The following is a 132,665-nucleotide window of genomic DNA, read 5'->3' as shown; positions in this document are numbered from 1 at the left end:
TTTCATGATTTTTATGTTCCAAGCAAAGTTGTAATTAGAATTATTTCCCAGAGACTCAGTATGTCTTATATTAGAACGTAGGTGCATATGAGATTTTGGCTGCAGAATGATAAATAAAGTAAATAAAATATATATGTGCATCCCCACTCAGCCATGAATTTATTTATTAAGTGGTCCTTGGCCAGATTCAGTGCCAGATTTTGAAAACAGAACTCAGCTATAATTTTCATATTGATAACTTATTGGGAAGGCTAGATTCACAAATGATAAACCATGGTTTTTAACCATAGGTTGTGGGATAAATTATTGAACCTCAACTCCCACACCATGTTGAATTACAAATTATATCATACAAATCACAAAGATTGAATTACCTATAGTATTAAATTAAAAACCAGTCAAATTCAGTTAAAAAAATTTCTTTACTTTCTGGTCTACATTACAACATTTCTATGATATATTAGCAGCTTAAAAGTGCTTTTAATATTTGAAAATATGCTCCCTTTTAGTAATATTTGAAGATCTGCTTTATTTTATTTATACTTTAAAGAATTGATTCATCAGTAACATATTGCAAATTATAATATTCCTTCTCAACTGTGAATGGAATTTATAACACGATATAAAGGCAATTTGTATGCAAAGGTGTCTGGGGAAAGTATCCATAGAGTTATGATGGCTACAATGACTGTAAAATGTGTTTTCAAAAGAGCAGATTTCAGTTCTGCAATCCCCCTGGACTTTTCTGCTTGTATATCATGCAAGAAGACAAATCAGTGTGTTTAATTCATTGAATAAAATCTATCATTTAAAATATCTTTATCAAACATACCAATTAATGTAGTGATTTATTGGCCTGGAAAATAAAAAAAAGAGATTGAAGTTAAACTACCAATTTAGTACAGACTGTGAATGTCTACAAGATACTTTTAAAGCCAATAAAACAAAAATAACATTTTTTTCCTTTTTTCTTCTAGCAGAAGCAATCACTGAGTAGCTAGAATACCAAGTAATGTAGATCCATGAGTTGTTTTTTTTCATGCAAGCAACATATAGTGTTTCTCAAGCTCCCTTCCCTCTCCCCACTGAATATTTCTATTCAGAAATACTCCCAAAATTTGCACATACCCTCATTTCTCTCTGAACAGCAGATTTCTCCATACTGAAACAGGATGCTTCTTTGAAACCTGCCCCATTTAAAAAACAGTTTGTCATGATGTAGTACAGTGCATTATATTGTCTGGCTTATGTCAACTTTAGGACTTCAGACTTAATTAGGAAGAAAAATAAGCTATGCAACTCTGTACTTGTCAAGTAAATCCTACAAAGTTCAGTGTTAATTTATTCATAGATACAGTGAGAAGGAATTTCTACTTAAATCCTACAGCATTTTAAAATAAAGCTTCCTTTGAGCCAAGAAAACTCAATGTGACTTCATAGAAATCATCCTGTTCCTGGACTGGGATGAACTTCAGCCATTCACATGCAGATAACTGTAAAGCCATGTATCTGGAGCGTCTCCTGAAGATCAGTTTGAAAGTTGTCTGGAGCGTTCTCTGAAGCCCACTTGCATGTTAGAGCAGATTCAGAATGTTGCAATGTTGGCATGATGAACTCATCATAGTATGCTGTGGAAAGCCCCTCTTCCTGAAGAATGAACTGTTTTGGGAAATATTAAAAAAGGCAGAATATTATATTTCCCTAAAAGAGAAATTGAGAAACATGTTTTTAGAGGCAGCCTGCTGGCCCATAGTCTTTCTTAATAGCCCACAGCAGATACCAGCACTTAAGAGATAAAGAGCTTATAGAAGGAGGAAGACAACTATCTAGATGGCTCTATTCATAAGCAAATACTGCCAGCAAAAGCCCATTCAAGACAGGATATTTTGAAACTTTTTGCAGCAAAGTTTGACAGCTATCAAAGGGAGAATGGTAGGATTAGACAGCAGCCCCTCACCCAAGATCCAGCACAGGACAAAAGCCATTAGCCACAATAGGAATTGCCCAACACCCTTTTAGAACTTAAGCCTCTTTCTTGCATCACCCCCAGAACAGTTCATACTTCAAAGTCACAGAAATCTATAAAGATCCATTCATTCATTCAACCATTTGTTCAGCTGACCCAGAACCGCAAACCCTGGTGGTTCCATTCATCAATAAATGGACCTACTTTCCCATCAGCCTCCAACCTCTATTTTATTTCCAGCTTCTTTCTCCCAGCTTGAAACTGAACCAGATGGATTTTCCTTCCAACAACGCCAACACAATTCAAGGTGTGCTGTTCACTGTCTGTGACATTTTCATGGCATATAGAAAATATCGAAGGGAATTGCTACTCTTTTTTTCTAGATTTTTTTTAAACTTCCAAATGCAGCCTATAGAGCCATGATGGCAAACCTGTGCCACGTGTGCCAGAGGTAACATGCAGAGCCTTCTCTGTGGGCATGCATGCCATCACCAGCTGCTCTTCCAAGTTCCATTGTACACATGTGCACCTGACAGCTGGCTGGCATGCATACGCACAACGGAACCTGGAAGTGCAGCTGGCTACCACGCGCATGCACCCCGACCAGCTGCTCTCTTCCGGGTACCAGCGCTCTAACACCCGCATATACATGCTCCAGTTTTGGCACTTGGTGCCGAAAAGGTTAACCATCAGTGCTATAAAACCACAACTTATGAGTGGGGTGATCTAAACAATTATTTAAATAAAAATAATTTTATAAATGTATTTTTTTAATCTTAAATTTCCTAGTAGTCTTTTAGTAGGTTCAACCCTGCTTGACTTTTTGAAATCATGGTTCAAAAGTGCTGCCAACAAGGGACCCTACCATACTTAACAGTGAATCTATTACTATTACTATTTATTAAATTTATAGGCCGCCCAACCCCGGAGGACTCCGGGCGGCTTACAGAAATAAAAATTAAGAATTTTTTTTTAAAAAACAAATAAAACAAATAACACAGCAGATTAAAAGAGACACAACATGCACCCAGTCTAAGCGGGGCTGGACCTCAATCAAGAGGTCAACTGCCCAGGCCTGCTGGAATAGCCAGGTTTTAATAGCTTTTCGGACAGTCATGAGAGTGGGTAGGGGCCGGATCTCTGGGGGTAGCTCATTCCATAGGGCCGGAGCAGCAGCAGATGTCCAGCTGATGGCACCTGGAGAAGGTCCATCCTGTGCGATCCTATTGGTCTTAGGGAGGTGTGCGACAGAAGACGGTCTCGTAGATATCCGTGGATAACCCTAGGCCATGTAGGGCTTTAAAGGTAATAACCAGCACCTTGAATCGTGCTTGGAGACCAATAGGAAGCCAGTGCAGCTTGCGGAGGATAGGTGTAGTGTGGGTGTACCTTGGTACACCCAGTATCGCTCGCGCGGCTGCATTCTGAACTAATTGTAGTCTTTGAACACTTTTCAGGGGCAGCCCCATGTAGAACGCATTACAGTAACCCAGTCTTGAGGTGACGAGGGCATGAGTGACTGTTTGCAGTGCCTCCCGGTCCAAATAGGGCTGCAACTGGTGCACCAGGTGAACCTGGGCAAAGCCCCCCCTGGTCACAGCCGACAAGTGATGTTCCAATGTCATCTGCAGATCCAGGAGGACCCCCAAGTTGCGGACCCTCTCTGAGGGGAGCAAAGTTTCTCCTCCCAGGCTTAGGGACGGACTAGCTGGGCTGTCCTTAGGGGGCAACATCCACAGCCACTCGGTCTTGTCAGGATTGAGTGCGAGTTTGTTCACTCCAATCCAGACCTTAACAGCTTCCAGGCACTGGCACATCACTTCCACTGCTACGCTGAGTTGGCACGGGGTGGACAGATACAACTGTGTGTCGTTCGCGTACTGGTGGTATTTAATCTCGTGCCGGCGAATGATCTCACCCAGTGGCTTCATGTAGATATTAAATAGGAGGGGGGACAAGACCGACCCCTGCCGCACCCCATAATTAAGGGGCCTAGGAGTCGACCTCTGCCCTCCAACCAACACCGATTGCGACCTGTCGGAGAGGTAAGTGGAGAACCACCATAAAATGGTGCCTCCCACCCCCACCTCTTCCAGCCGTCGCAGAAGGATACCATGGTCGAAGGCCGCTGAGAGGTCAAGGAGCTCTAGGATAGAGGAGTGTCCTCTATCCCTGGCCCGCCAGAGATCATCGGTCAGTGCGACCAAAGCGGTTTCAGTGCAGTACCCAGGCCTGAAACCAGACTGAAAATCCCATTGAGCTCAGGGCCCCAAACATAGAAGGAGACAAGCTGCTAAAACTTTAGGTTGCCATAAACAGATCAAAATCAGAGTCATAGAGTTGTGGAAATGATAGAGGTATCTGCAGGCATTTTGCATCCACAGGATTCAATGTTATTCTTCAAATATATTAAAATGACTGTTTTTAAAGGTGTCTGTAGATATAGTGGCACCAGTAGGATTTCTGACATATAAAATAGCCATGGATTAAGACAGATATTATTTGTAGAGTAGTTCCAGTGGTGCCTTCATAGTTCATAGCCTTAAAAGCAAATGATTTTATGTCTGTTTCATTCTCTAACCTGGTGCTCTCCAAATGCATATACGTTTACAAACGATTACATTTGTAATAAAATATAAGACAGCAAATGATGGTCTCAACTATTTCTCTTTGTGGTAGCCAGTCTAGAGTTATTTTGCTATATAATTGAACTTTATGGATTTTGCCTCCTGGTCCACCAGAGTTATTAAGGCTTTTAACTTTTCATATGTAAAATTCAGGAACAGATGCTCCCTAAATGCCTTTGCTACACTATAGTACAAAGTGGAATATCACCTCTACACATACATCACATGGTTCCTCCCACAAGTTTGACAGTATTGGCTTAAGAGTGTTTCTTCCTTTGTACCTCTTTTAATAGATTTTTTTCTCCACCATGGGTTTGGCTATCTCAGTTTTCTGAATGAAAAAAGCTGATTTTGCTGTCTTTGGAACAAAGAAACATTCCCTATTTAACTTAATTAAATTATTTCTCCTTCTTTTCTCATAGAAAATAAATGTTAATTTATCTCCCACTTCTATTAAGAATGTAATGCATTTCCTTTAACTTTAAATGAAGCCATTTTTATTTTTTTCTTGAACTTTCTCTATAAATTATGTATGATAGTTACCATATGAAAAAAAAATTGCACATAATATTTTGATGGTAACTTCTTTTTTGTTTCTTCATTAGCATGTCTCAAAATTGAAAAATATGCCCTAAGCAAATTAATTAGATAAAAACTATTTTTAAAAAATTTGGCATATTTCGCTAGATTTTTGCTGAATTTGGATGATAAACTACTCTGCAAAAATTTCTTTCTCAGCAGCTTTCTGCATATAAAGTAACATAATTAAAACATGTAATAACATCAAATGCAATTAAATGACAACAATAATATAACTTCAAAATCAAGACCCTTGTTTTAAAATTGAGACCAAAACCAGAGAATAAAACACTACAGCTAAATATGAATGCCATACACAAAATATCTATTCAGAACCTCTTACACAAATACACCTCTTCAACACAAATGCCAAAGAATGGAGCATGTGTACATGCATATATTGATGGAGCATGTATTCATGCATCTCAGCATTTTGGTGTCATCATTTTGGAATGGGTGCCTATCAAGTTAAAATAATATTAATCATAGTGCAATATATTTCAAAAGCCTTTCGGAATGAAACAACTAATGGCTAGTACTGGGCAAAAATTGTTCGTTTGTTTCAGCGATTGGTTCCGATTCAGCTGAACCAGTAGTGGTTTGGCTGCCTGGGTCACTGGAACTGGCAGCGACCCAGGCCTGCCACGCGCCTGAACTGGTTCTCTGGTGGCACCTATGGTGCTGCCATCTTGTTTTTCACTTCTGCGCATGCACAAAACAATTTTTATTGCATTGCACGTGCATCGTGCATCAAGCACGGCACGTCCCTGAGTGAATTGGCAGTAGTGCCTGCCAGAACCCAGGTTTGTTTGTGTCTGTTTACACAACTCCCAATGACTATGGATGGCTCACAACAGTGGTGGGTTCTGGCTGCTGCTACTGTTGGTTGGCTCAGGGACATGCTGCATGCGCTTGATGCATGCTATGCACGCATGCACATTGCAAAAAACAAGATGGCGCCTACAACACTGCCGAGAAAACCAGTTCAGGGGCATAGCAGGCCGAGTTACTACCTACTCAACCGAACCAGGCTGAACCAGTAGGAATCCACCTCTGACTCACAAGTAAAGGTTTTTTTTAAAATTAAAATAAAGAATAAAAAATATCAAAAATGACCAAAACTATCTGCTTTGTCCTCCATTCTTTCAGCCCTCTGAAATTGCTTTGTTTAATTACAAGGTCAGAAGGTGAATCCTCACATGTTGGCATTAGAAGGTAACTCACTCAAGAATGCAGAAGAAAAGAGCAAAAAAAAATACAACCCTAACTTTGGCATTACATGCCTCCATATTGTCTTTAGATAACGATCAATCTGGATATTGTCTTGATCCAAACCAAATTGCGAGTGCTCTTATGAGAGAAAGTACAGGAGTTTCGATCTGAACCAGAAATATTTTGCCTGTACCACATTTCCCCCCTTCTCACAGTAAGGCTTTGAAATCCACAAACTACTTGCAAGAAAGAGAGAAAACTAAACATTATTTTCAACCTAGTTGTTTTCCCCAAAAGGGAGCTTATTTTATCGGTGCAGCCTCCTTTTTTAAGGAACTCTATCTGGCTTAGTGTCTGACATGCCTTTTATAGTCTACTTTTTTAGAAAATATAAATTTCATATTCACATACACACACAGAGAGAAAGAGAGGGAGAGAGAGAAATCTTTCCAATATTGCAAAAATTAATTCATGAGGAATACTGAAAACAAAGACTGTTTTGTACAAAGAAACTGTTGAAGCTTAAGTAAGCAGTTAAATAGAATAATATTTGAAGAAATGGAATAACAGACCAATATTGTTCCAATTTAGAAAATTTTCAAAGACCACAGCAACTCCCTTCTGGATTTGGCCAAGTTTCAATACTCAGCAATTAAGTATCTAGAATTCATTAAAAAACACACACACAACTAAATTCAAAACAGAAAAGGGAAGAAAAATACAATATTCCATTCACTTAGCATCAGGAGGATGTGTATGAAAAGATTAGATTTATTTTTTCATGGCAATGCCCTCTTTTTCCCCTGTTTTTTCAATATTTCTTTTTTTTTTCTTTTTTCACTAATTATTGTACACAGCTTCCTCTATTGGTTTCAGCTAAAGTTACTGTCAGTAAACATATTGTACATGTTTTATAGGAGAATAGTAGAATTACCTATCTAAACACATGAAGATATTAGCAGGAGAATTACAGAAATGATAGGCTAACACAACCTGGAAGTAAGAATTTTGGGGAAAGCTGCTCTTAGCATACCATTATAGAAATAAAAAGACCACATTACTACTTTTTATATTTAATTAGTTCTGCTATTCTTCCAATAGTTTAATATGATATATATAGAAGAAGGAGTTTATACAGATAAATCATAACTTGCCAAGTAATCTTAATTTCTTGATAAGGACCTAAAATCTAACTCTTACTTAATCTGAAGCAATGCATTCAAGATAGACCACAAGTCAATACTGCTTTTAAATTGTTCTTGGTGATGCTTCGTATAAAGTTAATCTCACATGAAGCCAAAGCCAAACAGACCATATTATGGCTAAGTGTAACACTGGCTAACCATGCATTGTGACTTAACTATGTTGTATAAGAGGGATGCGGTCTCAGTGGCTAAGATGCTGAACTTGTCGATCAGAAACATCGGCAGTTCAGTGGCTCGAATCCCTAGTGCCGCGTAATGGAGTGAGCCCCCATTATTTGTCCCAGCTTCTGTCAACCTAGCAACCCAAATAATATGGAGACACATGAATAGAATCGGGACAGGCCATGCCAGAACTAGCAAAACTCTTTTAAGTGGGGAATGGCTGAGAGCCTGAAATGCCACTGTAGTGCACTGGAACAAATTATAACACATATAGTTCAAGAATGTTCCCTCTGGAAATTTCAAGACACCTGGGATGACATCACTGCAGTCACACCAGAAGCAGTGAGATAGTTAGCTTCCTTATCGAATTATAATATCTATCCTATTGCAATTCTTATATTAGTATGATTTTATTATGGTTTTATCCTAATTTAATATATTATCTCCTATATTGTATTGTCCGCATATCTTATGTGCCTGCCTGCCTGCCTGCCTGCCTGCCTGCCTGCCTGCCTCCCTCCCTCCCTCTCCCTCCCTCTCTCTCTCTCTTGTTTTGTACGCATGCCTAAGATATGCAGACAATACAATATCAGAGAAATTGTAGAAAGAATCTCAGAAAAGTGTTCTTTTGAGAATGTTGTGACTCCGTAAAATAAATTTGAGACATGGAGGAACATGGAACTGCATTGTATTTTAAGGTCCTTTCGCTTTCCAGTGTTAAGTCAATTGAAATGTTAAGTACTAGTTTGCCAAACCAGAAGTAGGATCAGGATGTCAGAAAGTTTATACAAAACACCGGTGGCACGGGTTGTGTATGTGAAGTTATCAAGACTGATGTTCTTTTACCCTGAACTCAGTTGGCAAAAACATGTTTCTCTACTTCAGCGACTACAGTTAATAACTCCTGCCCATATAAACAGACCTGACCTTTTTCTGGCAGTAGCTAATAACACTGGGAAAATATCAACAGTGTTATAATTACTCTAAAAAAATATGTCCATGTATATGTGACCTTGCATTAAGGCCGGGAGAGATTTAAAGCAGTGACTGAAAAAGCTCAGTTGGGCAGCTTTTAACTAAGCCTGTATGGATACATCCCTCCTGTCAGCGTACTATAGTGCAAACAAACTCCTGAAGGTTTCAAGGTTTTCTTAGCAAATTTACCAGGGTGTTCTCAGCCTCTAGCACAAGTTGTGAATCTACATTTCATTTCTAAAAAATCATAAGAAATCTTCTGGTTTTTCCTCCCTCCCCTCCTCTCTTCCTTCCCTTTCTTACTTACTTCCTTCCTTCCTCCCTCCCTCCCTCCTATCCATCCATTTATCTAGCCATTTATCCATTTTTCTTTTTTCCTGTTGGGACTTTAAAAACAAGTACTATCCACCAGTCTGTTCTCAATTATGTTTTTTGTTTATTTCTGGGGACCCTGTCTCTGCCCAAATAATTTGTCAGTGAGAGGCAGCACATATGTGTGAAAGGCGCTTCCCTTTCAGAGGGAATGACCATTAATTGCTTGTGCCACCTGTGAGGAATACTTCTATTGTCCTTGCAGCTTTAGCTTTGATCTGCCCCTCACATGAGTGCTGTTTGTTTTAATTGGCTGTGGCTGACATTCCTTCAGGGATCTCACAAACGCATAAAGCAAGAGAGGCCTGTGGGAGAGAATTTGATATCCATTTGGTCAGTGCTTACATGCACGCTGAATCGAGTGACTTTGCTTATTCCTTATAGTATCTTATCATCTCTCCACCTCAAATGCATTTCTGGTATGATTGTGAATATATAAAAGGGAAGGGGGAGCAGATAAATAGATACAAGGCAGATGGATAAGAAAGACTTGTGTGGACACCCACAGATACATGCAAATATATAAGTAGGTACGGTCACATATACACATATGCATAAGCACCCATGCTGTGCTAATACAGATCAAGAGGACAGAGAAGATCTGGCAAAGAAACATTCCATTCTGCTTCCAGTGTTGGCATTATTGCAAAAGCTGACAATTTTAATGACACACTACTGTCATGGCATAATGCATTTTTAAGAACTAATAAACCTCTCCCGAACACTAGGGTGAAGGATATTACGACTGAATTCCTGAATTCATTATCAAAATCAAACGGCATGCAGTAGGAATATATATTCAGAAATATCTTCAAGAAAACCTGATTCTCTCCTGTCAGAATAATGGGGCAACCGCACAGTCTCTTTCTCTTTTTTCCCTAGCTTTTCAGCCATTGCACAACCCTCTCTGCCTTTTGTGTTCCTAAGCTAGGAGATTTGCATGTCATTTTAGATTTGCATATTTTAATTTTCAGTCTTGCTTGCATTTCACAGTTCACAAGGCTGTGCTGCTTTTTCATATTAATCCTGGTCAGATGCAGAAATTAATGAAGATAGGGCAATGGAAAGACTGAAAAGCAAACACAGCTCACTTCAGCAATGACTCAGTTTTGTAATTAACAGGAACTAGTTCTACAGAACTGATTCCTTGGGTAGGATGGTAGCATGAAAGGTGGACCAGTCCCCAGAGCTAGCAGGCACATTTCTTTCATCCCCTACAGTGAATTCTAATTTGCCCACTGAATTCTAATTTGCCCACTGATATATGTTGCATGTCATAGGCAGCCAGGGCCGGATTTAGATGAAAAGAGGCCCTAGGCTATTCCACTTATGAGGCCCTTTCACCTCCCATTTTTAAGTTTGTAAATTACATGAGAGACAATAAAATACATCATTACTGTGATATATATCAATATATATCAATATATATAGCTGGCCTCCTGACAGAGGGCGGCTCTGCTCTGCGGCAAAGGCAGCGAGGCCAGCCGCCTCCCCTGCTGTGCTCAGCTGCCCGGCTCGGCCCCCTCGCCCTCACCTGCCTGGCCATTGGTGGGCTCCGCGTCGACGGGGCGGCTACTGGGAGCGGCCGCGCCTCTCGCCCGACCGCCGGTGCCGGGAAAGTGGGCAGGCTCCCCAACTGCCGTGGCGCTGGAACGATCTTAACCAATACATTTTTATGTTTGTTTATTAGTCATATGCATAGAATTTCTCCTTATTTTCGGTTCAGTGTTTTAGTGTTCACTGTTTTTAGAATAGTATAATTTTAATTTTGCTAACAATTTGAATGTAGGCCCCTCTTGATCTTGAGGCCCTAGGCTGAAGCCTAGTTAGCCTATAGGAAAATCCGGGCCTGTAGGCAGCATGAAAATGTTGACATGCAACATATATCAGTGAGTTCCTCTGTAACCTTCTACAACTGAGAGTAGTTGCTTGGGCATCAATGAAAATATGTATTTCCCAAAGTCAAAGTTCTATAGAACATTCATGGAATTTATAAAAACCTACATATCCATGCATGCCACTTTCAGAAATCATTATTATAATTTTAGTTAATTTAAATAAAAATACAATGAAATTATTTGGTATTTAGGATTCTAAAGTATAGTATTTAGATATTAATTGTTGTTAGGTGATTATAGTCTCCTTTTCCATTTTTACTCTTTAAACTGAATGTTTTAAGCTAGAATGGCATTTTGTGTAAGGTAGGACAGCAGATTAGTCTACCAAAACACATGATAGACAGCCATCCAGGGCAGTGTTATTCTTGCTTTATCCTTTGAACAAAATGTTTTTTTATTTATTTCATTTATATGGCTGCATAAACTAAATATTACAGTTCTGGGTAGTATAAAATAGATTCCTAAAATAAAACAATATAAAGAATTTCAACTGAAATCCGATTCATTAATGACCAGTGTTTTAAAAAATAACAAAACATCAATGAGATTTTCCTTTCTTCATCTTGCTTCTCTAGAGCTGGCCTGAGCTGACCTCAATCTGAAATTAAAAGTTCAATATACTGGAAAAAATAGTTTGGTTCATTGAACTGCAAGCAACCGCTCTTACTGATAACAGCTTAGGACACACTCCTTGCCTGTTGTAGCAAATATAACAGAATGTCACAGCATTTTAGAAAAATGGAGGACAATTTTTATTTTTATTTTTTACTTTATTTTTGGTTGGTTGATTGCTACTTTTGAATTTATTTGTGAAAAAGTCTTCAAGACTATGAGGGTGTAGCAGTGATATTACCAAAAGGAGTAGAGCTGAGCCTTTTGACAGGAGATTTTAGGAGGCCTCAGCAGATAATTTTCCAAAACTAAGCAAAGTTAGTCCTGGTTAGTACTTAGATAGGAGATTATATGGGATTCTCAGGGCTGATTGGAAAATCAAATAATATCCTACAAGCAGGCAATGTCAATCCTCCAAAATGCTCCAAGAAAATTCCTAGATGGAGCCAGTAAGAGTTGAACTCAACTCAAGATTGTCTATACCTTTTTTAGAAGATCTATATCATGGGTCGTCAACCTGGTCCCTACCGCCCACTAGTGGGCGTTTTGGGATTCCAAGTGGGCGGTAGGGACTTCGGAGGTTGAAACCTCCTTTTGAGTGAGTGGGCAAGTGCGAGCGCACACATCAATAAACCAACGTGCGCGTGCATGCAAACAAGCAAACACGTGGGAAGAGGAAGGGGAAGAGTAGAAACTGATAGCAGGGACAGGCAGATAAGTTTTGTTATCTTATAAAATAAAGCGGAGCACAGCAGTTGCAAAATAGGAGAAAGAAAAGTTATAGGCAGGAGAGAATTGTTGTTGGCTAATAATAATAAGTGAGCTAACTAGCTCAGCCTTACTTTTGCACATTGCCCTAAGGAAGGTAAAAAAAAGGAGATAAAAAGGAAAAGATAAAAGAAATTAACAAAAAAGGAAAGAAAAAAAGAGAAAAGGGGATAAAATAAAGGAGGAGAGTAAGCAGTGTTTAGTCTGGCTCATAAAATAAGTTTTGTTTTCTTATAAAATAAAAGAAAGAAATAAGTAAAGGAAGAAGAAAGAGAAAATAAAAAAGGAAAAAGAGATCCTTGATATAGTGAAATACTATAAGAAAGGTAAAGAAGAAGGCAGGAAAAGGAATTTTGTTTTGAGGTGACACTTAATAAAAATTGGCACCTAATACAGCATTGTTTTTAGTGTTTGTAATAAAAGGGAAAAGAGGAGGGAAAATAGCGCTGTGTGGCGTGCAGATCAAAACATAAGAGTAAAAGTAGTTGTCAAATTGTGAAACAAATTTAGAACCCATGTTTGAAAAAAAGAAATATGCTCATGTTCCGCACTTGTGCAAAAACTGGTGGGCGGTAAGGAAATTTTTCCATCAAGAAAGCTCCATTAGTGGGCGGTAGGTAGAAAAAGGTTGACTACCACTGATCTCTATTAATAATCTGTAAACTCTTTTTTTTTTTTTTAAATCTTTTTATTTCCATTTCATTCTATACAATCACATGTTTACTGTGCAACCGAGGCATATAACATTGAGTAATAAACACAGCCCTCGCTTTTATAGAGAATGCCCCCTACAATACAAACCCAATATACCGCCTTAGCCCACCATACACCCTCTTTCATCCCCCTCCAACTTTCATTCTTCCTTCTCTCATACCCCTCTACACCTACTTCCCCTCCCCCTCTATCTAACCCTAACCCTATCACTCCCTCTCTTAATCCATTCCCTCCCTTCCTTCTCCTCCTCCTCTCTCTCACTCTCTCTACTCTCCTTCTTCTTTCATTCAGCTCCTCCCTTCGGTATCTCTTACTTTCCGATATATTCAGTTTGTTCTGTTTTGACACTAACATTAATAAAAACCACAGTATACAAGTGCAATCATGCTTTAAAATTTAACACATATTATATTTCCCCCCTCCCCCCCTCCCCCTAGATCCCCGCCTCCCTTCCCTCCCCCCGACTTCCCAGAGCCCATACATGGTATAACTTTTGACAATCACAGTCTAAAATATCTCTACATTGAACTCAGCTTCTTGCTGTTACCCAAATTTTTAACAATTTACGTTATTACTAATTTTAAGCATAAGCTATCTGGAATTTCCTAGTCCCGTATTTGCTTTGTATATAATCAATCCATTTTTTCCAGTCTCGTTTATACTTCTCATTTGAATGTTCTTTAAGATATGCTGAAATTTTCGCCATTTCGGCTAAGTTTGTAACCTTTAAAGTCCATTCTTGAATTGTAGGCAGGTCTTTCTTCTTCCAGTATTGCGCCACCAAAAGTCTTGCTGCCGTTATTAAGTACAGAACCAAATTAATCTCTACTGCTATGAAGTCAGTACATATACCTAGTAAAAACAGTTTGGGAGTGAATTTTATCCTTTTTTTGAAGATATTTTGCAGGATCCACCAAATTTTTATCCAAAATGCCTTAACATTACGACATGTCCACCATATATGAAAATATGTAGCATCGAAAGAACCACATCTCCAACATTTAGGCTGAACATTTGAATACATAGAAGCAAGCTTTTTGGGATCTAAGTGCCATCTATAAAACATCTTATAAAAATTTTCTCTCAAATTTTGTGCTTGTGTAAATTTTACATTTCTTACCCATATTTTTTCCCATGTGTCCAACATTATAGGTTCTTCAATATTCTGAGCCCATTTTATCATACAATCTTTAACCATTTCGGTTTCTGAGTCCATCTGTACTAATACATTATATATCCTCTTTATGTGCATTAAACTTTGATCTCTTATTTGTTTAAACAAGTTATCCTCAGCTATTACAAAACCTATTTTTTGGTCTATTTTCCACCTGGCCTGTAATTGGCCATACTGAAACCACGTTTGAACTACCTTCTCTTTTTTAAGTACCTCTAAGGATTTTAATTGCAGCACCCCTCTTTCTGTATTAAGAAGTTGTCTATAAGTGGTTCTATCGTGTTTTTGTTCTATATTCATATTTTCAATTGCATGTCTAGGAATTGCCCACATGGGCAATTTGTCATTTAGTTTATGTTGATATTTTTTCCAAACCCGCAATAAGGCATTTCTTAAAATATGATTTTTGAAATTCTTATCCAGTTTTTTGTTGAATAACAAGTAAGCATGCCAACCATATACCAAATCATGTCCCTCAATATTCAATATTCTGTCATTGGTTAAATGGATCCAATCACTAATTGCAGATAAAGCCACTGCATCATAATATAATTTTAAATTTGGTAATTTCAATCCTCCTCTTTCACGTACATCTTGCATTATTTTCATCTTAACCCTCGGCTTCTTTCCTGCCCATACAAATTTGTTGATACCCTTCTGCCATTCTAAAAGGTTCGCATCTCTTTTAAGTATTGGTAACATTTGAAACAAAAATAAAAATTTTGGTAAAATATTCATTTTCACTGCCGCTATCCTTCCCAACAAAGATAAATGCAGTTTCTCCCACCTTTTCATCTCCATTTGTATACTATGCCAGAGTGGTTCATAATTATGCTTGTATAATTTCCCATTTGAAGTTAAAATATTAACTCCAAGATATTTGACTTTTTTAACAACCTCACATCCTAACATCACTCCCAATTCTTCCTTCTGTTTGGTATTCATATTCATTGCTAATATTTTGGTTTTTCAATAATCTGTAAACTCTTTACAGAATTGTAATCCCCTGGCTCCTCCTCCTTCAATTTCCACTTTTACCACTTTGGGTTCAAGGGAAATACAAAGTTCTGATTTTTGAATTTCTGGAGGCCTCATCCATTGTCATTTGATGCTGTTGTAGTGTGTCTTTGATGTTGCCTTTCCATCTACTTCTAGGTAGGCTTTGTTTCTTTGTCCTTGTTCTCTTTTTGTTGCCTTGTATGGTATGGAATCCGAAGACATTCTCTCCGGGTTAGCAAACCACTTCACTTGCTGCTTTTGTATGTAGTGTAAGAGTGGTTCTATTCCAATTTTTTCTCTTATGATTTCATTTTTTATTTTATCCCTTCTGGTCGCTCTAGCAGCTTTCGTCAAACATCTCATTTCCATGGTGACTTTTTCCTATGTTTTATTGCAAGTGTCCATGTTTGGACTGGTAACATAAAGTAGGGATGAATATGCTTTGCATGAAATGCTTTTTTGTGCTGATTGGTACTGTCTTGTGTTATAGAACTGGAGTTAACTGCCCCAATACTTGGTTCGCCTTACTGCATTATATGTTAATCTGTTTGTCCATTTTCCATCTTCAGTGAATGTCATTCCTAGATATTTGAAAATACTTATTTTATATTTGTCCTCTGTGTTTAGTATGTTTTTTGTTATCTATTGCCCTTACTTCTATTTTCTCTTTTTTGATACTACATTTTTTTATTTAGTTTGTCACTCATGTACAAGATAACAGGAATAAGAATAAACATGAATAAGAACACAGGAAATGGGTACAAATAAATGGGGACAGTAGGACATGGATGTTAGGCACACTGCTGCGCTTATGCACACCCCTACTTACCTCTTAGGAATGGGGTGAGGGCGACAGTAGACAATTTAAGATTAAAGTTATGGGGCTTTGAGGATTATCTTGCATTCTTGGTTCATGGACAGGAGATGTATATTGCAGTTTCTTAGCTTTATGTGATATCAGTGCCTGATCATCAGCAAAGAATAGTTCACTGATATTAGTTCTATTCCTGGGCTTCAGTGCTTTGCTTATGGTGTCAATGTAAGTGATAAATAATGGTGGTAATAATACAATTCCCTGTTTCACTCATTGTACAATAAAATGAAGGCTTCCAATGTTCTTTGCTTTGCACCAAACACTTCAGCAATCATTGTATAAGGTTTTATATAATCCAATAAGATGTTTACTTGGACCATTGTTTGACATGGTATTTCCTGTCTGTCAAATGCTTTCTTCTTGGCCTATAAAACCTACAAGGAGATTCTTATTCTACCACATATTCCTTTCTGTTAGTTGCTTAAGCTTCTATTTTTTTCTAAAACCCATCTCTTCTTCTGTTAATTGTGGTTCTACAACTAGTCTTAACCTTGTTTCTATTATCTTCGCATAATTTTTCTCTACATGGTTCAAGAGTGAGATGCCTCAATATTGTGTGCATTTTTGCCCACCCCCTTTGTTTTTCCATAGTGGAATTATTATTGCTTGTTACCAATCAATGGGTACTGTTAGCTGAGTCCATGCAGCTTAAAAATTCTGTGTAACTATCTGATGCTGTTTTCCCCTGCTACTTGAATTATTTTTGTTGGCAGCCCATCTATTCCTGGTGCTTTGTGCTTAGGTGCCTTTTATCTACTCTTGCTACTTCTTCAATCATTATTTCTGGTTCTAACACTGTTGTTTTCAGGGACGTGCAGTCAGGGGAGGCAGAGCCTCACCACTGTCATCATGAAAAGAAAAAAAAATAAAAGGAAAAAGGCTGAGGTAGTTGCTGCCAGAGTCACAGTGGATGACTCTGCGTAGTGCTTAACTGTTTAAAAAAGCCTCTTAAAAGTGTCCTCTACAGGAGGAGGCAGGAGAACAAGTTGCCTCCTCTAGTCTGGTTTTATGATCACTCGAGCAGAGCTAAGCAAAGGTTAAATGCCGAAAAGTTCCTGACGTAATGAGACACATGGTTCTCCTGCCTCCTGTAGAGGGCGCTTTTTAAACAGTTAAGCAGAGTCATCCACACAGTGACTCTAACAGCAACTAGCTCAGCCTGATCTCAGCTCTTGCCTTTTTCCTTTTACATTTTTTTTCTTTTCATGATGGCAGGCAAGAGCAGAGTTGAAATCCTCTCTGAAACAGCTGGAAAAGGTACGTGTGTGGGTCGGAGGCAGGGGGAGGAATTCAAACTTCATCCTCAAGTGTAGATCCCTTCCCAAGTGTAGTTTGATTGCGTGCAGAGCTACGTTGCCTTTACACACACACACACACACATACACACACCTGGATAAAAGTATATAAGCCCAGCTTCACTGATTACAAGTTTGAAAAGGCACTGTGGCTCCACCTGCAATCAAAGGCTCGGATTGGAAGGCAGTAGAGGAATGGTGGGGTATGGCATCCAATCCAACTTCTGTGTTTGTGTTTGTTTGAGATTGAGTGAGTGAGAGAGAGATCCAACTTCTCTGTGTGCGTGTGTCTGTTTGAGAGAGGGAGGAAGGAGGGGGAGGGAGAAGAAAAAGAATGAAGGAAAACTTTTTCGCAAAGGAGAAAAACAAATGCTGTCGCTTTAAATCGGAACTGAGCATGCCTGGCTGTGGAATTCTGGGAGTTGAAGTCCACAAGTCTAAAAAAATTTGAAACCCCTGTGTCAGTGCCTCACCAGCCATAAACCTCACCGCACATCACTGGTTGTTTTGTAGTCTTGCCCAGTTGCCTTGTGACACTCTCCTAGAAGGTTGAAGAGTTTTTAAAAATACATTTCCATCTGTCTATTACTGCTGATGGTGCTATAAGTGGTTTTTCTCTTCTTGGCATTGATTATTTTTCTAGGGGTTATAATTCTCCTCCCTTTCCCCTATACTTTTGACTATTTTGAAAAACATTCTGCAGGCTCATTATCTTACTATTCACTAATGACTTTCCAGAATAACCCAAGGATTCTTGTTTTGCTTTTTTGATTAACCTGTTGGTATCTCTGCATTGCAATATGTGGTTTATGTAGTCTTTTTCCCCTGATTTTATCCAACATTTGTATATATTTTTTTCAACTTTATCTCTTCTTTAACCTCTTTAAACCTCCATGCAATGTGTTTGGTCCCATTCTGATTTTTTCCCCACTCTTCTTTTTTCTGCATAATACTTCTGCAAAGTTAAGCAGAGTAGTTCTATATTTTTTTCATTTGTCTTCCGCATTTCCCACCTCTGCTGATAGTTGTTTGAATTTCTTGAATAGAACCTTTCTAGAATATCTAATCTGTGCTCTTCAAGAAGAAATTAGGTATCTAATTCAGCCATTCCACTCTATGGAGATGCCACACTATTAGCTTCCTCTACCGCAAAGATCCTGCAGGAGAAGAGCAGTCTGGACAACCGTGGGATCTGGCAGGGTGAGAGCTATGACCCATAAACACAAAGCTTTTGCTGTGACCCAGAATAACAGATGTAGCATCCTTGCTGACCTTAATGGGGACATTAAAGAGACAGGTCAAGGTAGTTGTGATAATGATGACTCAAATAAGCAGGGAATCGTGATCCAAAATGAAGAACTTTTTTCAGAAAGGCGCACAAGAAGAGCAAGGCATGCAAAAAGAGAAGTCACCTTCTGGTTGGTGATTCAAACATAAGGGATGTAAATTTAGGAAAGGATATGGAGGTTTTAAAAGAGGCCAGGTGTCTGCCAGGTGCTACTGCCAGCAGAGACAAGAGGTATATTCTTAGATAGTCAAGAATGCAAGTAAGGACTGTGACGTTGATGCTATTATACATCCGGGCACAAATGATCTGTCCCAAAAAGATGTACTTTCTGTGCAGAATGATTTCCAGAGCTTGGGGTATGAACTTAGTAGTGCAGGTTATAGGCTTATCTTTTCAGAGGTTTTACCAGTATATAAGAAACAAAAAGGGCCAGCGTGTAGCAGAGTTTTGTGTGTGGTAAAGGAATGGTATAAAAGGGAAGGCTTTGGTTTTATTAGTCATGATGTCTGCAGCTGGTCCAATGAAAAACTGTACAAAAGACATCCAGGAAAGGGCCTGAGTTACTTGGAATTAAAGTAGCAGATTTTCTGGATAAACTTTTAAACTGAACAGTGGGACAGAAAATTAATTGATACAGAACATTTCTGTCCCCAACTATCTAAAACTCATAGGGTTATCAGTGCATCTAACATAGATGTTTGTGCGGGTAAGATTATCACTCCTGCTGTCAAGCAAAATCAAGCATTTAATAGTGAGTGCCATACTATGTGCATGAATCTACAAGTGGCAAGAAAATAGGGGCAGTCAGGCATAACACAGGTTATGTAGACAGTAAACACTGGGTCAATCAAAATGAACTCAAATGTCTATACACCAATGCACAGAGTATGAGGAATAGCAGTAGCAATAGCAGTAATATAGCAATAGCAGTAGACTTATATACCGCTTCATAGGCCTTTCAGGCCTCTCTAAGCGGTTTACAGAGAGTCAGCATATTGCCCCCAACAATCTGGGTCCTCATTTTACCCACCTCGGAAGGATGGAAGGCTGAGTCAACCCTGAGCCGGTGAGATTTGAACCGCTGACCTGCTGATCTAGCAGTAGCCTGCAGTGCTGCTTTTAACCACTGCGCCACCTTGGCTCAATAAACAGGGTGAATTAGAAATTCAAGTAAATGAGGCAGATATGAGATTGTTGCCATCACAGAAACTTGGTGGGATGAAACACACAAATGGAACATACAGCTGGAAGGATTTAAATTATTAAAAAAAAATAGACCAAATAAAAGAGGAGGTGGAGTTGCACTATATATAAGAAATAACTACATCTCTACATAAATAAAGCACAACAATGATGAGAACTATCTTGAATGCATTTGGGTCAATATTAAAGGTTGGGGGGGGGATGACATTGCCACCCAACCAAGCAGAGGAAGTAGATGAACTTTTTGCTAATCAGCTAACTAAGGTATGTAGGAAGCACACCACAATAGTAATGGGAGATTTTAACTACCCTGACATCAACTGGGAAACAAACTCTGCACCAAGTGGAAGATCCAACAGGTTCCTAACAAACCTAGCAGACAACTTTGTTTCCTAAAAAGTAGAGAAGGGAACAAGGAGATCAGCCATATTTGACTTAATTATCACTAAAAGAGAGTAAATGATAGAAGGTGTTCAGTGGTGAGTTTCAAAAATTGTTTGAACCTATTCTGTGGGTGTGGACTCCTTTGTGGGAATGGCTTGCCACTTATGTGACCAGATGGGAGTGGCTTGTCGCCCATGTGACCGGATATGAAGATGCCGACAACACTTGTCAGAACCACCTTAAATTACCTCACACACAGCACTGGCATGCATAAGAATATGATGTAAACTTGTTTTTTAAAAGGCATCTTTGGTTTGCGTTAAAAGAACTTCAACACACGCAATGTTCTGATTGTATCACAAATGCAGTAGTTATCCTTTTATCCTTACCTTTCACAGAGGCATTGAGTTTTATAAATATGACATGATAGTGTAGAATAATCATATCCAAGGACCAGTGGTGGGTTTCAAAAAAATTTGGAACCTCTTCTGTAGGTGTGGCCTGCTTTCCGGGTCCACTGGTGGAACCTTTTCTAACCGGTTCGGTAGATTTGACGAACCGGTTCTACCGAATAGGTGTGAACTGGTAGGAACCCACCTCTGAAGGTGTTGAAGCCACACGAACTCTGGGGGCAAGTGACAATGCAATATTGGAATTCAACATTATGCAAAGTCAAACTAGAGTATTGGACTTTGAGAGAGCTAATTTCAATAAACTTAGAGAGAGTTTGGGAAGAATTCCATGGATGAGAATCCTCAAGGGGAAAACAACTCAAGAAGCTTGGAAAATTTTGAAAAATGAGATTACAAAAGCCCAGTCTAGCACATGGAAGAAGAAAAATAACAGCTCCCAAAAGAAACCAGCATGGCTGCATAAAGAACTCTGTGACAAATTGAAGACAAAAAAAGATAAGTATAAAAAGTGGAAAGAAGGGGACATAACTAAGGCAGAATATCAGCAAATAGCCCGAGCCTGTAAAGATGAAGTGAGGAAAGCTAAGGCTCACAATGAAGAAAAGCTTGCCACAAAAGTAAAAAAAATAACAAAAAAAGCTTCTTCCAAAATGTTAAAAACAAGAAAAACTTTAAAGAAACAATTGGTCCATTGCTGGGAGAAAGTGGCAAGAAGGTGATAAGCAACATGGAGAAAGCAGAACTATTTAACTCATTTTTTGCATCTGTCTTTATACAAAGGGATGAAACAGTCCAACCTATCAAAAACAGCACCACAAAAATCAGATTAGGAACACAAGTTGAAATAGGGAAGAAAATGGTAAGTGAGCACCTATCTATAAGATGACCAGATTTTCAGATTGGTAAAGAGGGACACCTTTGGCCAGGATATAAATTGTAACTGTTGCCAAACATCAAAAATTTGATCGCGTGACCATGAGGATGCTGCAATGGTCGCTAAGTGTGAACATGGTAGCTAAGTGTGAAAAATGGTCATCAGTCACTTTTTTCAATGCCATTGTAACTTTGGTCACTAAATCCATTATACCACCTTTCTTGCCACAGTTCTTAAGTGAATAACTGCAGCTGATAAGTTAATAACATAAGTGAATCTAGTTTCCCCATTGGATTTTGTCAAAAGGTCACAAAAGGCGATTACATGACCCCAGGACACTGAAACCATCATAAATACGAATCTGTTGCCAAACATTAAAATTTTGATCACGTGACCAGGAGGATGCTGCAACAGTCACTAAGTGGGAAAATGGTTGCTAAGTGTGAAAAATGGTCACTTTTTTCAATGCCATTGTAACTTTGGTCACTAAACGCATTATACCACCTTTCTTGCCACAGTTCTTAAGTGAATAACTGCAGCTGGTATTTTGTATTTTGGATAGAATCTTTTTTTAAATAGTCTAAGACAATTTTAAAAAAGAATCCACACAGAATAAATTGAAGTAAAACATTTCAAACTTTTCCACACAGAATAAATTGAAGTAAAACTATTTTTGAAAATTCTATGCACAATACATTTCAAAGTATTGTGCATAGAATTTTTAAAATGGTTTATTTCAATTTATTTTGGATAGAATCTTTTTTTAAATAGTCTAAGACAATTTAAAAAAAGAATCCACACAGAATAAAACAAATTTTAAAAAATCCTATGCACAATAAATAAAATATTTTAAAATACATTAAAAAAAATAAAAGAAAAAAACCCGGCTCACTTACCAGCAGCAGGCATTCCAAGTCAATCCAGAATGATGTAGATGTTAATACAAAGAACTGAGCAAATTAAAATGGTGAAATTAGTCCCAGGGAAATATTTTTCAAAGAAACCTTGCCACCATTTTTTCCACACGAGTTGACCTCCAACCTCCTTGCCCCTCCCCTCTGGGAGATCCAGGAAGGAACAGTCGCTACTACTCTAGCCAAAGTATTTCCTGGAGCTCTATGGTACTGGGTCATCTTTTCTTATAAAAGTAAGTAAAAGGGGCGTGAGGGGGTTCCATTTTCTTGTTTTAACGTTTTAATATCTTCAATGAAAGTACTGAGACAGAGAGAGAGGTTAGGCAGAGTGTATTTTGTCTTGCCCCGGTTAGGATTTCTTAAGCAAATCCACTGCGCTTTCAACATGAAGCCAGAAAATAGGGACTTTTTTAAAACGCCCCAGGACACGGGACAAATTGTTAGAAATCGTGACTGTCCCGCCAAAATTGAGATGTCTGGTCACCTTACCTATCTACCCTAGATGAGTTCAAATCACCAGGACCAGATGGATTACACCCCAGGGTTCTGGAGGAACTGGCAGACGAGATCTCAGAACCTCTGAGCTATATCTTTCATAGATCTTGGAGCACCAGGGAACTGCCAGAGGACTGGAAAAAAGCTGATGTGGTTCCCATCTTCAAAAAAGGAAAAAATAGATCCAGGAAACTATAGACCTGACCTCAATACCAGGAAATATTCTGGAAAAGATAATCAAGCAACGAATTAGTGAACACGTTAGAAGTAAACAAAGTAATAGCCAAAAGCCAACATGGGTTTGTCAAAAATAGATCATGCCAGATTAATCTTATTGCATTCTTTGACAAAGTGACAAAATTAGTGGACCAGAGGAATGATGTATATAGTTTACTTGGACTTCAGTAAAGCATTTGATAAGGTAGACCATAACCTACTACTAGATAAAGTAGAAGAATGTGGGTTGGACAGCATCACCACCAGATGGATTCGTAACTGGCTGACCGACAGCACTCAACGTGTAGTCCTCAATGGAACTGCATCTATATGAAGGGAAGTATGCGGCGGAGTATCCCAAGCCTCTGTTTTAGGCCCAATACTCTTCAACATCTTCATCAATGATTTGAATGAGAGAATAAATGGGGAACTTACCGTATATACTCGAGTATAGGCCGACCCGAATATAAGCCGAGGCACCTAATTTTACCACAAAAAACTGGAAAAGTTATTGACTCGAGTATAAGCCTAGGGTGGGAAATGCAGCAGCTACCGGTAAATTTCAAAAATAAAAATAGATACCAATAATGTTTTTGAATATTTATTTCAAAGAAAAACAGTAAACTAGCGGTGTATTCAATGAAATACTTCACTCACCTCATGATGCTGATGTCCCGCTGTGATGATGATGTCCCGTGCAGCCGCGGGAGCGATGTCCCGCCTCCTATGACACACGGCACAGTGATTCCTATCATTGGATCACTGTACCAGAGGAGGTGGGACATCGCTATGTGGCTGCTTGCCATAACAAGGAGGAGGTGGGACATCGTTGCAGAGCGGCAGGAGGGGGAGGAAGAGGAATCGTAAGACAGCCCTGCATTACATTAGAACGTGAGGAGGGGGGATGGTGAGGTGCGCGCTGCGCGGCAAACTGACACAGAGGGAGGGGAAACTCACAGGGGCACTGGGCCATTCACGAGTGTCACCCAGCGGCATGGCCCCGCCCCTTTTTCTCCTCCATTTCGGGCAAATTTTCACTGACTCGAGTATAAGCCGAGGCGGCTTTTTTCAGCCCAAAAAGTGGGCTGAAAAACTAGGCTTATACTCGAGTATATACAGTATCCAATTTGCAGATGACATCAAGCTGGCAGGAATAGCCAACACTCCAGAAGATAGACTTAAGATACAGAAGGATCTTGACAAACTTGAACATTGGGCACTATCTAATAAAATGAAATTCAGTGGTGAGAAGAGTACGGTTCTACATTTAGACAAGAAAAACGAAATACACAGGTACGGTATAGATACCTTGCTCAATAGTAGTAACTGTGAGAGGGATCTTGGAGTCCTAGTGGACAACCATTTAAATAAGAGCCAGCAGTGTGTGCAGCAGCTGCCAACAAAGCCAACACAGTTCTAGGCTACATAAACAGAGGGATAGAATCAAGATCACGTGAAGTGTTAGTACCACTTTATAAGGCCACACTTGGAATACTGCATTCAGTTTTGATCGCCACAATGTAGAAAAGATGTGGAGACTCTAGAAAGAGTGCAGAGAAGAACAACAAAGATGATTAAAAGACTGACTAAAACATATGAAGAACTGTTGCAGGAACTGAGTATGTCTAGTTTAATGAAAAAAAGGACTAGGGGAGACATGATAGCAGGGGTTGCCACAAAGAAGAGGGAGTCAGCTATTCTCCAAGGCACCTGAGGGTAGAACAAGAAGTAATGGGTGGAAACTAATCAAGGAGAGAAGCAACCTAGAACTGAGGGAAAATTTCCTGACAGAACAATTAATCAATGGAACAGCTTGCCTCCAGAAATTGTGAATGCCCCAACACTGGAAGTCTTTAAGAAGATGTTGGATAGCCATTTATCTGAAATGGTATAGGGTTTCCTGCCTAGGCAGGGGGTTGGACTAGAAGACCTCCAAGGTCCCTTCCAATTCTGCTATTGCATTGTATTAATGCTGTCTCCACCTTTTCTTGCAACTGTTCTGCTACTTCTTTTGCTTGTTGCTATCTTGATTCCTGGTTTTTATTTGGTTTTTTTCTGTTAATGTTACATTTGTCATGCCTTGCTGTTAACTCTACAGTCTTATGGTCGGTGAAGCCTAGTCCATTTGGGATTGATTTTGCATCAAGTATTCTGAATCTTCTTTTTATTCTTATTAGTATGAAATTAATTTCAATTTTAATGGTGATGTTTACATTATGCATAGCATTGTGTGTTCAAAAATGTGTTAGTAATAAAAAGATAGTGCTGGCTATATAAATCCAGTATCCTCTGCCCATTCTAGTATCCTTTCACCATTCTTAGTGGCATGTAGAGCAATAAACTTCCCTCTTCTGTTACTACCCAATCTACTATTGTAATCTCCCATTATGTACAGCATACTATTAACTTCAACTTCTCTATCTGTTGTATAGTTTGTCGAAGAGCTCATCTTTTTGCTCTTCTGTGTAGCTATGATTGCATGGGCATATATTGTACATACCATTTGCTCTCGTCTCTTTATTTTTAATGTTAGAATTTTGTCAGAATAATTGTTGATACCTAATGTACTTTCTGCTATGTCTGGATGTATGAAGAAGTCAATTCCATTCTTTGTTGTGTCCCCTCCTCAGTAAATAAACAAGTATCCTTTGTGAACTTTAATATCCTTTACTTCTTAAATTAATTAGTCCCATTATCTTGATCTCTCATCTTTTCATTATTACTAAAAATTTAGTATTTAGTTATTTCCTTAATTGATTATGTACTTCGTTGCTCTGTCCCTTTGTCCCTTAGCATTGCCATAGGTCCTTTCCCTTTGGCTCAATCCATTTGTATCTCTTTGTATTTTCTATAGCAATATATTATGCATTGCAAGCTTGCAACTTCACCCAAGTCCCTTTAGCCAGGCTGTTTCAGGGTGACCCAGGATGGCCTTCATGGCTGCAGTAACAGTCCAGTGGCACAAGGCCATGCCATAGTTCACCCACTCCTAGAAATCTCTCATTTTCTCCTGTTACCACCTTTCATGCATGGACATCTAGTTAGACTTTGAGAGCCTCTTTGGGCAGAGATATCAAGACAATATCTATTGAAAAGTTTTATTTTTAGAATTGTTAATGGTTGTTTCCTCAACTGGTTACATGTGGAAGAAAGGTGAAGAAAAGGAAGGACAGTTCACTGAATTAGGAAGATTTTAACTTTCCAGCTTTATTTGAAAGAAAGTCTACTAGGAGCCTTTCTTTGATGCACTATTCTTAGCAGAATCTTATTGGATGAGAAAATAACTCCTAGACAATTTATTGTCATACTTTGTCCTTTGTTTACTTGTTTTATGTAGATGTTTTCAGAATATAAAATATACAGTAAAGCATGGCCCATGAATGAGGGAGACAGGATAGGATTCAGGTTTCTTTTCTTCAGCAAATTTTGGCCATGAAAATAACCTAGCACATTATATACACTATGTGATTGATGCTACAGTTACTGGGATCTGACTAATTCCTGCCAGTATTTTAAAGCTGCTGCAAGCATGACCTTAGTGAGTGCCCATGGCCATTTTGGCTTTGATGCAGAATAAATTGGACAGACTTGGCTTCCCCATTGGCATCCGTGGCACAGAATATATAGGTCTAAACTTTCCTTTTTAAGGAACACTACACCTGTGTTTTAAAGAACAGAACTATCATCAGTCTTGTACTGCACAGAAGGGCCACAGTCTCAATCACAGTGTGAAAATGAGGACTATACAGAGACAACTATTGAGGTTTCTTACCAGTGGTGGGTTGCAGGCGGTACGCCCCAGTACAGGCGTACCGGTGCCTTCCAGGAGCACCGGGTACCGTTCTGGTACGGTGCTGCGGAGAACCCACCAGCCCGCCCGTCCTCCTTACCTTGAGCTCTTCGGTGCTTCCACGCACGCACGCGGAGCATACGGCAGCTGTGCGATGCTCCACTGAGCAGCTGGAGCATCGCAGAGGCATCGCAGAGTGTTGCAGAAGGTAGGGATGCATGCGCATGCTGCACACGTTCATGTGGTGGACACCAGGTCCCATTGCACTGTACCGGTTGCAATGGGATCCGGAACCCACCACTGTTTCTTACTATCCCAAATCTTGGTATTTTCTCTGATTTCTCCACTCCATCTGTTCTGAAAGGGGGACAAAATCTGGAGTTGGGGAAATGGAATGTGGCTTGTGAAGAGAAGGCATCATGGATAGTCACTTTGTGTGGTGACAGTTACTTGTAAGCATTTATTCATTCATTCATTTCTTTACTTTTTGCAGTGCAATTTGGGACTGAGGCAACAACAGAGCAACATCCTAACTTGAGAGGAGAGAGAGGGGGGAGGGAGAGAGAGAGAGAGAGAGATTTGAAATTTGATGAAAAATGAAAATTGGTTTTCTTCAGTCCTCCTGTGAGTGGAAGAGGTGTGTGATCATAAAGGAGAGAACAGCTGATGAGGTACAATGCAGAAAGGAAGTCCATAATGGATTTTATTGGAACTAGTATTAGTATTAGTATTTATTAAACTTGAATGCTGCCCTATTCCCAGGGGGACTCAGGGCGGCGAACAAACATATGGGGAAGGGGCAATACAAAAATGAACAAGACAAACAGAATATAAAGACAGATTAAAAATACAACAAACGCAGCAATTCAAGTGGGGCCGGGAACTCAACAGCCCCAGGCCTGCTGGAACAGCCAGATCTTGACGGCTGTGCGGAAAGCCTGAAGTGGTGAGGGTCCGAATCTCCACGGGGAGATCGTTCCAGAGGGCCAGAGCAGCCACAGAAAAGGCCCTCCCCGGGTGGTCGACAGTCGACACTGGCTAGCTGATGGTATACGGAGGAGGCCTAATCTGTGGGATCTAATTGGTCGTAGGGAGGTAATTGGCAGGAGGCGGTCTCTCAAGTACCCAGGTCCGATACCATGTAGGGCTTTAAAAGTAATGACTAGCACCTTGAAACGCATCCGGAGTCCAATAGGCAGCCAGTGCAGCTCGCAGAGGATAGGTGTAACGTGGGTGTACCGAGGTACACCCACAATCACTCGCGTGGCTGCATTCTGGACAAGCTGAAGTCTCTGAATGCTCTTCAAGGGTTGCCCCATGTAGAGCGCATTACAGTAGTCCAGTCTTGAGGTCACAAGGGCTTGAGTGACTGTCCTGAGAGCTTCCCGGTTCAGGTAGGGCCGCAATTGGTGCACCAGGTGAACCTGGGCAAATGTCCCCCTGGTCACAGCCGACAAATGGTGTTCTAGAGTCAGCTGTGGGTCCAGGAGGACTCCCAAATTGCGAACCCTGTCTGAGGGGCGTATAATTTCACCCCCCAGCCTGAGAGGTGGAAAACAAGGCCAATCTTTGGGAGGGAAAAACACAAGCCACTCGGTCTTGTCGGGATTGAGTGCAAGCTTGTTCACACCCATCCAGACCCTAACAGCCTCCAGGCACTGACACATCACGTCAACTGCTTCACTGAGTTGGCACAGGGCGGACAGATACAACTGTGTATCGTCCGCATATTGATGGTATTTTATCCCATGGCGCCGAATGATCTCGCCCAGTGGCTTCATGTAGATGTTAAACAGGAGGGGGGACAGGACCAAACCCTGTGGCACCCCGTACTTAAGGGGCCTAAGGGTTGACCTCTGCCCTCCAACCAACACCGACTGTGACCTGTCCGAGAGGTAGGAGGAGAACCACCAAAGAACGGTGCCTCCCACTCCCACCTCCCGCAACCGCCGCAGAAGGATACCATGGTCGATGGTATCGAAGGCTGCTAAGAGGTCAAGGAGCACTAGGACGGAGGCATGACCCCCATCCCTGGCTCTCCAGAGATCATCAATCAGTGCGACCAAAGCAGTTTCCGTGCTGTAGCCAGGCCTGAATCCAGACTGAAAGGAATCCAGATAATCGGTTTCATCCAAGGACCGCCGGAGCTGAGAGGCCACCACTTTCTCAACAACCTTCCCGACGAAAGGGAGGTTGGAGACTGGACGGTAGTTACTCAAAATGGCTGGATCCAAGGACGACTTCTTCAGGTGGGGGTCTCACCACCACCACCTTTAGGAGGGGCTGGAAGGATCCCTCCCGAAGAGAGGTGGCAACTATCGTCTGGATCCAGCTACGTGTCACCTCCCTGCTGTTCGCAACCAGCCAGGAGGGGCACGGGTCCAGCACACAAGTGGAGGCACTCACCGCTCCGATGGCCTTGTCCACTTCCCCAACTACTCCATTGACTGTTGAGGAATTGCAAGTGACTGACCTCAAGGCTAGAAATCCACATTTCAGGTAAACTCCACCCAAGATCCTAGAAATATGCAATTGAATTTTGTCTCTCCATTCCCTTCCAGCCAAGCTGTTTGCCTCCAGTACAGCTGAGACAATAATAACTTCTTTCCATATTATATTTCCCATTATTATTGCAGGCTATGAGATAGTGGGAACTATAGTCCAGCAGTTCTCAAGGACATAATATTGATGAAGTATTGAGCCGAACCTTTTTAATATGCCTAGAGGAGTGACTGAATCCAGGAGAGATCCAAACTTGGAAACTAAAATAGTTCTGAGTCATTATTGTCATTTATGAAACATTAGAAACTGTGGTGGAGTTGTGATTAAAGCTGTAAATGGTTAGTCAACCAATACCCACACCCACATATTGTGTGTTGTTTGTGGGTCCTTCCACAGCTCCTTCCCATCTTTCTGCAGGCGCAAATAACCAAAAGAAAGAGGCTTATATTTCCCTGATTTTTTTAAAAAAGGGTCCTTCAATTTGAAATGCAATCTGTCTGCAGGCTTGCCTGCTTTGAAAAGTGAGAGCAGAGAGGGTGGGACAGTAGAGATTTTTATAATTTCCCCAGGGTATCCTAAATGGACAAATCAGAAGCACATGTTCAATTATTTGTTTATGGAAAACATCAAGTGAACTGGTAGCTCAAAAGAAATGGTAACAAAAATTCCACACGTTAATATTCCCAGCACTAAAACACTATCAGAAGCATGGATGGGGTTTTTTTTACACCTTTAAAGGCAAATTGTTTAGTTTTGTTGTTGTTGTCTCACAATAATTATCTTGGAAGGCAGCTGACTAATCATGATGCCTTTTACTTTATATGTGGGGATAGGGTTAAAATATGTTCTAAGCCAGGGGTGTCAAACTGTCGGCCATAGGCCAGATGCATCATGTGCTGGCCACCCCCAACTCCGTTTTAGCGAAGAGGAAAAAGTTGTGATACGTCACATGATGATGTGACGCCACAAGTTTGACACCCCTGCTCTAATCCCTGCCATCAAGGGACAGATGGAAAATGTCACTTAAAAGTGACACAAGTCTACCTAACTCACAAGAAAAATACCCACTCAAGCATTTGTGGTTTAGGGTGTGATGAGAACCAACTAAATTGTGGAACAAATAGTAAGGGAGAAGTTCTTGTTTTTCTTCAAGCTTCTTTTGCTGCAGGATGTGTTTCTTAGAAGAATTGAACATTCAGCAATAATTACAGCTGAGCTAAATGGGACTGACTTTCAGGTATGAATGCAGAGGATGTGTCTGCTCCAGGAGTGGGTTCCTGCCAGTTGTAACCTCTTCTATAGAAGAGGTTCCACAAATCATTTCACATATTTTATTTCATTTTCATTTTCTTTTTTATACAATCACTTATATACTGTGCAATTAAAAAAAGGCAATAAACACAACTTGTCTTCTATTCCATCATGAAAAACCAGTATAACACTTCAATCCTCCATACACCCTTTCTTCTCCCCCTCCAACTTTCCTTTCTCCCCTCCAACATTCCCCTCTTCTACTTCCCCTCCCCCTCAAGCATTCCTTTCTCCCCTTCCCTCCATCTCACCCTCCTTACATTCCCCTCTCACCCCTCTTAACTCCTCCCTCTTCTTTCCCTCTACTCCTCACTTCGGTGTATTTCTACTATTCATTAATCTATTCAATTTGTATTTTACACTAAAATTAAAAGAAAAGAGAGGAAAAAAAGGGAAAAGAAAAGGAAAAGAAAAAAAAAGAAAAAAGAGCAACAGTATACAAGTGCATTCTTATTGTTTTAAAAATTGAGACTATCTCTCCACCCTCCCCCCCTCCCCCCCGTGAACCCCCCTCCCTAGCCCCCTTCCGACTTCCCAGATCCCATTCCCGGCATGATTCTTTATCAAGCACAGTCTGGAGTATATTAAAACCAAATAGATTAAGAATTAAAGGATTAAAAATAAGGGAAAAAAGAAATAAATAAATAAATAAAAAAGAACCAAAAAAAAGGAAAAAAGGGAAAAATCAATAAACTCTCTACATTAAGCTCAGCTTCCCATCATTATTAAAACTTAAGCAATGTGCATCATTCCTAAACTCAATTAATTTATTACTTGCAGGATTTAAAACTATGTTAAAACCAAGTGAGTTAATCAAATAAAATTCTACTGTAGCCAGGACCTTATCTCTTTATCTAGGTATATGTCCATTTCCAAACCTTTAATTTGTCCCTTTTACCTCCTTCTCTATAAAGCAATTTAGACACCTCAAATATTTCTCACGGTTTCCATTCTAACTCCTCTCATCCTGCCTCTACCCGTGTCCATATATATATTTTATATCATCCGTACTCCTTTCATATTTGCTCCGCCTTCCTTCAAACTCCCTGAATATATCCTTCCAAGCATTATATTCAAATAGCAATAACAATTTCTATAAAAATCACCTTACTTTCTGGCTTCGAATAAGCTCTAATTAAACCTTCACTACCCTCCCGTCTGCGCCACCCTTCCCAACTCCATTCAACCTAAGCCGCAATCCAGAAACATCACAATCTCCGCCCTCGTCACCCTAGAGAATAAATCATAAGCAATTTATATAAAAGTTCAAAGTTATCCATCAAGTCATTTTTAAGTCCCGTACAGTATATTTTCCGAGGGGATCATCATTAAGCAAATATTTTGGAAGCAAAACTAAATCCTTGTTCTCTGCTCTTCTGCCCTTCCGGAGGGGGAAAACGATACCTCCCGCCTTATAGTTGTGTGTTTAATTGTTTCTCTTCTGCTTCTCCTTGTCTTTCTCCATGTCCGGGTGATTCAGGAAGTCCCGCCTTCAGGATCTTGTAGTAGAAATCTCGGGCTTCCCAAACAGAGTTAAGGCGATGTTTCTGGTTATCGAATGTAACCATAATACCAAATGGCACCTCCCATCTGTACTCTATTTGATTATTTCTGAGTTCTTTGCTTAGGAAAGCATAGTCTCTTCTGGATCTTAACATTTGAGATGGTATTTCTTTAAAGACGATCAAATCCTGTCCATCAATTCGCAGCCTGTTATTGTAAAACTTTTGTAGTATCGCGTTTCTGGATTCTTTTGTAGCAAAGTATATAATTATATCTCTCGGAAGCTGTCTCTGTTTTGCTGTCCACGAATTATGGCGGTAAATTTTTTGAATCTGCCAATCAAAGTTGAGTCCCGGACTTCCCACCAAACGACTGAAAGCCTCCGAAAAGGTCTGTTTCAAATTCTCCTGTTCCTTTTCACGCAATCCCCTAACTCTTATTGCAAACGCAGTCTTTTTATAATTTGTCATAACAAGTTGTCTCTCTGACTTTTCAATTTCTTGTTGCAACTTTTCAATTTTAAATGTCAGATTAAAATTAGTTTCTTCCAAAAGTTTCAGTTTATCTTCCATTCCTGCAATATAATCTGTCATTACAGTTATAACCTCGATCATATTCTCCTTTGTGTTGTTTTCTCACCTTTTCAGTCTTCTGTTCTGGGTTTTCATGGAGGTCTACTAGCCAGGTTCAAACTTGCTTCAATTTTTCAAGCTGAGCCAAGATCAATTAAGTCATCGGTTATAATTCCTACTGAAATATTATCTCCCATTGGGAAGAAGTGTACACAGTCAGCTGTGATTTTTCTGAATTGTGAATAATTGTGGAGATGAACAGGCTTGGTAGATGGTTTGGTATATTAAAGAAATACCAACTGATTGTAAATGGTTTAATTTGATCTAGGTTATTCATCATACCCAGTTGTCCATCCTGAAGAGTTCCCCCTCTCCAAAAAAAAATTGAAATGGTACACTGCATTGCTGTTTTATTACCTTAGGGCAGCCTTCTTCAGTCTGAAGACCTCCATTTATGTTCAGATTACAAATCTGATCATTCCTACAGCCTGAGGGCAGAAGTTCCCAGTGCACTACCTAACTTATTTGATACATACAACTCTCTGAATTCAGGAGAGTTTGCTTTTCAGACTGCAGCAATTTCTCATCTTGGAAAACATATTAAGATTTAACAAACTACTTTGATCAGCAGAAATCCTGAGCTTATCTTTTAATTACAAATGCAAATGGAGTTGCAAACACAGCTGCAGCCATTTCATTATTAGCCTGACCTAGACACCATAAAGTAGTAGTCAGTCTTAGCTTGATTCTACTCCAACTTTTGCTCTAGCTTTCTGTATACAGTAATAGTGTTTCTCAAACTTGGCAACTGTAAGTTGGGTGGACTTCAAGTTCCAGAATTCCGCATCCAGCTTCTTGGGCATTGTGGGAGTCTTCATCATAAAGTTGCCAATTTTGGGAAATACTGTTGTATCTTTTATGATAATAAAAGGACTCCAAAAAGACAAAATGACTGCATGATGAAAGCTCCACCCCTGATTCAACCAAGATATGTGAAAAGGGGGACAGGTCACAATTGAGACTTTGGAGCCAACATCTTGACTTTCCCCCCACTTGTTTACACACACCCTCTATTACTATTGTCTCAGTTACAGTGGCCTCTGGGGAAGCATTGCCATTATTTCTGGTGGAGGTGGGGGAGGGTGGTGGTGACAGGGAGAAAATGCCCCCCCACCCATGTAATAATTAGCTCTTCAAAGAAATCCCAGGAGCTCCATCTTCAGGTCCAATCTCTCAAGCAACAGCCCTTGCCTAGCAGAATGGAAAGCCCTTTTGTGCCTGTCTTTTCAGCTAGCTGAAAAATAAACAAATCGGAAATATCAAAGAGGGAGCCATCCGGAAAGGGATGCATGAAGAGGCCGGCATTTGGAAAATAATATGTTGAGGAAATGCCAGCTATTAAATACAGAAGGAAATGTGCTTTCCAAGCCTCTTACACATCGTTGTAAAGCTCCAATGTGGCTAGGAAGAAATTGAAGTCCGAAAATGTAAGATATTTATAATGTAGGGACAGAGTTCTTTTTTTTCTGAGGATGTCTGTTGTTTTCTTTATCCCTTTGTGGAAAAAAGCAAACTGTTTAATTGGTGAAAGGATTGCTCACTTCTTATGCTCTATCACTGTCCTGACCAAATCTTTCTGCCTGTCAATGGCACCACAACCATCTCCTTTTTTCCAACCAATCCTACCTTTATTTACTGCTTGCACCTGTTTCCAGGGTCCAAGGAATCAACAGAGATTTGTAGTACCTGGTTGCTTCCTATTAGTTTTCAGATAGTTCCTACTATTTCCATTGTTCTTATTCATTTTAGAATCTCCCACTGCATCACCACATTATTCTTCCAAGTGCTCTCCTGGAATTCTTGCAGGCTTGCAGCAGTTATGGAGCATGGATATCTACTAGGGAGGGGCAAAAGATGCTATGTGCATCACAACCTTATTGTAAATGTTACAAATTAAAGTTTATGTCATTTTTATACTGATGTCATGATGCATGTCAGTGTGGTTCATGCTAAGCATTTAGAAGGGGGAGCGAACTTCAGAGGTGGCATTCAGCAGGTTCTGACCCGTTCTGGAAGTAGCAGAAATTTTGAATAGTTCAGAGAACTGGTAAATACCACCTCTGACTGGCCCCGCCCCCATCTATTCTCTGCCTCTCGAGTCCCAGCTGATTGGGAGGGAATGGGGATTTGGCAGTAATCTTCCCCTGGAGTGGGGAGGGAATGGAGATTTTACAGTATCCTTCTCCTGCCACCAAGTCTTCTCCACTGAACAATATCAGTTATACTTAAATAAATTTTGTTGACTAAGCAATAATTTGCAAGATAAGAGAATATTTTTTATTCTTTTGGGACTATATCATCTGTGTGCATTTGTGCAATCAGAAATAAATTTTGTAAAGAATGCTGTTATTTTGAAGGAAAGCATTTAAAAAATGCTTAACAAGCCATTTATCCTGTTTACTTAATAAGATTTTTTCTACAAATAATCTGTGAATTGGATGTGCATAATGGGGTGGGGGGAGGCAGTGAACAGACAACATTGATGAGTATAATGTAGAAAATGAATGGAAATCTCAGCACCTAAAAATGAAAAGCTTTGATGATCAGCTACTTTTTGGAGGGGTTTCTGCCTGCTAAAGAAGCTACCCCTTTCATTCCTCTTATTTTCTTTTGTTTTGATGTACTTGACAATAATGTAAGGAGTTCGTATTTGTTGTGTTCTTAGAGAAAAAGCTACTGAAGTTGCCATCAGGGTTGGTGACTGATTGCTTTCCAAGTGTCACTCAATTTCATTTCCCAACAACCCTGCCAGGGTGCCCAATAGTGAAAGATTCGAGGCATCATAATTCAAGAGCTGGAGGATTGGAAGTACCCCATTGTTAACATGCAACTTAAACTGCTTATGATCCAAAAACAACGGTGGGTATTTAAATAGTTTTACAAGAAATTCATTTTTGATCCTTCATTTTATTCAACTAAATATTATTTATATACACAGGTGTGTGGTGTTTGGTCTGTATGTGTGTTTCAAAGCCAAACTCACTGGCTAGGCAATATAACACAGTGTTTTGTATGTGTGTATGTGTAAATATAGTGATGAGATAGAAATATGTGTTTTTAAGTCAATCTTGGCAACTGCCTGGACAAGTCCCTGGCATTTTCTTGGCAAGATTTCAGAAGGGTTTGCTGTCCTAGATTTGAGATATGTAATTGATCCAAGATCACCCAGTTGCCTTTATGCCTAGGGATTAACTGGAACTCATCTCCCAGGCATACACACACACACACACGTGCAATATTTGATTTTGAAAAACCTGTGAGCTAATTTGATGCATGCAATGTTGCTTTTATTGTAAGTCAAAGCCCCCTCAATATTATTTAGGGGCCTAATTCACATGGTAGTTATTTCTCTCCAGAAGACTTTGACTTCATCCACTTGAGGTCATTCAACTTATATATCTAATCTCCCATATTCTTCATTATTTCATAACTAGTCTGAAATCATTTCTATACTTTAGTATGGTAGGCTGTTCTCTTACATATTTCTAAATTGTTTTTTTAAACTATAAGCAGATATGTGCATTTGTGTGCACAGGGACATTTGACAAAATAAGTAATAATGTCAAATTTTGCTGGACACTTGTAAAGTGCCACCATAGAAAGCTCTATACCAAAAAACTTGAAGTATCCCCTTTAGCAGCCTCTAGGTGAAATGGGACGTGCCGTCGTGTAAAAATTTAATAGATTATCTGGTGGTTTTCATATAAGAGAACAGGCTGATATCTTATTCATTTCTGAAAACTGCTTGCTTCTGTTTTGTGTGTGCATATGGGCCAAGTAAGAGCAATCAAAATTGGCAATAAGCATCTCTGACTTAATTACATTTGGTATGCTCATTTATATTTTAAAAATGAATGCCACAAAATGCCTTCTGTTTGTTACATATCGTAGTTTTGAAAAGTCTTTTTGGCAATTATTCAAGTTCTTAACAAGTATGGGTGCTCTGAAATTGATTGCCTAATTTGAAGAGTGACAGTGATGAAAAAAGAGAAGTGCATTTCTGTATACTGAGATGTTTACTTCAGTGAACCAAATCATTGGAAATCGCCATGTGCACTTAATGCAAAATCAGTGCATGATTTCTCAATAAGTTTTAAGAATGAATAGAGCCAGCATGTACTTTAAATATATTAATTGTAATACAGTAGGCCCATACTGTGTTAAGAATTCTAGCATATTTGTCTGTAAAGGACCAATGAATTATAGCACAATTTAGGAAGAACACTAAATTACAAGTTTCAACAAACTGAGGATGTTACCTCCATTAGTGACTTCTTCACAACCAGGAATTGAGTCTCTTCCCATAAAGCTACTACTGTAGATAATCACCTTATGAGAGGAACAAACTTAACTTCTTCCTACAGGCTTCTGGTTAGCCATTCTGTTACATAGAATCTTAAGCTACTATAGAAAAGTCTATGATTTGATGCAGCTGAACTCTTTGATGCAGAAGAAAAATGTAAATCTTTTCTTCAAACAGACTAACATTGTTTTATGACTAACATTGTGTTACTAAATGCTGTTCTAGGAGATAAAAAGGTAAAAATGTTCACTATATAATCATTTTACTATATTCTGCATTTCATTATTTAACCTCATTTTGTAAACCAATAGTTGGAGAGCAGAATTATGTAAATTATAGCATGTTTATGCTATATATATATTTAGACTAGTGTATTGAGCAAAGTAACTTAGCTAGCAAAAGATGCCAGGTCAGACTATGTTTAGACCAGGATATCACTAGTTAAGGGGAATAATCACAGAAAATTGGGCGCATTCATTTCTCTCAAGGATATGTTTTACTCATTTCATGAATCCCCTAATTTGTTTCTTTCCTAAGCATACACAAATGTTGCACAATACTAATAGCCTAATTGGCATTCACAGTAACCCAAACTATAGGGCTGAATGAAGCACATAGCATGTGTTTCATTTTGCCAAGACCAATATTATTTCTGTATTATTTAAAAGAAATATATGAAACCATTATTATATACAATACAGTGAATTTTGGCAATATGGCTAAGATTCATGGTTAAGCTTCCTTGATTTATAAAAATAAAACAAAGAATGCAAGCTTACTAAAAAATTGCACAAGAAACTAACATTTAATCCAGTAAAATAAAAAAATAAATGCTACATAGATCCGGTAGTAATATGGTGATGATGCTGAATTGTACCAGCCTAACATTTTGGGTTCATGTTTTTTTCAGGATCTGATGACTTTCAGGATTTGATGGCTTTAAAGGTAAGGTGATATAGAACAAGTACATTTAATACTTACTTTGTAAAAAAAAACAATAGCAAAAATATACTGAGAGAAAGGAAGTTAAATTTGTCTGGAGGGTGAGGCTATACCTACCTCATGGCCTACAGTTATCTGCAGAGTCCATAGCACAATTCTTAGAGGTTTTGGTGACATTTCTGTAAAGGAGTGGTGCACACAGTCTATGCACTGATTATGTTTTCTTTTTCAGTATGTTGAAGTACTACTGGTAAAATATATTGATGTCAAATAACCACACACCTCAAAAGCAATTAAGCCATAGAACAATGTAATCAAATCTTGGAGCAGTTTCATAATGCTCATTAGTAGTCACTACAACTCATTTATCAAGGTAGCTTTTTGCAAGTCAAAGTATAAGATGGTGTCCTGTGGAGGGAGATAAGGAGTCAATTGATAGTAAGGCCAGAAAATTTATTTTTATATTTTTCTGATGGGAGTTTAGTTTTTTGGTTCCTAGAATAATACTGAATATTTCCTTCCTCTTCCTCCTTTTCCCTTGTAATCTTTCCAACTATCAGGCATTTATTAACATACTAAGTTTTTATAAGATGGAATGTAATTGTCAGAAGGAAACAGAAGAGCTGAGATTATGATTGAGAGTGGAAAATTTAATTCTCCATCCACACAGGATTCTTAAAATATGAGGTCAGTGATAAATCCCTTAAACAGGATTCTTCTGATGTGATCCAACTCACATGGCTTTCTGTCATTAGAATCTCCCTGAGGCACTGTATTTTCTCAGAAGTAACAGAATATGTTGCTATTTGGGATGCTCTTCATTGCTTGAGTTTGTGTGTATGTGTGTGTGTATGTGTGTGTGTACACAGTGTATATATGTGTGTATATATATTAATATTATTTATATGCAGCCCCTGAAGAGCTAAGTTCTGTTTCTTAAATACTGAACCTTCTTTAAACTTCTCAAATACTGAGCCTTTTAACCTTTATATATCATGAAAACTTAGGCCTGAGAAAAGACAAACGGAAAATAATGTTGCCTTCACAAAACAAGTCTTACTTGCATTTGACAATGAAAATTGAGTTCTATTTTTCTGTTATATGATGCTATGTTGTTTAATGGAGAGGTTATCAAAGTGTGTTGAAAGGGGGGGACGACTATCCTGCCTTATAAATGCTGAGAAAAGGTGTGTATTAATACATTTTAAAGCAATATTTGGTACTGTGCTTATCTTTTTTCCACTTCTACTTCACAACAGTTTTCCAACCTTTACAAATAGTTTGTTTCCTAAATACCAGTTCTCTTAAAAGCCACTCCTAGAAGTGATAAATGAAACAGTACAACAAAAGCTTGGTTCTTAAAAGGTCAAACATTCATTAGTTTACTGCAAGTACCAGAAGACAGACAATAGTGGTGAGATAATCAAGAAAGTGGAAGTACAAGAATAATAGGTAATTTCTGCTTAGACTGAACCACAAGCCTTAGCAAAAAGAATAACAATCGTACAACTCTGGTGCTTACTGGATAATGTTGTAATTCTCCTTCAAAGAAGAATTTGATGGTACAAGCTGTTTAGCAAATTTCAGGTGCATTCAGAAAGAGACCTGGCCTCCCTGTACTTGGGACTTTAAAAGGTAGTGAGAAACACAGTTCTCTTAAAATAGGCATATGACAGTCTTTGTTCTTAGCATGAGTTCCAGAAGTCAACTGTAGATCAAAGGTGGAAAGGGTATGTCTTCCTGTTGTCATAATTGATTGCTAACATAACAGAAGGTTAAATATTTCCCACACCAGTCTTGGCCAAACTATATTTGCTTGCCACTCAAAACAAAGATAAGAAAAAGAGGGGTTGCTTCCTCTCTTTCTTATAGAGATGAAAAATTTATAGAACTGGGTGATAATTTTCTACCCTTTCCAAAAGTGCTTCAGAATATCCAGGGGAGTAATATCTGAAAGAGAAATAAAGGTTATTTTATTAAAAATTTATCATGTTAAATACTAAAGCTGCAATTCAGCGAAAAAGTAAGCATACTTAAAATCAGTAGAATTGTGTGTAATTCAGATTGCATTTAGGAAATAAAAATTAGGCTAGAAGGCTAGAATGCTTGTTCCATAAAAGGTGATTTCCCTCCAAATCCACAGTAGAAAAATGTGCATGCTCCATGTGTATTTGGTATCAGATTAGATTAGAAGTAAAGCAAATATCAAAATATTTGTTCAACCTCTGCCCATTTTGTATAGTAGGCTTGGTGGTTGCAATTTAACAATTTAACAGCAGTACTTTGGAATAGGAATCACAGGAAAGGAGCTTTGCATTCTTAACATCTAACTGTATTTTAAACTGGACAGCACCAAAATCCTATTTCTATCCAAATTCTGTTTTTCCTGTTGTAATTTAACAAGAAAAAATGATTCAATTTAGGAAACCCAAATGGGAATATCTTATAACCTATAGTCTATGATTCTTAACAACCTCACTCATTTTTAAGATGTACTTTGTCATTTAATTAGAAATAAACATCCAGAAAGAAATCTTTGACCTTTGCTGTAAAACTCAGGTTTCTGCATATTTGGTGGGGAGATTTTCCTTACTTTATTATAAGATTGCAAAATAAAACACTATTTTATTTTGCAAAGAATATTTCTTTAGCACTGACTGAACTCTTTCAAAATTTTATTGGAATGATTAACTGCTGTCTGTCTATAACGTCTTAGATAGGCAATCAAAGAATAAAGGTCCCATCTTTCCTCGGATCTCAGTACAAAGGCCAGATTTAAAAGCAGCTTCCAGCTTTTAGGACAAAAAAAAAGAAAATGTCAGCAGACAGTAAAAAGTAAGGGAGTAACTAGTTCTTTTATCTTTCAAATCAGAAATGGTGCTTAAATCAAATAAATAAAATGTGCAAACCAGGCAGTAAATCCTTTTGGTGGGGAAGGGAGTAGTTAAACCCAATACTAATGTGTAGATAAATAAAGTCATTACTAAATGAAACTAAAATCAATTGGAAATATTAAACTAATAAAATAATCAGATCTACATCTGCTGATGTGGAATATGTACAGTTTACTATGACAGTGAGTGCTACAATGTTCTTTGGCACTATGAAAATTAGAGGACTTGAATAATTCTATTATATTAGAAACCTGACAATATCTGTTGCTTAAATAATTAGGATTACTTCTGATTAAAATCCATGAATTCAAATTGTAGATTTTTTTGAAAAAAGAAAAGCACCTGATGTATGTCAAGATAAATTCAGTAATATGAAGCATACTGATACTCAGTCTAATATAGTCTTTCCCATCTTAGTCCTTCCAAATACATTAAAATTACCACACTTATGTTGATTGGAAATTTCTGGGGTTGTAATATTAATGAATCTACACTTCTTGCTCTCAAGTTTAGGTAACAAAATCTCTAACCATTGTATGTGTTTTCAAGGAGTAGCAACCAAGGAGCTTTTATGAGACATGCATTAAAAAAATATTACAATTGAAATTAGAATGAATGATAGCATCACTTTATGAAAAATGAAGCTGACCAGTAGAGGGAGTACATATGTATGGCATAGAATTAGCAGTGTCTAACACACAACTATATTTTTTTAACTCAGTTACTATACAGAGCCCATTTACAAGCAATTAATTTCACTATACCTGAAAGCAGAACTGAGGGCAGGGAGAAAGGATAGGGCTTAGATTTTGACAAACTAAGGTAAGCTATAGGACAATGCCACATACCTCCCTTAGACCAATAAGATCACACAGGATGGGCCTTCTCCGGGTACCTTCAGCAGGACAATGCCAGCTGGTGGCGCCTAGGAGTAGGGCCTTCTCTGTTGCCGCTCCGGCCATATGGAATGAGCTGCCCCCAGAGATCCAGGCCATCCCCACTCTCATGGCGTTTCACAAAGCCATTAAAACCTGGCTTTTCCAGCAGGCCTTCTGATTGGTGTTTGTTGCATTCTTTTTTAACTTTGTGTGTCCTATTGTTTTTAAGTTCTTTTAATTTCTTTTTTATTCTGTAAGCCGCCCGGAGTCCTTCGGTATTGGGCGGCATAGAAACCTAATAAATTCAATTCAATTCAATTCAATTCAATACAAAGACAAGGATTTATCTTCTTAATGGGTTTATCCAAAATCATTTTGATAGTCGGAGGCCACCTTGAGATCACTAGCTGGCCAGCTACTGTCTAGAACAGAGATGTCAAACTCACGTTGTCACAGCATCATCATGTGATACATCAGTACTTTTTCCCCCTTTGCTAAACCGGGAGGGGGTGGGGCCAACATATGACATATCTAGCCTGCAGGCTGCGAGTTTGGCACCCCTGGTCTAGAAGTTCTAAACCATTTCCTTTATTATTTGTACGTTTCAAATAGATATATCAACAAATTTAGTATATTTATTGGGGCCAACCTCATGCTGTCTTCTAGTATGGAATTCTTGAACTTTTCTATTTTAATGGACACCAAACTAAAAATAGCATTTCAGCATTTCTTGTTAAGGATTGCTTTAGATTATATAACTATATGCTTATAGTGATACCATGTGACATACATACGGTACATAAAGTGCATTACCTAGATTGAACTGAATAGGTGGATGGTAATAAAGAAATGTTATATTGAATAGGTCAGTAATAAATGTGGTTAGTCCCCAAAGTTGCTGTTATGCAAATATCATTTTATACATATTAATAACAGGTCTCATCTTCTCCCGTCATGTTTTAGCATATTTATTGTACTTTGTATTTTTGAAGAATTTTATTTATTTAATTTTATGTTTTTAATATTGTAAGCCATCCAGAGTTACTCTGTGATAAGATGAGCAATCAATATGTTAAAAAAAGAAATACAAATGAATTAAAATTATTTTAAAAATTATTCTTTGTATAAGACATTTTCTACTTCTTACTGAAGAACTACTTCTAAATATCCCCAGGGACAGAAGTGAAATCTGCCTATTGAAATTAATATATCCCTAATTTTGTAGATTCCAGAGTAAATAACAATTCATATTCCCAGAACCACTGAATGTTTGTACTGTATTAACTATGCAACTGTTATGGTGATGCTTAATAAAATGCCATTATTAGAAAGTTAGCTAAATAAACTAAACTATAATTGTTTAAATATAGAATACGTGAAATTAATTATTTTCCAACCTCACCTGACTATTTCTTCTGGATAACAATTATTAATTGTGTTGATATACTCTTGAAGTAGTGAGCCAGCTTCTGCTCTTATCTCCTGAACTTTTTTAAGACCACCACTTGTTACAAAAAGACGCCTGGCTTTGGAATCATGTGGCAAAACCTATTTAAAGAAAACAAAATCAAGAATTCAATTTTCTTACTCAAAAGTTCTTATTTCCTTTGAAGCTTAATATTAATGTGAAGCTAAGATGCAAAAGAGTGAGCATAATTTAGCAAATGTTCTTCATTCAAGTCTCAATTAACAAATGAGGGTATGAGCATTATTGTCAAAAAAAGAATATACAAAGAAGAAAAATAAGTTGCTGATCTGCAATTGTGAGTTTTTTGACTAATCATCACTTCCTGAAAATGACATATGTCAAGAGGCAGTGCTCTATCTTTCAATTTCTTGAGCTCACACAACTGTCACTCACAAACACCAATAATGCTCATCAGATCTTGACTTGTTTAAGTCAGGTAATAAAAGTGCATAGATGACATTTCACAGAACTAGAGTTACAGGAAAACAACTTGTCCATCTTTTCTGTGCTCCACACAAAATGAGCAACCTAAGAACATCAAAAGTGGATCAGATGACCATGGAAAGCAACAGGTAAGATCATAATGGCTAAGGGACACATCTATTTGGGTATGAATATCTAATTCATAAACAAAATTAAAAACTGAGACTATATTGCCAACTCACCCACCTCTACAAAATAAATATCTCAAGAAGAGTCAAGGATGCAATCACAATTCATGTTGAGTGGAAGTACTGTGTCTGTCCCATCTGGCAATAAGAGCATGTTGCACTTTGCTGCAGGTCCCATCCATGAAGAAATGTCACTTAACAGCACCTATTTTATGCTGGGGCATCTTCCCTTTGGAACTTCATTCCCCTAGAGGTCAGACTGGCTCCTATCTTGCTGGCCTTTCAGAAGAGTTTGAAAACATTTTTGCTATCTGGCCTGAAGATCCTCTAATGTGGGTATTGCTAGAGAAGTTGAGTGTGCTCCTACTGACATTTTTAATAGATTGTATTTATTTATTTTTGTTATGTGTTCATTATCTTGTATTATAGCGTAGTGGTTAAACAGCAATATTGCCAACAAAACTCTGCCCTTAGCCTGGAATTCAGTCCTGATGGTGCTTTAGTCTGTCCTTTTGAGATTGGTAAAATGGGGACCCAGAGTGTTGGAGTCAACATGCAAATAATGCTTTTTCATTGTAAACCATCCAAAGAGTGTTCTAAAGCACCTGGGGGTGTATATAAGACTCAATGCTATTGTTATTGCTATTCTATGTTTTAAATTTTGTGTGTTACTCAGTCGTTATGTAAAATGGGCAGCCATATAAATTTACCAGAAATGCAAGACACAACAGATAGAGTTACTGGGTGATACATATCTGAATGCATTGACCTGAAACAGATTGTCCTTCATATAATAATTCATAACAGTATAGGGGCTGTTCTGCAGAGCAACATTATAATGTTTTCTCTAAACAGAAGTCAGTTAAGATATGCTGACTTACAAGAATATTGACTATTCACCTTGGCAATTAAAGAGAACAGAGATTCACTTCACATAAGAGGCAGGATAGGAAGCAACCCTGAGCAACTGTGTTTGGGCTCCTAGGATGGAGAGGTTAGCCACTTTCACATTGTCCAAGCAGATCACAAGATTGGACGTGCTCCCCACTGATAACATGATACTTTGCTATTTCTGAACATGTCTGCTTATCTTTTGAAAGTTTATGTGAGAGAAATAACAGTAACTCTGCCTAAATTTTCTATAAGACCATTGTGAAACAAACATATTTGGGGTGAAGCTCCTACCAACTAAGTTACATTTGGACAGCATTTTATCAGTGTTGGAGAAGACTGATAGTATAGTAAAGAGGATTGACATTTTTATGTTTCTTGGGTTATGTGGGAAACTAGCATAACTCTTCCCACCAACTTCCACAAAAATGTTATAAGGAAATATTACCAGCAAGCAGTTGTAGAACCTGAAAGTATCCACATACTATGCAGAGTGGTATTAGAGTAGCCAAAATAGTCAATCTCACTGCAGCTTGTGAAAAAAAAATTTCTACGCCACAACAAGCATCTGAAAGCAACTATTACATTCGTGTTCATAACAACAGTAATTACTTAATTATTCAGTGTGTCTCTCACACACAAAATCCATGTGGAGCTTCAATCACAACATTGCAGCTGTACCTAACTTTTTTTAACATGCTCTTTGAACATCCCTGAGTATAATAGTGCCGTCCTATCTAGAAACTGATCTACAAAGGTACCCAAACATGGGCGTTTGCAGAAAATTAAGGAGCCAATATTAAGCCTGAGATGTCCCTGACAAAGTGCAATCTTGCTTTAAAGTAGTGACTACAGCTTTACAGAGGTAACATGGGACTGGTAACAGATAGTTCTAGAATCTGAGAAACAGGAACAAAGAATATGTGGGAAAAACTGAACTTGCTCAAAAGATCTGGCCTTATTATGAAATGTTTCACCATCTATAAGTATTTATACTTAAAATTCAGGGACAAGTTACAATTATCAGAAGACTGGGGAAGCCAAAAACATTGATACAATATAGCGGGAACCATTTTGGAGATAGTAGCTATGTCCAACTTCTAATCTTCAGTATAGATTTTGTGTCCAAATAGGAACCATAGTTGAAAATAAATGGGATGCAAGAGGAAGCTGGGAGCTTTGTCTGGAGGTCTTTAAAATCTGCTCTGACACAATAAATGGCTACAAATGGCAATAATGCCATTTGCCATGCTTGCTTAGAACAGGTGTGGAAACAAGTTCAATGTGCTGTTATCTGGTGTAAAGATTTCCAAAGACTATCTACTTGGTTTATCACTGCAGATGATGCAATAAGGAAAAGGCAGCCTTGGTATCATAAAAATGAAGGTCAAATATAATAATGATAGATGGAAATGTAGGAAACATCCTTCCTAGAGAAATTTAAGGATACTACTTTCTATAATCCTCAAAAGGAACTGAGATGACGAGCAGCACCTTCCTGCATATATGGCCTATTTGATAGATGTTCTGCACTGATGCAGTACCCACTTGTTAAAGCACAACAGTCACAAATATCTATTTTGTATTCAGAAAGTATAAAGAAGAAGAAAATACATTACTGTACTCAAAAACCACTGTGGAGGAACTATGGCACTTTAATCCAATTTGCAATATGAATATAAAACTTAAAGTGAATACTATAATAATAAGATGACCAATAACTCTTATCTGACAAATATTATGCTATGTTCACATTTCTAGCAGTAAAGAAAGAGGGCTATTTCAGTTTTATACATTAAAATAGATTTTACCCAATTCAAAAGATTTTATTTTTGAACTTGGTATCATTTAAACTGAATCTAACAGCTTTGAAATACCAGGGATTAGGATTCCCTATTCTTAAGTATTTATGTTTACTTAACATATATTATACATTAGTTTATTCACGATCTAATCATACCATAATTTTCTTGATAAAATCTTAAAAACATATGGGATATTTTTTTAAATAGGTTTTGCTCTCTATGATTATTTCTAACATTTGACATTCATTAAGCAGTGAACCTATAATGTTTAGCAGACAGGACCAATTCAGCTGAGAACCTTCCATCAAACTGTAACACAGACTGGTGAGTAAAATGAATTTTCTGCTGAATTAGAAACACACAAACTCAAATAAACCAATTAAATCCACCCATTTTAAGATATTCTGTAGTCAGAGTCAACCACAGCTGGGAGATGCAATAGGATGACCTCTCCTTATAAAAACAGGTATGCATTATTCACAGACCAAAGTCAGGTTACTTTTCATATATTTTATTCTAAGCCATTGAGATACTATAGTGGAATATGGCTAATAAATAAATAAATGGAAACACTTCTCTTTAAAAGCATTGGCAATTCTTTATGATAAAAAGCAAAAAGGTAGCTTAGTTTCATGCTTTCTATTTTTAAAAAATTCTCTATTAAACACACTGAGACGGTCAGAGTGGGATGGATTACAAGGCAAACAATCACGGAGCGATCAGAGTGGTCCTGTGTGATGAGATTTGCAATCTATCAGAAAGAGTGAGTCTACTGGCATTCTATTCCTTCTTGGGTATAAAGGCATAGAGTCTAATTAACAAACTTGCTGATAAAACAAAGAGCTTTTTAGCAGGGATTCTGGCATCCATTAAAACCTTAATCCAAAATCTGGTCCTTGACAGCTATGTCTATTCAAGACAAATAGTTCTTTTGTGGCCCTTGAACTGTTGTTTTTGAGATTGTTAGGCCAATATAAATAGTATGGCTACTCTTGCTTAATCTACAAAACAGGATGCTTTAACTCTGCACTCTCTGATCTAGGGCAGACAGAGCCACTGAACTTAGGAAAAGCTAGTTAAACAGTTACTGAAACCTTCCCCCTTCCCCAAAACATCCCAAATAAAAAAGGGAAATGGAAAAAATTGAACCTTACAAACCAAATAGTCAAGGAAGTTTTCTTCTGACCGCTGCCACCATTCTTAAGAAGGAATATTGATCTTGGACTGATTCTTACCTTGCTGAACTGGCCAACTATATGTTTCAGGATATTGGGAGGAGCATCATGTAGCAAGGGCTCAAGAGCTGACAGATGAGTACACTTCTGTAAAATGTTCTTCAAGGCTTTCTTAGCCTATCAAAATACAAAATGTCCTCAGTAAGACATCAATAGACAATAGCTACTTACAGTGTAAAATTAAATTTGCATTATTTCTACAAGGCAAAAAGCTGATAACTATTTTCCAAGCACAATACCTGAAACATACTTCCTGCAAATGTTTAAAAATTATTTTGGAAAGTAGCATTATAATAAGCCTATAAATGTACATTAATGGAATTTTTTAAAATGCCAATAATAATAACCCTATTTTTATTTTGGATTATGTGGGTTTCATTTTGTAGATCCAGTGAATTTAGAAGTTCAAATACTCATTCTATTGGTAAGCTAGGAACCATTTTTTTGATTCCTAGCATACCAATACCAAAGAAAGACAGACTTACTCATGTTCTAACCCTAACTCTAATCCTTTTATGTAGTTTAAAAATATTTACCACTTGATTAAACTTGAAGGTTATATTTACTGAATTATTAAATCACATGGACATAAAGGACATAGACTGGTCAACATTTGAAATGATTTGACAAGTGCTATAATTTATGAGTACAGCATTCACTTAAACAAAAAAAAAGTTCCCAGTTGAGTCCTAGGTACGTAACTGCACAGCAGACCAATCTTAAAGATTTGATTGAACATTTGAGCTTTATAGATTCCTTTAGCAGTTGGTGCAAAACAACCTCTGGGCCATAATATAAGCAGCAGTCTCTGTGGTAAATGGAACAGGTTGATATCATTCTATTCCATATGCCTGCTACAAAAATTTAGAATGCCATGATGTACCCCTCCCTCCCTCCCTCTCTCTCTCCCCCTCCCCCTTCTTTTTGGTGGAACATTGAAAGATGCACACTTAGGGCCATCACTACAGTTTCCCGTTTAAAGACAGTTGTTCTTTGGAGATCAGAAATACTTTGTCACATTTAATGGCTAAACTTACATATTTGTTTAACTACATTCATCAAATAAACCATATTAGGCTAGTTTAAATAAGCCACAAATATGAATTGTAAAACATAACAGCTGGGTTCATATACCAAACTAAACCAAACTCCCCAAACTACATGAAGTTTATTGGTCCTAAAAAATTAAGGCAATATATGATAAACCATTTCCATCTTCTGCAAATATCTTGAATTACTGACATATTGCAGGACATTTACAGTTACTTCTCTATCAAATACTTTTCTCATATATAATGAAGCTACAAAAAAAACAAAAAACAAATACAGGGTCCAAGGAAGCAGCTTCATAAAGATACCAGCAATGAGCAACATATGGTAATAGGATTTGAATGGAGTATGACAAACACATTTCTATTTTCAGCTATGATATTTTGGCGGATATATATTCTCCCAGTGATAATCCATTAGTTCTAAGGGTTGACACCAGTTTACCAAAGCAAAGAGGGTTTAACCCATCATTGAAAAGTTTCTCTTTCCATTGTCTACTTCATGTGCTGCATTGAAGAGAAGCAGGGCAATGGTTTGTAAGGCAAATTATGCCAGTGGTACTAAGAGATCATTGGGAGAGGATCTCAGCATTTCTATGAGATTTCCATATGTTTCTGCAAATCACGTATTTAATCCTGAACTGATCTGGTCCCAAAGGCTCTAGCCCTCTCTGCCTTGAAATATACATTCTGAAGAGGGTTCTGAAGAACATCTGGAGAAAAGTAGAATATCTGAATTGTACAACTTTAGCAGGTCGTATAACGCTATGCTATCTGTACCATGAGGACTGAGAAAACTTCCTCTATACTTCAGCTAACAAAGTTTGCTCACAGTCTACACCAAATGTAGACTGCTCTCTACAGATACATCTCAAGGCACACCTCTCAGCATGTCACAGACCATGAGAATAAAACATTGAAATAAATATTTTATGATTGGTTTCATTGATAACTTTAGCTGGATAACTGTGAGAAAAAGTATGTTCTGTAGCCTAGAAAATTAATAAATTCAACTCAGACAGAAACACCTTCATACATAGAGGGAGAGGAAATCAAACATATGGATTCTTAAAGTTTATGTAGCTTTGAATGTTTCTAAGGTGAGGGATATAATTTACATTTTTTATTATTTTTCAAATGTCAGTCTCTGACTTGCACACTTCTATATACATTGATTTGCATATTATATACTAGCTACTCTCGACAAAAGGAAGCAAAAGTCTGGAGAGGCCTCAAAACTTTCCATGACTCACTCAGTATGATGTCATATCCCTTGCAACAGAAACGGTAAATACCAACACTGATCTTAACTGTGTTTTTCTTGGAAAGAAGACCCAATTGACAGGTCACTGAGCACTGGGGGGAGCTATTTCCATGTAGCTTCTTCCCTGGCTGTTTTGATTATGACTGATCCACACAAAAATCAGAATGAGATGATAGGATCCTTCATTTCAAATAAGATGAGGTGAGTATATTTGTGAAGTTTTTAACAAATTTAAAAAGAAATACCTGCAAGCAGAAAATTACTACAACTCAACTTACTGTTCACTCTAGTTTTCACTGAAAATAATTTATTCTTTCACACAAAAGCACTTGATTTCAACTAGAAGTCATCTCTACTAACTCAAGGTTCATCTCATTCTAAATTACATCTCAACTCAACCAAAGTTTAGAATAAACCTCATAAATTGGAGGAAGATAGTTCATGTTTAAAAAACACATGTAGTTTTAAACCCATATTTTGTGCTCTACAAATATATGTCCTCAGTCTAAATGTAGAAATAACTTGTAGTAACATAGAAATTGGCCCCGAACCACAGATTTTTCAATAGGAGATACTGTTGCATAGTATTCCATAGGTCGTAAATTATACAAGATCCTGAAAAAAAGCTGCCAGTCAGAAAAGATAATGCTTGGTTAGATAACATATAAAAAGAATTTCAAGTCCAATGGGTCTTGCTTCTCTGTAACTCTAAAATAGAATATTATCATACTCCCCCAAAAAATTAAAATTAAGCACTGTGTGAAATGTACTTATAAAGTGCAGTTTGGTATCTATTTTATTTGCAAAAATGGCAAATAGCTTGTACTAATTATTTAACCTATGCAACTTAACAGTAACATTCATTGTAGTTTTTAACTACTGTATATACTCGAGTATAAGCCTAGTTTTTCAGCCCACTTTTTGGGCTGAAAAAAGCCGCCTCGGCTTATACTCGAGTCAGTGAAAAATTTGCCCGAAATGGAGGAGAAAAAGGGGCGGGGCCATGCCGCTGGGTGACACTCGTGAATGGCCCAGTGCCCCTGTGAGTTTCCCCTCCCTCTGTGTCAGTTTGCCGCACAGCGCGCACCGCACCATCCCCCCTCCTCACGTTCTAATGTAATGCAGGGCTGTCTTACGATTCCCCTTCCACCCCCTCCTGCCGCTCTGCAACGATGTCCCACCTCCTCCTTGTTATGGCAAGCAGCCACATAGCGATGTCCCACCTCCTCTGGTACAGTGATCCAATGATAGGAATCACTGTGCCATGTGTCATAGGAGGCGGGACATCGCTCCCGCGGCTGCACGGGACATCATCATCACAGCGGGACATCAGCATCATGAGGTGAGTGAAGTATTTCATTGAATACACCGCTAGTTTACTGTTTTTCTTTGAAATAAATATTCAAAAACATTATTGGTATCTATTTTTATTTTTGAAATTTACCGGTAGCTGCTGCATTTCCCACCCTAGGCTTATACTCGAGTCAATAACTTTTCCAGTTTTTTGTGGTAAAATTAGGTGCCTCGGCTTATATTCGGGTCGGCCTATACTCGAGTATATATGGTAACATCTTTTCTCCCATACCATGGTACTACAGGTAATTGTCTTAATTATCTTACCAATATTAAATGCAGGAAAATATAGAAGGGACATTTCCAATGAGTCAGGGACTACGGCTCATTCTCCTAATCTCCAGGAAGGTCATGGGACAGCAATGCAATGAGATCACCAGAACAATCATGATTAAAATATTATATCCCCTAGTTGGTATTTTAAAAAAATCTAAGAAAACAGGAACAGGAGAACCCTGGCAATGAGTCGTTACTATTCCATTATTAACTCTTCCTACATAATCATGAAGAAATGCCCCCAGATTGTGATATTCAGCCATTTAACTGTCAAACTTTTAGTGACATTTCCAAAGACTGGTACTACAAAAGAGTTGCATGGGGAGCTTGAAAACAACTATGGGGTATTCACATATTATTATTCAACCTATCTTTCCTCAAAGCTTAAAGAGAAGCAACAGCATTTCAGGTTTATAAAAGTATGATTTTTTAAAAAGTGTAACATGTTCTGACATACATAATCAGATTAGCAAGATGCCTTAATAATTAAAAATATTAAACTTTCATAAAACTTACCATATATAAAATGTAACAAAATAGTGTTAAAACTTACTAAAATTGAATATTACATTTAAAAGCTGAAATAAACAACAGCAACAATGTAATTCATACGTAGGTCCTGCATAGAAATTCCCATAAAGCTATGAGGCCTTTCAGAGGCACTTCTTCTCTTCCCAGGGTTTAAAAGCCGTGTCAGGAGGCAGGAAAAGAACTTGGTAAGGACTATGATTTAGCATTAGAGCACAAAGCTTTGGATACATTAGGTCCTAGAGGCCTGAAAAACTGTTGGCTTGAAATTCTGGAGACCAGTTGTCAGTAGCATCAGCAATACCACATTAAACAATCCAGTGAGTTCACTCAGTTTAAAGCAGAACGTATGGAATTAGATAGCAACATTGGGGTTTCTGAGCCTCCCATTGTTTAATGTGAATACAGGTATTGTGGCATAATTAGAACATAGGTTCTCCTCTAATACTCTCTCCAATTCTATATGAAGTATGCATGCATAATTTATCATTAATTCCATAGTCACTAATATCCTCATTCATACACACATATTTATATCTAGCTAAATAAAGCCAACTCAGTGTCAGGGTTCCAAGTAACACCCCTAATGAAAGAAGACTCTGAGGCTTGAAGTTCCTCAAAGTTCCATTTTATTAGAGATGTCTTATTGACACATCTGAGAAAACCCGAATCTGAGAGTTCCAGATTTTCTCTACCCAAAAGAAATTCAAAGATCCATCCCCTGCACCTACAAGTCCATCACATGGTCCAATCAATTCACTGTCCCAACTGGAAACCCCACCCCATCACTCCCCTCCAGGTGCAGGCTGAATGCCCTTGACTCTCAGCGAAAGGAATGCTGTAATAGCTAATTCTCCACCAATCCTTGTTATTCCCTCTCCCATTTTCCCAGGCGCTAAATGTGGCAACTCTGAAGCTCTAAGGAAAAAGATGGCTTCTAGGGCTGACACTTAGTTCATCAGTTAGGCTTTCATATATATGGCTCTAGTTTAAAGCTTCAAACAAGTATAGTGATAAAGCCAGATATTTTTTTTAAGATATAAAGTTAGATTTTCAAGTTGCATTCTTCCTGCTAGTCAAGAAGCATTATTCTCCAAATAATAAACCGGGTTTCTTGAAAGTGATTCCTCTAATACTCCCTAAAAAACATATTCAAACACTTACATATTCCAAAAGTTGTTCCACATTTCACTACACAGTAACCTCTAGGAAAATCTAGTTAGCCCACGCCTTCCAGTATAGGTATTATCATACTCAAAAATACTTCTGTATAACAACCTGGCATTAATATATATTCAAAATATTTTACACTGATATATTATATTGTTTATTTTAAATAATAATTGGTTTTAATCCTTGTAAGGATTGTTTTTCTTTATTTTATCTAATTATTAGCTAAATTATATCTGAAGGAACTGAAGAGCAAGTTATAATGTACAGAAATCAACACATCTAAAAATTATTCTACATTTCTAAATGAATCAATATATACATGCACCTTGGCAGCTACACCTTAATTGAATGGATCAGAGCCTCACTGCTTGATTAAATTTAACAACAGTAAAAATGATGGAGCTCATTTACTTTGACCTGAAGATCTTCTGAACTTTCAGATGCCATATACAGGGAAAGCAATACAGGTAAGACGCTGGCTACAGCAACAGCACGGGCATGTTCTGGAGTATGTCTTCCAATCTGTCCCAATGACCAAGCAGCTGCAGCCTTAATATGATCTTCTGGCTCTTCTGACAAGCAGATAGCTAGCTGTGGGACTCCCTGTGATATTAAACAAAAGTATAAAGCACTGTGAAACAAAAAAAAGATATGGAGAAGTATTGTGTACAAATTGCAGGGTGCTGGGATAAGGCAGTGCTAATACAAAATATCCCATCTTGTTTGTTCATAACCATTCCCTCTATATACACATTACTCAGCCCAAAATATTAGAATAGTCTGCAATGCATATACTCTGCAGGTACAAGTTCAAAACATTACGGTTCATCACAGAGTCACCAAGATCTTTAGATTGAATTTGGCATTTTTATCCACCAATTGAATCCCAAAAACATAGGAGAAGCAGATGTTGTTTAAAGTGTTAAGGGTATCATCATCATCACAAGATGCAAACTATTCCTAGTGGAACTGCCTTTTGCAATTATATCATTTTAAATCAATGTGACATCACAGTTGTCACTTCTTTAACTTCTCTTGGTCTTCATACACATCAAATTCATCCCAAGAAACTAGCATATCATAATGTATTGCTCTGGTATATGTGTGTATCCAAGCAACATGGCCTTTTGCAATTGACATATGGAAATTTTTGTCAATGCACAGATTTTGTAAGTGTTAAGGGTTTTTGATATAGTATCCCATATGCTGATAACCATAGGGATCACCACAACCTATTTATTTGTTTGTTTGTTTTATATTGCCGCCTATTCGCCCATGGTGACTCAAGGCATCTTACAGAATACAAAACCACATTTATGCCATAATATTTCAATTTCAGCTTTCAGATCTTTATACTTTTCCAATTCTTTGTCTTATCTTTTACTATCCCCTGGTATTGCCACATTACTGTAATTATCCACTCTTTCTTCTTTACAACCACAGTTGTATCTGGAGTGTTATGAACTGAGACAGTCTGTCTTTGGAAATCCCATAATATTTTAACCTTTTGATTGTTTCAACTCTGTGTTCCATCAATTTTTCATTACTTACTAGTATGATAATTTTACAGATGCTCCAATAAATCATTTTTTGACTGTGTTAGGTCATTGTTTAGGATCAATTAGTGCAATCTTATCATTACTGAACACTACAAATGTAAGCTTCACTACAATACTAAATCTGCTAGCTTAATGAGACATGAATATTAAGAGCTGACACTTTTATTGTTTTCAAAAATGTTTCAGGGAGCAGATGCCACAAATGACACTCAAAGGAAAAATAATGCCAGCCTTTTTATCAGGGCTGAAAATCCTAAGTTTCCAGTTTCCTTCCCAGGTTTTCTGGAGGGCAGCTAAGCTTCATCTTCTATTCATTTCAGTATGGCACTGTCTTGAGTCTCACTGAAAGGCATGTAAGGGTGTACACTTAATATATGAGATAGCTGCAAATTTCCTCTCATTTGCTTTTTCCTCCATCATGTAGGAATATATTATATATTTGATTCTTTATTTTTCCTTTTGTTCACTGCACACAATACATTTAAGTATCACTTAATAAGTTATTATTCACGTGCACGCTGACCCTTACGGAATAGATTGAAACTTTCATCATGTCAGATTGCCTTATAGTCCTGCCAATTTTATAATTACGATACTTTGTGCCTACACACATACTCATAAATTAACACATTTTATGTCCACTAATAATCATTTTATGAATTAAGAGAGAGAAACAGTATTATCTATATCTGTAACGCACACAAAATATTTAAATTTTGTATTAGAACCTCTTGGAAGCTGAAAAAGCTCACATACAAACCCTCATTTAAATGTCTGCCCAAATAAACAAGCCTAAAAAAATCAAATGATATTTAATTTTTTTGGAGCCTATTTTATGGCTTATACATTCAAGAAGGTTTCAGAAGAGCATGTTCTTTTTTTCAGATGGACTAGGTTTGGGTTTCTTTTCTACTGAACCTAATTTTATATCTAAAAATATAATAGAAACAAAACCCACTCTCTGATGCAACAGAAGATAACTAATTTATATATTCTCATTTTAAAGGCAATTAAAGCTAGACATCAAATATTTATTTTAATAAAATATTGGTACTCTTCTTTTCCTATTTAAAAAATGCAAGTCAATTAGCATCTCATGAAAATGCAGAAACTCTTGATAGCTAGCAAACTAATCCATATTTTTTAAAATGAACCAGGCCCAAATTCTGCTATTTTCCTGCATTTCAAGAACAAGAAATAAGGCATCTAACTGAGGTGATTGTACCATTTTATAAAATAATTGGTATTTTTGTTTTGTTAATATAAAAAGCTACCTTGAATAAGACATGTACAAGCAATTTACATAGTTTCCTTATTTCCAATAATCTATGTTCACTAAACATCTCTAGGTTTATACCGTATGTGGGATGTTTTAAAGAAAAATAACAGACTATTGATAAACAAACTAAACATAATATATTGTTGCTTTAATATCCCTTTGATTTCAGAGTCAGTATGAGAAATACATGTATGATTCATAGTACTGTTAATGGGATACAGGTACATATGTTTAAATGTACCTGGGTTGTACTATTATGTCAATATTGTGGTGACTCAAATAATGGGATCAAAACTCTGTGTGCATGTGTGTTTATGTGTGTGTGTGTTTTATATACAGATAACTTTTTTCATACCAAAATATTTTAAACACTTTTAAACAGCTTACAAACAAACAATACATGAAAAATCCAACATTTCAAAGTTCACTAAACTAAACAGCACACACTTTTGTCAGTATTTGTACAGCAAGTTATATGTATTTCCATATTTATTAAGTTATAAAAGCAAGTGGGTACACAAAAATATATTTAATGTTTATACTATTTATGGCCTACCTTCCTTTAAAAGGAAAATAACTTCCTTTGCCTTTTCAATTTATTCTCAAGGCAACCTTTAAGACAAGAAAGACTGAGCAATTAGCCCAAGGATGGCTGTTACATCACAAAAATCCTTCTTATAAACATATTTATTCTTTGCCTTTGGCTAATGTTTTGTCCCTGACCTGTAAAAATAATCATATGTACTCAAGCCAACTTCTATAAACAGCATTCTGGTTGTAACATTAGAAGGCCCAGAAACTAACCTTAGAGATAATCACTGCCATGGCCAGGTTTTCCGAGTGAGCAGCTACATAGCCCAACATCATAATACCTGGGAGTCTAACATTTCCTTTGCAGCTACCAATGCAGTCAATGATGGCAGCTACTCCTCCAGCATTTACAATAAGTTGTGAAAGCTGAAAACAAATACAGTCAGGAGATTATATCATTTCACATGACTACCAAACTATATCATTACATGTTTTTGTTTCTAAATTATTATATATTGAATAAATATTTAATGAGACACACAAATTAGAAAAAAGAATGTAATGCATACAGTTATCTACTTCATATGCCTTCAAGAGTTTAATATTTAATTTATTTTAATTATGTCCTCTTTATTTTTTTATCATTTGGAATGTTGCTAACCATCTTGTTTGTTCTGGTGAGAGATGGAATGAGAGGTATAATTTAAATAAATTAAAATAAATAAGCACTACTAAATGGTACATATCAATTCTGTGCAAATAAATGACTGTTTTTAACTAAGAATTAACTGTCTTCTGCTATTTTAAAGTCTAAGAAAATTATTATGGCCTGCACTTTCTAAGTTGTCATGCCGAAGTTACAATGGATAATATCAAAAACCAATTAAACCCAGAATTTTGATCCACAGAGATTAAGCAAACTAGTGCAGTTGAATGGAGAAATTTTCTAATTTTCTGAAACTATTTGGGCCAAGAATTAATAGATCAGGACTTAGTTGAAGTATATCTGAAAAAAGCTGGAAACAATCAAAGGTTTTAGACAACTAACATGCTTCCAACAATCATTCCCTAAAGCCAAGAAATAAAACTCATTAAAACATAGCTGTCATACTGCAATTTTTATAAAATGCTTAATATGATATTGTACATGTTCTATTGTGAGTATATATTATAGCATGGAGGAAAGTATCTGCTCTGTTTTTGGAAATATATGTAGCATTCAACATTGCATGTTAATGCTCTGAGAATATATTTATATAGGCATCATTTTCTAGTGCTAGTACTGGTATGCATCTCTAAACAGGCCAATCTGTAAATTAAAGAGCTCATCAGAGGCCTGCCTCTGGATTACAAGATGTCATAGAAAAAGGCCTTCTTAAGGATAAGGTTGTAATTTAGACTTTTCACTCTAGGGAAGCCCTTTCTCTTGTCCCCTTGCCTTGGGGTAATTAGTATATAATATGCAGAATAACCACAAAAAAAGAAGCAGAAGTGGGCAGTGATGCATAGCCCAACACTCTTAAGTGGAATTTCAGTCAAGGAGTGGGATTCAAGGCATTTGATGAAAATAAAAAAGGCAGCTGTGTCCAAATATCAAGCAATTATCTTCAGAGTGTTGGTAGTTTGTTTAAACAATATGGAACATCAGCAGCAATGAGGAATGTTCTAGAATACATCCTGCTGTGCCAGATGCTGGTCTCAAGACCCATTGCCTGTGGTCTGTCAAGGTGGTTTTGGCATCAAACTTTGTTTTTAAAAAATCCTCAAGCCTTGTACTAAAAGCCTTTTAGTACAATTTGATCAGTGTCACTTTGGCTGTTCTTATTTTTTTATAGCTATCCTAGTGAATTTATATTTCTGGAATGATTTATTGGGCATTTAAAAAATAGGCTATTTTCTAGGCTAAACATCAACCAGACAAACAAATATTTTGGCTACATTTTGACCATATTATGGTCTGGCTACTTCATAATTCCTACCAATTAGCTGTCTTTGTAGAGACTTCTCTCTACTTTCCAATAACATCTGGTAGGTCAGTCACTGCAGAGCTGGGCAATTTATGCTGCACGTGACAGAAATTTCGGCAGTTAACTGGCTTTAGGATGCCTGCCAAGTGCGTGCTGCGATCCTTTCACAAGCAAGTTATCAACAGGATTCCCTCAAGATCAAAATAGCGCCTCCCAGCAGAGGGCCGGTGAGAGCGAAAAAGTCTGGCATCGAAGCCCACGGCCAGAACCAGCGAGACTGACATTCGGCTGGCCCCTTCCCCCACCATTGCAGTTTCAAATGCCAGGGTTTTTAGACCCACAGCGAGGACTCCTGCAGAGACCGGGCTCTGCGGCACAAAGGAAGTTTAGACCGCAGCGGCGAGTCCCCAAATCTTTCTACCTCCTTCGCCTTTCATTCCCATTCGACTCGCAATATCTCCTCCAGAGATCGGGGGCGGCAAGGGATAGGGGACCTTTCACTCAAGCGCTGAAGCACCTGAGATAATGAGGATATTGAATTTCGGTGAGAGATTTTGAGGCTTAAATTAATAAAAAACTCTTTATAAAGAGATCCTGGTGAGCTGTTAAGTGTCCCTGAGCCATGCGAAGGGGGAGGGGAGAATTTATACTCCCCAATACACTTCATTCTTTTAACCCAATATAAGCCCTTGGACTGACTTGGTTATTTCTGTGGTGCCTAACTCCTAGGAAGCTCTGTAGGGCTACTAAAGGTTTGTAGAGTATCTTCTCCTGATTTACTGGTACCAGGAAACCAGTTATTTCAGAGTTGGCAAGAAATAGTTATGGGATGCATAATTAACAAAATACATTTTGTGAAAATGGATGAGCCTCCTCTAATGATTTTTTTCTTTGTCAATCTTCTTTCTATTACTTCCTACTCTGCCAATCCTCACAAGTCCATAGGTTATGCCCTATTTGGATCTGCTCAGCAGCTGTATGGCCATTATTTAAATATTTCCAGTTCAGAACACAGGAGGCATTTTCTAGACCACCCAACAATCATCATCTTACTAAGGCAATTCCTTTTTTAAAAAAAACTACCCAACACCTAGCATAACCACCCAACCACCCATCCTGCTAAATATACAGGATTTTTTTTTCATTTTGTTCACTGTACTCTGAATTACAGACTAGGGATGTTTTATACTTTATTATTACTTTGTACAGATCATCCCATATAACTGAATTATTAAATATATCTGACATGTTAATATCCACCAATAAAAAGCTGAACTTGCCAATTTTGATTTTTTTTTACATATTTGTATTCTATGCATGCCCCAAAAGAGCAACAAACATTTCTTTTTTATTTATATCAAAAACAATAGAGAATTTGCATAGTTATAGAACAATAATGAAGATCTTGTGCATATCTACATCTGTCATTTGTAGATGCATAATCATGCATACTATACTCATGTATACTCATGGGCATGCACACATACACACTTAAACATATTCACTTATATACAAACATCATGACCTTGTGTTTATATTCACATGGTTTACCTCAGGAGTATGTCTTGCTATCTCTCTAATTAGAGTTGCAGCATTTTTCTTGACATATTCATCAGAATCCTTCAGGCACGTGAGTACAACAGGAAAAATTTCTGCTTCAACTACCATTTCTGCCAGATCCACAGAGTGCTTTGCTATCTGACTAAGAGCTGACAGCACCTGACGCTGGTAAACAGGAATGAGTATTTTATAAATGGTTATTGAGTATACAGACAAAGCAATCAAAAGGAGGCAGAAAACTCTCTTTCAAATTGTGAAGGCATGACCCCATCAAAATACATAATTTCAAAACAAAAAAAATGATAAAAATAAAGGCATAATTTCCAATAGCGAATATATATATTTACCTGGAAGAAACTTTTCTTAATTAAGTGAACCTATTTTAACTAGTTTTATGGGGTTTTTTTGTTTTATAGAATATAAATGGACAGCTACATAATTCTTTTAAAGAAATAAACTACCATAACTATAATTAGGAAATGGAATTTCCAGCAATTCAAAACGGAAGCCAACACATGCTATTTATTGCTTTCTTTTAAAATCCATACATATTAAAACATTGTTTTTTATTAGGATAGACCATACAGCTCTTCATCAACTATTGGCAGTTAGCTTACAATGTTTGAAATAAATATGTTATAAACCTGTTGCGTTTGGTGGGGGGGGGGGGAATCACTCTATGTTAACAGTCCTCCCCCAAAAGAAAACTACCAGTATACACGGGACAAAGAGAATTTATTTAATTTTAGATACTAACCATTGTTATTGTGCATAATTTTCTATTAAGCCAAAGGTCCCCCCCGAGCATGTTAATAAAAATCTAGAGGCTTGTACCTACTGTATGACATTTACCTGATTTATTCAAAGATGCATGTCACTGAAGTAATTTAGTTTCCAAAACAAAATATTGTAGAGTATAGCATTATCATTTTAAAAGCACAAAAAATGGTAAACATATTTAATACTTTATAAATTACACATACTGAATTCATTAGAACCAGCAAGTTTTGTAGAATTCAGAAAAGCTCTTGAAGATAACTGCTACAAATCTATCTCTCATTGCTAAGAATCCAAATAATCACCATATTAAATGCCCTGTTTCTTATCCACCATAAATACTATAACAATCACATCAAGCAATCATATCCCCCCTTTGTTACCATGCCAATTTAGCATTGCATATTTTTGAAAAAAGTTCATTGAGGATTAATACAGCTTCTCCAATATAGAATCACATTCTCAGTTGGAAAAGAGCAAAATTAGTTTGGGAAGTACCTTTAATTTGGCATCAGGATTGAGGATCATCTGTGCCAAGTGAGCAATGGCCCCAGCATCAACGACCGTCTGTGCTAACTCTGGAGAATGCTTTGAAACATCACTCAATGCTGAAGCAGCAATCCTTCTCAAAGCAATCTCTGGCTCTTGGATACATAGGACTAAGAGTGGAATAGCTCCAGCATCCACCACAGCCTGTGACAGTTCTGTTGGTCCAATGAAAGTAATTAAGCGAATATGGGTGACTGACCCTTGTACAAGTCATTTTTCACCTTGACAGATACAGCAGGAGAGAGAGAGAGAAGGGAGGGTGGACTCTAGTCTTTGGACATCTGCATTTCAAATCAGCCCTTCAAGTTTCATAAACCATGTGGACCAGTCCTGAGCTGAAAAGAATACAGGTCAATAGATGGACCTCCACTTAGGTGTACACATTTAAGGTACATTAGACTGAAATGGCTTGCTACCCTGTGTATGTGCACACGTGTGCATTTGTAAAAAGTAAGCAGATGTCAGCTGTTTAAGGTCCAACTGTTGTGCACTGATCAATAAGCAAGCAGTTTTTGCACTGCTAACAATAAAGAAAAGCCAAAATACCTAAATGTGTCCCCTTCTCTCACAAATCTGATTTAGACTGGAGATTCTTTGTCCTATTCATACAAGAAATAGAAAATAACAGGTCTATATTACATTTGATTTTTAATTTCATTAAAAGTGATATCACCATTCATTCAAAGATCTAACTTGCTAATTATGAACACCAACATACATTTTAATGATACCTTTTTATCAGTAAACTAGATCTTTTCCTTAAATCACTGCAACAGACATTAAGCCACCATGGCCAATTAATTGTATCTTAACATAAAAATCCACAATAATTGATACAGACTCTATTATACCAAATATTCATTACCCTTCTTCCAACATATTTATCATTAAACTTCAGTAGTGAGGTAAAAAAATTACTGGATAGCAAACACAAGGATTAGAGCATGGGACATTTTTGCAGATGATGAAAAATGAGGACAAATCTCATTAATTTCAAATGGGCTATTATAAGTTCTTAAATAAGGTTTTGTTAGGTCTTCCCCTTGTTATGCACATAGTCTCTTATCTTTAACATTTAACCTGCCTTGCATTGCCATGGCAACAAATAGCTCTCGTAATTCAAGGGTCCAACTTTGATTTTGCATTTACAGTTCATCAATCAAAGCTTTCTGCAGAATTTTCTTAAGGGGGGGAATGCCCACAAACTGATTATCCACTTACCTACTTACTCATGTACTATATTGTATATATTTATTAATTTTCCTACAGTGCGCTAAGGTAAAAAAACTTTTTACTTGTGATAAAATTTGTTCAACTTATATAATTGAAATACAAATGTTGTTTTATTATATTTATAAATATTGTTATATTGTAATACATTTTTGTCATGATCTAAACCTCTGCTGCATTTACAACTTCACCCTACTTTATTCCCAATATGAAACTCTGTCACATATCTAAATAATATGCTATTTGTCATAAAAGCTGTTTGTGTACTGCAGGTATGTGTTTATAAAGTATTTCCCCTTGGTAAATGTGTATTACAGTAGCAATAGGCACATAATTTATTTAAAGTAGAAGCCTCATAAAAAAGGAAATATATCTAAAATTCCTTTTATAATCCGTCTTAAAAATTAATACTGAAATACTATCCAAATGGGCTGAAAGAAATTTCAGCAAAATACTAAAACCATTTTAATAAAAGCTCCCCCCCAACAAGCTCTTAGCAACTAATCTCAAATTTTAAACAGTAGAAGATAAAATTATAACTGTAAAGTAACTATACTACTATAAAGAGGTTGAGTAATCTTTTTTAAAAATCTAAAATAGGGGTGTCAAACACAAGTCCTGGGGGCCCGATCCAGCCTATGGGGTGCTTAGTCCATGGGGCTGCCCTGGAAACTGCGAAGGACCAGCCTGCAGTGCCCCTGCCAGTGAAAACAGAGCTTACGAGGGCCATGGGAGGCCCTTCTGAGCTCTGTTTTCACTGCAAGAGTGTTGCAGGAGGCTGTCACAGCTGAAAACTGACCTTGGGAACCCTTTTTCACTGGCAGAGTGCTCAGGCCACCACAGATACTCCTGACACGAGTGACGTTAAATGCTTAAATCAGGGAATCACATCCTCCTTCGCCTCAAAATTAAGTCTTCTGGTATTAGAACACATGACTGGACAAGACTGCATAGTAAAGTCTATCTCTGGCTTCTTAAACTGATTTTGTTTTTTCAGTCCCCAGATTCCTAAGTCTCTCGGGAATAGGGCAGCATACAAACTGAATAAATCTAAATTCTGCAGTAGCAAATCACCAAAACACAATTAATTTCCAAAATGATAGCAAATAAAAAAGCACAAATATTAGAATAAATCTAACACACCTTAACATATTTTATAACTCTTATTCCTCAAAAATCTTAGTTTCACCCATTCATTATCATTTTAATATATCATAGGTCATTAGACATTAAAATTTATATAAAAGAATATTAAAAGCTTCATAGTGGTGGGAATAAGAAATCTGTATTTTCTTTCTTCCTCAACATTAATTTGACCATGTTCAATCTCTGAATCACCTATTGTGACTTTTGTTCCAGGATGATTTATAGTCTTGATTAGAGACTGGAATACATGTTACATTTTGCTAATGTATCCTGCCTTGTTTTATTATATGGCCATCTTGAATTCAGTTTCCATATTGCCTGCTAAATCAAGATCAGATAGGTCAAGGAGTTAGGAATTACTCAGTTGGCCTAGAATCCAGATGTATATGGAAACTATTTCACCCCCATGGTGGCTGTTTTCCTTTGAACTTCAAGATGTGCCTTATTCCCTAAGAAGTTAACAATGATGGTAGCTGTGCTAATTAGCTTTCAGTTATCTTTTTTATTAGTTACCTGTGTCATCTGCACACTAACTATCCATTGTTAATTGAGACACTTCAAGGAAATGTTTAGTGATTTGCTATGCCTCTTTTGATATAATTCAAAATCAAGGACTATTGTGATAGGGAGAGGAACTATTCCCCTGATCTGCTGTGTGGTCAATTTTGTGCACTTTGTATTACTGTTTCCATGGTCACAGGTTCTCTGCGTGTCTGAATCTACAATTGCTTCATGATGGGAGAAGAAACATTGCTCTCTAGAAGCATGTTCTGGTAATTTACAAATTCATTGTAACAAGTATTTTACTCTGTCTTCCACTCTTCGCCATTTATAAACTAGAATGATGTACAAGATAAAAATCTATTCCATATCTCTTTGGGGGGTTTTGTAAACAATATTTTCTTTGTCCTAAATAAATCCTCCCCCCCTTTTTTTTTACAAAAAGAAATTCATTATTTTGTTGCTAGTTTGTTTAAATATTTTTTACAAAGAAAAGCTTGTCATTAATAATATAGATGAGCTTAAAAGTATTATTTAAAATGTATCTCTTTTTTCCAAATTACATTATCATTCCTGATTTCTAAGTGTGTAAGTACACTTAACAAGAAAAACAGTAGTATTAAATAATTTAATCTAAGTCTCCTCGCAATGCTTTCCTTAAAAATATTTGATAACTGTTAGGAGTTGTGCTGTAGAGAATCTGTAATTTAAAATGCAGAATAAAAAATACATAATTACTCCTCCCTTAAAAATTAACCAGTTATTTTAATATCCGCATTACAGCAGTACTGGTCAAGAAATTATAATCCTAATTAGCATTTATATTGATGCTAGAATTACAAAGAAGAGAGGCAGTTCCAATTCTCATTCTTATGTCTTTGTTTACAGAAAGTAAAATGTATAAACATAACAAACAAAAGGATTAGAAGAAAGGGTGGAATTTCAACTGCATATTTTTTTTAATTGTGCCAGTAATCCAACATTATTTCATGCCACTTTATATATATATATATATATATATATATATATATATATATATATATATATATATATATATATATATATATATATATATAAATATATATATATATTGGATATATATATATATATTATTTATCAGCACAAATAAAACACACACACACACACACACACACACACACACACACACACACACACACATATATATATATATATATATATATATATATATATATATTCTAGCAGTTTTTAGCACATCTTCCTACACAGTCATTGTGTTCCATTTACTTTTCTTAAATCTGATATATGCTATCCATGTCTACTTGCTCATATAGACGACAAGACCCATTATCTGTTTTCTGTGTTGTTTTCATAATGTAAATACTTGATGCAACCTAAATATCTAAGAAATATCTTACCTGAATTATGTCTTGCTATATAACCAAGGGCCCAGGATGCAGCTTCCTTCACCCCAGGATCAAAATCTTCTAAGCAAATTACCAGTGTATCTAGAGCTCCACAATCCACTATTGCCTGGGCAAGCTGAGGAGAATGCTTTCCAACTGCACGTAATACGAATGCGGCCGCTTTCTTATAAAAACGCTACAAAAGTACAAAAAAGATTGGAATATTTAACCAGGGAGTCTCATCACTGAAAAGAAATGAATCAACTAAATCTATGTAAAAAGGGCAGTATCCAAATTTGAAAAATAAATACATAGATTTATTTAACCTACTTATATGCCATCTGTTATGCAATGCTTCCCCATGCTGTATAAAATTAAAAACACATTTGATATGAAAACAATCTAAGCTCAAAATATAAAAATCCAATTCAAATATTTAAAAAATCACCCTTTGATTTTTCACTATCAAACTAAGCAAAAATGATTTGTATAATGTGCCTAAATAGCAACAAAGTCAGCAGAGGGGTTTTTGTTGAAGGGGAGGGTGTCCCAGTGAATGAATCACAACAATAACAAAAGGCTTTCTATATAAAAAGAGTCTATAGAACAGATGTAATCAGGAAGGCCTCTGATATTTGCAATGATCAAGCAGATGTCCATGAAATAATGTCACTCTGTCAGGAATCCTGATCCAAAGTTATTTTTATAGAACAATAACAAAGCCTTAAACCTTTGGCAGAAAACTGCCAGTGCAATTATTTCAAAACTGGTATTATACATTTGTACTACATAATAATTTTGCAACTACACTTTGCATAAACTGTAGCTTCTGTACAAAAGGATAGATCCTCATTGAATGATATAACCCAGCAATACAATATTCAACACATGAAGTTACTAATACATAAATCACTGTCTACGTTATCTGGTATACACACGCTAAAATAGAGAAGTATTTTGTCTCATTTACATTAGGTATTAAGGTTATAGGATCTTTTTTCCTCAATATGTGTTCTTAAAAGAGCAAGTATGTTTTGTGATAATACAGAAGGAAATTATCAAGACTAGGAATGAAATCTTACTCCTGCAGCATTTATATTTGAGTTCAGAGAATGGAACCACCACAATCAAGGTAAAGGAGGCTGTCTTCCAAAGAAAAATCGTGGGAATTGGTCTTGTAGGAAAATAAATCTGGAGGAGTAACAGCCAAAAGACCAATTTCTGTTTTCTAACATCCAATAATGCATGATTTTGAATAATGCACTTCAATCAGAGGAAACAAAGTAGTCTGTTAAATGTTAGGAAAAACTTCCTAATACTAAGAAGAGTTGAAAAGTAGAAACAATCACCCAGAGAGGGCTCTCATTCACTGCATCAATAAAAAGTAATTTGTTGTGCTTGTTTTAATTTGGAATTCTGCATAGAGCAGGGGCTGGTTCAATGGTCTTAATGAATCTTTTCAACTTTTGTGTTCAAAAGTGATGGATGGACATCATCTAGTTTCCCATAACAGCCAAGTAAAACTTTTCTCATCCTTCACTCTTTGCTTTTATGTGCTGATAGTTTAAATACTGCAATTAATTTATCCAAGGAGAATCTTCTTTAATCATATCATACTTTCCTTAGTAGTTTCTGATGGATTTATAGAATGTGAAGTAAAGCGTAGATTATCAGAGGTCTGCCTTTCATGTGATGAAGGATTTCTAGCTAGAAAAATGCTGCAAGGAAACATAACAAAGCAAAAATAGAAAAATTCCCAGCTGATTATAAGGAAAAAATTAGTTACTTTCTTTTTGCAAACATAGTAGTAGCAGTGGAGTAGTAGCAGTGGAGTAAGTGAAAGTGTATTCAAATTTCTACATCTGCCATTTTATATGCACTTTTTCTTATACTGAAGCTCATATAGTTTATATTCATTCAAAATTTCAGAAAGATGATGTAACTTTGTACCAACTTCTGTTCATTTAAAGTTCCACTAAAACATATAATTTGAATAGGGCTGCTTAACTTTTGCAAGCAACTGTATATGCATGGGGAGGGCATCAGCTTCACCATGCAAAAGGATAGGCCAGTGGACAAATAAGTGAATCAAAAAAATAGCTATCTCTGAATTAGATTGTAAATGTACGTGATAGATTAAAAATGTTGTGTCACCAAGATGCTGTATACCAAAAAGGTAAAGATAACAAAGGATTTACTTCACTAGTCTTTCCAGATCTAGTTGCTCTCAAATGTAATAATCCTCAAGTCTTCTAACTTTCAGTCAGCAAATCCCAAAATTATTCTGACTGAGAATTATGCAGGTGAAATTCAATACTGTACAATTGAGAGGTATTAGTCTTGGAAAAATTATAATCGTTATAACAGTTAAGATGAAACTAGGAAATGGCATTTGTTCATGACATAAATTTGATCTACTACACTTGATCTTAGCCAAAAGGCCGAGAAGTGATAAATAAATCTAAACAAACATCTAAATTTCAAACAATAATAGAAAAATCTTCAAAGAATGGTTTAAGAACTGGGGCTTAAAAGCAAAAAAATACAATAGTTGTATTTTTATTGTATTTGATTTCTGCTGAAAGAACAAATTACAAAGCAATAATAATGTGCTTTTATATGTGCAAAAAGCATGTGAATTCTTACTTCCAGATAATTATGTTTTAAACAGGAGGTCATTTTTTAAAAAAAATATCGATGGGCGAAATCTGAAATGTTAGCCTATGTGGTCTTCATTCATTTAACTGGACACGAGAAGCTAAATTCCTAATAGATCATATTTATTATTCAAAATATTTAAAGTTTAAAATAAAATACACAAATAGTGACTTATACTTAAGTTGCTTCAGAACCAATGGCATGAATACAAACCAGTCCTGATTCTTTCAAAATTTCCACTACTTTGCTAGACTTTGCACTACTTTTCATATAAATACTGTTTCATACAAAATACTGTTTCCACCAGAACAGAAGCAGTTGGCTTAACATGAATTCTTAAATTTATGTTTTTGGTCTTAGTTATTATCATTCAACAGAATCTAAATAGCAAACTGAAGGCAGCAATTCAGAATTTTATAACAACCCAGGATAAGGATGAAAATTCTTAAACAAAGGAAAATGCAGAGATGGAAAACCCAAAATCAAACACCTGGATTATTATAAAAAAACAGTACTAAAAATAGTAGTAGGAACAGGATTCATAGCATTCAAAAAAGGCATAGTTCTTTGTATTCTTAATTCCAAAAAGACAAAAGACATTATTTTTCCATTTTGAGCAATGCTACTCTACGCAAGGCATTTGCAATCAAGATTTGGAGCTGCTCCCATGGTCTCATCATGGCTCTTTTTAGCAGTTCTGATATATGGAACTAGATTTTGCAGAATTAACTCTGAAGCTGGAAGGCAGGCAGTTTCCCATTGTTAGGTACTCTTACTTCATTCCATCTGCTTAATTCTTTCTGCTGAAATCACATACCACCACTTTATTTTAAATGATCCTTTTTTCCCTGAACATAAAAATAAAATCAACAAAGTAATAACAAATCCAGAAGATGGGTGTTTTCTGGACTCCAATGTTTGCGTTTCTCCATTTGTCAGTTGGAAGTAATATTGGCTGGCTGGCTGAGGGGGAATACTGACTGTTGCAAGCGTGGTACAAAAAGGTTTCTGAGGAATGAACTGATGGCTAAGTGGAAGTTATCTTAGAAAAAAAATACCATAACTTTTGTCCCCCGGCATGATAGGCTGCACATCTCCTGCGAAAGAAAGAAAGGAAGGAAGGAAGGAAGGAAGGAAGGAAGGAAGGAAAGAAAGAAGGAAGGAAGGAAGAAAGAAAGAGAAAGAAAGAAAGAAAGAAAGAAAGGAAGGAAGGAAGGAAGGAAGGAAGGAAGGAAGGAAGGAAGGAAGGAAGGAAGGAAGGAAGGAAGGAAGGAAGCTTTCCACCTTTGTTGTATTTCAAGAAAGGCAGGATAGTCGATATGGGAAGAGAGTAGATGAATTGTTCATGAACTACATAGTAGAAAAATCCATGGCTCTTTCATATCCTTCTTTGAGGTAAAGCCCCTGGAGAAACAACTATTCACCAGAGGCCCTTAATGCCTTCCTTCTGCCAACTTACCCTTTACAAAGAAGACTTCCCAAATATGGCAATAGTAGGCAAAAGTAGGCCTAGGTAGATGAGTACCATGCAGGGTTTTATGGTATAAAGGAGCAGAAATTATTATATGTTACTTTACATAATAAGCATGTATTACATAAATATAACACATAGACACATTATATTCACTTGTTCAATGCCTTGTAGACTCATAATTTATAAGATGTTACTTATGTACGCAACATACTTATGTATGTTACAATGCAAGCTTTATACATGGTTTATAACTTATTGTAGCCAATTAATTACACAATATTTCTAATTTCATTAATACAGCAAAAATTTTCATATGTTACATATAATACGTAATAATGCAATAAATAAAATTTCCAATAACATGCTTTTATAATTAAGTAGACTTCTAAAATGATTTAACTCAATCATAATAATAACTACTTTCTATCAAGAAGCTACCTGTGGTGTGCAATAAGAACACATACATCTAAAGAATGATTTAAAAGCTAATCAGGACAGAAGATTTAACTCTGACAGAGAAAAAAATACTTAAGACTATGTTTATGCCTTACATTTTGTTCAGCCAGTGAATACACAAGCTGTGGAAGAATATCGCCTTTAACTACAGCTTCTGCTAGATCATCGTTGTAATTAGCAAGTCTCCCAAGGGCCAAAGCAGCTGTCTGTTGAATATTTGGAACCACATCCAATAGGAGTGGTCTCAACAAAGCCATTACACCTGAATAATAATTAAAAAAAACATAATAATTAGTGGAAGAAGAAAAAAATGTTATTTTTGAAATACAAAACATACTCTTAAAATTAAGAGAACCTGAAAGTTGTATATTACCCATAACATAATTTATGGTCAATTGATGTTTTTTATCTCCAGGATAGTATTGGGACACTAGTGCCAAAAATAAAATAAAAAGAACAAAGTGGTCCAATGGGACAAAGCAGATTTGAATTCAAAGCTTCAGAAAAACGGAAGTCTTTTTTTAAAATTGCCCTGTTCCAAATTCCAGAAGATACTCCTTGGAACAGGGACTCTCAGTGATGGACAAACATGGGTTCCTAGCCCTCATGATTCTAAAAGACATTTGGAGCATCAATTCTATTTCTTAGAAGTCGGCCCACCTTCCTTAGATGATGGGTTTATTGCATTGTAAAATCATTTTACTCTCTTCGGGGTTATTAAAGATGTGGGAAAGAAAACAGTAATAACATAGCAGACATAATTTTTATACTTTTAAAAATATTAAACACACTTGCATTGATTTTATGTTAATCTTGTTCTCTAATCTTACAGTTAAACTGCATCTTCTTGTTATCCTATAAATAAAACTTCGCATTTTATGTTTATTTGCAGAAAGAACATAGGACTGAAGGGAATTCCTGCTTCTATAGAATTTTACTCCAATAGAAACAAGTCAATCCTATTCCAATATAGTTTTTCTTAATGCTTTTCAATCTAAATATTTTGCTACTGAATTATAAACATCATTTTCTTTGGCGACAGCAGTTTATTAGTCCCACAAAGATTATACCTAATTATAATTTATATCTGTAAACTATACCAATGTATAGTTTATTGCTGTTTCTGTTCATTAAAACACTCTTTAAGAAATATGAGGAAAACATACAAAAACGTATACGCAACTGTATAAAGATCATAATTTTCTACATTTTCTTGCACAAATCTAAAGTACTTTGATATATTTTTTATTTTTTTAGCACTGAATACACACAGCCCAGAACAAACAATTAAAAATAAACATAGCCTATGTCAAGTTCTTCCAAGTTGATTAAACATTTACTCATTTTTAAACCAATAAAATACTTTTTCAATGAAAACATACTGCTTGCAATCTTTTAGTGGTCAGTGATTCATTTCTAAAAAGAAATGAGTTAAATCTAATCACTTCCTATGAATCACATTCTGAGCAACAATAACTAACTAGTCATTCTCCAGTAACTTGTAACAGGGTTGGAATTACTTGTGAAAAAGGAGGATGATTAGACTTGCTAATATATGCAATCTGTTACATGCAGAATCTCACTTTAATTGGATTTGTGGCATCCAGCACAGCACAGTCAGAAGCAGAATGTTTATTTCACTCACACCCAGCTTCTTCCAAGTTGTCTTTTGAGATTGCCCACTTTTAAGTACAGTTTTTGATTTTCAGCTTTTACATGTCATGGAATTAAAAAGCCAATGAGCAACAAATAAAAACGTATGGATCAACATTTCCAATGCAATGCAAAAGTAATAAAATTAAAAAACAATAGCAAAAAAATTAGTAAAATGAGGAAATGGTTAATCCTTAGAATTAGTTCATTTCTGTATTTTGAAAACAAAAATAACTGAAATCTGCAAAAAGAGTAAAGGTTTTTTTTTTAAAGTAACTGATAAAAACATCACATTTTTTATTATTCCCCCCCCCCAAAATTATGACAGACGTCAATCTAGTTAGTTAATGAGAAATATATGCAAAAATGGTAACAAGGAATTTCAATTGGATTTAAAATATTACATATATGATATCTCTGAGGTATCATGAAATAGCTTTTGCAATCTAAATTTTGGGTAGCAACTATAGGAATTTTTTTGTTTATATTTATGAAGTGAAGTGATAGCTCTCTAAGGATAGTATATTTTACTCTATTTATGCTGAGTCAAAACTAGACAATGAGCTTAAGAGTCAGAAATGTTTAGGCAACAAGATCAGAAGCTAAGTGAAACTATTTAAATTACTCAGTGCAGTTTTCAGCTACTTTTGCTTACGTTTATAAAAAAAATCCTCTCAAACTGAGAAAATGATTTATATGTAGAGAAAGAACAAGTGTACAGGTTGAATGCTAGCTGTATAATGAAGCAATGTAACATTTATGAATAATACAAAATTGGCTGTAAATATTATTTTTCCACAGCAAAGCCAGGGCATTCTACAGGATGGATTTTTGTTCCATTCATTCAAGAAGAGGAGCTAGTTCCTACTTCTAGCCTTGCCTTATTCCAGACAGCAAAACCCCTGGGGCTGCCAACTGTCTTCAAAAGCAACACTCCCTTAAATGTTACCTTTATTTTTATTTACTTTATATTCTTCCTCCTTTCCCTTTGCTTTTACTCGGCTTTTAGACAATTTTTTTCTTCTGCCATAATATGAAAACTTGGGGAGGCAAAAAATAATGCTTAAATTTTTAAAAAATATTTTTATTTTACCTTTATTATTTTTATAAAAAACTTAATGCAGCAAACATACCCAATATTCCTTCCTCCTATTTTCTCCACAACAACCCTATAAGTTGAGTTAGGCTGAGAGTGTGCGACTGGCCCAAAGTTACCCAGCCAGCTTTCATGCCTAAGGTAGTACTAAAACTCATACACTCCTGATGTCTAGATTGGTCCCTTAGTCATTAGCTCAAACTGGCCCTTTAATGTTATTACTTATTATATATTATCAGAGTAATATTACTCTACCACCTGTCATATACACACACTTTAGCAATATATAATAATACAATAAAAATAAACTTGATAGATTCATCCATGCAACCTATTCAATCACCATAATTAAAATGCATCATAAATCACTATCAAGGAAAAAAAATCCTTTCCAATATGCAGCTCTATTGTAAAAGTCACACATATGTTTTATTTGGAAATGTCTTTCAGAAAGAAAACGCCTTCTTTGGTGTTAATGTCAGAAGAAAACAACTATGTTCATTTGCAGGAGATTCAGGAAAAAGCACATACTTTCATAAAATATGTGAAATTCACTATTTTGCTATTTCTTAAAGTATCAAACACTTGGAGGTGAGATCTATCAAACTCAATAGCCATAAAAGCTAAATAAGGCTGTTTTATTTACCAAAGCAGATTCTTTTCTTTAATACTAGAAGCTGAAAACCATGACTCTTTTATCCAGAGTTTGTAAATACCTGGTGTCTTACTACCGGTATCAGAAACAAAACAGTGATATGCTTCATTTTTCAATCCTACGCATCAAGTAACATGGGATTTTTATATTGCAACTACAGCCCTAGATCACTGAAATCCCCATTGTCTAATTAACACTACTTATTTTGTGGTCATGAATGCATTTTAAAACTATGGTTATAATCCTCTGATTAGCCATTTCACATCCCTCCCGCTGATGACTTCTGAAAACCCTCTTGTAATATCCCAGTAATAATGCCCATTACTGTGTTTCAGATGTATTATGAAAGTTGTCAGATTTCCACAGGAAGGACATATCTGTCATTGAGGCTTGCCAACTCCACATCCTTTGAAATGATTGCACATATGTTAGATTTGACTATTGTATTATAAAGTGTAGCCACAAATTTGATTCATTCATTTTGTGACCTACACATAGAGGGCCACATGATGTTCAAGCATCGGAGATGGAATATGCACACACAATTCTACTATTTTTTTTAGTTCCTTTTATTAAGAATAGGTGCCAGTTTGGTGTAATGGTTAAAATTCTGTCTTAGAAACTAGAAGACTGTGAGTTCAAGTTCAACTTTAGGTATAAAAGTCAGCTGGATGATGTTGGGTCAGTCACTCTCTCATAACCCAACCCATCTCACAGGGTTGTTGTGGGAAAAATAGGGGGAAGGAGTATTATGTTTGTTTGTCAATCTGAAATAATAAAGGTGAACTAAACATCTAATAAATAAATATGTAGCCTTCCTCCTTATTTCATGTTAGCAGAGCTTATTTCTGAAAATAATCCTAGGACACATCCCAGTTCATTTTTTGGTACTTACAATTTAACCAAAAATAAAATATTTTTTAAATGATAGCTAAAAAAGACTATGTTTATATGATACACCCACCCCTAATCTAAAGTGTTTTATTCAATTAACTATTACTTTTCTTTTTTAATATTTATTTTAATTGTTTTTATGATTGTTTGCCACTGAGAATCACTCGTTTGAGATGAGCAGCTATACAAATTGATTGATTGATTGAATGAATGAATCAATCAATCAATCAATCAATTCTATTTTTTGTCATTCCATGATATTCTGAATTATACAATACAGTACAAGTCACAAACAAAATGAGCATTGCCAAAAGGTTAACACATTATGCAAACACATTCTTAACTTCTAGTTGTAGATATTCTATACATTAAAAATTAAAACATCAAATCATAAAACTTCAATATAACAGAATTATTTAGTAACAGAAGTGGTATATAAACTGATCGTTTCATATTTATATTAATTATTTTTAAGAAGTAGTGGAAAGTATAAAAGTCTACACACAAAGGACATTTTGGGTTCTTATGTATTTATGGTCACTGAAATCATTATCCCATAATATATAACACTCAAAAACCTGAGACGTATGAAAATGTATTTCAATTTTTTTATTGATCTTATCTGCATATGCTTGATAACTTGAAAAACCTTCCTTAAGTGTATGTTTTAAAGCATGGGTCCTCAAACTACATCCTGTGGACTGCATGCAGCCCGCCGAAGCCATTAATCTGGCCCGCACAGGGCCATGAGGCTGCCCTGCCCACCATTCAGCTGAATGCAGAACTTACCTTCGTGAGCCCCGTGGGCTGGAACTGAAAGGTGAGGTCAACAATTTTGGCCTGCAGAGACATTCTTGAGGCAGGGGAGGTGAAACACAGAGAGCACAGATGCCCTAGGAAGCCAAAAAATGGGTCAAAATGGGCCATTTTTGGCCAAAAATGAGCCATGTTTGCCTGTTCTTGGTCTTCAGAATGCTTCTGAAGGTGGGAAGGTGAAAAATGGGGAGCACAGATGCCCTAGGAGGCCAAAAAATGGGCAGAAATGGCCTGTTTTTGACCAAAAAATGAACCATTTTTGCCTGGTTCTGGCCATATTTCTGGAGGTGGGTGGGGAACGGGGTGCACAGAAGTCCCAGGAGGCCAAAAAAGGCAAAAACAGCCTGTTTTTGTTCTGCAGAATGCTTCTGGAAGTGGGGTTGAAAAATGGGGTGCACAGATACCCCAGGAGGCCAAAAAACTGGCACAAATGGCCTGTTTTTCACCTCCCCCACCTCCAGAAGATAGATAAAAAGAGAGAGGGAGAGGGAAAGAGACAAAGACAGACAGAGATTTCTCAAGCTCCTTAAGGCTGAGAAGAATTGCTGCAAAACTGAGTTTCCTGAAGTGGATCACTAGACTCCTAAACAACTGAAAAAATGATCTAGTAAAAAAAAAAGGCAACCAAAAGAGCAACTTGCAAACACAAGCAAATAAAACACCCCCAGGACCAAGCAAAGTTTAATTTGTGTGCATTGTTCAATGGACTGTTAAATTGGCCATGCCCGCATAGTCACCTGACCTAGCCAAGCCCATCCAGTCACATGACCACCTAGCCATGCCCACCCAGCCGGTTTGACCCCCCAATAGTCTGAGGGACTGTGAATTGGCCCCCTGTTTAAAACGTTTGAGGACCCCTGTTTTGAAAAAATTTAAGAGGTAAAACTTCCTTGTTACTGAGATGATAAAACTCTATTTTATTCCTAAAGATTAGAGTTGCTACCTATAGTGCTTTAGTTATCCCTTTTAATTGCAATTATAGAAACTCTGAAGTTAGTGATTTTGATCCTTAAGTTTTTATCTGAATCTTACAGAATAAAAAAAAGATGAAAAATTGCTTCAGATCCTGAACTTCTCCGTTCCCAATGATACCCTTGGTGGTTTAATTTTATTTTCTACCAAGTAAATATAAGTCTGCCATTTCTTCCTATGGCAGACAATACATTGCTGCATTTGAAAACAACGTAATAGCAAGGGCAAAACTTACCAAATTACCCTACCATTTGATAGCTCAAAATCTAGATTTAGGGTCATCTAGAGTTTTTAAAAAACCAACCTTGATCACAGATCAGTATAACTTACATAACCATAGTATAAGAATATGCTACAACTGCCTGGGCTCACATTCAAGATATGCCATGATTTTATTAATATATTTATTATTATTATTAATATCACACAACTATCAAAAATAAATAAAATGACTAATAGCTTAATGTGAAAACCCAATATATATCTTTTGAGGGGGTGTTATCACAGCTTTGCTCCAAGTTGGGGAAAAAAACTAATATTGGGCCTACAGATCACAATTAGTTTGAGTTGAAATGAAGAAGCAGAAAAGAGCAAAAATAATAAATATCTGGAGTGAGCTGAATTAAAAAGAGAGTAAGCCTTTCCATCCCAGCTATAGCCATCAAGCTGAATCTCCAGTGACCTTAGGCCATCACGGTTTAGTGTACAGTATCCCTCTGATACTGGGATTTCTACAGTTGGAGACTATCTTTCAGCACTGAAAGGCTATAAAAAGCCTGTGTTAATTGTATTGGGTCCTGAGACAAATTAATTATTGTTTTAATTAACAATTAATTAACAAATGCAAGCAAGAATATACCAACTGAACTGAATCATACTAGCAAAACAATGTTGAGCAGTTCACAAGGAATTCTTAACCTGTTCCCAAAAGCATTTTATCCAAAGTCTGGCCACCAGCTGTCCATAATCATACATACTGAGAGCAAACCACCAGGGTTGAACTATCACACAAAATACAGACATTCTTATGAGTCAAAGGTTAAAAAACAATAAATGCAACAACAGACTTAGTACATAAATCATAGCCAGGCAGAAATAAAAATGTGATGGACAAATTCCCTGCTAAAATCTCAGAAATGCTTTCGTCTATGAAAAAGCTTCCCCTGCCCCAACCTTTCCCCCACCCTTATATGGAGCTTAGATATGAATTCAGAGCCCTGCAGCTTTATTATTAAGATGGAAGGAAAGAATATGGGATGGGGGTAATATTGTTTTTTATTGTTTGTATATTGGTTTTTTTTTAATTTTTTGTAAGCTGCCCAGAGTCACTGACAGCGACAGAGGGGCCATATAAATTTTATTAAATAAATATGACTATGAAGAACAGCTTTCTGCCTACCTTTGAGATGGCAGGTAAGCATATTTATTGAAAAAGCAAACCTGCAAGCCTAAATTCACCCTAGCAAGGAGACTGGCGGCATGGCTGCCACATAGAATGCAACCTGTGGTAATGTCAAGGTGGGAATTGGTGGCATAACGTATCCTCTTTCCTAAATGGAAAATCAAACACTAGTTTCTGCCATGAGCATGTGAGTGGGGCTGGGTAATTCCATGCATTTTCTACCTCTGCATCCACAAGACCACATATGCTCCAGCTAGTCAGCTGGAACATTCCTGTGTTTGTTTTATGACAGTTCAGGAGCAATATTTATTTACTGCCACAAAGATATCAATCAATCAGCCTCCTGAAAGACTGATAAGTTAATATTCCCTTTACATAAATAGCCTCTATTTGAAAAAGCTGCTATACTGAAAGCTCACACAAAGATGGCTTCAGTTCTTTCTTTTCTTTGCTTTGGTGCTGAATTATTTTAACAGCTTTACGGTTAACTTGGCCTGGCTCATCCCTATACAAATAGTTCTCATTTAGCAGCTGACTTATTTAATGACCATTTGGTAGTGAAAAATGTTACAACCAATCTATATATTTATGATCTTCACAGGCCTGTAAAGCAAAGGAAAACTGAAGTGAGATCATAAACATAGTCACAATTTCACTAAGTGACCATTTTCTTCAATGACCAAGTTGCTAGTCCCAATTGTGGTAATTAAATAAGAACTACAGTACCTATACTTTAGCCATCCACTCTGATGTCCCTGAATTCCTGCACCATAAGCCTTATGGTCTCTCAGAGAAGACCCTCTATAACCTGATGCCAATCCACCCAAGCCTTTTGCACTATCTAGTCTGACCTTAATGGCACCCCAACAGAGGGCCACTCACGATCAATTTTTATTTCTATTACCTCAAATTTATGGTCTGTTCTAGTCAGTCTTGGTGTGGTGCTAGGTACTGTCAGGCAGAAAGAGACAGGACCATACATTAAGTTTCAATTAAGAAGATTTATTGCACAAGCCTAAACTAGGAATTTAGTTAATTAACAGTAACCACTAAATTGGCACTAGATAAGAGTCAACAGAATTCAAAGAGGGTTGGATTTGGAGCATTTTCAGACACCTAATGATTCTGGTCAGAAGCCTCTTCAGACTCCTACTCCAGGATCTTTTTCTCCTATAGGTAGTCAACTATCCAAAACTGCAATTCTTCAATATTGAATCAGGGGCTGAAAATCATTATTACAATGATTTGTAGATTTTGATTATTACTTTCCAATCATAAGGATGAGAAGTTAAAAAAAATATGCAATTTCTGGCCCCAGAAGAAAATAATTGCCACAATGGAAGTTATCACTTACACATAATGACGGAGGGCCATCATCTCTCAAGATCAACAATGATAAAGTTTGCAATTTATTGAAATTTGTTTCCTGACAAAAAAAAATCCTATAGCATTGAATTTATTGAATTCTTCACATACTTTCAACATACAGAACCTATGTGGCTTCATCCAATACAATTAAGAATGTATGCACGTGCACGTGCACGCACGTACACACACACACGTGTGTGTGTGTGTGTGTGTGTGTGTGTGTGTGTGTAATGGATCATTGGAATTCTTTATTCCAGTTCAGTATACATTTCAAAAAAAAAAAATCGTATAAAATTACTGATCAGTTACTATGGTTTATGAAGCGATGGAAGCAGTCTGGATAATAGATTTGTAGTGATTCAACTCAGATATATATAAGGCAATGAAAATTGATACTTTTTAATAGAAGCAGTAAAAGGATTAATATTCCTAATTCAATGTCTAAACCGATACTACTGTACCACAAGATCATAAGAATACACAGTACTAAATATTATAAATAAGGTTTATTGTGCTCTGGGTTGTATCCAGAATCCTTCACCACTTACCTAAGAGTTTACCACATTGAAATCAGAAGGTTTTGCATCTGAGTAGACATGAACAGGCTTAGAACTAGATCAAACAGAAGTCAACATGAAAGTTTATCTATAAAGATCGAATTGCTTCTAATGCAACTCATATGCAATTTAGTCTGGTTCTAAACTTGCAATTTTATGGCAAATTCTGTTAATATGAACAAATACCTCCCTCACCCCCCTGCTCATGAGCACTTTCTGATAGGAGAGAAATGTTGCTGCTTTAAGTATTTTACATCTTTCTTATATTGTTTAAAAAATTAAATTACCCATGTCTTGTTTCTGTAACTGTAAGATTTTCGCTGTTACATCTTGCTGATAAGGTCTATATTTTTCTGGCTAAAAAATTAAATGCACAGGAGCTGCTTCAGGATAAGCTTGAAATGAAATTCCATATTAAAAGAAGCTTTGTAATTAGGGTAAGTGATTTCTTTCTAGGAATAAATTAAAAAGTAATAATATACAACACTACTAAAAATACTGAAGAACTGATCATTAGGCCAATCTTGTATGCAATATTATTAAAATTAACTCAATTTTTTTCAAAGAACACCCTGCTATATTATTTCCATATTCAGACTCTCATTAAGTTTATTCTCTTAAGGAATAGGGCTTGATAAAATGAAATTATTATTCAATAGTTTTTTTTAACAGAGCTGATATATGGTACAACACAACTTCACTTGCTAAGACTTATCTACCAGAAGGGATACAAAAATAATAATAAGGAAAAAAAATCAAAGTCCAAGTTCATTTTCCAACTATCAGAAAATGTACTTTTGAAAATACAATATATGTATCTATTTGTTAATTATTATAAAATGTATTGTTTCTGAATTCAATGAAAATTATTTTTTCATATGTAAATATTTACAGGATTACCACCTAATCCTGCATATCCTTACCAAACTTATTCTTTAATATCTTCATGATTGAAATTGAGAATAGCAATATTACAATAAATCATCAATAGATTTTTCATACATTTTAAAAACAAAGGATAGGACTTACATCTAACACATATAATTAAAAACAATAACTTAATCATTTTTTAAAAAATTTACAACTTTGAAGAAAGTTCAATTTTTAATAATTATATTGTGTACTTGAGAGAATCCCTAAACAAATATGGTGTTAGGTGTTTCAAGATGATGCATGATTTCTGGGGCTAATAATTTCCCAGTTTGAATTTTTTTTACATTTAAATATAATGATAAAATGATTAAATATACCTAGAAATTATGTAAGGTACAATCAAAAATATAACATTGCTAATCTAATTAAAAAAATATACAAAATAGCAATTGAGTAATTGACATTTAAAGAAACTACCGATAGAGATATATCAAAATGCTAATATAAAATTAGCTCAACCTTTAACATATTATTAAATCCAACCTGATTATATTTCTGCGCTTTCCAATGTCAGTTACTTCTGTCAGAAAGTCTGAGCACTAGACAGGGAATTGCTTCTCACTTCTATTCTGTCTTTCATTATCTAAAATTGATCCATATTATCTTTAATAATTTATTTGAGGAGTTTTAGAAAGTAAATATACAAGAGAATTTTAATGTATAAATATCTTATCTTTAGCCTTTTTGCCTAGATAGATAGATGATTGATTGATAGATAGATAGATAGATAGATAGATAGATAGATAGATAGATAGACAGACAGACAGACAGACAGAGGATTCAAAGTACTAAGCTGCTTCTAATGAAGATTTTAAAAAACCATTTTGATAGTCTTGTTTCTATTAGTTTACCTGCATTCTGGAGAGTCTCTATATTTTGGGGCCTAGTAGCTAGTTCTGCAACTGTCTGGACAAATTGTGTTCGGGCTCTTTGATATTGCTCAAAGACTGCAAACAAAAAAGAAAGTAGAGTAAGTACATTTCAGCAACACTGCTCTATACAAACAACTTTGGAAGCACATCCACAAAAAAAAGAGATGTTATGTATCTTCCTTTGTTATGATCTTTGCATGAAAAACAATGATAAATTTTCAGAAATGTTACATGAAAAGGGAAGTGACACCTTAAAACTTAAAAATAAATGATGGCATGGAGATGGGCAAGAAGAAAAAAGATGCAGTATTTGCTTTATATAATTAAGTATTTGTTCTCTAAAATAATAAGATCCAGTAATGGAAGTCAAGGAGCACAGTAAAAACTGAGATTAAATATAATGAAGATCAAATCAGAGGCAAGAAGAATAACAGCTACTCAGAACTGACAATGAATTACTGAATAGCTTCTATCTTTTAGGATTTGTCAACAGTAAAGAAATCAGCAAACAAGAAATAACACTGTAGACTTGGTAAGATTGCATTGGAGCTTTTAAAAAAGATATTCAGATGTCAGAATATGTCAAAACCTACAAAGAGCAGAACCATGCAGGCAATAGTTTTCCCTGTGACAATCAACTGAAGAAATATTACACTTCAAAGTATCAGGGCAGAATATTAATATTTTGAACTTTTTTTGGATAAACAAATCATCACATGACAAACAAAAGAACAAACAAATCATGACAAACAAAAGAACAAACAAATCAATCAATGAAAATTATGTCTCAATTTGTTCCATAAGTTTTCATTTATATCCATATGACCATGTTCCAATCATATCCTGGACCCATTATGCAGTATTTATTTCTCCTGAGAAGCCCATAATACTAAGAAAGATGGAAGGAAAGATAATAACCAGCAGCAAAGTAGACAGATTCAATTACAGCAGCAATGCGTTTACACTGTTGGAAGATCTATAGTACCAGGTTTGAATACAGAATAATAGAGTTGGAAGGGACCTAATCCTTTACCATTTCAGACAAGAGATTGTCCAGTGTCTTCTTAAAAGCCTCCAGTGATGAAGAGCCTACAACTTCTAAAGGCAAGCTGTTCCACTGGTTAATCGTTCTCAGTGATAGGAAGTTTCTCCTTGGTTTTAGGTTGTTCTCTCCTTGGTTAATTTCCATCCATTGTTTCTTGTCTTGCCTTCTGGTGCTTGGGAAAATAGGTTTTCTTTTGTGGCAGACCCTCAAATATTGGAATACTGCTATCAATGGATACAGATAATCCTAGAGCAGGCCTAACTATACAGTGGCTAGGAGTCAATGATGACACATAATAAATATATGTAAACATGTATTCACACATACATATATGAATATTATGAGATCATATATCATATCATATAACATATTCTATTTAAAACCTTTGGTGAGGACCATAAAATCTAGAAAAATGCCTCTTAGAGACTCTATAATTTGCGCCCAAATTAGAATTTTTAATGTGCTAGAAGTGGAAGAGTGGCCCAAAAAAATCAATTCTTCACAAGTGAAAGATCATTGAAGAGTTATAATACTGAGTATAATTTGATAAATTCAAACTTAGCTTTTGTCTTCGCTTTGAGAACCACCATCCAGGACACAACCTGGCCTGGAAACAAATGGCATACCTCTGAAATATCTTACACTCATACACACCACACACAACACACGTACACATACACTTTTCAGGGTATTGTAACTCACTCGCTTAAAAAAAAACCCCAAAACCTAGTGAAATCAGGGAGTCCAGTCCACAAACTCTCCGTATTTAAATACCTTGCAAGACCTGTCTCTGACTCATCCTTCTGGCTGAGTCCTCTCAAGTATGGTTTGGTGTGCCGGCTTTCGCGGTGCTTTCAGGATCTTTCGCCGCGCTCTTTCCTTACGCCTCTTCTCTCTTGAGATGTGGGCAGCGCCCCCCCGGACCAAACTTCTACAAGGCTCCTGCAGTTTGCAGCGCTCTCCTTGTCCTCGGAGCTTTTTCAGTTTGGGCTGCGGTGTGTATCCTTCTCCTTGGTAACCAAACGGAAGCAGGCGCCATCAAAGGGGCGGGAGAGAGAAAGAGAGAGGCTGCGGCCTGCGCCTCATTGTGACATCGCGACACCGCGCACCGGTTCTGTTCGGCGGCTGCGCCGGGCCCCGTTCGAGAGGTGCACGCGGGGCGATGGAAATTGGCTGCAACGGCAGCGGCTGCCCCGAATCTTCCGAGGCTGGTTGGAGGCGCCGCGTACACGCCTTGCTTGCCGCGCTCCTTTCTTAAGACGAGGCTCAAGATAGGGGTGAGGGCAGCAGTAATTCTGCTCCTTAAACGTTCACCCATCTTCTTTCGGGGCAAGTCCCGGAGAATGCAAGCTTTATGCTGCTGAAACAATCAGCCCAAAAGGCTCCATTCCACTCAAAAGTGCGTCCAGCATTCCTCTGGTTGTGGTCTCGACTATTAAGTAGCTCTGTCTTCCAACCGATTCCACTTCTCGCAAAGCAGACGTTTTAAAGGATAATATCTTGGGAAGTGTTTGGGCAAATAATTATTCTACGTGACAATTTGATTTAAAAAAAATAGCGGTTTGCATCATCTGGTCGATGTTCTGTCTTCGCTTATATTAAAATGTTCCCTAAGACGGCCACGGTTCCCAAGACCAAGAGTGCTTGACCTGCGTTACTTCTAATAGACCGGGTTTGCACTCTATAATCGCTTTCAGCTCCGCTGAGATTTAACTACTCTTAAAATTTTAATTGTCAAGTTACATACAGTACAAACGTGCTTTTGTTCGTTAGATTTATACCTTCCCTTTCTTCCAGTAGCTGAAAGAGCTGAAGTTACTCTCTTTCTCAGTGAAGTTCTCACAACAATCCAAAAGGTCACTGAGAATGACTGGACCAAATAGCCCACTCCTATTCTGCCACTGTACCATGCTAGCTTAGCATGAGCCACCCAGCTTTAAGCTATTATTCTACAAAATAGCAGGATTTTTAAAAAGTGATTCTCTATGCCCCTCCTTCCGGCTAGTAATAAGAAATCCTTAATTCTCAGCATCCCTTCTAGTGCTTAGTGAATAATATTGTAATCAAGTTGAGTAGCATCTTTTGGTCAGATTTTGGTTACCACAAGCACATCTCTTTTGCTACACTCTTCCTAGTGAAGGAAAGTCAAATATCTTTCCCTATTTGTAGCATATATGGAGATAATTACAAATATATTTTGAATAGAGATAAATAGGCACTTGGACTTTTTCCAATGTTATGGTAGACTGTAGAAGGGGAGATTTCTCAAAACTCTCTCTTTCTCACCACATTGCCTTTGAAGCCAATAAACCCTAATAATAAATGAAGAAATTTTCCTTTTGCTTTAGTTAATAGCTGAAATCCTATAGCTTAGGTTTTTTTTTCTGGTTTAGACTAAACAAAAACAAGTTTCCTTTTACATTGTGCACCAACAACAGCGTGTATATCTTGCAAATTATCTTGGTTCCTTACCATACACAAATCAGGAATCAGCCAAGAACCTCACCGCAGGTTTCAGAATTGCTGGTGTTTAGATAAAATGCTCAATGACCATAACTGTCCCACTGTAATGTGAACTTATTTCCCAGGTTAAAATTTCTGCTTATCAAGCAAGCTGTTCTCTAACAGGACGGGATCTGTTAGGTTCTTAACTCAAGACTCACAGGGCTGGGGAAATTGGTTGAGCAGGATTAGGATAGGACTCCTCAAGAAAGAATAGAAGAGGGTAATCCAAATTCCCTTCATCCTTAATTCCTCATCCTGAAGCTACTAAATGTCTTCAGGCTTCATCTGCAGGTCTGAGGGTTTTAATTCCCATTGCTAGCAAATGCCAGTTATACTGGTATAGGAAAGCAAGGCACTAGGTCAGAACACTCAGATAAATTAACATTTTTAAAACGTGTTCAAAAACTGCTTCATTATTTCCCTAATTCTTTGATTATCTCCCAATTACTAATAGTATTAGTAAGGGTATTTTTCTTAGGGAAAGATCTAAAATTGTGGCTGAATTTAATTGGCCAACAATTAAACAATTGGCCACAGGAAAAAGAGCCCCACAGGGTGATTTTTCATGCTTTGGGCTTAATTCCTGTAACATAATGTTACCATATGTCATGCCATGCATTTTTTTATCACAAGCAGAGGTCACATTATGTGCATGATGCCACTTCCAAAAGGACCTTCACAGATTCTTTGTGGCAACAACTGGATTTGGCCAAGCAGCTGAAAGAAAAGATCTCAAAGGCAGGTTAAATAGGCATGGCAGAAAGCAATTCATGCCTGGAACAAGCCTATCTAAACTAAGACTCAATCATGAAGCATTTATTAATGCTTGTTATCTGCTTCATAGACATCATTCCAGTCAAACTAATGGTCAAATGATGCTGCAGTTGAAGATGGGCTAAGTATGGAGTTATGCACTTCCTCCACTTTGTCATTTGCTTATTCAAATTATTCATTATTGTGTGTTATACTTGCATCTTGGATGTAATGCACATAAAGATTCTACCCCTTTTTAAATCCTTTATACCAGTCTCTGAACGCGTTGGTGAGATCCATTGGTAGAAGGCGGACTTGATCCTCAGTCTCTGGAAAAAGTTAAACATTTTAACCACTTCATTACACCAGTTCTTCCTTCTAATTATAAAAACAGTATAAGGATGAATTGAATAAGGCTCTTATTATCTATTTCATCTGGACTGTGGATTTATAATCCAATATATATGAAAGTGTTGAGGGTATTCTAATCTGACATCAGATACTACATAGGACTTCAGAGCTGGGAACTTTTATCAGTCCCAACTAAAAGAAAAATTAAATTGAGAGCTGCCTCTTGACAAGTAAACCACCAGCATATTTCACTCTTACTTAGTCCATGGGTTAGTAGATTTTCACGAAGTTAAAATCCAGCAGTGGGAGATCCTGTGGTTGGAAGTAAGATCCATGTTGCCCATCAGAAAAGGAAAAAAAAACTGGTCTCCTCTTTTTCCTTATGATAGACACACAAATATCTAGTTAGCATTTCACATGTACATTAAGCCTTCTTAAATATATTTAAAATGATGGGTCAACCTTTATTTCCATGCCCCCTGAATGTACAAAAATGAAAGGGATACTGATTGGGCTCACATGGCCTAGGCCTAGACCTAGAGCATCTTGGTTTCCTTAATGTTACATAAACCACACGGGCTGAATGCATAAGCCAAGTCAAATCAACTACCTTATGGCTCACTGCAATGTGCAAACCCAGCCAGAGGAACTAGTGCAGATTGGAGGTATTTTCCATTCTTCTTTATAGAATACCTAGGAGTCTCTTTCCTTCTCCATCTCTTGGTACTGGTACTGATATCTTTTCCTCCTTAAAAAGAAGCATTGCGTCTTTGGAATTGTCACATGTCAGGGCCAAACTAAGGGTGAAATATTCCAAAGAAAAGGAGGACAAAGTGGAAAGGTTTTTTTCTCAGTAATGATGCTGCTTTAAAGTACCCATCTTATACAGAGTTAACCAGATATAAGGCCTGTAACCCACCGGCACTCAGAGGGTCAGGCAAGGTTTTGCATGTGAGTAAAACTCAAGTTTGCGCAGCAGCTCTAAATCAACGCCCTTGACTTTTCCCAGCGCTGAACCTGTGTCCGAGGAACTGCCTATTCCAACTGAACTATTCGCTCTCGGCCACCAGACTTTCCAAGCCAGGGTCTCCGAACCACCTGTAATTTTCTGCAAAGCGGGCCGACATAAGTCAAAACCGTCCTCTTAATATCGGGGCGGCCTACAGCAAGGCGAGCGAAGTTTTCAGGAGGCTGGGACTTTCTGGGGAAGCGGCGAAAAGAGGCAGTGGGCGGCGTGGTGTCGTGTGGAAGATCTGCTTTCAGGCGATCGCTGAGGCTCAGGGCCTGAGAAAGAAGGAAAGAACCCCCGCCTCCAAAAAAGATCAAAGCATCACCCGGCCACTGTGCAGTTCGTGTGCACATCTAAATTCCAGTTCGGGGCTCCCTGGGAAATCTGCCTAGGATTTCGGAGGTAGCAATAAAAGTGCGCAATTTTTGTGCACGGTGCAGAGTTCCAGCTGTGCGCCGCGGACTCTCTCTGCTTCCTTAGAGACCAGAGAAAAGCGCCGTTCCCCGCCGTCCTCGACTCGAAATAGCCACAGAAAGGAGAACTTGAAGCAAGAAGCAGAACCAAATAACCTCCGCAATTGTCTCCTTCAAAGCCTTTTCTGTTCTGGGCTAATGACGCAGCGTAGTTACAATTTAAAGGCCCGCAGCCGCAAGGCTAGTGTATAACGTCACGCAGCAGTCTCTGTGACGGGGAGTGCGCATGCGCGGCTTTGTGGTTAACTTCGCTTCCCTCAGAATACGGCTCTACAATGCTAAGTCCCGAGCTCCCGCCAATTTAGAGTATTTTTAGTTATTTGTTGTTGTTGTTGTTAGTTGCGAAGTCGTGTCCGACCCATCGCGACAACGTTCCTCCAGGCCTTCCTTTACCATCCTCTGGAGTCTATTTAAGCTCACGCCTACTGCTTCAGTGACACCATCCAGCCACCTCATTCTCTGTCGTCCCCTTCTTCTTTTGCCCCCAGTCTTTCCCAGCATTAGGCTCCTCTCCAGTGAGTCCCTCCTTCTCATTAGGTGACCAAAGTATTTGAGTTTCATCTTCAGGATCTGGCCTTCTAAAGAGCAGTCAGGGTTGATCTCCTCTAGGACTGACCAGTTTAATCACCTTGCAGTCCAAGGGACTCACGGGAGTCCCCCACCAGCACCATAGTTCAAAGGCCTCAATTCTTTGGTGCTCAGCCTTCCTTATGATCCAACTTTCACAGCCATACATTGCAACTGGGAAAACCATAGCTGTGACTATACACCCTTTTGTTGGCAGGGTGATGTCTCTGCTTTTTAGTATGCTGTCTAGTTTGCCACAGTTTTCCTCCCCAAGAACAAGCATCTTTTAATTTCTAGGCTGTAATCCCCATCTGCAGTGATCTTGGAACCCAGAAAAATAAAATCTTCTTCCTTGCCTTCTTCCCCATCTATTTGCCAGAAAGTGAGAGGGCCAGATGCCATGATTTTAGTTTTCTTAAGGCTGAGTTTCAGACCAACTTGTATTTATTTTTACACTATGCCAAAGGACAAAGCCTCTCTGATTTCTTTTTTATGCATATTGCTTCCCCCCCCTTGCAGTTGAAAAGGCCATTTGCACCCACATTCTCACAGACTGAGTTAATATATTAAACTGTGTTGTATGTAGTTTACTTAATAAAGTACCAGTGACTGATTTCACTTTTCGCAAGCATGCACCCACATCTCCATCAGGCTACTTTGTACGTTACTGTGTTTTCTTTCTGGGAGAAGAGTTATGCAGAACACTAAAACAATAAAAAAATCATAAGCTGAAGAAATTAAAGGCATGGAAAGAAAATTAAATATCTCACTATTGCAATACATTGTAAAATACAATTTGTAAAAAATATTCATACAATAGACTGAACCAAAACAGAATAAGCAGCTTAGGGGAATGTTTGAACTCTATAGAAGTTCAATACTATATAATAACTTTTCTTCTGTACAGAAAGGCATTTCACAACATAACAGGCAGAATAGTATTAGTAGCAAACTGCTTTTCAGTCAATCTGGTTGGAAATATTCTTACTTCTGTGTAATATCTCTGATGCTAAGTAATAACTCCAGCTGAGCATCAGTTACAAATACAAAGATCCCATAAAGATATACCTACAGCATACTCCCCAATGATAAATTATTTCAATAAGGTCACATGCCATTATTTGAGAAATACTGTACAATTAAAATGGAGGTTTCTTGCCTGCCTGGCTCCAATGGATCTAGCCAAGTTAGTCTCCAAATTAATGTGATCTGAGCTATTAAAAGTTCATTAATTTTAAATCCAAGAACAAGTGATCTAGCTGGTGCAATCTAATTTGTTGGCCATGCCCTATTTGTCCTGGAGGACTAGTTAAAACTGCACTTCATTCTGCATTAAGATTGCTCATTGGGGACAATTACCAGTATGTGAAGAACCCAAGGTCTTAGTAATTACCAAGAGGCCTCTTCCTAACATTCACTTTGCATCACCATCCAGACTCCCTCAAAACTCTGGTGTTCCCCTGCAATTATAGAATTGGTCCTGAAGCCAGAATTTCAATAATCTAATGCAGATCATCTTCTGGTTTGGCAAACAGCTCATTTTTTCCTGCTTAAGCCACTTGTTTCCAAGTGTATTACTAGATGCATGGGGTGGGTGGATGCATGGCAAGGCTTTGGGCCCTTAGACATTCTTGCCCTCTTGTGAGAGGAATGAAAATATTTCCAGGCCTTGGTATTCTTAAAGATAAGTTGCTTGGGTAGCTGTGTTAGATGAAAATAATTCTTATCTTCATTATTTCCATAAATTGAAGGTAAGCTGCTTTACATATATAGAAAAAGATTGCTACTGCATGAACCACTGGCAACAAAGAGCTGTTAATTCTGATGTATTTGGAAATAAATACTATTTACTGATAGAATGAAACATTTTCCTAGCATAGATCTGTTTGAAAGTAAGGTATCTATGCAACTGTCTTGAGAGACTTTGAAAATATTATCCCTAAAATAAGTTGCAGATTTTCAGATCATGGCCACACTAAATTCACAACTGCAGACACATATATAAGCATCCTTATGCCCATTACAATTCTTCATATCACAAATGGAAGTAAAATAATTGTAATCAATTGGAGAGCCCTTGAAGCAATGAAAATTTGACTGAATTTAATAATTCACTTCTCAGTTTTATCTGAAAGAGTTACAGCTTTGTCCTTGTTTGTTATGGAACAAATCTACCAGTAGAATTCCCGTAGTTTCACAATAGATTAGATTCTACAATTATTTTGAAAATCAGCAAAATAACTCTTCCCCCACTTCCCCAAATAAATGTTAAAATTGGGTATTATTGGATCAGAAGACTCTTAATGGCTATCTGAACACTTGTCTGTTCTGATTCTCGGGATACATCTTGTGACTCCAGAATTCCTTCATGTACAGTGCATGTTTTTTGTCTATCTGGCTTCTGGTGAGAAAAATTAAGGTTTTAATGAAATGCATAATAGATCTTCCCCAGGCTCAAAAGTAAACCATTAATTTAAATGCAGTGAAATGAAAGGATTTATTAAGTTGCAACACTAAACTCAGTTTGCCTGTTTGAAGATAATGACACTCATCTATTAAATTAAAATGTTTTGTGTTTAGTAAAATGTTTGGTTGTTTTCCTATTGGAACACTGTACAATGAGCCATTGACTAATCAGCCATATTTTAGTCTAACATAATTTTTGGCACAAATGTCTACAGTTATATTTACATTTGTTGTTGTCAATGAGACTTAATGCTTGGTAGACCTGACTATCCTCTGAGCATTACAGAAACAAGTTAAAAAGCATTTACATTCACACACATTTCCTAACATCAAAACTATAAGCTCTGATTTTTATAAATAAAAAGTTCATACAAGCTTGAATATAAATTATGGAAGAAGGGAAGCGGGATATAAGTCTAACTGCTATTGCTAAACATTTCTAACAGCAGTATAAAAGAGATATCATTTCTGCATCCAGGCCATGATCTGTTAGTTGCAAATAAAACGTTCTGTGTTTTCAATTATACTTGTAAAGAGTGTTTAGGAAGAGAGTTGTGCAGTAGGATACTTGGTCACTCTGATAAGATTCTTGGGTAGCCAAAGAGGGCAGTGATCCCTGGCAAATGCTTCTCTTTCTAGCAGTGAGGCACCCCTCTCTTTCCAAGATAAAAGTAAAACTGAAAAATATTTTTCCAACTTAAGGACATCAATTCCAGATATTCTCTTTGTGGAAAACATCAGGATTAAAAAGTATGGCCAGCACAACCATGACTAATAGTCCTATCTGAAATCTATAATTTAAAATGTCAGAAGGAAATCAGGTATTTAAGCGAGCTTACTTTTCAAATGTAAAAAAAAAAAAAATCCAACAGGAATCATCTAGTGGGGGAAAATTCCAGAATCTATATTAAGACAAAATGTATTGGGCCTACAAAAGTTTATAAAGTTAGTGCAAGTTTCCAATTCTTAGAATTCTTCATGAGGCAAGAATGTAAAATCTGGGAGTCAGAAGCAGAGACAAAAAGAAAACTATGGTTCTTGTTGAACATTTTATGTGGTATTTTAACCTAATGGCAAGTGATTAAAGCAAATATTTCCAGGATTAACACTCCCAGAATAAAAGCATAAAGAGATGTGAATCAGGGAGGCCTTTCTTAGGCTTTGAGCTTATTCAATCCTCCTGAACTCCGGACGGACTGGTTTACATCCAAATCCGTCATCTTAACTGGGTTTTCGGTTTGCTGTTTAAGACCTTCGCCGACTGGCAATTCGTTTCCGGACCTGGCGGCGAGCCATCACTTTGGAAGGACTATTGGCAGTCTCAGAGGCTCCCCCTAAGAGCTCCGTTTAGGTCAGTGGCTGAATCTGGTTTTAATCTGGGATACCGCTTCAGTTCGGCAGCTCTTGAGATGCAGGGGAAGGACCAAGTACCATAAGCTTGGCCGGGCAGCAGCCTTTTCCGCCCAGCTTTACTTTCGGTTTCTGCCGCGATCAACCGCTTCTCCTCGGTTTTGACGAAAGCAGCGCGATCCCTGCCAGATACACGAATTCAATCGCTACCACTAATTAAAGATCAAAACACTGAATCAAAACCACATTTAAATATGAAACTCTGTTTCCTGGCGCAGATGATGAGCGGGGAGAAGCCGTCTGAGAGCGAATGATTTGGTGCTTTTCCTTCTCTCCCACGGCGTTTACAGAGTCTGCGCAGCAGTTTTGTAGCTTACCTTGTATGAACCCAGTTGTTTCGGTTTGTAATCAGCGGTTCGTAATTTATTCTCTTGAGCGGGCTGAGTTCATGACGGCTAATTAATAAAGCAAGATTAGGTAAGGATACCTTAATGTGTTATATGCCCCGAGCCGCTTACTTGCACTAAACTTATCTGTGGATGTCAGGCTTCCTGAATTTAGCCATACATGTTAAATTTATAGATCCAGAGAGACTCATGCTCCGTCCGTATTGGTATGGTATCTGCATTCTAGCTAAGACTCCGCACAAACCTTTTGGGAAACGCAGGAATTATCTGGGTGGTGAACCAAAGTATCTCAGAGTCTTCCAGGGGTTAGTTAGACAGTTGTCTTTGTCACGCGCTACTGAGATACGGCTCAGCTATGATGTCCCTACATCGTATCGAAATGCAATAGGTAAAATAGGGTCCCGGGAGTTCAACGTCTACTTGGCGCCCTGCTGGGCCAGCCTTAAGCCTGTTTTTCTCCGAAAAAAGTCCCACTGACGTCGGGGCGTTTTGCTCGGCAGCGCAGGGAGAAGATCCCCCAACCAATTGCCAAGGGTTGGCCCGAGACCTCTCCGACAAATTTAGAAACAGGAAGGGCTTTTTTACTCTTTACTTCAGCTGCAGCTTTGAGACAGCCAAGGAACCTTCAAGTTTGGAAGTTCGCATAACTTTTCCCCACGCAAATTCAGTCAGGAGCAGCTGTCTGGTGAGGCGAGACAGAAATACGTTTTTTCCTCCCCGCCCCTTTTCCTTTTCATTAGAACTTGTATCTCTGCTGCCAATCCTTCCTTCCTTCCTTACATAAGCCGCTGAATGGCTGCACTCCCAGAGCTGTCCCATGTTCTAAAATGAAGTGGGAGGGAAAGTGAATTAGCTAGAGTCAAGAGTAAAACATTTGAAGCAGATCTGTCTCGTCTGAAATGTTTGAAAAACGCAGGTCTCTCTGGTGGAACCGACATCTTTTACCTTTCAGTACATTGGCATCCAAATATCATTTCCAACACTGGGAAAATGCTCATGTCTATCTATCTCATATCAAGTCCAATTCAAAGCAAACACCTGTTTGCCAAATAAAATTTAAATGTTAGTCAGGGATGGGATATTTAGGGACGTAGTCATAACCCCAGATCCTGGCAATAGAAGGAGATGAAAATCACTTAGTTGGAGGAAATGAACATTGGCTTCAAGCCTATTTTAATGTAATTTTAGCACTTAAAAGAATGGGCTCCCATTTTATTTTCAGCCTTATCCTTTTCCAAAAGAGGCTTAGAAGCCTTGGAAGGAAGGAAGTGGGGTAAGGGTGAACATATATGAACATTGAGCGTTACCTCCAAGCCAACTAGGTTTGAAGAAGATCTGGCTGCTGCTCCACTATGGAGACCTGACCTTATCAGAATGCTAAAACTATTGGAAGTGGGTAATAATCTTGCAAGACTGATTGGGCTGTTTCTCCCTTTTTATAGCTTTTTAAATTATCTAAATTAATACAGAGAAATACACAAAATTATTCCTCTTGCTTTAAAAAAAAGTTCTATTTATTTTGACTAGGGAAAGTCCTTACATATTTCCATCAAGCTCATCTTTCCTTACTCTGACCAGTGGCTGAAGTATTTCCATTTATTTGTGTTTGAAATCTAAAAAAGTATTGGCTGGACCTGGAAATGGTAGCTGATCTTGCTGGACATTTCTGCATCATCCTGTCTTTGATATACCACTCATTTTAAATACCCTTGGAGTTTATTTTGACTGCAGAATTTATTCATCCAGTTTATATTTCTTTAAATCCATCAAACAAATAATGTATTAATGTTTCCCACTAAGACCATGAGGCAGCTTATTGCACTCCCCATCCTATTTTCCCTATCACCACCACAATTCTGTGGACTAGATAGGGCTGAGAAGAGAGCAATTGTCTCAAAACCACCAAGGCCGCTTCCATGGCTAAGAATGAATTGCATTTGCATGTCCCTGGCTAGTACAATATCTTAATTGCTAAAACACACCGGTTTCAATATAATTTGAGAATGACTTCCCACCAGTGTTTTTTCCCATTTGCACTTTATTGTGTGAACCCAGCTAATTGGGTTTGTGATTGCACAAGCATATCTTGGCAACCTTTAGTTTAATGTCACTATCCCCATGATGTTCCTTTCCTTTCTTCTCCAACCTATGAGGGAGATAGCCTTAAGATGCTTAGCCATTCTAGTTTTCCCCCTCTTTATTCCAACACTATCCAAAGATAAAATATTAAATCTGTTAAGTTTAGCTACTATTGGAGATAAGGCTGTGAAATGCAATGGCTAGGAAGAGGAAGAGGGAAAGTGTTCTCAGAGGAGAGCACCAATTTCCTGCTAATGTAACCTGGAAATATCTCAGAATAACTTTGCTTGTTGGATGGCAAACAGTCTACCTGGGAGAAAAGGGCCATCAGCTTTTTTACAAACAAGAGCACTGATGTGCTCAGAGTATGAGTTGGTGAAAACAGCACTGTATAGATAAACTATGGCTTGAATCTTCCTGCAACCTCTTAAAACCATGCATTACAATTGTCAGGCAAAGCAAGGTTTAACAGGTATTCTCAACTCTGTTATATTCATCCAGTCCTAGAGTTAGGTGACTATAGTAAGGGCCCAAGATGGGACTCCTGAAAATAATTAAGTATTTATTTCATATGGACTTCAACTTCAAAATTGCCAGGCTCCTGGATGCAAAACTAGTTGAACTAGTTAAGCTGCAGTGTGGATTCTTATGGGATATGACCACAATTGATTTAAAGCCTGTTCAAGGCAAAACAAGGCTGTCCATTTCCTCTGGACTAAAATTTCCTCCCAGGCATATAATTTATCTGATCAGAGGAGGACAGTTTGAGAAGAATTGTTGGATGCTAAAATCTTGTATTAGAATCCATCCCAGATTAACACACACACACACACACACATCAACTCTGCCAAATAAATCCAAGGGAATCAAAGCTGCAAAAGTGGATGGGGCCAGGCTATGAACTCTGCTGCTTGATGCCTCTTGAATTCACCCACACGCGCACACGCACCTGCTTGTCCACCTGCTATCAACTTGCTTGGGTAGCCAGATGTTGGCACACCCAGACTTTCAACCTGCCTTTCAGCGAAGTAGGCAACACTTTCCTGGGACCTTCCAAAGTTTGATCAATTCAAGAAGCAGAGAATCTAGGACTCTAGCAATAAAATTCCACATAAATCAATTATTACACATCGGGTAAAACTTTTTTGTCAAAGGGTCCCTCGGGTCTATGCTGAGAGTGGTAAGAGAGATACTGCAGCAACAATTACAGACTGCCCTCAATTCTTGGTCTGTATGGGCATAATAGGACTAATGGAACCTCACCAGTGCTCCAACCGGCCTCCTTTTCACTTTTTTTCTGGAAATAGGGGGGGAGGCATGGTAGATGTAATGGGGCTGAATTAATTCTCAGTTATGGATTGTGCTGATTATTCTGATTATTTTTTTTAAACTCTGAGTAATATGAATGCCCTCGTTCTCCAACAGGGTATAAATTTCCTGGTTGCACCTCAGGTTATCAATCGCAACAGAAACGTTAATATTAAATAATGTGAATATATTTTTTAAAACATGGAAAGATGTTGGGGTGGAGAGGCGCCTTTATAAATGTTATCTAGATACCATCTTTAATTTCCTTTTCAATGAGGCCATTGATTGATTGATTATGTGTGCTTTCAAGTCGGTGTGGACTCTTCCGGCCCACATAGATAATAGCCCTTCTTGAATTTATTCCTGAGCCGAAATAGATGTCGAAAAGCTGCGAGTTTCGAATACTGTAAACACCGGAAAAGGCAAGTCTCTTCGGTCCCCCCTCGAAGCCCGCTTTCTTGTGGGGCTCTTGTTGGCCAGCCTCGATTTTGTGTTCCCCCTAAAGAAAGGGGTCTCCTGAGCTGCGGATTTTGTCCCGGGTTTAAGGCTTTCCTCATCAATCTGATTTAATTTTGCAATTTGCAACGCAGTTGGGAGAGATCCCCCCAAACGGGATTTTCTGCAAATCCCACGCTTCCATGTGGCAGGGAAGCAGGAAAATATTCCCCTCCCCCCCACACACAAGTGTTTCCCTCCCCCTCAGACACCCTGCTCTCCTTGAAGTAAGTGGCGGATTAAGGCTCACTGGTGCCCTAAGCACTGACATCTTGGTGCCCCTCTTTTGTACATTCTGTACAAATCTTCATTGGGTTTTTTTCTTTCTTTCTCAACTTTGTGGTGCCCACTTTGGGGCTGGTGCCACAAGCACGTGTTTAGTCTGCTTAATGGTCTATACACCACTGCTTGAAGTGAATGTGAACTTTCTCATTTCCTTTTTAAAAAATCTAGCAAGAGATTTAAAGTTGGCATCCAGAAGCGCACTTAAACCTCTCGAGATCTACTTCTTCCACCGGCGCTGAAGGAGAAGCTGCCAATAGAAGCTGTTGGCTGGCCTCTTGGCATGGCAGGGGGGGGGGAATCCCGGGGGAGGTCATACGCTGACTGGAGAAATGGCAAATTGTCCCCCGAGTAGGTAGACGATCCTCACCGTAGAGAGCAACGTCTGGAGGTATCCTGCTCCTGATACTTGGAGAGCTGGCGGTGGACCTCAATCCACAAATCCTGCCAGAAGCGAGCCCGCATGTGGTCAAGCATCCCCTCGTCCACCCCCACCCCTCATTTAATGGTTTGTCGATTAAACAATGTCAAGTTCTGTCGCCCTGCCTTAGCTGGCGGGAGAAGGGGAGAGGAGGAGGAGGAGGAGGTGGTGGTGATGGTGGTGGTGGTGGTGGCATATGTCCATTGCGTTACCTCACACATACCTAGGGCCGTACCTGCTCCCCCCTCCTCCAAGAATTCGCTGTCTGGCTTGCGGTAGATGGATGAAGGGTAAGAGAGGGAGGGAGGGAGGCCTTGGTACTGGAGGTAAGGAGTCCTGGACCCGCATATCGCCGCTCAGCTACTGTTGCTCCTGGAAACCGAATAGCAGCACCCACGCCGGCGAGAGCCCGAAGGGGCGGAGTTCTCAGCATAGTCTGGTATCCCTCTCGGGCCTGGCGGGGCACCGAGCGGTGGCTCTCCGGCATCAGAGGCGCTTGGCGGAGAGACAATGGCAGCCAAGATGGCAGAAAGTCAATGGAGGAAGCGCCGGACGCCGTTGCTTCTGTACCCTTTGCAGCCTGGCTCTGGGAGCAAACTGCCCGCCGCTAAAGTGTTGTTACTGGTTGGCGGCAATGGGGAATTCGGATTCGTATCTGCTTTTCTCTCCACCCCCCACATTTTATCCTCAAAGCAGTTCTATGAGGTAATGGAAGAAAGACTATGCTAAGGCATTGGTTGAATCCCAATTTATTAATAAACCATAATTTGGTTCCTGCAATGACTAAATTATAAATAATTATGAACAAACCATGATACCTCAGTTCACAATCCACAGAATAATAAAACTGGTTTATAGATGGCAATATCTTGAGTTCACGAGACTGGAAAAGCCAAATTCAACAAACCCAGATTATATTTTAATCATGTTTGAACCAACATCCTGTGAATAGACCTTCTCATCATACTCTATCTGTGAATAACCTGAACTGAAATTGTTTATTCATCACTCTTATCAGGATTATCCCCACTACTGTTTAAGAGGTAGTTTAAGCCTCTGGGTCTGCGTGGCTCCTTTAAATTCCTCCTCAGCAGGATTTGAGTCAACATATCTGTCTTCTATTCACTAGCCAGTCCAGAATACCCGAAAGATGTATTTAGCTGTGCATTCATGGGATTTGGGAACACTGTGACACAGTCCTCAACTCTTTTTTTTTTAATCCCTTGCAAGGTAATGCAAGGCTTGCTCTGTAATTCTTCTTGCTCTTGCCTTGGATTCCTGTGCCCTCAACTACAGCAGAAATGCAGAAGAAATGCAACATGGTTTCCCATCCGCCTGAAGAATTATCCACATAAATCTCTGTCTGTCATTCTATCCAAGCTTCTTCAGTCCCAAACCCGGCAGCCAACACCATCACTTTGAAGGCACCCTCACTTTGAAGGCTTGGTGTGAAGAAATAAGGATGGCTTATATACAAATATGTGGAGAAGAGATTTTTCTAGCATTTGGCTGGATTGTAAACTTCTAAGGAGTCAGTCCATAAAGCCACAGAAATGGTCACTCATGCTTCTCCCCTTCCAAGGAGGGAGCAATATTGCGAGGTTCCTCTCCCAGACTTCTAAACATCAGTAGTTGGAAAAAGAAATCATATTTCACATACTAATCGGGATTCCAGAAATCCATCTTGAAAATAAGTCTCTAAGGGATTTAGAATATGGTTAGTTGCTGGAGAAAAAAATATTTGTAGCCTGTTGAAATGAGAGGTCAAAGACAATCAAGGATCCCCCACTTATCTTCTCTTTCCTTTGAGAATATATAAACGTCATGTTTAGTTTCCAAGCTGCAGAATTACATCGTTGCATTTTATTCTCTAGATAAAGAGTGCAAATGAAAAGTGCCTCGCTTCTGAAGAATATGTCCTATGGTGTAGTAGAATTTATTATTTCAATCCCATTGCATTTAAACATCATTAACTTAATGACGTAATTAATGAGTGGGAATTATAATTGAAAGTAGTGATCCATCGAACACACTCAGAACAAAAACCTCCCAATTTCCTTTAAATTTGTTGCAATCGAAATGTAATCGAAGGATTGCACATCCAAATTTTCAGCCAGCTCTAAAATTTAGCTATGAAAGAGGTTTCTCATTTTCAAATCTACCAGTCAATGAGGGATAAAAAAAGCATTAAAGTTACATGGCCCTGCAATCATCATCCTTTGGAAAGGTGACGCTGAGCAACAATAATCAAAGCAGTGCAAAATGGCGCTTCTACTTGCTGGATTAAAGATATAAAGGACAAAAGTCAATTTCGAGGGTAAGAAAAATCACAGTTCTCTTAGTTTCAAATGGCGCCTCCTTTGGTCCCCAAAATAATAGCCTTCTCCAACCTGAGGAGCTTCAGCGAAGGAGGGAGAGACCCAGCTTCCAAAAGGTTCAGCTCCCAGGATCACAAGGGCCCGCAGCTTTGTGAATGAAGTGCGGCGAGATTTGCCCCGTTCCACAGCAAATTGGCTGGACTTATGCCCGGAAGGACAAGCAGCACCGCCCGCCGAAATAGTCTCCATAGGAGATTTGGGGCATTCTGCTATCCCGTATTCAGATCGAGAAGGGACTAATTTCGTCGACGGTCAACTTTGATCTTTTGAGGTTCCTTCCTAGGAATTGCCAACCTATAACTAATGGAACTTTTATTTCTCTTTGTGGGTTTTGATATCTTTGGCGATGCTTTTTGTCGGAGCTGTAGAATGTGGGTTCACTTATGGTTTAAAATTCCTCCATCTGGATTAAAGAGGGAAAAAAAGAGGCATAATTCCGGGAAGGCAAAAAAAAAAAAATCGGTCAAAGAGCAAACAAGAAACAAGAAATAACACGACAGCTACTGCTATCTGGTCGCCTCCACCCCCTCCATCCCTCACCCGGCATCGGCCACTTTTCTGTTTTACCGACCCCAGTCCTTCCTACAAGGACTCCCAATACTTCCTACCACTTTCTAATTTGACGGCTGGAGGGTAGGAGCCAAAGGCAGGCGGCGGCGGTGCATTGCGCAGGCGCAAGATGGCTCCTCGGACTTTCTGTGCGGGACCAGGCGAAGTGAGTCGAGGGGGCGGCTGCTGGGAGTCCCGCCGACGAGGAAGCGCTGCCTTTTTTGCCGAAAGGAGGAAAGGCCGGCCGGGGCGCGGCCGATCAGCACCAACTTGAAACTCCTCCGCAGCCCCAGGAGTTGCTTGTCCAATCCTTGCCTCTCAGCTGAATCGAGACCTAACACAGCAGGGCGGCTTTCCAGGACAGGGAAAGTTTGGCCCAGCTGATTGAAGCACGATTGCTGCTTTTACCTAAGGATTCACAAATCAACCACGCGGTGGTTGAGGGAGGTGGCTTGTCCAACGACCCCTCCAAGCCAATTCCCAGAACATGTCAAAACAATGAGGTCCCACAGCTCAGCTAATTGTGCAAATTCGAATAAAGATCTATACGTTTACTGTATGGGCTGAGTTTGGATACAGGCTAAGAGACTGTCGTAGGTCGCTGCATGTGTTCTCTTTGTTCAGGAGGGGGTGTATGCCCCCGATGGTTTCTGGCTGCAAAAAAGGGCGAGGGGAGGAGGACCCCAGACTTCTGGGGCTCACGGGGCAGAGATTGTCTTCTCTGCAGGCCCCCAGGATGCTTGCTGTATGTTCATAAAACAATTCCTATCCAATTCAGAGATTGCCTTTTAACTGAAACGTTGTTTAGCCAATTAACCCAGTTTCGGTTTGGCGGGGCTCTCAAAACATAAAATAGTCTGGGGTTTATTATGTGTTTGTGAGGGATGTTCTATGAGTCTGCCAGTCAAGCTTTTTTCTTTTTTCCACTCCCATTGTTCTCCCTTGTTTTTTTAGGTTTTCCTTTGTCTTCTTGCTTCATTGTTTCTATTTCCTTTCCTTGTCTTTCTTTTCCTTGTCTTTCCTTTCCTTTCCCGTCTTATCTATTCTTTTCTCCACTCCTTTTTTTTCTTTCACAACTTTCTCCCTGTCCCCCTCGCATTTTTTTCAACCGAATGTGACCGCGCACAGATCTTTGTTGAATAGCGTTGGGCAGTAGAGATCAAATACAGGAGGTCTCCCTTGATGCTTGAGAGTACCTGAGTGAATTAGGTTTCAACTCTGAACCAAAAATAATTCCCTTCCAATTGAAAAACCAGATTAAAAAAAATCAAGTGACAGAAAGAGGAGGAGAGAATTAAACTGTGGAATAAAAGCAGAGTTCAGGGGGAAATGATTTCGATTTAGTAGGCAAAAGCCTTTGCCGGAAGAAAACGGCTCCAACCTTCCGCATGTGTGACAACGTCAAGATTATAACATAATTTTCCCAGAGTAATGGACGGCTGAACAGACTCAGGTAGAGGCTGGAGAGAATCAGCATCGCGTGCCTATCTAAACAGACAATTGTTTTCCTTTCTGGAGAAGAGAGTTAAGACCATCAGGAATGGAGCGTTTATTTAGATAATTATCCAGGTCGATGAGAAGGATTTATGCCCCCGATGATTTCTGGCTGCAAAAAAGAGCGAGGGGAGGAGGACCCCGGACTTCTGGGGCTCACGGGGTACTAAATTTAGGGCACTAAAGCAGAGGGAGTGGGAATGTCTAGAGGACACCTATTCCCTACACTCTGTTTCAAAATGACCTGGAGGACAAAAGGGCACCCCATCACCATCACTATGTAGCCTGAGTATCTTCCCCTCCTCGATTCTATTTGATCTTAAAAATGCAAGAGGATTCCAACCCACGTAGATGGGATTTAATTAAAAAGTGATGGATTTTCTAGCCAAGGAGTCCTAATCCTAAAATTTTTTAAATATGCTTCTCTCTCTGTTGGCCTCTGTCTCTCTGTCTCTCTATGTGTGTGTCTCTGTCCCCCCCCCCCACCTCTTTTATTTTATCTGAAAGTTTGGCAGTGGTTTTGGCTATGATAAGGGGAAAGCATTTTACATCTATACAAAAGCACCTATTTTCTTCTCTGGAACACTGGTTGATGCTTTTACCTGAAAACCTATGCTTATTTTGACAACTAGGTATTGTGAGAATATTTTGACTTTAAGTGACACATAACTAGTGCAAAGCTTTCTACAACGTAAGAACTTAAATGGCTTGAACTACAGCGCTGCGCAAGCCAGGTTCCAATGGGAGAGGATGGAAAATGCAACTGCATTTTATTTCCCCTTCATCCAGTATCCAGTCTGTACTGTTGGTTTTACATAACAGTTCAATACATTGAATTTGTGAGATCTTGCTGTAACAGCTTGCTGAGACTAAACACCCCTAAACTTACTTTTTGCCAAGTATACATACATGGGATTAGTTTTCTAAGGTTGGTTTCCTGAGGATAAATCTGCATTGGAGGTTTTACTGGAAATATAGTTGTGTGTGAATGTGTTTGTAGGCATATATCTTCAAATTCTTGAAAAACCTTGGTAAAACTGAGTTTAGAATTAACATTGATTCTGTTTCAGAAAAAAAATGGACTTCAAGAATAACAATTATATTCTTGAGATCTAACTTACATGAACCTGAATTATTAGGATAATTGGTCATTGCAGATATCAGTTAATTTGGCAGTAGGAATTTGCATGTCTGAAAGCTTGAAATGGCTGATCTTCCCTTGTTTCCAAGTCTGGGCTCTTACATTTCTTAAGGCATAATGTGGTTTGCCTGATTCTACCTTCCTGTAATCTGTAGCCAGACATTGTGGTTTGTAAATCAAGGTTTATGGCTTGACTTTTTTATCAAATCCTGCCAATTGTAAGTTATTCTGCAGACCATGATTAAACAACCATGGTGTCTTGTAATTTACATTTGAATTAGTGTAAATTACATCAACATGATTAGCAGCTTTAATTTGTTACAGACTATACATTCAAGCTGTGATATTAAATGCATGTGACAGAAACACATTTAGCTTAAATAGATGGGATCAGATTTCAGAAATATTTGTAATATGGATGCAATTTGCAGTAGTTATATCTTACAAAGAAATTGTAAATTTTACTACCACTGGTTTTTTTATGGCAAGGTTTGACTGTTAACTGGATCCATTTTTTGTCCTAAGATTTTGAGATTCAGCATTTGGTATTGTGTGCTAATCTTAAAAGCAAGAAGACTGTAAAGACCAATAATTTAGTCTCATTTGTGTATTTATAAAATCTTTATATTATTTTCCCCTTAAAATAACTGAGAATTTTCCAACAGTAATATATAACTGGGGAAAAAGACTTACTTTCAGTGACAAACCAAAATCCTTTTCATTAATAACAGAACAGAAAGGAATATGATCAAAACTACAAAGATACATATTTAAATGGATTGTTTCAGTAATTTACTATATGACTGTATGTTGATATCATTTGGGTTATATGAGAAAGACTTATAAGCATTTTATTTTCCTTGTTCAATTCATGTATGTATGTATGTATGTATGTATGTATGTATGTATGTATGTATATGTATGTACACACACACATACACACACACACCAATCATCAAGGATTATTTAGTTGCATGGAAGAGAATACGGTACATGTATCACTTCTCATGGGCTACTTCCATTTGGCCTTCTGTGAAAATAAATATGGTCTTTAATGAAGAATAAAATGAGTTTAATAAAGAAGAGCTATCCTATGAAATTCTAAGTCATATGTACTGTATCTACATAGTTCTTGATTTCTTTTAGCAGATGAAGAGAGGGGAATCTGAAACTTTATATCACAAGAAATCAACAGGTATATGTAAAAGTAATGATTTAATGAGTGTAAGCAAGACAAAGCATAGAATTGTGCTTTTTTCTTTTTCTTTTTGCAGACTGGAGACAACAAAATACTTAGCTACAATATCCCTGTACAAACATGAGACAATAGGCATATAGGATAAACACCCTCACAAATGTGTAACTGATGAGTGAAGAAGGTGCACATGAACGCACATACCACACATACATTTTAACCAAAGCAAAGCACAAACTGAAAGATATTGGAGATTCAAGAGACTTACAATTTCAAGCCTTCCTTTCCCACCCCCCCTCAAAAAAACCTGATACCTTCAGAAAACTATTTTGCAGAAAGGCTTCCAGGCAACTCATTTGTACCTGTTAATCCTTAACCAAGTTAGTACTGTACCATACACATACATATATATATTAAAACAAATTTAGTTAAAAAGCCTTCATCTGAATTAACTGATTTCTTTAGAAAGAATGAATGAAAAAGATTCCTGCATACTTTATGGCTTCTTATATGCATTCCTGTGCTTTTTGTTTCTGGGGTGGGGTGGGGGGAATCACACATTCCAATACTTTCTCCTATAAAAGGAATAAAATCAAGAATAAAATCGTTTCCATGTTCCTCCATTTTATCCTATGCTTCACTTGCCCTCTCCTCCTTGGGTGTTAGAGACAATTAATTACATTGGGCAAATGTAAAAATCCTGGGAAGCAGACAAGGCCCAAGAAGTCCTTTTGGTATTGTCAATTGCTTCCAAGTTAGCTGAGAAGGAAACTCGTTCTCCTGCTTTTATGGCAAAGAGCTGGTGGCTGTTTCAGCAGGGCTCCCCCTACACCTGTCCCACAAAGCATGTGAGGGGTGAGCCAATGGGGACTTAGCCACCTTCATTGATACTGCATGAAACACAATATTCTCTTTATAAATATATCATACAATACTGCTTCCTATTTTGTCATACACTAATATGGCGTTCTTCCACAAATTCATAATGCCATCAAAACCTTATAAAAAGAGCTTATCATGTTTTCTTTCACAATTTCTTTTTTCTTAAGCCAGCCAGTAAAATAAAAGGCAAAACCCGCTTTTAGGTATACAAGTATAAATCTGAACATAGAATGTCCTTCTTCTCTTCTATACCAATTTTTTCTTCTTCTGTTGTTTTCTGATCTTTCAATGGCTTTGGTGTTGCGCAGAAGTTGTGGATGCAAACTATACATCGAAATGGCTAATAAAGCAAATACATTGTTATTCACAGTGGTGTGGCTACATATATGCATCTTTTTATGCACATTCAGTCTGGCATTTATGCATTCCGAAGTAGAGAATGGGGAAAAAATAATTTGCTTTCAATGAGATCCCCCAAAACAGCAGAACCATAGTTCATAATCCAAAAGGTGTATTATGAAATTAATCTGGATTTACAAAACTTTCATTTGTGGTAGGCATCAATTTTCAGATTCCAAATTAAGAAACAGAACAATAATGGGAAGTCCGGAAAAAAACCCTCTTCAACTATTTGGATTGTTATCCTTTGTTTTTCCATGTTGCTAGTCCTTAAGAAACAGTTTGTTGTGGCGGTTGTTTAATATAAAAAAGGTTCATCTCTTGTCCTCCTATTTAATTTCCAATCTTTAGTCCTCTCTTATTAACCACCAGGCATAGACACGTGTGGAATTTGCAACTATAAAGCTTAATGGTGTGATATGATAGAGACATAGAGACTGGAGCAGAAGATAAGCCATAACCTTGGCATCCAGTCTTCAGAGTCACAAAGGAGAGTTTATGCCAGTCAGCCAGAAGAAGTTGTAGAACAACCATTGATGGATGCTTTCCGGGTTCTGTTGGTAAAGGAGGCATGGTGGTTACCACTTGGGCTGCCCCTGGTTCCATTCATAGTGCTAGAGATGTGGGGGAACTGGGGGTGGGGAGATTGCACCGGAGTGCTGGGGCTGAGCACGCAGGATGATGTGGAAGGAGCGCCTCCCATGGGGCTGCCAGCTTTTTCACTGCCAGAGTCACTTTCCAGGTCCCCACTGTTATGCAAGCCATCTCGCTGCTGACCCCCTATTTTCATTCTCTTGCAGGTTTGTCGCACACGGTACTTTAAAGGGAGGGGACCGTTCTGCCAAAGAGCCAAAGAAAGTCAGAAAGGAAACCCTTGTTAGAGTGTTTATTTTTGTTTCCCACCCCTCTGGCCCAACATGACCAAGACTTGGAAGGACTCTCAATATATTTACCCTTCTCCAAGTGTAAATGTAGGCTATATCCATTAGTGTGTAGTAGTCCTTCAAAGGCTCTTCTTCATACATGACATCAATCTAATAAAAGAAATGAAATCATACTTCATTTAACATGACATGGAAGTGTGAAAGACTATACAACTGCAATGTGGCATCTGTTGTACACCCTTAATCAAATATCACACATTTTATCTGAAATTCAGAAATACATTGACTCAGTTGAGAAGATATCTGCCTTTATATCAAAGGCTTAGAATATAATGATTCAGAGAGACCCTCTGAAATCCATTCCTGTAGGTCTTTTATCTAAAAATACTGCTGTTTAATTCCAAAAGTATATGTACCAATTCTTTTCAACAGACTTACAGTTTAAATAACTAAAACTGTTTTATGACAGTTCTTCCCCATCAATGTCCCTAGATCAAAAGTACCTGAAAAGCATTGGGTATGTCCATTTTGCTCCGGAGAAACTTCCTTAAGTGCATTACAGTCATTGCTGCAGGACAGCGTAAATATCTTTTGCTGTTTGCCTGGGAGGGGCATTTGATTGAGACAACATTCAAAATCTGATACTAATGTTTATTCCAATATAGTAGATAGAAAGAGATGGAAACATGGTTAAAACTAGCAGCATGAAAACTAAATATTCACTGGTGATCCAAAATCAATGAAGTAGAAAGCAAAATACATGCCCATCTGATTTTTCTTTTAGAATTTAATTCATACAATTTTTATTCTTTAAAATGCATACACTAAGGGAGGAAAATAGGAGGATGTTTTCTAATATAAAACTTATTTTTATCAGCCTTTTAAATGCCCTTGAATTGTAATTACTAAGAAGGTAGCTCATACTCTATAGAATAACTGACTCTAGTACTTACAGAAATAAAAATGAATATGGTTTTATTTTCTGAAAAAGAAATAAAAGTGTCAAAAAACCAACTAGCTACTCACCTCCTCTTTGGCTTTCTCCTTCTCGTTGCTTCCTTTCCTTTCAACTCTAGAAAAAGGACATATACTATTGTAGTAAAGAAAAATATATATGAATGTACTAACAAAGATAAGATTCTGCTTTTATAACTTACTTATTTTGGTCAAAGAACTCAATGGATAAGCTTATTATTTCATCATCTGTTATTATCCTTTTGTCTTCGTCTGCAACTTCTCCTCTATCTTCATTAGAGCCATTGGCAACTGCACAGAAATGTTTACAGTAACTAACATTTTAAAATTCAAATCAGAAAGAGTAAAGAAAACATCAATCATAAAATGAATGTGTTACTACTAAAATTATTTCTGTAAATAAATTTAAACAATTTTGAATGTATAAAAACATTTATTTGCTATGCAAAAGCACTGAAATGGTACATAAATTTTACAATCTCAGCTTCTGCTTAAAAGGTAATTCTTTATAAAATCATAAACTCAGAATCCTTTTTTTACCATCAGCAGATGGATGAGCAGCATAAAAATCTCTTCTTCTTTTCATTTCATCTGGGGAAAAACATATTTTTGTTACTTATCTCTTCCAATTTACATTCTATTACTACATTGGCTGTTCAATCTTACTTACTTACTTTTGAAAAGCCCTGGTACTAACTTGTACACAATGTCCTGGAGAGTTTTATCAGATCTGAAATATAAAATCTAATGTTAATATTTACAACTTTCCATAACCAAAAACAGCTTGGTTGAGAATTTTTAAACTTTAACCAGATTTGAATTGTTTTATATAAGTTTTTAGATCTATGCTATTAATCTACCTATATTTTTTGCATGGGTAAAAATATATCAAATTAAACTGTCACCATTGTAAAAATGTAACCATAAACAGAGCCAATGAAATGCAACTAAATAAAGATTTCTGAAAAGAGCTTAACTTTTGCATTTCTTTATTAATATTTTACATTTATAAAGATCAATGCTGGGAAAAAACAGGAAATTAATATGCACACTGTCAAGGAGAACAAATTGTAATTGTAAGTAGGAAAAGAAAGATAAAGGGGAATAAAGAAGGGCTTCTAATGTAGAAAAAGAAGCAAAATGACTATTGAAATGCAAGACAGATACTTATGGAAATAGTATCCTGAACTAACATTTTTTAAAGTTTTGCATTGGCAAGGAAGTTGCACCCAAAGAAATATAATATATGAAAAGACATAATCATGACATAAAGTATTTAGTTGTCTTTTTTCCTACCTTATGTTCAAAAGAGGCTTAGTTTTGTGAACTTGGACATCGCAAATGGGACAATACTTGCTGGTCTCCAAGTAATGTACAATACAAGTCTTACAGACTGCAAGAGAAAAAAATACAGAATTGTGCAGAAATAAGGTTACAAAGCAGAATCAAGGCATGGTTTTCAGCTGTTATTTCTAACCCAGACCCTAAATAAAGTTAGCTGTTGCTCAGCAAGAAAGAGCCATATGGCCAATGAAGGAATTCAGTCTTGGGGAGCAAACCTTGCTCCACCAGGGCCAAGGGAGGGGGGGGGCTGGCAGCGGGCCTCTTTCCCTGATGAGAAGCAACCAAGCAGGACTTACAGGAGTGCAGGCACTCGATGATCGTGGTAGCATCAATGAAATATCCTCCACAAATCACACACATGAGGTGGGGGTTGAGCTCCGTAATTTTGATGCGGGTGGTGCGATGCATTTTGGTTCAATGCGAGGAGACTCTGAAAGATGTACAAACAAAGAGAGCGCTTTAAACACCGTGGGGGAACTTCGGAGGCGCGGCCCAACACGATTCCCTCACTTCCCCGCGGCTAAAAGTTGGCCTTCTCTCGGGGAAGACAAACAATCAGGCCGAGGCGAGAAAAAGGAGGTGCGAAGCCGCCGAACCAAGAGCCTGGAAGCACATGGAAGCGGCAATAGTAGGAGTGGGGGTTCCTTCCAGAGGGCTGTGTCCAGGGACCACCTGCCCCTATCCCTGCGCGGCGATATTCAGAAGGGGAGTTGCCTGGGACGGGCGGAGGAGGCTCCTCGGGTATGACCCACAGGCCTTCAACCCCCCCACCCCCACCCTCAGCGCTACCGGAAAACCGCAGATCGGGATTGCGGAGGGGAGAACCGGTCAAGCGGGAGGCGGGGAAGTGATCCTACTGCAGGCGCGGACGTTGCTCTGGGCATTTCCGGCGAGAAGAGGGGGGTGGTGGCCGCGGTTGAGGCGGCGGCGAAGGAAGAAGCAAGCAAAGGAGGGGTGGCTGGGTGGGTGGCTGCTGGCGCGGTTGGGGCCCGCACCTCGGAACAACGGCTAGCAGGCGAGTAGCAGCGGACAGGATAAGACCCCAGGAACTGCTACGGCTGTTAGCCGCGTCGCCGACGCCAACCCAAGAGGCTCGGGACCGAGCCGTCTTCGGAACCATTCTAGCGAGGGGGTTGCTATAGCAACTTACACTTACACTTGGCATCCTGCCACCACCCGGAGCGCACCAGGGGAGAGGAGGCGGGGAGGGGCCAGGCTGGGAAGAGGTGGTTTCGAGAGGAAACGGGAGGGGGGTGCGCAGGGAACAGGAGGGCAACTTTGGAGTCTCGCCGCGGAAGAATGTCCAGTTTCTTGACAGGGATCAAGCAGGGGATGGCGGGGGAGAAGGACGGGCCGGGGGTACCGCTGTGGAAAGGAACCCGGTTCGTGTCCAGGGATGAAATCCGGGGGAAGGATCCTGGTCGGGTGTTACTGGCGAGGCCAAAATTCCCCTCGGAGCAGTCCAGTTGGGCGGGAGGACGCGTCGCAGGGAGAGAAAAGGAGAACGCCAAAAGCGGGCTGGCAGTAGGAGGCCTTGAGGGCGGCCCGAGTCAGCTCTGGAGTCGATGCCAGACCGAAAGCAAGAGGCTCCTCCAGGGGCTTTCGGTTTCTCTCGGGGCCTTCATCCACGTCGGCCACAGGCAAGAAAGTGGCCACTGTTTCTTCCCCTTCTCCGCCACGCGGCTCCTGTCCGCAGCGCGATACAACCTTATCGCCTTTTGGATCGCCAAGGCACGGAGTTAAAAGTTGGCCCCTTTCAGAGTGGTAGAGACTTTAAAGGAGCGCCAGCCTTTGCCGGATACAAGAGAGTCGTAGCACCCGTCGACATTTCGCTCCGGCAGTCCAAGCTTGCCAAGTCGCAGATCCACAGAAATGCTGCAAATGTATCGCGACTCTCGGGCTGCAGCCGGGAAGTGAAGAGAGCAAAGCAAAACTGTCTGAGGAAATCCTCACGCGGAGCATAACGCTCCACCGCCCGTCAAGGAAAAATTTACAGTGGGCGGGAAGGAAGTGGGGAGGTTGTGCTCAGCCGAAAGTTCGAACAGGTTTCATTCCCGCACCGCGCATCTTCCTTGTTCTGCTCTGAACGCACGGCAATCAAGGCAAAATATTCCGACGCTTCCCAAAGAGTCTCGAATTTCTGTCCGATGTTCCAAAAGGCGCGAGGATAGGTGGAAGAGGGATGGAGAGGAGACAACTTGGATCGTTCGCTACAAAACCAACTACCAAAACTTCACTTGTTCTATGTACCCCTTCCCCAAAATGGGGGAAAAAAGGAAAGGGAAGAAGAAACAGAGACGGAACGATGCCGTTGCTGCATGGAGTAAATTGCTATTTTTATCTTTTTTTGTGGGGGAGAGATATACAAGTTTGGAGTAGAAGGGGAAGGAGAGGTTCGATAACCTTAGCCGAGAACTGGGTGTTGGCAAGGAAAACCGGAGCCTCCACGCCTGGCCTCTCCTTCTGGTTCCAGAGCATTCTTCAGGACATGAATAAAGGATATACTTCTTCACCCCAACCCCTTAGAAGGTAATTGAAGTCCTCACCAGTACCATCATCACTATTGTGATAAAACACGTCTATCTGTTCAAATTAAGATGCAGTAAATCCAGGATACTTCAACCAAAAGGTAGACTAGAAAGGGTCGAGCAATTGAGTGGACTTAAATTCTTTCCCAAGCAGTGAGGCACAGAAGGAGGCAACTCAATTCATCAGAAGATACAAACACATGTTTCATTTCAGGGAAACAGAGCCTCTGCCTAAGTAGAAGAAAACTCAAATCAAGCGTGAAGCTTTGTTACTTAAAGCTTATTATTTATTACCTAAGTTAGCTCCCTCCTCCAGAATCCCCTTGGAGGTATCAATTGAATTCTTAAACCAACAATCCTGAATCAAAGCTACAGATGAGTGAAAGATGCCATCAACTCCCATGCACTCGTTTATATACACTCATAAACAAAACAGGTATCTCAAGTACCCAAAGTACTAATTTGGGATGGAGTAGGGGCTGTTATTCCCTCGTGTTATCTCCTGAAGTCTCCCACCTCCTTACAATAATGGTACACCTTTCTGTAGCCAAGACCCAATGACCTTTAACATCAGATGTTATATTTTATTTTCGCACACAGCCTTCCTAGGCATGTATCCAACCAGGAAAACAGGGACAGATAAAACCTATCATTCCCAGGTGAAGCTTGGCAGCTTTACATGGTCAACTTAGAAAATTATGGATAGTTGAGTGGATGGAATTAATAGGCTCTAGATACCTAAGGAGGCAATTCACCAAGACTACCTAAAATAACTAGGCTTGCAGAGGCAGATCTGTAATCTGGTCCACTATGCCTTGAATTGTCATTAGGTGCCCAGTTTTAAAGGTGAGCCCTGAATCATGAGTGACTCACTCAAAAGTATGGATCCATGGAGTCCCAGCCAAGAAAGAAATAGATATGTTTAGTATAATCCATATTTTCTCCAGATAAACTCCTTCATCTAGGGAATAGACCTCTCCAGTTAGTCTCCCCAAAGGCAGTTCCTTTCTGGATGGGTAAATGCTGAATTCATTGGGTGGGGAAGCACAGCACCAACTAACTGTAGTATTAAAAGATTAGTTCTAATTTACAGCGACCAGAGCAGAGAAATACACAGCTACACCAATCATTCTTTCCCTACACTTCAAAGTTATATATTTGGAATGCCAAGAAAGACCATTGGAAACAAACAAGCGTTGAATAGTGGGAGGCTAACAAAAACTCAAGGGGACGATGAGGAAGGCTTGTGAACCACATGGTTAACTTTCCATTTGGAGAGAAAGGTTACAGGGACAGAGATTGGATTAAGTGCCCCCGATTTATTTCCCACCAGGCATTAAAACAACAAAACCAGCTGAGCTGGAGCAGGGTCTACTTTATCAAGGCGGCGAGATTTTACACAAATCAAGTTTCCCACCCAGGCACTCTTAGAGCCAGGACCAAAGCCATCACATCTGGGACAACAAGACGTTTCAGTTAACTTAGCCTTATTCAACTTGGAAGGATGAGATATGTGAGGGAGAGGCGAAATCTTGGCTAAATAATAGAAAGCTGCAGTCGGAGTGCTTGCAAGTTCTATTAATTCAGCTCCCTCAATTATCCGCATGTTCAATCTGGATATAAGAACTCCGAGAAATAAACACGCGGTAACTTCTCTCATCAAAGCTAGATTTCCAGCGTCAACTTCTCTCCTCTCTTCCAAAGCCCGGGAGAAACTTCAGCATTTTAAGCACAAATGCGAAAGGGCACGCTAAGAGAGAACCGCCATCTTACCAAGCCATCTCACGCCACACAAGTGTTGGCCGAACTTAAGTTAATAACATTTCTCCGGAAACCTCCAACAGCTCAGCGAACCCTCCAGCGGGATCGCAACCCCCCCTGGAACCCATCCCTATAAAATGGGAGCGCTAGGTGGCTCCTGAACCCCCCGTCGACCCGTTTGTTTCGCAGGCGATCGCCATCCCGTGACCCAGGCAGCTCAAGATTGCACGAACGTCGCTCTTCAATCGAAATCTGCCTATAAACAAAGAGGGCTGGACTTGAATGGCCGGTCGCAACCGAAAATACAAACGTCCTCCTTCAGGGCTGTGCACCCAGGAGGGCTCTATGAACTAGCTCCGGTGGGAAGGGAACGAAAATTCGCAAAGGGTTGGTTGCGGAATGAAACCAAGCGCTTGGGTTGCTACTGCCGCCCGCTCCAGGCGCGCGCGCGAGGGACGAACCGTGTGTGCGTGTGGCTGGAGCCGAGACTGTCAGCGGTTTTCCCATACGGAGAGCATGGGGACACCGAAGCTCCCCCTCGCAGCCTTTCAAAAGCCCCCCCCTCCCCAAAACACGCCGCGAAGTCCCCATCACCCTCCGACCTCGGCTGGAAAGAGCGCCCCTGCACACCTACCCGCGGAAAGACGCTGCCGGGGGGCGACCAAAGCTGCCGGGAAAAGACAATGAAAGTTAAAAGTCGTTCAGCAGAAAATGAATGTGAGCCAAGCGGCCATCTTGAAACGAACTGCAGGCGCTGTCAGTTGCAATCAGCGTTTTGCTGCCGCCGTCGCTGTTGCCGTCCCCGCCGCGCCGATCTCCTTTTAGTTCCCGAAACAGCCGGGCGGTTCTCTTTCAGGTTCCCTGCGAGCCTGCTTGCCTTTCCCCTCCTCTTCCTTTCTGCGTCTTCTTTTCTCTCTCGCTCTTCTCTCCCCCCCCCCACCTCGCTCGCTCACCCTCCTCCCCACTCCTGGCTGGCTGCTCTCTCTCTCCTTCTTTAAAACACGCAGCTCCAGTGCTGGGCTCTTAAATTATTTCCAGCTCGTCTGGACTGCCACTCTTCCTCCTCCTCCACCACCACCAGCCCATTGTCTCTCCGACTTCCAAGCCCTCCTCCCGGCTCCGTCTATCGGTGCCCCCCTCCCCGCCCCGGTCTTGTGTTTTCCCTCTCCTGTCTTCCGGGGAGCTCTCTCTCTCTCCCTCCCTCCCTCTCTCTCTTCTCTCTCTCTCCACTTTCCTCTTTGTAAAAATAATGATAATATGGAGATATTTGAATTGTATCAGAGTTGCTGCTGTGGAAGGAGCAGGCGGGGAGGTGGAGGTAGTGGAGAAGCGGGTGGTGGTGGTGGAGGGAACGCAGCAATGAAGGCGCACAGTGGAAACTGACACCGTAGCCAAAATGGCTCAGAGTTCGCCCGCCCCGCCAGCGTCACGTGAGACTCCTCATTCCTTAAGGGTGGCCTGGGAATTAGTGTCGGTGTAGTCGGAGCCGTCAGCCTCCCTGTGACCCAATCCCGCGACTCGGACGCCTCCTCCCCCCTCCTGCGCCGCCCTCCCTTCCCCCTCCCCCTGCCCTCCGCCTGCTCTTCCGCCTCCCCCTCCTCCAGACACGCGCGCGCACACATACTTCGCTAGTCCTCCTTTTTTCCGCGGCACTCACGCGGCTGCCTGTTCCACCTCCTCCCGCTCTTCCTCCCCCCACCACACGCCTCGCGCACTCACTCACGCGCGCACAATGCCTTATTCCTTTCCTCTGCCCCCCTCGCCCGCTTCTAGCTTGCACACCTACCCCGCGCCACACGCACGCACGCACACACACACACACACACACACAGACACGGCGCTCATTCCTCTCACCAGATTTTACACGCCCTGTCACCTCGCGCGAGCAATCCCTTTCTCGCTGAACAAGGGCACGCAGAGATCTCCGTTTGCCCCCTTTCTCCCCTCTCTTGTTCTTTCCCAAATCAGCCCCTTTCATACAAAAACGTACCTCCACCCCCTTCTTTTAAAGGCGTAATAAAGTGACGGCAACCACAGACAGACCTTTGGCTTCGGTCTCTCCACCTCGAGCCTCTGCTACTGAAGCTGCTCTGATCCTTTCTCCTACAGCCTGCCTCTCCTTCGCGGCGCGCGCGCGCACTCTCACACACGCACACACACACACTCACACTGGCTCGCGCGCCACACGCACACACACTCACTCACTCACTCACACACACACAAACACTGACTGAAAAAGGTTGCCCACCATTTTAATAGTATTGTGTGGCATTCCAGTTTCCCCCGAGCCTCTCCTTTGCCCCCAGACCGACGGTTTGCTCTCGCCCTCACCTAGACTGTCCCATAACACTGACCTCGGTCGAGCGTTCTTCCTCCACCTTCCACGTCTTCCTGGGCACCTCAGTGCTAAGGCACCTCAGAAATGTTAGAGAGGCAGTCCAAATGGTGACTATAGAAGTTGGGCTGGTAACCGGCAGCTGAAACCGTCAATCCCGAGCCCTTCCACCTTCGCTCCTTTTTCCGTTAGAGCGGATTTTCCCGCTTTGGCATCCGGCCGCGGATTCCCAGGTGCGCGCGACTTCTCCAGCCCCGGCGCAGATCCCCCCACTCTTCTGGCTCAGCTCAGCACTACGCCTCCCTTTCCCCTAGTCCTTTACCTGGTCCAAGATCTCCGAGTCCTTTCTGTTCCTACTGAACCACACAACCTTTTCACGCTGGAGGGATTCGAGCTACTTTGACAGAACCAAACTCTCCCTTCTACATACATCTATCTTCTCCTGGGAGCGGTTTTTCTCCCCCTCCCCAAGTCCAAGCCCAGTCTCGTTTTTCCTCAGGTGCCTGTTTTCTTTTCCCTTCTCTTGCATACTACCTCATCCCTCTTCCCTCCTCCGTTTTTTGCCCCTTCTCAAAGTGCAGCGAACGAGTACTCTGGATTTTTTTCAGCCAATAAGGTCTAGCGTTTTATTTCACCGCCTCAAAAAAACTTCGCTCTTTTTATTTCCCCACTTTTTTTGTTGTGTTGAAATCCCTCGCAGAGATAACCTACTGCCACATCTACTCCCACATACCCGCCACCCCTCGTAAGCCCCATCCAGCCTCTAAAGGTGTCCTGGCACACATTTTCTCGGTAAAAAAATTCCTGCCTTTGGACACGCCTTCTCACTTCGCGCCTTCCTTCAGTGTATAGATTTAGTTCATCACAGAACTCTTGCACCTCGCGTCTCGTACAGCTGATTCTAGAAGACTTGTAGGTGAAGGCAGTCTTCCAAATTTCTCAGACATCTCTATACACCTTCGCAATTTCAGCTCACACAGTTGCCACACTTCACAAAGCCCGCTCCGTGGTCTTTGGTTGTCTGACACGCATTCTTGGCTACAAAATTTTCGTGTTCTTACATTTCCTTTGCTCTTTTAGCACATAGTAGAATCTAAGTAGAGGCACCAATTTTGAGAATAATTAGCGGTAGCATAGTCTAGCTAGTCTATTTGTCCTTTTGTGTCCATAAGAACCAACTAGAAGCTTTCCGAACCCCTCAAGATCTTTCAGTTTCTTCTGCCCAAGATTGAAGGACTAAGTTGTTAACACTATTGACCACCTTTTGAGAAGCAAGCAACCCTATAGGCATCCCCTTTTCTAGAAAGTTGGTTCATTTTGGACAACTCTTAGTCTCCACAATTCTAAGGTGCCACCATTGGAAATTGTGGGGCTCCTGACTGACACCATTTTCTTCCATCTTGGCAGATCTTCATGGGATGTATATTTAGGTTCCTGGGTAGATGAAGAATGGAATGTTATTATAGGAAGGAAGCCGGCATCAGAAAATGACCAAATGACAAAGAACTGTATTGGAGAACACTGGGATTAATCCACTTTTCTGAAAGATTTGCTGTCAAACTCACTTTGAAGTTAATAACCTGCCTTGTTCCTCCATGCCTGGCAAGCATCCTGACAAACACTATCATCCTGTTGTCAACCATTTACTTATATTAAAAGTATCATCTGCAACCAGCCATCCAAAAGAGACTCTAATGAAAAAGGACTTTTTTGATCCATATGAATGTGTTAATTTGGACACAATATTGCCACTCTGAGATCCTGCAGAGATCGGGAAACTGAAGACAATGGTTAAAAAATATCCTTATATTCATCTCCAGGAAAATGATGGAAAAGGAAAGGAAATATTCCTGGAAAGCATTATTTCACATGTGTCAAACCTCCACCAGAGAAGGAAATCCAGGTCAGGATCATGCTGTAGATTTCATTGTACAATTTTGTTCAATCCAAGATTTGATTAACTTTCAACTTCAGAACAACATATGCAGCAGTCAAACGGAAAAGTAGGTCCTACCACTTTTATAGACTTTCCCTGCCTTGTGTTTAGGTTGTGGGGGGGGGGGAGTATATAGGAACGGCTTAGCACTCTGAATAGAATGTAACTGGGACCACTATAAGGACTAGTTGTCGCTTGGTCACGATAGACCAGAAAATGTATTTCCTTAATAGTCTTTTCTGACCTGTCACTCTCCCTCAAATGTGTTGGAATTTCAGTCTCCACCATTCCCTGCAAACATATAGGCGGCTTGATATAAAATACAGCTGGAAGGCAACAATTTATGGAAAGCTGCCTAGCAAAATAGGAAATAGAAAAGAGAGTGGTGGTACTGAGCAAAATATTTAGTGAAAGAAAATCCATTATCCCCAGACTATCTCATGGTTTCAAATGACCCAAGGTTAAAAAGATTTTTCCACTTTGTTCTTCCCATCCATTAAAAAAATCCTGTTAAGGAGTAAAAAACTACGAAGACTTTCTTGCTACTGTGCTATAGGTGTGGTTCCCTCCAGATGCCCGGACTTTAAACTTTCAAGGGTGGCTATTGCCCAGAGATGGAAGTTTAGGTTAAGGCATTCCATTTAAGTTAAGGCATTCCGTTGCTTGCACACCCTCATGGCTATGAAGATGAGGACAATAATACTTTTCTCACTATGGTTAATTAGTGGGACAATTGCAGTAGATGGTAGGTTATTAAGCAAGCAACCTTTATGTGGCAGAATTATTGTTGTTAAAAAGTAACAGAATCAGAGCTAGGGTGCTGAGTTTCCTTCTACCTCCTTGCAAGCCACATTTTGTGCCTCAGAATATATTTTGTACTACACCAGAGTTAAGACCAATGTATATAGAGAGATTTTTCTAACTTGGTGGCACCATCGGACAAGTTTTAATTCCTTTGCCTCTGCATCCTTATTGGGATAATTCTCACAGCTGTCTCCTCCTTTAGATTTCCCATCCTTTCCACATAGCAAAAAGCACATAGAAGATGGGAGGAAAATGAGAACTTTGTGCATCCCACCCTCCAAATACACCAGATTGACACTGCTGCCTCTCTTCTTGGCTAGGTGTGTAATTAATAAGTTCAACCGACACTGTGACTTGGGGATAAGATTTTTTGTTTTGGGAAGAACAGAGCCATGGAGACAAGACTGGTCATATTCTATTTATAGCCACTCAACTGCTGCAATTCAGAACACTCCAACAATTTTCTATTTACAGAAATGATTGAATATTTAATAAGTCAAGCCAAGTTAAAGGACATGAATGAATAGACCTTCTCAAATTTTCATGTAAATAATTCCAACATAAAAAGGGGGAGGAACAGCAGGAACTGGCCTTCACCAAATGAGGTGCAAGCAAAGTGATAACTTTATTACAATAGAATGACTTTAAACCCAGAACTCTATATACCTCTTTAACATGGGTGTTGTTGAGCAGGTCTTCTGGGAATAATGTAACTCCTGGGAATCCAATCCCTCCCAACTCATTATTATAATCAGATAAGACACACAAATCAGATTTATATTCTCATTTATTAGATGATAAAGTAAAAAAATGGTAAAATTAAAGATATATTTTTAAAAAGGGCAAAACTGAAACACAAGCAGATATTTTAAGTTTACAGTTAACTAAAAAGATATGCTACAGTTAAACAAGCTCAACAGTTTTTATTGCACACAAACTTGTAATGTTATTTAGAAAATAAAAAATCAATTTCTATTTTGTCAAACATGTATCACAGTTCCATTAAATAAAACCAATAAAAAAAGTTCATCATATAGTCAAAGAAGCAAGCATTTTCTTTTCTTCTTCAATCCAGTTGATTGTCAAGTCTGTAATTATAGTTGAGTTGTTCTTTCTAGACTTTTAGCTGCATCTTTTAACTTTCCCACTAAATCCTAAAACATAGAATAAGAGCCTAAGAAAAAATATTTTGCTATAAATAACTAATTCTATGCAATATTAGAAGTTTTCTTTATACCAAAATTTCCAATGATTTAAGAATGCATTTTTGCCATTGATATTTTAAAGAAATACTGAAACATCTTTCTGATAGAGTATATCATGAATGTGCTTTATCACATACAAAATAAAGGCGCTTAAACCGGGGCAAATAGGTTAATAAGTAACTAATACAAACTTTTTCTTATTTGTCAAATAACAGAAAACAACAAATTCTTACACACACACACACACACACACACACACAAATTTTGAAAAAATATGAAATTGTACACAGTTGCTTATTTCTTAATTTCTCTGATTTTGACTAATTTATTCCTTTTTTGTTATCAGTGTTTATTAGCTTACTAATAAACTTACTCCTAATGCATGAGATTGCAACTTCATATTATTAATTATTCTCAGATTAGTTGTTTTGATTTTAGAATAAATTAGCTGTGGATAATGGAGATTCAGATATCAATGTAATTTAAATAAAGCCAAATAAGTCAAATTCCATTCTCATATTAAATTACACATTCAAGTATATAATATAGGAAATGAAGTTCATCTAATTTAACACATTTGAAAGAGATTCCACGCATTCTGCTAAAAATAATATTTTTGTGTGGTGCAGATATTTAATATTGAAATATCATTGAAAAAGTAGAAAAGCTAGTATTTCTGTAGCAATTTATAGTTTGAAAGATTAGACTTTGGGTTTTTTGGGGGGGGGACTTTTATAAGGTTTGGTACTACTCAGTATCAGTACACAAAAAGTGGAGGATAAATACCTGCAATTGCTCCATAGAACAACTAAAATTAATGTCCTGATGAGATCTTGAATCATTATTCTAAAATAACAAAAATCCCAAACATTAGTTCCTAATAAGTAACAAAAATTAAAACAATCATGATCTACTAATATTTGAATTTCTGGATTTATGTAATACCTCCACTTTTAAGGTCATCAAATAGGCAGGGCGATAATTTTTATGAAGTTGATTAGTCTAAAGTGATAAGACATAAAGAAAAAGTAAGTTTTGCAAATTAAAAAGAAAGAAAATTAATACACATTTTATTTAAATTACCTTTATTTGATATTCCAAACGCCAACAAACATCAGTTATATGTAGTGGACATCTGCCTATACTGAAAACATAATGAATATCTATTAGGCTAAGATATGTTGAACCACAAAACTGTTGTGAGATTTTACAGATAACAAACACCAGTAAGAGCAATGTATTAATTGGGGTTTCATGGACTAAGTTACCCCAATTAGATAACTTGTGAATACATTTATTACTTTAAGATGCATTTAAAAGTTGGACGATCACTATAACGTCCTTGGACATACCTTCCCAATATGATTTCCAAGGTATCCTTATGTTTCTACAAAAAGGAAAAGGATAAAAATAGAGCATATCAACAGTACAGATTACACAAAATTTAATGGATGGTATTAAAAAGATAAAATGTGTTTGAAAACCTGATATTCAGTGCAAAATTTTTCAATTCTTTCTCTGCCAAGTTTACAGTCTTCGAGATAGGTACTAAAAGGAAAAGTAAGATGTGTTAACCAATAAATCTAATATAAGTCAAACACATTTTTTTTAAGTTGAAGAGTTTTAGGATACCTTATAATAGATTGGTCAGCTTTTTGCTTTCCAGCTTCTATTATACAAGTGGTAGTTGCTGCGTGGCAGTATTTTAATATTGCTGGGTCAATATTTTCCAAATCTGGGTAATCTAAAAATAAATGAATGGTTGATGACATATGTCAGGAGGAGATAGATAGATAGATAGATAGATAGATAGAAAGAATATCCCATACACACACACACACACACACACATAGACACACACACGTGCAATTATAGCAGCTGAGCAAACAGAAAGCTATTACATTGAAACAATTTACAGTTACCATTCTAAACACAATATTGGTGGAAGGATTTCTTTTCATAGATCTCTCTTTATAAGAAATTAAATATTGGAATTTGAGGTTCATTTCATTTCAAATGTGAAAAATTTCCCCAAGATCTGAAACATGATATTAGTTATTTCTAGCAACAACTAGATCTCGGTTTTTCCCCAACAGCCAGAAAGTACAGAAGAAAGGAATGGAACTCATTCATTACCCCAGGAGTGTCTCCTGTATTTTCCCACTCACTGCCATCCATTCCTTGAATTCTGGCAAACAGAATTTGGGAAGATTGATGAATGTCAGTAGACATTTATATTTTCAGAAAATTGCGATCTTGTCGCTCTGGAGGAGAGGAAGAAAAGTAAAAAGCATTTTGCCAACTAAGGAGTAGACTTTCTCCAAGTCTAGATAACCCTGTAAAAAAAAAAAATCTGAGTGCTAGAGGGAGTTAAGTGTGTAATTTCGCTTTTTAAACAATAGTGCTCAAAACACCGTGTCTCTAATCCTCCCCCTTCACAGCTCAACTTTTCTGATTTTTCTTTTCCTTTTTTTTCGCCGCGTCCCATTTAAGAAATCCGAACTGCTTTTCCAAAGTTGCAATTCAAACGAGCACCTATCGGAGGCCGCGCGCGTATTATTCAGCCCCAGCTCCCGCAGAGCTCTTCTCCAGGCAAACTCGAGCCGTTTTTCTCTTGCGAAAGACGGCCGGCCTACCCACAACAAGCCCCGCAGTTTGGCAAGCAGCTGACGAAGCCCAATCGCCGGAGAATTTCGATTTGAAGAAGCAAACAAACAAAAAATCGAGAAACAAAAGCATCAAAACAAATGAGCGGCGCTTTTCAGCGGCGAGATTAAGAACGATTCATTTATTACTGCCAGTGAACAATTCGAAAGAATAATATCACACTATCACATGATCAACAAAACAAAGCCTGCGGGATCCAGGTCCCAAACCCAGCTCGGTGCTTTCCTCAAGTATATCCACCCGCTTGCTGCTTTGATTTTTTTGCAAGAATTACTTCCGACTGTCAATGTACCTCGCCGGATCAGAAAACAAAACAGTAAAAACCAACCGACCACGACCGCCAAGAAAGTCGAAGGAAACGCTCTTCAAATGGCACCTTCTCTTCTCTCGGTCTGCTTTCGGGAGAGCGGGAGGCTTTACCTTCGCTTTTAGGCCATAAAAAAACGAGAGGCACCCTTGCATTTTGCAAGGAAGTGACAACCGCAGGGAAATGGAGGAAACCAGCAATGAGAGCAAAACCCCGAAAGAAACAAAAGGAGGGCGAGGGCGCAGTGCACCATCTGAGCCCGGCGCAGCACGGGGGAGACTTCCTGCATTTGACGGGAAACGGCTGTGGCCGCCGCAGAGAAGCAGCCCAGGCGTCAGGATCAGAGCAGCGCCGAAGCAAGAGCGACCAGCCGTGCAGGAACAGCCTCCTCCGCCACGCTTCCCTCGACAAGAGCCCAAGTCCCCTTTCAGAGAGCGAGCAGCTCTCTTCCTCGCCGGCGGCCGGAAGATCGAGCCCGGATCTTAGCACTCACCGAAAACGGCCTCCTCGGCCTGTCCATTGAGCAAGCTCTGGAAGGCAGCCTGGAGCAGAGCCTGGAAAGCTCGGAGCGAGAAGCTACCCGGATCAGCCAGGATCTGTAAGCCGCTTTGCACAGGCTCCGAAAGCTCCATTGTGAGCCGAGCTGTGACCTTCGACACGCCGCCCACGTGATAGCCGCGCTCAGCTGATCCTGCAGCCGAAGGAAAGCGGTAGCGGCGGCGGCCGATTGTTGCAGATCCGGATGGTTGACTCCGGCTCTGCTTCCTTGCTGTGGGCTGTCTGTACTAAAACCCTAAACCCTTTCCCTGCGATCCCATCCGCCCGTTTCCATTAAGCTCTCCGGTAGTGTTGTATTTCCTATCTCAAATACAAGGTCAGCCATCTTCCTTTTCTTCTCGGTGAAAAAAGACTTGTCTGGCTACATATCTTACATTTTAACCTTTTAAAGGATCGCGGTCGCGATGCAATAGATGAGGAGGATCGAAATCTTACTTTCGATTCTTATATGGAATCGGCCCGGAAAATGATTCAAACAGCGTGGCTCTGAACGCTCAATAGGTTCCTCCAAGCACGCAACAGGCCTTTTGTTTTTTGTTCTGCAACTTTGGAACTGAATTTATGAGCAAAAAATTTTATACGTTCAGAATGGTAAAATATATCCTACACCTCAAAAGCCATTGCAAATTAAAAATGATAACTGTCGTTAAATATCTCCTTTGATTTTCTTGCGTCTGGCTGTTATTATTTACATAATATTTCTTAGTCTATTTTATATGCTGGCAGAACGTCATAACCTACAAATCTCTTATAAATGGCCATATTTTCTTATTTTCTTTTCTCTGAAAAATACAAATATTTTTGCTATCATTTATCATTGTCTAAAACATTACAGCTATCATTTATCATTGTCTAATAGGTTAGATTTATGTAGAACATTAAAAGGCAAGGCAAATTTTCATACAGTACAGTTTTCTTGAGTTCACTCATACTCTGCAAATATTAAACTTTACTGATTTTTTAATAAAGGTACCATTCTATGATTGTATCCTGCTTCATTTGCATTTAGGTTTGCAGATAAAGTTAATTCATATAATAAGCGAACTTAACAAGAAAGAAGTATGCTTGAGAATCGGGAGAGTAAGACATGTTCAAATTATATCTATCTATCTATCTAATCTAATCTAATCTAATCTAACTCTACTTACCTATCTTTTGAAACTGTATTCCTAATTAAACTATTATGACTACATTAGTTGAATTGAACATATAATTATGAAAACATTAAGGCAAGTTGACAGTTTGATTATTTTTTATGAACCATCTTGTTTGCAAAGGTGGTTAGAAAAATATTGTAATTAGAAAAATGTTATAAAACATTAAAAATCAAATTATGAGGCACATTCAGGAGAGATATTACCTGTTTCTTGCTAGAATTTGAGTGAGTGGATGTGGACTGCTAACGCAATTCCCCTAAAGTCACTTTTGTAAATTTCAAAGTGGATTTTATAAGGGATTTAGATTTTTTTATTTATATGACTACTCAGTTTGTTGACTTTTCAACACTTAGCCAATCATGAAAAGCAGAGTGTCCTGACTGATATTTGGAGGGGTGGCCAAAGAAATTCCTTTATTGTAGGCTTTACTAGAAAGGTGAAATGAAGAGGGCAGTGGCAAAATACCTCCAAGAAAACTGCACCAATATGTCCATGAGAGAACTTGAGTTAAAGAAAACATTTTTTTGTGGTTGCCCTAAATAACTAAACTAACTTGGTAGAAGCCTACTGGTGAATAACTAAATTGATTTACAAACAGCAATATCTGCTATTTTCTTGTGGATGTGTGAATTCATCATTAATTAATTTATACAAACAGGTATCATTTGATCTTTGTTGTTTATTTGTTTATTTCATATTTTTAGTAGTCCTATTATAAATAGATGGCAAGGACATCTATTTAAATAAATGTTGCTTTACAAAATAATTCAGGTTGCTTTGGGGAGTCAACCCTGTTCAATTTAGTGGAACTTCTACCCAGTTCATTTAGTGATAAGTGTTTCATTAGTTTTGAAGGGATCATGGATTCCACCATGATTAGGATGTTCCCATGGCAATAGGTAACATATTTTGCATTCCATATCCTAATGCAGGTGTGGTTAATGTACCATTCAAATTTATAGGGATGCACAAATATATCTATTTCTATGTCTGTCTGCCTGTCTGTCTGTGTATGTATGTATGTATGTATGTTTAAAATTTCATAGGTATACCTGCCAATTCCCATCATAAATAAATCACAAATTCCCATGTTTTGCTCAAGCAAAATTTCCTTTAGATGTGTTGGTTTAACTTTTTGGGATTCAAAGGCCTCTTGTTGTATTTGCATTATCCTATTTTACCAATTTTGTGACTAGTTTCTTCAGTGCATACTGTCTCTTTTGTTTCAAGGTATTGCTCTGCATACAAAAAGACAATCACAAGCCTTACTTACATTATGACTACCACATGGAAATCCCCCATAACAAAACATTTAATGCTATTTTGAAAACTTAATAAGACTGGTACACATCTTAAGGTTCTTTCAGACAAGTCTAAGGGAATAAAAATAGATAATGGCTGCATTTATTATTTTTTAAAATTAACTATCAGCTTACAGGCTGTTTTTCTCAGGGTAATTATAAAACAGAATCCATGCGTTTCTATTGAAAATACTGCATAGCATGAGCTGATTAAACTGTGGCATAGCACATAACTGGAGTTTTTAAAATGATTGTTTTGATTCTTTGGTTGTTAATAGGAAATTAACATTTCAGTAAATATGGCATGACTTTCTAAACATAAATAATGGCAGAGATTTTTTTGTATTCAATTTTAGATTATTTCAATTTTTTTTCATATCCAGGGAGATTTGTATTTAAGTTTTTGTACCGTTATTGATGCTGTTTAAATGGGACTAATGGTTTAAAAGAGAAGTTGTCAGTTAGCAACAATTCTTGATACTCATTTTACATATGATACTGATTTGGACTTTTGGTTCTTATTCATTTAGAGGAAAAGAGAATCTATATAACTTGATTCTAAAAAAATGATCAGTCAGTGATGAGTCAGTGATTCCATAAACTATTAGCCCACTGACTTAGTGATTTTATTTATATGTGCATGACATTGCTTTAATATTTAAAACTATTTAAAAACAAGCAACTTTTTAAGTGTTCTCTATCTCTACAATTGAGTGTTGAAATTATAAAGAAAAGAAAATCCTCCTTATAAATACTTTTATACTCCTTTTTATGGGAAGAACACTGCAAATTTTAACATACACACGTTCATAATTATAATTGCAGGATTTATAATTATAATTCTTTGATATTATGCAAACAGTGTGAATTCTCTCGCTATTATAGTTATCCATAATGATATTTTCCCCAAATTAACATTACAAAAATATTAAAAATTATCCTTAACTTTGGAGATTATATTTGCCTTTCAAACTGAGGTGCAATTTAAATTCTGAAATGCTTACATTAAACTATTATAATTGCAACACAGGCAATTACTAATTTATTTTCCCAGAATTTTAATTTTTAATCTGAATTCATTATTTTTAATTTGCCAATTAATGTTTTCTTTATGTTAATTTTTTTTTGTAAGTGGCCTAGAAATACATAGACCATAATAAAAATATTTGTAAACATAACAGTTTTAACTTCATTTTTAATTTTTGGAAGGGTAGCTTTGATTCTTAAAGAATAAAAGTATTGTTAATTAAGTAAAAGAGATCAGGTGAGAAAAAGGAATTTCAAGAGCAGGAAAAAGTGAATACTAGGGTACATAGGCTCAGATCTTAAGTATGGATTCAGTAGAATAAATTCATGCTAATTTTTACTCTTTTGAGATTATAGACCATAAACAAAATAGTCTCATTTTCTATCTCTCCATATATAGAACGAAGCTGTTTAAAGAAACAAGGAGGGGCAATTTGAAAGAAATATTGACTGAAATACAGCATCATTTATAATACCACTTCCTTATATTTTCTCACATTTAATGCTTAATTATAAGAATGTCTAAGGTTACATAGGATGATATTTTTACTCACAATCTGGAATGGATTTGGTTAGAGAATCCTAGAGCTGGTGCAACACTTGAGCCTCTTTACTATAGTGAATTCTAAAAATCCATTTTGTAAAGGTATTGTGAGGGAAGTAGTGGCATGAGCAGGACCAATTCATAGAACATTCTTAACTTGTTCCAGATCAGGAAGACCATGAAACAATGAAGAAATGTTGCATCATTTCTAACAAAACATATTAAAATACTTAGAACTCTTGGAAGGAAGTCAATAATAAAATAAGTATAATTCAATGGATTTTTTTCACATTATCAGAGACAGTGTCTGTTCAACAATTCTGTTTAGATTGATACTGTTTGATATAAAGCATATTCCTGTTTGATATAAAGTATATTCCTTATGATGTAATTTATTCTACATACAAATCAATCAAGCCCTAATACACACAGATTACATATTAGATTGCTAGCATATGTACATTTATCTTGAAATCAAGTTTATAAACCATATAAGGGTGCTTTGTAATTTATCTTGGAGACAATGCAAAGTATTTGTAAAAGATAAAATGGTTTGAATAAAAGGTACAATTATACATTCATCATTTTAAAAATCATTTTTTGAATTATTTTTATCTCACCAAGAAGCATTGGCAAGCAGGCAAGCAAGCTGACATATATGAACTGTGGGTTAATAAAATAACATTTTTATTATATTACCTTAGATTTAATATGATTAAAGCTATTGGGAGAAAAATGTTCCGATGTGATTAAAAATATTGGAGAAAAAATGTTAAGGATTTTTTTAAGTTAAAAAATATTTATTGTTTGTTTAGCTAAGCTCTGATGCTCATTTATCCTGCCCAAGATGTTTATTTCTAAATACATATGTATAGTCACATTACATTTATGTGTCTCAAAAATGGATGCATTATGGGATTTTTTGTTAACCTTAATTTTTTCCTACTTGAGGTTCTTTGACCTATAGGACATTCTATGAAGGACTCTAATCTTGCAAACGTATGAGCACCCTTATTTTTATAATTACAATAGGTATACGCTTCTGGGGGAAAAATGCAACTGACTTGGCACAGTTGGAAGTCTGACTGTTCAAAAGTAGAAGTGACCAAGGACTGTCAGAAAAATTGCATGTACAAAGAATGTTCACAACTAAGAAATGCATCAAAGTTTCATATTCCACGTAGGACACAATTATTAAAATCAATAATTAGCAAATCAGTAGCAGCTACTATTTTGCTAGTAAGTTGACCTGTTTTTATAGTATTTGCTGCCATTATTTTTTCACTTGCCAGTGACTGTTGACAGGTTGTTAGGGTTTTCTTTCAACAGATTGGTCTGCTTGCTGTGCAGCCTCTGAAATGTATCATTTTTATACAGATTCTTAAAGGAACTAGTCATAAATATCAGGGAGACCATAACTGTTCAATTAGTAAATGGAAATTGTATTTTTTACATGTTTAATGGGTTAGGTGTGGGAGCTACTTCTTGCAAAAGTCTAAGAATTGCAGTGTATCTAATCTTTTGAGCAAAACCACAATATTGTGGCCTACTTAAATACAACATTAATTGTAATTGGAAAGTATTGCTTTGTTCAGCACAGGCACTAATCTGAAGGAGTTTAAGATAAATACTAAACACTGTTAGATTTGTTTAGAGAAGTGAGACCACACAGTTGTCACAATATTTTCTAGCAAAGACTATGCACTATGAAGACAGTCTGATAGTTATACATCAGCATAGAAAGTCACAAACACAAAAATATTTTTCAATAACTATCAAGAATTGGCAGATTTCAGAGGTCATAATTTTTTAGAAAAATTATGGACCCTTTATAGAACATGTATTTGCTTTTCTCTGCATCTTTTAATGGCTTGCAAGAAAGCTTACATTCCCATCTGTTTTTCCTAATGGTCTCTGCACCAAATAGACGATAATAATAATGGAGAATGTCCTATACTTAATAGTTTATCCAAAGAGGAATAGCTCTCAACTCCAACATCTGGGACTTTATCTCCTGTGAATTAAACTTGGTGCATACAACATAATGCTTTGTTAATTATAATTTCATGAAGCAAAAAATTATCACTAGTATACATTGAGGTAATATTTTTATTTTGATACTTTGTTGTCATCAAAATGAATGTTGAGGAGGGAAGGACTTTGAAATCACAAATCTATTGATGATGCTGAGTTTAAATTTTTTTTATATAAGAAAGAAATAGAAGAAAAGAGTAGTCCAAATATTGTCTTCTGTACAAATATACCCATGTACGAAAAAAAAGATAGGAAACTTGCAACTGTAAATCAGAGATGTATAAAGTGAAACAGGTATTATACGGAATTAATATAGTATATTGTTCTCAAATTTTGTGAGGCCTAACATCTCAGTTTATGTTTGTTGTTCAATAAAATGTAATATTGGAGAGCATGTTTGCGTGTTTGTTCTTGCTTTCCTAGTTGGGGGGGGGGGGCTCTTGCAGAATAAAACAAATGAAATACTATATGATTTGTGAACAAATTAGCCAATCAAGCAGAGCACTTTTCACACTCTGAGAAAATAATGTAGTTAAAACTGAATATAGATATTAATGGGACCTATCTAAACATTGAAATAAAATTACCCCAAAGTAATAGCAATAAAGCTTATAAATTAAAATAAAACATCTCTGAAAGGCATTTTATGAAATGCCTTTCAGAAAGAAATACATATTTCTTATGTATAATTCTAATCTATGGGAAAGAATTGGAGGAGCTAATTTTGGCAAAATAATTATAATATTAGAAAGACTTTTTAACTGAATATGATTTCTCTCTGATGAGACTTAATGAAAGATTCCACTATTAGTGATGTTTTAAAAGCTTGATTTGACTGATGGAATGCTCTGAAGTCTGTTTTTTTGGTTAGAAAATTCTTTCTCTCACTCTGTATTGTAAAAAGAAAAGGATGCCACTCTCCTAATCACTTGAAGCACAGCTAAACAAAGACAGAAACACAATCCACAGCCTATGAACAAATAAAATGAGTCAGATTGCATTCTTTTTTCTTTAGAACACATGCATAAAATAGAAAATTTCTTCCTCTCCAAAGTAATTTGGTAGGAAATAAATAGCAATTCTCCCCCACCAAAATATAAAATATTAAGACATGAGCCAAAAATCTTGATTCTGTTTTTTTTTACTTTGTATAAATGGACAATGAATCACTACAAGTAGACATTTAGAAACATATTATGTTTCTAATTATTTTTTATTGAGTTTAATTCTTTATGTACTTTTATGAGTTAGATATTTCATAATATTTTCAAAATAATTAATTCATCTATTCCACTCCATCTACTTTCTTGCAATATAATAATTACTTTATGGCCCACCAATAGAGAAAAGACATACAAGAGGTTTTCCTTATTTACAAGGAATGATCCCACTCTTTATTTTCTCTTAGTTAAGAAAATTACATATAGATCTTTTTACTTTCTTGAATAGTAATCAAAATATATTGGAGGAGGAGGTATGTATTCTTGAATTAGTTCTTTTTCTAAAAATGTCTTTCTAGTTATTTTAGGTGTATTCTTTTTAATAAATTCTATTAACAAAACTCATCGAACCATTGTGTTTCAGAAATCTCAAAAGTTATTTTCAGAGCTTAACAATATAATTACATTGCAAATAATGCATATTTTTTGCTTAAAGAATGTCAAATAGCAGAATAAGTAAAGAATTGACAAAACTAAAATAGCTGAATTTTTTTATTCAATTATAACTAAAATTCAACACAACTAAACTGTCAAAATTTATTATACCACTAAATATTTAGGCCTCATTTTGCAGTGGAGATATCAAAACAGATAAAATAATTTTTGCAATAGAAAGTTGCTATGAATACAGATGTACCTTCAAGTCTAAAAGAAAATTTGAATTGTCAAGAGATTTTCCACATAGGAACAATAAAAGAGCTAAAACCGTATTTGAAAAAAAATCTGTTTTGTCTTATCCTCATGGTAACAATTGGAAGATCCACAGAAGTCAAAACATATAAATATACGGAATCATATTTGTTGATAATGCTCTAAAATTTATGGGAGAACTAATTTTGGTGAACTTAAATGAAATATCTGCTTATAAAGTCACCAAGAGTTGAAACTCCTTAATGGGACATAATTAATCAATACTTTTAAAAACCATTGTTTATTAAGTTGCATATTGATTGTTTCTTCTCTGCCCCTTTGTAATTCATAGGTAGCATTTCTTAAAAGCAAAAATTCATAGAATATCTGAATTTACAGAAAGTCCGAGGGAGGCCTATAAGGTCCTCTAAACTTTGATAGGGATGAGAGAGAAAATAAAGATGTAAAGACTTCTGTTTTACATAAATGTTAAATTTCAAGTAAACACACACATCTACCAAATATATGCTCGTAAATTTTTCTATTATATATTTAGCAGTATAACCTGAGCATGTTTCAATATATTTAGAATAGTGAGCATAGTGGTTGTCCATTCTTATTTGTAAATAAGTGTGACTCTGAATTAGCTCTAATCACAGTTCTTAAATCTCACTATAATTAAGAATTCCCTCCATGTGCAATTATTCTGAATATGTTGAGTTACTGAGGGAAGTGGACATTTATAAAATTGTTTCAAGACAGTATCATAAATTTATATATCTTTATAACTTAGATTGATAGGTATAAAGTTATTCTGCCTTCTGCTGGTTAGAGTAAAAAGCTTCCAAATCTCTTAAGTTCCTTGGAGATAAAAGGACAACAACTAAAAAGAAGGGGTAAAGGCAGAGGAACCTCAAAGTGAGGAGAGCATCATGTTTAAAATCTAGGTTTGTCATGGTGCTACAATGTGATTTAGCAAAAGGCCAAGCTGGTAAAATAGTTTGTGTTTATATAACAAACAGAAACATTGTTTTCTTAACTCTGCTTCTAGTTAACTTTTGAGGAAGTCACAGAATGGAGGATCTGCAATGCAGTAAATGAAGCTACCGGTATGTTTTCATTAGTACTTTTATTGCAGCCAGTAAGTGAAAGTGTATAATTAGTAAAAATCCTTCTAAAAGATCTTTGCTGAACTTCCTAATAATTTTATTTTACTGAACTTAATAGCTGTATTTATTTATTTTGCAGCTTTCCTTTCTATGGATGTCAATATTTGATACCATCACATATTAAAATTTAAAAATGAACATATTTGAGTGTGCATAATGGCAAACTGTTTATATCAATAGCAAATCAATACTTCTGATCAAATATTTATGCCTGTGCCAGTGACCTGTAACCTAAATTGTAAATATAAAGAATAGGAATTCTAAAGAATTCTGATCCCAACTTATCTGGGAGAGTACCAGATTGAGAAAGGCTGTAGCAAAGGACTTTAATATAAAAATCACACATAGAATAACAAAACAAACAGTTTTAGGTATATTTCATTTATCAGTAAACTGCCTGAATTTTGATGGAAGAGGCTAAACTGAATTGTCCTTGAAATAACATACAAATCTCTGCAAAATATGCATTTTACAAAAGTGCTTGTGTTTTACAGAAGTGTATTTGTGTGTTTTACCTTGGTCTCATTTTTGTTTGACACAATTAGAAAAATGAAAAGATGCAAATCTGTGCACTAACTACTGGTAGTGTATATTACAGTACTGGAGGACCAATACCGTATCTTGCACAATAATCATAGTGTTTTTTTTTTTTTTTAGAATACTGTAGTTTTCATATAAAAGTAAACTGCTGATTTGGAATCTAGTTTCCACATTTTTGAAATGATTCACTTTAACAATTTCTTACCAATCACAATACATAACATTGTATAAGTGGTTATTATTAAACAAAACAATTCACAAGGAATATGAAGTA

At 37.9% G+C, this 132,665-nt stretch overlaps 3 protein-coding genes and 1 pseudogene across 12 annotated transcripts; all 4 read right to left on the bottom strand.

Annotated features, from left to right (window-relative positions):
* Window positions 1-39,553: 39,553 nt before the first annotated feature.
* SPAG6 (sperm associated antigen 6) lies at window positions 39,554-88,194 on the bottom strand. 4 transcript variants are annotated; one of them, XM_032236689.1, is made up of 12 exons: window positions 87,182-88,194; window positions 81,897-81,992; window positions 80,104-80,167; window positions 70,795-70,961; window positions 66,124-66,307; window positions 61,799-62,004; window positions 60,515-60,688; window positions 57,270-57,422; window positions 54,039-54,230; window positions 47,985-48,101; window positions 43,377-43,522; window positions 39,554-40,152 (listed from the first exon to the last, which is right to left on the bottom strand). In XM_032236689.1, the coding sequence occupies exons 4-12, from the start codon at window positions 70,954-70,956 to the stop codon at window positions 40,086-40,088; spliced, it is 1,401 nt and encodes a 466-aa protein (XP_032092580.1). In that variant the 5' UTR covers window positions 70,957-70,961; window positions 80,104-80,167; window positions 81,897-81,992; window positions 87,182-88,194; the 3' UTR covers window positions 39,554-40,085. The 4 variants fall into 4 exon arrangements, with proteins under 4 accessions (XP_032092580.1, XP_032092578.1, XP_032092576.1 ...); XM_032236687.1 differs by lacking the exon at window positions 80,104-80,167 and having other exon boundaries at window positions 87,182-88,193; XM_032236685.1 differs by lacking the exons at window positions 80,104-80,167; window positions 87,182-88,194 and adding an exon at window positions 83,737-84,343.
* LOC116523100 lies at window positions 68,438-68,564 on the bottom strand (annotated as a pseudogene).
* A 15,994-nt stretch (window positions 88,195-104,188) lies between the features above and the next one.
* LOC116522320 (polycomb complex protein BMI-1) lies at window positions 104,189-115,904 on the bottom strand. Of its 5 annotated transcripts, XM_032237178.1 has the most exons (11): window positions 115,313-115,904; window positions 113,593-113,625; window positions 108,966-109,099; window positions 108,622-108,718; window positions 108,000-108,055; window positions 107,866-107,916; window positions 107,508-107,616; window positions 107,377-107,422; window positions 106,854-106,952; window positions 106,420-106,500; window positions 104,189-106,304 (listed from the first exon to the last, which is right to left on the bottom strand). In XM_032237178.1, the coding sequence occupies exons 3-11, from the start codon at window positions 109,075-109,077 to the stop codon at window positions 105,972-105,974; spliced, it is 984 nt and encodes a 327-aa protein (XP_032093069.1). In that variant the 5' UTR covers window positions 109,078-109,099; window positions 113,593-113,625; window positions 115,313-115,904; the 3' UTR covers window positions 104,189-105,971. The 5 variants fall into 5 exon arrangements, with proteins under 5 accessions (XP_032093069.1, XP_032093068.1, XP_032093071.1 ...); XM_032237177.1 differs by lacking the exon at window positions 113,593-113,625; XM_032237180.1 differs by lacking the exons at window positions 113,593-113,625; window positions 115,313-115,904 and adding an exon at window positions 115,002-115,306.
* Window positions 115,905-118,802: 2,898 nt separating this feature from the next.
* On the bottom strand, window positions 118,803-124,124 carry COMMD3 (COMM domain containing 3). Of its 3 annotated transcripts, XM_032237181.1 has the most exons (8): window positions 122,706-124,124; window positions 120,871-120,982; window positions 120,723-120,786; window positions 120,591-120,625; window positions 120,322-120,382; window positions 120,184-120,240; window positions 120,025-120,084; window positions 118,803-119,187 (listed from the first exon to the last, which is right to left on the bottom strand). In XM_032237181.1, exons 1-8 carry the CDS (start codon window positions 122,842-122,844, stop codon window positions 119,128-119,130), a joined length of 588 nt encoding a protein of 195 aa, XP_032093072.1. In that variant the 5' UTR covers window positions 122,845-124,124; the 3' UTR covers window positions 118,803-119,127. The 3 variants fall into 3 exon arrangements, with proteins under 3 accessions (XP_032093072.1, XP_032093073.1, XP_032093074.1); XM_032237182.1 differs by lacking the exon at window positions 120,184-120,240; XM_032237183.1 differs by lacking the exons at window positions 120,025-120,084; window positions 120,184-120,240.
* Window positions 124,125-132,665: the final 8,541 nt, after the last annotated feature.

This window comes from Thamnophis elegans, chromosome Z, assembly GCF_009769535.1.
Source record: "Thamnophis elegans isolate rThaEle1 chromosome Z, rThaEle1.pri, whole genome shotgun sequence".
Lineage (NCBI taxonomy): Eukaryota > Metazoa > Chordata > Lepidosauria > Squamata > Colubridae > Thamnophis > Thamnophis elegans.
The sequence above is the reverse complement of the archived record's forward strand: the minus strand, read 5'-3'. Positions and strand labels throughout refer to the sequence as shown.

What these genes read in the sequence shown, in the direction of transcription:
- SPAG6 (XM_032236685.1), bottom strand. Translation starts at nt 83,761, where the DNA reads ATGAGTCAGAGACAGGTCTTGCAAG. An exon ending in TATAGCAAGACATAATTCAG is followed by an intron (nt 62,005 to 66,123) that starts GTAAGATATTTC and finishes TTGGACCAACAG; the next exon opens with AACTGTCACAGGCTGTGGTG. An exon ending in ATCCTGATGCCAAATTAAAG is followed by an intron (nt 60,689 to 61,798) that starts GTACTTCCCAAA and finishes CCTGTTTACCAG; the next exon opens with CGTCAGGTGCTGTCAGCTCT.
- LOC116522320 (XM_032237178.1), bottom strand. Translation starts at nt 109,077, where the DNA reads ATGCATCGCACCACCCGCATCAAAATTACGGAGCTCAACCCCCACCTC. An exon ending in AGTACCAGGGCTTTTCAAAA is followed by an intron (nt 107,917 to 107,999) that starts GTAAGTAAGTAA and finishes GTTTTTCCCCAG; the next exon opens with ATGAAATGAAAAGAAGAAGA. An exon ending in ACATACCCAATGCTTTTCAG is followed by an intron (nt 106,501 to 106,853) that starts GTACTTTTGATC and finishes TTCTTTTATTAG; the next exon opens with ATTGATGTCATGTATGAAGA.
- COMMD3 (XM_032237181.1), bottom strand. Translation starts at nt 122,844, where the DNA reads ATGGAGCTTTCGGAGCCTGTGCAAAGCGGCTTACAGATCCTGGCTGAT. An exon ending in GGCCGAGGAGGCCGTTTTCG is followed by an intron (nt 120,983 to 122,705) that starts GTGAGTGCTAAG and finishes ATTTATTTTTAG; the next exon opens with ATTACCCAGATTTGGAAAAT. An exon ending in TGATGACCTTAAAAGTGGAG is followed by an intron (nt 120,085 to 120,183) that starts GTATTACATAAA and finishes TTGTTATTTTAG; the next exon opens with AATAATGATTCAAGATCTCA.